The 144,179-nt window shown below is 36.7% G+C and overlaps 7 protein-coding genes across 12 annotated transcripts in view; 1 reads left to right on the top strand and 6 right to left on the bottom strand.

Moving 5' to 3' along the window:
• Positions 1 to 67, bottom strand: part of LOC135771734 (uncharacterized) — a 5,355-nt gene extending 5,288 nt beyond the window's left edge. Inside the window, exon 1 of the mRNA XM_065282120.2 lies at positions 1 to 67. This exon is cut by the window's left edge and continues 5,288 nt beyond it. The gene's annotated coding sequence lies outside the window, so the exon portion shown is untranslated.
• A 31,263-nt stretch (positions 68 to 31,330) lies between these two features.
• Positions 31,331 to 45,755, bottom strand: LOC141282446 (uncharacterized). Its single transcript, XM_073815416.1, has 3 exons — positions 45,488 to 45,755; positions 44,935 to 45,403; positions 31,331 to 35,493 (listed from the first exon to the last, which is right to left on the bottom strand). Exons 1-3 carry the CDS (start codon positions 45,524 to 45,526, stop codon positions 34,556 to 34,558), a joined length of 1,446 nt encoding a protein of 481 aa, XP_073671517.1. The 5' UTR covers positions 45,527 to 45,755; the 3' UTR covers positions 31,331 to 34,555.
• Positions 45,756 to 48,269: 2,514 nt separating this feature from the next.
• On the bottom strand, positions 48,270 to 69,819 carry LOC135771668 (uncharacterized). The gene is made up of 2 exons (XM_065282003.2): positions 69,357 to 69,819; positions 48,270 to 51,764 (listed from the first exon to the last, which is right to left on the bottom strand). Exons 1-2 carry the CDS (start codon positions 69,802 to 69,804, stop codon positions 49,777 to 49,779), a joined length of 2,436 nt encoding a protein of 811 aa, XP_065138075.2. The 5' UTR covers positions 69,805 to 69,819; the 3' UTR covers positions 48,270 to 49,776.
• Positions 69,820 to 71,302: 1,483 nt separating this feature from the next.
• LOC135771725 (uncharacterized) lies at positions 71,303 to 85,868 on the bottom strand. The gene is made up of 5 exons (XM_065282108.2): positions 85,658 to 85,868; positions 85,064 to 85,571; positions 79,522 to 80,342; positions 75,426 to 75,635; positions 71,303 to 73,021 (listed from the first exon to the last, which is right to left on the bottom strand). Exons 1-5 carry the CDS (start codon positions 85,667 to 85,669, stop codon positions 72,188 to 72,190), a joined length of 2,385 nt encoding a protein of 794 aa, XP_065138180.2. The 5' UTR covers positions 85,670 to 85,868; the 3' UTR covers positions 71,303 to 72,187.
• Positions 85,869 to 86,749: 881 nt separating this feature from the next.
• LOC135771743 (uncharacterized) lies at positions 86,750 to 89,182 on the bottom strand. The gene is made up of 2 exons (XM_073815481.1): positions 89,173 to 89,182; positions 86,750 to 87,879 (listed from the first exon to the last, which is right to left on the bottom strand). The coding sequence occupies exons 1-2, from the start codon at positions 89,180 to 89,182 to the stop codon at positions 87,128 to 87,130; spliced, it is 762 nt and encodes a 253-aa protein (XP_073671582.1). The 3' UTR covers positions 86,750 to 87,127.
• A 1,927-nt stretch (positions 89,183 to 91,109) lies between these two features.
• LOC135771740 (butyrophilin subfamily 1 member A1-like) lies at positions 91,110 to 101,320 on the bottom strand. Of its 2 annotated transcripts, none has more exons than XM_065282124.1 (9): positions 101,185 to 101,320; positions 100,569 to 100,671; positions 100,392 to 100,451; positions 99,269 to 99,619; positions 96,676 to 96,780; positions 96,025 to 96,090; positions 94,374 to 94,418; positions 94,212 to 94,238; positions 91,110 to 94,030 (listed from the first exon to the last, which is right to left on the bottom strand). In XM_065282124.1, exons 3-9 carry the CDS (start codon positions 100,447 to 100,449, stop codon positions 93,489 to 93,491), a joined length of 1,194 nt encoding a protein of 397 aa, XP_065138196.1. In that variant the 5' UTR covers positions 100,450 to 100,451; positions 100,569 to 100,671; positions 101,185 to 101,320; the 3' UTR covers positions 91,110 to 93,488. The 2 variants fall into 2 exon arrangements, with proteins under 2 accessions (XP_065138196.1, XP_065138198.1); XM_065282126.2 differs by lacking the exon at positions 101,185 to 101,320 and adding an exon at positions 100,954 to 101,177.
• A 968-nt stretch (positions 101,321 to 102,288) lies between these two features.
• On the top strand, positions 102,289 to 115,398 carry LOC135771724 (uncharacterized). 5 transcript variants are annotated; one of them, XM_065282104.2, is made up of 11 exons: positions 102,338 to 102,360; positions 103,594 to 103,698; positions 103,822 to 103,882; positions 107,461 to 107,634; positions 108,090 to 108,263; positions 108,711 to 108,887; positions 109,805 to 109,978; positions 110,411 to 110,584; positions 113,564 to 113,740; positions 114,009 to 114,182; positions 114,521 to 115,397. In XM_065282104.2, exons 3-11 carry the CDS (start codon positions 103,839 to 103,841, stop codon positions 114,612 to 114,614), a joined length of 1,362 nt encoding a protein of 453 aa, XP_065138176.1. In that variant the 5' UTR covers positions 102,338 to 102,360; positions 103,594 to 103,698; positions 103,822 to 103,838; the 3' UTR covers positions 114,615 to 115,397. The 5 variants fall into 5 exon arrangements, with proteins under 5 accessions (XP_065138178.1, XP_065138176.1, XP_073671520.1 ...); XM_073815419.1 differs by having other exon boundaries at positions 103,594 to 103,718; XM_065282106.2 differs by lacking the exon at positions 103,594 to 103,698 and having other exon boundaries at positions 102,289 to 102,360; positions 114,521 to 115,398.
• The last annotated feature ends 28,781 nt before the right edge of the window (positions 115,399 to 144,179 follow it).

Here is a 144,179-nt window from a genome sequence, read left to right as displayed (position 1 = left end):
CGGGCAGTCCTTAATGTTGAGCCCTGTATTAGCACAGAAACCCACTGATGTCCAACATGTGTACTGTAGGGCTGTGTTGAAAAAATCGATTCACCGATTCTGAATCGATTTTCATGTTAATTTCTAAAGATCGATCCTTAACTAGAGAATCGATTTATTAATTAATAACTTCAACTTGCCGCGTCATTGAATTCACGCATGCGCGCGAGGTGGAAGGACATTAAAACAACGAACATAGCGGTCAGTAACGTTAAGCAAGCGGTTGTTTTGAAAACTCTAGAAACGCTCAAAGCTGCGATCTATATGTAAAATAATCCACTCATAACAAATAAACGAGTTATTTGTGTTATTTTTATAATAAGCGCCAGTGAATCCACCGCAGGTCTCCAGCGAAACTCTCTCGCTCTCTCTCTCTCTCTCTCTCTCTCCCTCTCTGTGCTCATGCAGCCGGTCTCTCACGGGCAGAGGTTTCTTGAGGTGCGCGCAACGGGTCGCCAAATAAAGAGTTCTTCTTGCACATAATGCTAATAGTTGTAAAGTTTTCTGAACTTTAAGCAAGCTAAGACAAAACTCGCGTTTATATCAGTGACACGTGCGCTGCTGGAGCGGTGTAGTTTGACGCCTAATTCGCTTATAGTACAAACATCTTTGATCAGAAAGACGAGAAAGAGACGCAAATGTTAATGTGTAATAGAAAGTAATGAGCGTCAAGACCTTAAAACAGACTTCATCACATCATAGCACCCGTCTTAATATCTATATCTAGAGCTCCGTCTCTCAAATACAGATATTTATCCTGTCTGTAGGTTTGTGCATATATTTATATCTGTTCATTTTACATACTGCCTATTTTTTATGTAATGTTTGCATAAATACAAAATACAATGCATACTATAGCTTCAAAAGTCTATAAAATTAATAACTCAATTAAAAACAAGATTCTGTCTATCAAGACTTGTTGTTATCCTCTGGGCATTTTCACTTTAACATTATTAACTTTAAATTGTCCATATTTTAAAACTGTGGTGAGCAGTTAAAAGCTATAGTGAGTGGCAAATAACTCCACATTTTTATAATCCAAAAACAATATAATCTGAAAAACATGTATACCATGAAATATACAGTTACCATGAAATAAAATGACTCATTCTGTGGAATAGATTTTTGGTCATTCCGCCCACCCCTAGCTGGCACCATTTCGGGCTTTTTTCAAAAACACTTATCTTAATCTCGAAGATCGGATCAGATCGGATCGAATCGAATCGAACAATGATAATCGATTCAAGATCTTGAGAATCTGAATCGAATCGATTCTTGACATTTGAATCGAAACCCAGCCCTAGTGTACTGTTTGGCTCACGCATGCTCAGTATCCGTAGTTCTTTGATTCTTAGTTCTTCAGCCTCCATATACGGACGCGTCCGATAGAAACTGTTCTCAAATCAGTGTACTGATGCCTCAATAAATGCAGCAACCTGTTCCTGACTCGAGAATCGCTGTATTGTGCTGTTTAGTAAACGCATGCGCAGTATTAACAGCTTATCAAGTCGGAGGCGTCCGATAGAAACCGTTCTTGATTCGTGTATTCAGTGTATCGGTGACTCTGGAATACCAGTATGTTTGCTGCGCATGCTCAGTATCAACAAAGTTCACCAGGTCTCGGTTCAGTCAGTTGGAAATCCCTAATTCTGTATCTTTTTCCAGATTCATAAACAGAGGACAGGTGTTAGTCCTGTTATTATTAGGGTTGGGTATCGTAAGAAATTTTCCGATTCTGATTCCATATAAAAAAAATTATGCACAATAGTTATTATACACAATTCAATTTGTGTTTATTAATTTAAATGTAAAGTCAATAAATTTTTCAGTCACCATATCATTCTGTGGAAGTAGTCTTCGTAAGATGAAGTGGACATGATAGGAGCAGTAGTTCTCAAACAAACGATTTGAGATTTATGTATGCTGGAGCAAGTGTTTTGTCATATACACTGCAAAGGCTGCGGAACAAGTAAAAAAAATGTGTATATGCATGCGTCCATTGAAGCATATAGGCTTATATATAATGCATACATATATTTTGAAATATAATAATATAAATGAGGATCAGATATAAGTTTCATAACAAACATGCATGTTCATATGCGCAGATTTCTTTCCGCTGGAGACTGCTCGTCACAACGTCAAGCAATGCTTAGGTTACTTAGCATCGACAGATGCTTTGGAGCTTACAAGCGCTTTATAGAGGAGGAAAGCGGCGCGATCACGTTTTCTGCGTGTTTTAAATGTGAAGCAATTGAGCATAATGTGGCTAACGTTTCGATGCACAATTACATCTTCATCAGTGTCCTGTCCTCAAACAGTAATGTTTCCTCATTCTTATGTTAATCTCGTTCATCTAAAAGTCAAAAACAGGCCAATCTCAACATAACACTGACTGTGACATAACAGTCTACATGTACGCCCCCAACATTTCTATTACCCGCTCATGTTCTAGGCCAGCTGGACGTACACAGCATAATCATCAGACGTTTTTCAGGTATTGAGAAGAAACAAGCAAGGACAAAACTGGCAGAACATGGATTTAAATGTTAGGTTCCAGGCACAACCGGATACCGGAGCAATTTAATCTAAAATTGTTTGCTTTGGCCATTACAACCCCTATCACAAACCACAAGTAGTGATTTTATAACTGTTGATTTTGGTTTAAATTTAAAGTTGCTTAGTGAGCAAACAACATTTACACTAATTTACCGTGTTGTCGAGATCGAACGCAAGATGCGTCTGTAGTAAAGTTAACCTTAGCTATTGTTAACTACCAAACTAAATGGCATAGACATAGATTGTATGACACGTGGATGTTTATATTAATTCCTGCCTGTGTTGTCATATCCCACCCAGCACAAGACGTCATTTCGACGTTGTTTTTTGGGCTAAATCACGTCGGCCCGTCATGACCTTCATTTAGTCCAAAAAAAGACGTTGAAAACTGGTCTTTGTTTGGTCCGTCTAATTCAGTCCAAATTTAGCCTAAAATCAGACGTCTTTTTCGGACCACTTATCTACTATAATAGAACCACGTGATTTTCAAAAAAGTGTCTGTCCATTCAATAATAATCCTAACAAAATATGCATGAATTTATACGTAGAAACAATAAATATGAGCACACTGAACGATAAAGAAACAGTGCTTTATTTAAAGTCTATTAATATTTCTGTTTATTTTAATGAAATAAATATGTTAAATGGGCTCTAAACAGGTTATTTTGGTCCCGTACAGCACTGATAGAAGCACTTCATTTGAATCTTTTAACAAATATCTTTATTTTCTTTTATTATGATATTATTGGTCGATTCTGGGGTAAGTTTCCTTAAATTCGTAGTTACTGAAGGAAAATTAGAACATCCCCACATCCGCATATCCTTGAAATATGAATATTAACCTTGCTTTGAATAATCATGATTTTATTATTGCATTATTAATGATTGCATTGCCTTTAATCATAAAGATTTTAAGAATAGCTTTGAGTATTAACCTTTAGCATATAGTACTAAAGTTAGAATAGTCTAGCAGGCTTAGAGATATGATTCCATTGTATATGGGTTTTGATAGTTGACTTTTAAATGTCATGTGCAAATTTAGCAGGCTTGGAGTTTTTGCGGTATGTATGTATGTGTGTTTTTTAACTTTTGCTTTGCAGAAACACCTGGGGAGAAAAACAGGATGTCGGGGCGACAGGGTGAAATAACGGTCATAGTTATTTATAACAGAACAGAAGTACAACTTTCCATCGAACGGGTCTGGTGAACCTTTAAGAAAGAAGTAAAACTTTCCATCGAACAGGCCCCCACCCAACTGCACATATATATTTTTTTGGGTCAGAGGGAGAGGCAGATCAGATCAACCGCTCCTCGGGGGATTTGTTTCTGCATTGGTGTTGTGTAAAGACAGGGACAGTTTTGACCCAGAGCTCTGTAATATTTCATTTGAGATACTTATTAAAAATCATTTGATTTGAGTTACGTGTCTGATCTCCTCATTAAGAACATGCAGGACGATTAAAGTCCAACATTACTTTATTGAAATTAGTTCACATGGATGTTAATCCAGTTGTCAGTTTATGTCAATACGACTAATAAATTATAAACTTGAATGTTGATCGTTTGTAGTGTAATGTTAGCTGGAGCGATGACAGCTTGTGCTCGTCACGCGGTGTGATGGAAATGTTTTATTTGTCTTTATATCTTCTATATAATCGTGTTATGCTTGTTTTTAAATGTATTTTAAATTGTTTAGTTAATTATAATGCAAGTTTACTCCCAAGTATTGGTATGTATGTGGGCTTTTTTCAGCTTACGCCTAGCTTTGAGCTCGTGGCACAGCTGTGTTAACAGTTAACGTTAGTGGAAATCTTTTATTTATTTTATATCTTTTATAAAAACGTGTTGTGCTTTTTCTTAAATGCGTTATAATTTTTTTAAAATACAAGTTTACTCCAGTACAAATACTTCGTTACCTTACTTAAGTAGATATTTTGGGTATCTATACTTTACTTAAGTAATTATTTTTCAGACGACTTTTTACTTCTACTCCTTACATTTTCACGCAATTATCTGTACTTTCTACTCCTTACATTTTAAAAATCGCTCGTTACTTCTATTTTTTTTTTTTTTTTTTTTTTTTTTTTTTTTTTTTTTTTTTTTTTTTTTATTACCATTATGTTAGTAACAATTAACATTTGTATTATACATACAAATAGTATTATACAATAACATAGTATTATAAAATAAAAAGAACAAACATTCTTAAATGAGGGATTTACAGTTATAAAAAATAATATAGTAAAAATAATGAATTAAATAAACAAATAATAATAAAATAAAGAAAGAAAATAAATAAAGAAAAAACATACATAGACATAAAATAATTGTTATATTTTTACTCAAGTAGGGGGTAGTGGAGTTCATCTAAATATTATATCTCAAATTACAGATGAATTCAAAACCTTATTTAAAATCTGGTATGATTTAACTGCTTTTTTGTTATTCTTTAATTTACAAAGAGAATCAGTTAAACTTTTTAATTCTGAGCAAAAAGCAATAAAATTAGGTTTAGAGGCTGTAACTTTACACTTGTGAATATGACCTTTTCCAAGCAAGCACAGGATATTAATAGTATTGTTTAAAGGAACAGAACCAGTATTACATGACAAAAACAGGACCATTTCTTCAGTGAAGTCAATAAAGTTATTAAAGGATGTAAAAATCAATCTTGAAATTTCATTCCAAAATGGTGTTGTAAAGTGACATTTAAAAAACAAATGAATCACTGATTCATTTTCAGAACCACAAAAAGAGCACTCTGGGTGAATATCCATAAATTTAGATAAAAATAATTTGCAGGGGTAAAAATTATGAAGGATTTTAAGGTGGATTTCTTTTACTTTATTTGGTATCACAAACTTATTATGAATAGACCATATGTTAGATAAAGATACAGAAGGATATAACCGTTTCCATGAATACACTGCTTTAGGAGAAATACTACTTATAGAAAGTAATGTTCTTCTGATATGAATATTATTGCATTTTTTATCTAACAAGTCAATACCATCTATCATTATTCGAGGAATGTCTTCCCTTAAAGGAGAGTATTGTAAGGATGATCTGATAAGCTGTAGAAGTTTAGGGGAAATACCCTTAATTATTCTCAGAAAATCTCTTTGAGTAATATTAATACTGTTTTCTTGACTAAATTTTTCATAACTAATTAGAGTCCCGTCAGTGTTTAAAAATTTTGAAATACATAATATATTCTTTTCTACACATTCTTTATTAAATACCGTCCTGTTTTTATATAGGATATATTGATTATTCCATACAATGCATTTGTGAGGTGAAAAATTGTGTTTAAAAGCCAGTTTCCAAGAATCCAGTGCTTGCTTGTGAAAATCTGATAAATGGATAGGTAACTTATTACATTTAAAATTACAACTTAGCAAAAGCTTTAAACCACCACATCGATTAAATAATAAATTTGGAATGAAAAACCAGGGAGCATTTCCTCCAAGCATACATTGTTTGACCCAGTTGATTTTAAACACCTGATTGAGAGTTGTGAAATCAATAGCATTAAAGCCTCCCTCAGCATGGTCTCTAATCATTGTTTTCCTTTTGATATATTCCGTTTTGTTTTTCCAAATAAATTTAAATAAGAGCGAGTCAATTGATGTTGCTGTTCTTTTGTCCACAAATAACGATAAAGCCGGGTACACCAGTCTTGAGATTCCTTCTGCTTTTGAAAGCAGTGTTCTTCCTTGTATAGTTAAGTCCCTTTGAAGCCATCTGTTAAAAATGTTTTTTGCTTTTTGTAGCTTAGGGGTAAAGTTGTTGTCCAGTCTTTCCTTTACAGATTTTGTAATTGTTATGCCGAGATATTTCACTGACTGCTGGACCTTAATACCATTGATAACAGTTTTGTTAGAGCCATGAACCGCAAGTATTTCACTCTTGTCTGTGTTAATTAGGAGGCCTGAAGCTTTTGAAAAAAGATCCAAACCTTTCAAAACACTCAAAACCTGGTTTTCGTCTTTAAGAAAAATACAAGTATCATCTGCTAACTGAGATGTTAAAATAACATCATCACCAATTCTTATACCCTCAACATTGATACAATTTACAGTATAAAGATTCAATAATTCTGCTGCAATTAAAAACAAAAAGGGGGAAATCGGGCAACCTTGTCGAATACCTCTGCTGAGTTCAAAACGCTTAGAAGTACCTTCTGCTAGGGAAACACTACTGTTTATACCTTTATATACAGTTCTGACCATATTCTTAAATTTAAGACCAAATCCAAATTTATCTAAGGCTGTATATATAAATTCATGTTCAATAGAGTCAAAAGCCTTATAAAAGTCTAGGAACAGAATAATGGCTCCTTCTTCAATAAGATCAGAGTAATCCAACATATCCAATACAAGACGTATATTATTAGCAATGTGTCTACCCTTCATAAAGCCTGATTGTGTTATTGAAATAATATCTTCTAAACAAGGTTTTAATCTTTTTGCAAATAAAGAGGTTAACAGTTTATAATCAGAATTTAGGAGAGTGATAGGGCGCAGATTTTCAATATGACGATTATCTTTATTTGGTTTTGGCAGAAGTGTAATAAGACCTTGTTTCATAGTTTCTGCTAATTCACCAGAATCTAAACAATCTTTAAAAACAGTAAAAATCAATTCTCTTAATTCATTCCAAAAAGTTCTATAAAATTCAAATGGCAAGCCATCAGGACCAGGACTTTTATTTAATGGAGATTTGGATAAAATACAATCTAATTCATCTAAAGTTATAGGATTTTCACAGCTTTTAAAACTATTGGCAGATATTTTAGGTATAAACTGATCAACTCTATCAAAAAAAGAATCACTTTCATTAACATTGAATGATGAGGAGTAAAGGTTTTTGTAAAAATTATATATATATGAATGTATAATTTGGCTATCAGAAGTAAGATTGTCGTTTACAAAAAGGTTTTGAATTTTTTTGGAAATAGCACGACTTTTCTCTAAATTAAAAAAATAATTGGAATTTTTCTCACCATATTCAAGCCATTTGGCTCTTGATCTTATAAAGGCTCCTCTCGCTCTTTCTATGTAAAGTTTATCAAGCTTCTCTTGTAAATCATGAAGATTTAATAATTCCTCCTCGTTAGGTAGTGTTTTTTTAAGAAGGTAATTAATATTGCTTAATATGTTATCATGAATTTGTACTCTCTTTTTAGCCTGTTCTTTTCCATATTTAATTGAATAGCTTCTGCACTCATTTTTTAATAGTTCCCATTTTAAAGATGTAGAAATATCTGTCATATTTTTGTATTTTTTAATAATATCTTGTATTGCCTCAATATATGGGTTTTGATCTAAAAAAGAACAATTCAGTTTCCAATATCCCAAATTTCTATTATTTGTCTTTTTTGCATTTGAAAGAAGCAAAGAAATTCCAGCATGGTCTGTTAAAGGAGCCGGAGAGATTTCGCAAGTGTTGATGAATTGAGATAGAGATTCTGAAATCAACCAAAGATCTATTCTAGACTTTTTAGACATATCAGGTTTAAACCATGTGAATGAATCTACTGAAGAAGGGTGAAGATACCTAAAAGAATCTAACAGTGATAAATTGTTGCAAAAGTCAGTAATAACAGAGTTAATAATGTGACCAGTGGTCCTTGAGGGAAACCTGTCCATATTATTGTTAGGAGCCTCATTGAAATCACCACCCGTAATCAAAAAAGCAGATGGGAATTTACCTTTTAACTGTGAGATCTTATTAGATAGATCATGTAAGAGGGCCTTATTTGCAGCAGAATTATTGTAACCATACACATTACCTAGAATAAACAAAAATGCCTCATACTCTATTACAGTTACAATCCATTTACCATCAACAGAAAAATGAGATTCCAAGATATTCCCTTTAAAGTTTCTTTCAAAAAGAATAGCTACACCCCCAGAATGATTAGTACAATGACTAAAAAGAACTTTGCCCCCCCACTGATTTTGCCAAAAACTTTCATCTGTTTTACTTGAGTAAGTTTCTTGAAGAAAATAAATGTTCTTTTTTAAAGAATGACAAAATAAAAATAAAGCTTTTCTCTTAGTAATATCTCTAATCCCTCGAACATTAATTGAAAAAAGTGACAACGAAAACATTAATATATTGCTTATTGAAAGAATAAAATTGCCTGTTAAACAAGTGTAAACTTTTAACAAAATAGGTACTCATCGATGATTGTGCTGATTTTGGTGCGTAAATGTAGTTTACCAATACTAAAAGTCTATTTTACCTACCCCTTCTCATTCTATTTTTTTACTATTCGTGTTCAACCCACTAATTGCAACTACAGTGAACCAAAATTAATAACTCTGCTTCAACATTCACAAAACAGTGACTTTTAGAAAACTTCATAGAACAACAATTTTACAAAAAGAGGTTCGTTATCATTTTAGATCAGATCATCTATTGAAATTCTTTTACCCTCTATAATGGCATATGGCCCTTTGAATCCGGCGATCTTCTTTTTTCGTCTGGCATCCTCCACCAGAGGCCATAGCTTGGCTCTTGCATCTTTGACATATTGTGTAAGATCCTCAGTGATTTTAATGTTCTTCTGCTTGAGAACTTCGGAATTTTTGGCGTCGATCCAAATGCGATCTCGTGTCGTTCGCGCCAAGAATTGCACGATGATACGGCGAGGTTGTGAGGAACCGATACCTTTTTTTGGCCTGGGACCCAAGCGATGGGCAACATCCACCGAGTTTTGCAGAGTATCCGCAATAGTTGGAGAGATACGAGAAAGAAGCTCAATTACCGTCATCTTGACATTCTCTTCGTCTTGTTCCGGGATACCTGAAATTTTCAAGTTCCAACGTCTTTGGTAGGATTCTAGCTCATTCACTCTGTTTCGCAGCATCTTGTTCTCCGCAGTTATCGCTGATATTTTTTCCTCCGCCATGTCCAGTCTGCCGTTAATCCCACTCACTTGATCTTTGATTTCTTTCACATCGCTCTCCACAGACACAAGTTTCTCTAGAAACGAACTTTGTGTTTCTCCAATTTTGTTGATTGCTTCTAGAAGAGTGTTGTTAGAGACCGTTTCGGGTGTTTCTACTCTTAATGCTTTTTTTGCTGGACTGTTCGCCGGAGACTCTCCTGACTGTCTTCCAGGCTCAAAGGTGGGTTGTTTCAGATAGTCGTGGACCCGTTTAATTCGATCCCCCTCAGTTTCCATCTCCGTGGGTCCTTGTAGCTTCTCCCTCGATTTTCCGCCACTTGCCTTCATCTTTCCTTCCAAGAAGTTAGCGAACACCGCGTCAGTTCAACTGAACATCCAGATCTCACCAATAAAAATCACTTGGGGAGTAGAACCTTGTCTCTTTATTTATCCGATTTAGCAAAACATATATAAGAAAGTCTTTCAGCACCTACAAGTTCGTTTTTGAGTAACCAATTGTTAAAACTTTACACAAAATAAAACGACGTCACTCATGACACGACTTTCCTCGGCGCCATCTTGGCCGCTCCTCCGAGATGCGCGTTCTTCTCGTTACTTCTATTAATTTCGGCTTGTTTTCTCTTTTACATTCCGGTTTGTCAAAGTTAAAAAAACCTATCTTGATAAATTGCATCATCCGGATGAATGCGAATGTGGTTGGATGAGAAGTATAAACATACACAATTCCGACACCCTATTGGTTTGTACGCAATCCCCGCCCCCCAGCTGACTGCAGATGATCAAAAGTTTGTTCGATGCTGCTGCACAGAGAAACATAAAAGAACCGCGAGAGCGATTAGAAAGCATGCGGAGCAGTCTGCTCTCGCGATGCTTTGATATCATCCGCCATCCGTTTGTACAGTAACAGAACGCGGCATTCTGTCTTCAAATGGAAAAGTACGAAATAAAACTCGCGCATCACTTTCAGGTCAGTTCACATTCACAAGCCTGTGTAAATGTATAGCTGGCTACTGACACCAACTCATCTGTGTGATTTAAATAGTGTAACAATACCAATTTATATCATGTAACTTCAGTTGTTCAACTTAAATGGCATTGTGCTGCTTTGCGTTTTGAGCCATGGCAAATATATCTATGCTAAAGACATCTGTTGTTTTGTATATGCTAATAACTGTCCTAAAATGTATTTGCATTAACAAAACCTACTTAGCTGAATGCTTGAGTGTTATATCAATCAAAACACATAACCATACATACAAACTTTTGCTTTTGTTAATATACATCAACTGTTTCCTTAAACCTGACTTTTAATTTACTTACAAGAAATATGTAAGTATACTGACATGTAAGATCAGCTCACATTAGATTAAGCTAAAGTCCATTAGCTAACACAAGTACAGATGCAGAAATATAGGCTATAATATATAATTACATATTTGTAGTTTGTGTTGCTGTCAAAATACAATTATAAATGATAACAATAGCATATTTCTATTCTCACACATACTATAGTTGTGTGTGATTTTGTTGTTGTTTAACTAAAGAGGGCACCACTGTAAAAGTTTTGCCAGCAGCGGCCCTGCTCTGAAGTTTGACTTTTTGCACCATTACAATATTTATAGGCAACTAGTCATCATATCTTCATCTCTATGGAACACATGTTAATGCTCAGTAGTACACATATATGGTTCTTTAATGCAGTGATTATCAAACCTTTTTTTGCAGCCTCCCTTGTGTACAGTGGATTCTTCGCGGCCCCCAAAAGAAAATGTATGACATAAACATTCTAAAACTTAAAATTTGAATTAAACAAAATGCTTTTGTTTAGTAGCCTTATTTTTCTGAGGTTAATTACAAAGAATTTATAATAAAGTAATGTATTTCATAAAATATTATAAAACTGGGGCCCCTGGCACCATTTCGCGGTCCCCAGTTTGAGAACCACTGCTTTAATGTATTTGTTTGCATTGTACTTAAAATGCGTTCATTTTTAATGTGAATATACCGTATGTGGTTGAAACAGATAGCCTAGTGCAGGTGTAGGCAACATGGAGTGCCGATGTCCTGCAGTGTTTAGCTCCAGGTCTAATCAAGCAGACCTGAACAAACTAATCAAGGTCTAAAAAGTCACCTGAAACTACAGGTAGCCATAGTGTTATAAGGGTTGGAGCTAAAATCTTCAGGACATCGGCACTCCAGGACGGACGTTGCCTACCCCTGGCCCTAGTGCATCCTAAATTTTTTAACATTAACATTTTAATATAACATTATAGTTATTATGGCCTTTAGAAACATTTTTAGAGGAGATAGTGTAGTGCACAATAGGCCCCTGTGGCACGGCCTAGGCTTTTTTCCGTAATGACATTTTTTTTCCTTACATTACTTTTACTTTTATACTTGAAGTAGTTTTGAAACCAGTACTCTTTCACTTTTACTTGAGTAAAAAGCTTAAGTTGATACTTCAACTTCTACAAAAGTCTTTTTAAACCCTAGTATCTATACTTCTACTTGAGTAATGAATATGAATACTTTTGACACCACTGGTCTTGATGTTTTCTATTGGATAAAGAGTAAGTATTACTTTGTTCATAGTTTCACAGCCACCAGAATCAGACTCAAGTCAAGTGCTTAAAAGGGAAAAAGCATGTTGGTCTCTTCAATGCAATGATAAATAAAATAGTTATAACTAATAAAATAGTCAGATCTCACTTTGACTTGATGTACAGTTTGCTCGAGGTCAGAACAGCTCATTCATACAAATCAAACAGTGTCACTGGCTATATGTCTGCTTTCTGTTTTATAGCAATAAAAGCCTAGAGATATATATAAAGCAAAGACAACTATAAGATAATCATTTAGGAGCCAGTAAAACATCTACAGTTACAGCAGTAAACATACTTGTGATGCGGTAAAAAAAACTAGTGCTGTGTAGATATGCAACGGACATAAATTTCTGCATAAGTTTCTGCACTACACTTGACCCTCTGAACTGCAAACATGATGGGATTTTTATGTATTGGCATGGTGAACAACAACAGCTGGTTTCCAAAGGCCATGCTATTGTATGCGAATGAGCTGTCCAGTGTGTAGTTGTGACTGTGGACAAGCTGAGCGATAATAATACTTTTTCTGATGCTGCTGTTTACTCCATTGTAGCATGCCTCTGTGAAACGTACAATCTCGGGTAGGAGCTGCTGGTTTGTGTTTGGCAGTATGGATCACGGTCTGCGACTCATGATGACTGGGCTGGAGACACGAAGAGGTTGTCAACAGGTGTGTTCCTATACTCTACCAAAATGAGATAGGGATCAGTCATGAGGGCCAATGTGTGTGAAACTTAATGTTTTTGCAAAGTCTTCAAACTCTTTGCGTTGATATTGTGGACCTTTTAATTTATGCCATGTCCTGCGAAAGTGACTAAGCTTGCTTATGACAATGGCAGCCATAGTAGTGTTGAGTTTGTCTAATTGAAAGAAATGGTTACAGTAATCTACAGTAACCAAGTATTCTTCATTGTTCCAGGTGAAGAGGTCTGAAGCTAATACCTGCCATGGTCTGATTGGTATTTCATGAGGAATCATGGGTTCCTTGGTATTTGAATTATGTTGAACCAGGCAACTACTGCATCTTTCGATCATGTGTTCTATCTGCTTACACATTCCTGGCCAGAATAACATTTCGTGCTCTTAGCTTAGACCAGGGGTGTCAAACTCATTTTAGGCTGTGGGCCGGATGGTAAATAACGCCATGAAGTGCGGGCCGGATAATTTTTTTAAACCTTAGTGTGCTGATAATTGTGTTAAAATTAACTTATTAATTAACCAATTAATTAGTTTGTTTAGCAAAAAAACCAGAGAAACACACAGCTCTGTGAAAACTACATTTCATAAGGTCACACTCATACTGTATATTATACACACAAATTTACATCTGAACAAAACCCACTGGCCTTATAGGTTGAAAAGCTTTTATTAAACTTCTTGCCTTAATGCCAAAATTATTTATAAACCATTCACTTTTCTTTGGAATATATTTGTAATGAGAACAGTCATTTAGAAAATGCTAGATGGGGCAGTGGCCCAAACCAAAAATGGCACTATGGGGGGTGGTACTATTATTATGGTTTTAATAAAGTATTATAAATATTATGTATTATATTACTAGCATCAACTTAGACAAGTGATTATAATGGGAAATATAATAAGAATTAAAGTGTGACAATCTGCTAAATATTCAATATGATTTACCTGCTGGCTTGATGGAGCTTTGAATCCATGTTTGCAATGTTGAACTGCTGCTAAAAGCCTCTCTTTCCGTTCTCTGACGTTATTTTGTGAAGGCATTGGTGTTTTTTGTATTTTTTGTCTACAAAGAGTGCCAACAACAGCAAATTTAGTGTTTATATTAACTTAGATCTGATCGGGAACATTAAATCGATTAGACAAGCATTGTAACGTTAATAAGAATGTGGATATTTTGTTTTTGTCAGCTTGCTAAGTTGTTAGCACTTTTAGAACAGTGACAGCAAATCATTACCGGAAGAAATACATAAACATACTTACAAATTACTAATTCTGCGGTTTAACAACTGATATAATGTAATGAATCTACCTGTTAATGCAACGAACTTTGGAAACTGTCGTCTTCGCTCTCCAGGCAGAGAGTGGACACAGAGATGCTGCGGAGCGGGCGAGAAAACACGAAGTGGATCACCGGAATCGGTGGATCTTTAGCGGAGCGGTAACAATAAAACGGCAAGATTTTTGGGCACTGTGTTTAGTCTATGTTCCGCGTTTTGCTGCTTTCCGCAAGTCTCTCATATTAAAAACGAACTAGACACCCGCCTAAAAGGGTTTTTAAAATATGTATTTAATATTTAATAATACTGTATAAATCATCACGCGGGCTGCATGTTTGACACCCCTGGCTTAGACTTTTCAGCGTGTGCGCATATCTTTTCTGTGTGAGGTCAGATATGACTATTTTCTCATCTTCACTGGTCAATGAAAGTTTGTCTAAGAAGTCAATAATGTATGTGGGAAATTGTCTCCTCTTTGCAGACCATCCATCCAAGATCATCTGCCTCGGTAAGGATCTGTTGCAGCTTTGTGTAACTGACTGGTAAGTTTTTATAATTAAGTGAATCTACATGTCCATATCTTTGCTGAGATTGTCATGTTTTGTTGCTATGGTCTTTTTGGAGAGGGTGTCTGCCACAGAAATCTCCTTTCCTGTTCTGTGTTTGATGTCATATTTCTAGAGCTGTAGAATCATTCTTTAAAGCCGTGGACGAGCGGCATCTTGTCGGGCCCCATGAAATCCATTTAATTTTTATCCCAAATTCAGTTTTATTATTCTCAAAAATGTTCTGGATTCTGGTTTTAATAGATACATTTCAATAATCAAAAAGCATGTTATCAACTGAAAACATTAATCCAATAAAATGTAACATCAATTTATTGAAAGTTTTATTTAATATTACATATCGTATTATGTATTTTAGCTGTCACAGTAACCGCACAGCAAAAAAAACGCTAGGCGCTCGGCGCGCATAAACAGCGCGCAAACGCGCCCTGCCCATAAAATATCATTCAAAAAAGGCGCCTGCAACTGCCATAAACGCTTTTGGTGTGACTGGCCCCTAAGGGGCTAATCACACCAAACGCGCCTTAAACGCTTGGAAACGCAAGGCGCGACTCACTGCCTTTTTAAAAAAAGAGCAGTGTGACGCGGCCTTTTCATATTGCTAGGCAACCACAGAGTCAGCTGTCTTGTCAATCAAATATTGAAGCGTGAGCGCTCTTTTGCTGTTAACTGTCATATTAGCAGAAACTTTAAAAAGAGGACGCTTGCTCTGACCTTGTTTGAGGGTGAGAGGTGAACAAACACACAGGAGAGAGTGAGCGAGTGGAGTCCGGTTCTTCAAAGCAACTGTAAACTTCCCTCACCACACCGTAAGGCCCGCCTCTCCCCTCATTCGATTTGACAAAAGAAAGATGTGAATGACGTCGGCTTGCTTTTCAACTTCTGACTTTAAACCTCAATAAAGTGCATTCATCCTTCACAGAGGTAATCCATATTCAAATGTTTACCGCAAACTAGTTAGTATAGTTTATAAAGTTTAAAACATTATCTTTTCTTACTACCGTATATAGCATCGATTACCCACAGAAGAACTTTAATAACCCCTTGGAGCGGTGTGGATTACTTCTTTAAAGGCTGCACTTCTTTGGGAAAATGTACCCTGATCCATGTTTTTTCCCATATTAAGCTCGGAAAAGCAAGGACATTTACTAAAATAAGTCCAAATGTGTTCGTCTGAACATGTGTATGTCGAGTTACTTAGTGTTTAAAATCTGTCTGAAGCATCGCATTAAATATTTAAATGGAGTATAGCAATACATAATTGGGACTCAATTTAAAAATGTAAAATAAAATATAAATTCCTTTTAATATTAGTGTACCTAATTGGATTGATCATGCTTTACTTTTTGTTAAGACAACCCCTGTTTTTAATGTTAACATTTAATTTTTTTATGTTCTCACTTAGATGCTGTAACCATAAAGCAACCAGGACAACACACCTGGAGTGACCGAGAGCAGGATGAAGAAAGAATCGGACGAGAAAATATCAACTGGTGCCCATGAGGAGACACATTGTTCTTGGACCTGCTTTTTCTGTTTAGTAATAAGTGGTTTTATGTGGTTACATAAAAGTAATTTAATATTCAATCCACACGCTAAATTTCCTACATTTTCTTAAAAAGGTAGTTGACCCAAAAAGGAAAATTCTGTCATTTACACAAACAGTTTGGTTACAAACATTTCTCACAATATCTGCCTTCCTGTTTATCAGAACAAAGAAATGTATGCGGTTTTGTAACAACATGAGAGTGTGTAAATGATGACATAATTTTCATTTTTGGGTGAAGTACCCCTTTAACATTTTTATACCCAGGGGTAGGGGTGTGCAGCGGAGTCAGTATTTGTATCTGTATTTGTATCTGTAACAGTCTCAAAATTATTTGTATCTGTATTTGTATTCAAATGGAACCAGAAGTGGGCGGGTCTTAAACCGGAAGTTGGTCATTTTACATTAAAATGGCATTTTAAATGCATTTTTGCTGTTATTATAATAATAACTTAAATAACTGTATATATTTATTAAAAATAATAATACAAAATTTTAATCAAAAAGACAAATAACTTGATTCTCTTTAGTAATACTCATGGAAAGCAAACAACTCATTTTTAAAGCCTCATACAGCTTGTGCTATGCATCATTGTATTGTAGCATTAAAATAACGAACTTGAAAGCACGTTGACAAAACTGTAGGCTACATAACCTTTAAATGTTTATTGTGCCTGTCAGCACAGTTCCATGAGACCCATTATTTAAATGAGTGCGATGTTTTCAGAAAAAATAAGTAGCCTACATAAATCCCTCATCTAGCGATTCAAATATAGTAATTAAACATCTAAAATGATCGTTATTTGTAAGTTTTCTAAAAGAGTGAAATATAACCTAATACTACTCATATATCCATGTCTGACATCTTGGTTTCAGAATGCAGGACTTGCTTGATGTTTAAAGAGCTATTAAGGGAGATAAAGTTCGGGAGCTGATTTATGTTAAAAAAAAGTTATTAAGATCGACAAACTCGCGCTGACTGACAGATCAGAAATGCAACGCAGAGACACGCAAGTGGCGCAGTATATGCACAGAATAGTTCAAAAACATCTGTTTTGATAAAAATTTATGAAAGCATAATAAGGATTAGAACAAACTTGCTGATCTCATTTTTATCTATGTCCATATCGTTTGCGCGAATATAACGAATTGTTTAAAAAAACTCTTATTAATCTTCATCTAAATAAATAAATAATCAGATATTTGTTTAAATTTTTAAATAACAGTATGCTCTATTAAAAATCGGTTTTGACTTAGTTCAAAACCAGCAACATGATTTAAAACAATAATGTAATTAGAAAGATTTAATTCAAATGTTTCAGTTGTTATTTGCTTACTTTATTTTTATGTTAATTGCAATTCATGTCATAGTATTCTTCAGTTTAAATTTTGCTTTTAAAATGTTACATTTTCATATTTTTATCTATTTACTCATTTATTTTATATTCACCTATTGACAATAAAGCTTGCTTCGACTAGAAGTAATTAAAATATCATCTACTGAAGTTATTAACGAATATTTTATTATCAGAGTGCAGCATTTTATCAAGGTTTTCTGGTCTAATTAAATAAAACTGATTTTTTTTACAGTTGGGTTAAAAGAAGTTTGATATTAACAGCGTTTTTAAGATTTTAAACTAATTCCAAAACAGCTCGCGTTTCTAAATAAGGGTTGCGCCGAAAATGTCATTTTATAGATTGCACTCATTCTCTTCACACACATATTATTCGTGCTTTAAGGGGTTTATAATTTAGAGCTGTTTCAGTAAACACGTGATTATGTCTGGCCGAATATTTTCTCTGTTATTCGGATGAATTCGTTATTCGTTTTGAAGCAATTATCCGTGCCCTTCCGAATAACGTTTTCGGCTTCGGGCACATCCCTACCCAGGGGTAAAAGAAATGTATGTTAAACATTTTTAGTTTGTCTTTTTTTGTTACTGCTACTTTCAACAAGCTTATTTTGTACTTTAAGAAATGAACAGCTTTTATGGGTTTTAAGACAGATATGTGCTCACAGTTTGCCCATATAGAATGCCCAGTGGTCCCACAATTTTCCTGCAGTATGCCCACATTTTCCCCACGTATTTGTATTTAAATAAATTTTTCCACACAGTATTTTGTATTTGTGATATCTGAATTTGTGATAGTAATTTGAATTAAAAAAAAAATCCATGTATGTATGGCTATCTCAGATCATGCATGGGAAAGGCACTTTCTGGTATAAATAGCAGAACACAATGGCTTTCTGTGTCATTAGAAATGCAGTCAAAAAGTGGGACAACAAGGATAACTGATCATGAAGGTAAGAACCTTAACCATGCCAGGTGAGGGATATATTATGGCTGAAAAAACAATAACCAATTAATGAAATATTCATGTTATATGTGTGTTTGACATATAAATTCGTATTACCTTTTTGTTAGCTGTCCTATTTTGAGATCATTATTAGCCTAATAATAATAGTATAATTAATATTATATAATACATTCTTGAAACGAGGTTAAACCCTTGGAAAGACATAGGAAATAATATAGAAATTTAGCCCATTTATAGACGTCTTTTCAACGACCATGAAAAGACGTCTTTTCACCTTTCACTTTTCAACCAGAATTTCACGTCAATAAGACGTCTGGAGAAGTCGTCGTTTCGACGTCTTTTCAACCAGATTTTGCTGGGTGGGATAATTCTACTAAATACTAACTGAAGTGCGTGTCATCGCCACAATTAAGTTATGGTTCAGCTCTTTAAAACGAGGGATTTACATGCAGATCAACATTCACGAGGAGAAATTATATCAAACTGGACTAAAGCAGATATCAGGTAGCTCGTCACTATCAATGAAGCGCAGATCATTCAGCAGCATAAAGAATAGCACGTTACGTGCTCATATTTAACAAAAATGCCCGTGCGTCATTGCAAAAAGAAATATCATTCAGCTCTTAAAAACAGGTGTTTTAAATGCACATTAACCATCACGATGAGGAATGTCTGCAAACAAATCATTGGCAGTGTAATGGACAGTATACCTTGCATAGATTTTCAATGGAGGGTCAGAAAGCTCTCGGACTAAATTTAAAACATCTTAAACAAAGTTTCCGAAGATGAACGGAGGTCTTACAGGTTTGGAACAACATGAGGGTGAGTCATTAATGACATTATTTTTATTTAGGAGTGAACTGTCCCATTAATAAAGGCCATCCATTAGGCCATAAAAGTTTATTCGTTATAGCTTAAAAAAAACGTACAGGTTACGTTCTTTCTAGGTTATAAAATATAACAAAAAAATAACCTACATGGATCGTTCTGGGAACGTTATCGTTTTTGTATCCCGGGAACCACATGGGAACGTTCTGTTTTTGCTGTTGTTCCTAAGACAATCTGAGCACTTTGGGGTTTAAAACGACACATGGGTAAATGATTTATGATCAAATAAGCATTTTGGGGTGAACTAACCCTTTAAGCCTACGTGCCTGATAAGTTTTAAAAAATATCCTAAACTAAAATGTCCTAAGTACTTAAGTTTTTTGGTTGATTAGTGAGTTTGTGACAAAACAGTTGCTAACATGACCGTTAAAAATATTAAAAACACAACATTAATTAAGACATACCTGATGGAATAAAATCATCATCTTCATTAGTGCGATCTTCCTCTTTGGGTTCAGTTTTGATTTCTGTGGGTTCAGTTTTGATTTCTGTTGGTTCAGTTTTGATTTCTGTGGGTTCAGTTTTAATCTTCATCATGAGGTTCGTGCAGTCGATGAGTTTAACTGAACACATCTTCAGTTTGGTCTGCAGGATCTGCTGCTGTTCTCCAGCGTTACAGACAGAATCCAGATCCTCCTGTAAGCTCTGTTTACTGTCACACACTGTAGTGTCCTGCATCGTCTCAACACTTAAATACACAGAGACAAGACTCTGTTTACACTCAATGAAACACGCAAGAGAGAAAAACACTGAGGATACACACACACATCACACACGCGCTCTTTCTTTCTTTCTTTCTTTCTTTAGTGAGTTTATTTGCGGACTAAAGAGCTGCAGCGCCTCCTGCTGTACTGGAGACAGAAGACGCTCACTGCTCCCTGCTGAAAAAACCAGCTAAAACCAGCTTAAGATGGTCAAGCTGGTTTTAGCTGGTTTAAGATGGAAATAGCTGGTTTTAGCTGGTCTCCCAGCCTGGCCAGGCTGGTCAAGCTGGTCTCCCAGCCTGGCCAAGGTGGTCTCCCAGGCTGGTCAGGCTGGTCAAGCTGCTCTCCCAGGCTGACCAGGCTGGTCTCCCAGGCTGGCCAGGCTGTTCAAGCTGGTCTCCCAGGCTGGTCAAGCTGGTCTCCCAGCCTGGCCAGGCTGGTCAAGCTGGTCTCCCAGCCTGGCCAGGCTGGTCAAGCTGGTCTCCCAGCCTGGCCAGGCTGGTCAAGCTGGTCTCCAAGCCTGGCCAGGCTGGTATTAGGGCTGGTCAAGCTGGTCTACCAGCCTGGCTGGTCAAGCTGGTCTTCTATCCTGGCCAGCTTAAACCAGCTAAGACAAGCCAGCCTGACCACCAAGCAGGCATGACCAACCTTCAACCTTGACATTGATACAATGTTGAAACAACGGTGAATGGTAAACTGTTGCAAAAGGTAATACAATGCTTAAAAATCAACGTTGAAATTTGGTTGAAATAATGTCAGTACGGTGAATGGTAAATGGTTGTTTTATGACATTTTAATTTGTGAATCCTTTAGATAAAAATGTAAAAACTCATTTAATGAAAATACTTATATTTTTAAAATTTAACAAAAGTAATTGATCAAGTTAAAAATATATTAGACACATGCAAATAAATTTTTTTTGTATCTTTATTTTTCCCTTTCAAAACAAGTGCCTTTTTGGTAAATATTTTTCTAGGTTGCTCGTATTATATAAAGTTTAAGAAGATAAAAATATTTTATGTATACTATTTGATTGATTTTTACACTGGTGGGGCATGTGATTTCCATATGATGAATTCAGGAGATGGATTAGGCTATTTTTGTAATCATTATTATGGTTGTTTTTTTTTTAGTATATTTTCATCACAATGTCTAAAATATAACGTTTCAAATATAAATTTTAAGAATACCATTAATAATGTAATAACATCCAACCTTTTCTTTGCTTTCTTTATGGTGCCACAGACAGCTCCCTCAGCCTTTTGTAAGCAAAACATGCCCATGTTACTGTGGGACAGTGTGGGCAGGGCAAACTCACACCACATCCCAAATAGGCCCCACACAGGGCCCATATGGGCAAGGCGTGCAGGCTCCTTATGACTTTGCCATTTTGAGCCCCATCGGGGTTTTTAGTGGGCATGCCCACAGAAAACCCACACATGCCCCATATTTTTTTAGCTAGCCCCCATTAGTTTGCCATTAATCATAGTAGGGCCTAATAATTTTTTTAAATATTATAATTATTAAAATAAGTATTATTATTAAATTATTAAAATAATTATCATTGGTTGTTATTATCTTAGCAGATAATTTTTTTATGTTTATTGTTGTTGTTAAATCAAAAACCAGTTACTACACTTTTATTATAATAAAAACATTTCTTTTATTTTTTTATAAAGCTCTGTCCATTTAGAACAAAATGTGCATGCATGTTTATGAAATAATTGAACCCACCCCCGGATGAAGATCTAAAAAGCTATGTTTTAAAAGCACAATATTTCTGTTTATTTTAATAGAAGAAATATTTATTGTTAAACAAGTTCTAATTTTCAGTTCTTCTGGACGTGGGACATCTTTTTACCATCTTTATTGTTTTTTTAACATTTTGTCTTTTGTTATGTGTTATTAGCTATGGTTATTATTAGTCATGTTCGACTTCATGCTGCGCTGCGAGAACCGACATCATACGTTGATGACGTCAATGTATCGCGAGAGCGAGTCAAGAACACTGTCGCGGTACATTGACGTTATCAACCTGTCAGCGCCATAGATATGTATATAAAGGCTAGATGGCTCGTCCGCGCTGATGGCCAATTGAGTGGAACGTCCGCATTTTGGCGGCCATCTTAGGACAGGGCGCTCGCTCACTCGTAGCATTGAGTTTTAATGATGCAGGTACTTTTAAATGACCATAACTTGCTTAATTTTTTACCGATTTTCAAACGGATTGGTTTGTTATAAACGTCAAAGATGTACCTATGACACTGAATACGTATACTAAAAATAAATAAAAAATTCATGAAACATGTTAAAGCATCCAGAATTATAGCCACGTTAATAACGTTTGTAAAAAACCAAACCGTTTGTAAATCCGTCCATCTAGCCTTTATATACATATCTATGGTCAGCGCAGCAAGAACTCGAACACATAGATATGTATATAAAGGCTAGATGGCTCAAGGCGGAGTCAGCTGTGTCGTCACTTGGCGGCCATCTTAGGTCAGTGCTGCCATAGTGCTGCTCCCTGCTGCTGTGGACGGAAGGTGAGTGACATACGCCAACTAAAATGCTCGTAACTTGCTGAATTCTTGACGGATTTACAAACGGTTTGGTTTTTTACAAACGTTATTAACGTGGCTATAATTCTGGATGCTTTAACATGTTTCATGAATTTTTTTTTATTTTTAGTATACGTATTCAGTGTCATAGGTACATCTTTGACGTTTATAACAAACCAATCCGTTTGAAAATCGGTAAAAAATTAAGCAAGTTATGGTCATTTAAAAGTACCTGCATCATTAAAACTCAATGCTACGAGTGAGCGAGCGCCCTGTCCTAAGATGGCCGCCAAAATGCGGACGTTCCACTCAATTGGCCATCAGCGCGGACGAGCCATCTAGCCTTTATATACATATCTATGCTCGAACACACGTATTTGCGGGCGCGCGCCTCCGTCCTCGTGAGTTCAAAGTGGATTTTAACCGTTTACCTCAGACGACAGTTTTCATTTCTATGGCAAATTCTAAGGTAAGTTTTTATTAATTCCTGGTTAAGTCATTAAAATAAGTTCACAGTTATGTTTATTTTGTTTTTAGTAACAGTTAATTCGATATGACTAAAATATTCTGAACTTTAATGTTGACAGTTGATGCAGTGATTTGACTGAGCTCGTGACGCATCTGAGCTAATGTAGTGCATATCTTTTATTTGTCTTTACCTTCTATAAAAATGTGTTATCCTCGTTCTTCAAATTTATTTGACATTGTTTAGTTAATTATAACGCAACTTATTTAAATGTAGGGTTTGACGCGTAAATGTAAGGTTATTTAACTTACAGTACGGGCACACAGTTTACAGTAGCCTGTTAAAACTGTTAAGAATTTAAACAGAAGCCATCAATTCTGGATTAATAACTATTGTATATTTATGTTCACTTTTCTTTACAGGTCATTTTCTTGTTGTGTTTTGATGTTTTCCATTGGCTGAAGAGTAAGTATTATTACTTTGTGTTTATATTTGCATCCAAAACACAAGTGCTCAAAAAGTGCATATCTGGTTTCTCATTGTCATTAGGAAAATATAAGAAAATAATTTAGGATACAATGGTTATTGTTCAGCACAGCAATTCATTTCTTTTGTATGTCACTATTCCTTCTACAGTATGTAGGCTTACATATTTCAAACCCTTTGTTTTCAATAGACAGAGACAAAAGTTAATTCATAGTTCAGAGTGGATGTTGACATAAGTTTTAGAGAGGCTTCATATTGACATATACAATTGGTCTTTGGTGTACATAACAGCATTATTTTCTATCTTTATGTATTATGGTTTTAATCATAATTTTTTAAATGATGGCTATGTCCATGAGCTACCACCCACCATTGTAACGCACCACCAAGCTAGCATGTTGTAAAATAAATCAATAATTTACAATTTATTTTTGAAGCATCTCCCCTACAACATTACAATGCATTTAGTATTTGTTTTGTGTTCAGATCAAATTCTAATAATCATAATAACTAAGATACAGTGTTTTGTATTTCACAATTTATATTTATATTTTTTTTTGTTTTTTATTTTATTATGTGTTTTATATTGTAGGCAGATTACCATGCAATTTGAAGAATTGTGATAAAATACACAGAGGTGAAGTCATGTGTCTTTCCAGATGCCCAATCTGTACCACTCAAAAAGTAATGAAGTGACAGTGTACCATGACAAAAAATGTAAACATTCTTTATTTCTTTCAAAGTTGTACTTGGGCCACAGTTTTTTGTATTTCTAACCAAAACATTACATTTATGATTCTATACTATTGAAATATGTTTTTCTTTTTCTGAACTTTATCAAATGCAGTGATAGCTGAGCCTGAAGAGGAGATTTGGGAATATGCTGTTTATAAGTCTTTGCTTTGCCAGATCACCTGTGGTAAGTTTGTAAAACATATATTAAAAATAGGATTAGAACATCTCCTAATCAAATTTTTTGATCAGGTCGAGATGTCTGCCAACAAGATGCCTTGTTGGTCTGGGCGAGTTTGAAGTCTCTCACAGACAGTCCAGAAGGTCTGGAGTCCATCATAGCTTTTATTGGTAAGGGACTGCACAAAAAGCAACCAGTCAATGTTTGCTCTGTTCAGCATCTCTTTGGGGGGGGGGGGGGGGTTAAAGTTGATATGACCTAAGTATTCCGACCCTTTACTCAGTACTTAGTTGAAGCACCTTTTGAAGTAGCAGTTACAGCCTCAGGTCTTTTTGGGTATGACACAGCAATCTTTGCAACTCCTGGATTTATTTGTAACCAAAGCGATCAGAAGCACCATTCACTTCTATAGTATTCTTTTATCCTACTAAGGAAGTCAATGGTGCTTCCGGTCAGTTTGGTTACAGCCATTCTCAAAATATCTTCATGTGTTCATCAGAACCCATCAGCAACCATCAAGAGAAATTGGAGGCAGCTGAGCTAAATTGCAGATATTGATGCAAATGATCTGTATAATGTAAATATAATATTTCTTTTTTCATACATTTGCAGAAGTTTCTAAAATTTAGTTTTTACTTTGTCATGGGGTATGTATTGAAGATTTATGAGGATAATATCTAAACAATTACAGTATCATGCAACCACCTTAAAATTTAAATGTGAAAGGGGTCTACCCTGAATACTTTCTGAATGCACTGTAGGTGATCTTGATGGAAGCTTATTGTCACCTTTGTAAACACAACAGCTTTCTTCCTTCATCAGATGACTATGCTATGTTTCTAGACAGACCATTAAAGAACACACAAACACCCTGATGTGCAATAACAAGATTTTTTTATACATTAGCTAAAAATGCATAATTTTTTGAAAATTAAATAACTTTTGTTTCCTCTTTAGATGCTGTCATCAGGTTTTAAGTACAGTATGAGCCAGAATGGAAGGGTGTTGGTGGCCATAAGAAGACTGTGAGCTAAACCTACAACAAAATTCATATTTGCAGTTTTCCTAGAATATTTTTTTCTATTCAGATGAATAAAATGACTTTTAAATATTATTTTGTTTTCATATTTTATGTTTTTATTCTGTGTTTGGAATATTCCACTTCCGCACTACTAACTGGAAACCTAACTGTTTGAAAGAATTTGTTTTTATCTATAAAAGATCAATTTTAACAGCTGCTTTCATGTTTATTTAGAAAAGGTAGGCACATGCCATTGTTCACATTCAAACTTTACCTACTTTAGGTGTTTAGTTTTATGGATGGGGTTGTACTGTTGGTAATGAGCAGCAAGTTGCATTCTTGTAATAATTACCCTAAAACATGATATATACAGCAAATCATTTGGTGAGTATTGAAATTTAAAAATCTATATTTAGTGTTAAAAAGTGCATTAAAACTGCGTTGCAATATCAACCTTGATTCACCTATGTTGAAAGTGTGACGTTAAACAACATTGAAATGTTGTGAAATCAACATTGAAACCACGTTTTGAAGTCAACTTTGATTCACTTTGCAAAACCAAAAGGTAATTCTGACGTTGATTCAACGTTGAAATGCCGGCTGAGAAGCTAAGACCAACCTAAACCAGCTAAAACCAGCATGGCCAGCTAAGACCAGCCTGGCAAGTTTAAACCAGCTAAAACCAGCCTGGCCAGCTAAGACCAGCCATCCTGACTAGCTAAAACCAGCCTGGCCAGCTAAGAGCAGCTTAAACCAGCCTGGCCATCTTAAACCAGCCTGACCAGCTAAAACCAGCCTGACCAGCTAAGACGAGCCACCTGACCAGCTAAGACCAGCTTAAACCAGCCTGACCAGCTTAAACCAGCTAAAACCAGCCTAACCAGCTAAAACCAGCCTGACCAGCTAAGACCAGCCATCCTGACCAGCTAAGACCAGCCTGACCAGCTAAAACCAGCCTGACCAGCTAAAAATCGTCGCCAAAACCCCTCTTAAACCAGCATGATACACCAGCTATGAACCAGGCTGGGAGACCAGCTAAAACCAGCTTGACCAGCTTAAGCTGGTTTTAGCTGTTTTTTTCAGCAGGGCTTACAATGATTTTAACAAAACAAGTATTCGTTTCAAGTATGGCCAGAAAATAACAAAGTAATGACTAAATGAAAAGAAGGGGTGGGAAATTAAATGCTGAAGAATAAAGTCCAAACATCAAGCTTTTAAAGTTATAACAATCACAAACTTTTCACAACGTTGTATTTTCATTGTAATTAGGTAATGTTGCAATACAACATTTTAAAAACGTTTTAAAAACCACACCGTAAATAAAAACAAAAAGGACGTTTTATAAACGTTGGAAATAATTGCCACGTTTTCTAGTAAAAAACGTAAATCACATCTGTTCACTACGAAAAGAAAACCAACCCAAAATGCAACATTTGTGATATGTTTTGTTTAGCTGTTAAACCTTCAAATAAGACTTTTAAAGAACATCATGACCATACAACCAAGGTTTATGACATTACTTTGAATGTATGTGTCGGCCCACCAAGAAAATGCCCTGTATGCCCGATTACAAATCCAATGCCTACCATTATAAAACAAAACACTAATAAAGCTGAGATACATTTAAACCAATGTATACACGGGTTGTATTTTGGTATGTTCATGGCGTTCTTTAAAAATCTTATTACAACATTATGAAAACGTGTTGGAAACCTTTTTAGCGAAGACCAGAAGACTTGGATCTCGAGCTGTAGTCTTTATTGCAGAAAGCGATCTTTAAATCAGAGTATAGAGTCCAGGAGCTGCAGTCACCAAGTCTGACTTACAGCCCTAAATTGCATTTCTACACAATTTAGCAGGCAGTCCCCTAAATGGAAAACAAAGCACTCAACTTTAAAAGCATTGAACATCAAAACATTAAAAGGAAGTAACCCTGCCACTCCCAATCTTTCAGTTTCACCAACCCTTAATCCCATCAACATTATCATCTCACCCACTGTCTCACTCAGACCACTTCACAATCATAGAAATGTGTTCACAATTTTGGCTTACGTTCACCTCTGACGAGAGACAGCAAGCTCAAATCGCGCCAGTGGCAGCTAGTAGTGGCACTTCCGGCATCAGTAGTGGCACTTCCGGCATCTGGCTCATTTTGAGGCATCTAGTAGTGGCACTTGAGGCATCTGACTTATTTTGTTTGTGGCACCTCCGGCATCTTAAGGCAGCTAATCGTGGCACTTCCGTCATCGGACTCATTTTGAGGCAGCTAGCGGTGGCACCGTGACTTTTTGAGGCAGCTGACAGTTTTTGTGTCATTTAGGGGTGGCACTTCAGCGTCATATATTTGTACCAGCTGTTTTACGCGGTCTTTGTGCTGTCGTGCTGGCTGTCAGTCGGCCATTTCGAGATGCCTCGGGAACTATGGGGAACTAGGTGCTACAACTCTTGGCACTATGGCATTTCGCTGGCGTTCATTTAATTCACGCGAGGTGCGTGTGTGTGCGTGTGAGTGTGTTGTCATGAATGTGCGCGCACGCTGGCTGACAGTCGTTTTTAGGCAGTGGTGTAGTGGTGTCTGGAGAAGTGGGTATACTCTAAATTTATGCCCCCAGTAGAAGTGGGTATACTCTTAATGTATGCCCCCAGTAGAAGTGGGTATACCCCATGCCATCAAATAAAGAGGTGGGTATACTCCGTATACCTGCGTATACCCTGCACTACACCACTGTTTATAGGTGCGGGTATTTCGGGATGCCACGGTTACTCTTGAGATGCCACCACTCTGCGCACCCGAATAGAAATAATATAATTCTAGTTTTCTCACTTTGTTCATCTTATTATTTTAGCAGGCAGACTGAGAAGCACGTGGCTAAAATGTTTCTAATTTATTTAAACAGTATTTTAAAACTAGGAAACCCCCTCTTTTACCAATTATTACAGTATTGCAATTCTCTTGTCTACCGGTAGGTGCCCCCAAGCACAAACGGGAAACGCCGGGGCCAAGACTATATCAAGTTCTGATATAAGGTTTCTCAAATAAAAAAATACCATACTGTTATTACTTGTCTTTGACCACACAGGGTGGAGATTCACATGTACCCCAGGGCCAGCAGTGCAGCACTGTACATTAACACCTGTGATTTAGTGTGAATAAATGTTCAAAATAAATTTTGAATGACTCTTTTTAGTTATTGTGTTGTGAATGTAAAACTTTTTAAAAAAATAAGTAAAAGAAAAACATCACAGTTTGTTTATCAGACGAAACAACCAAAATATGTTTCATATCCACAATTGATTTGTTGCAAAAAGAGCATTGTGTACTAATGCTTGGTATTTGTCACTTTATGTACTGTAAGTGAAACATTCTCATTCTCCTCACCACCACGATGTGCAGGTTTGTGTCATATGAATTAACAGAATATATAAAATATTAAAATAATGTAACAAAACTATATGTAATTATACCGGCACAGAATCATATAACAATTAGTTATTACAGTGACATTCCTGTTATTTTCGAATTTCTTGTTACCTATAGGCTACTCATTGTGCACTGTTTTCCTCGTTCATACTGTTTATTGAGCAACTGTACAATTTATAAAATTTTCTATTTTGTGATTGTATGTATTTTACTGCATATAGAGTACATTATATATTTTATTGTCTTGATTTAATTTATTGTAAAGTAATCTATTGTAGGGGTGTGCAGCGGAGTCATTATTTGTATTTGTATCTGTAACAATCACCTTTAAGCGTTTATTGTGTCTTTCAGCACAGTGACCCATTCTGTCTAAATGAGTGGGATGTTTTCAGAAAAAATAAGTAGCCTACATTAATCCCTCGTTTAGCGATTCAAATACTTAAACATCTATTAATTAAACATACGTTTTCTGAGAGTGAAATGATTAATACTAAGATGCGTGTCATGTCTGACATCTTGGTTTCGGTTTAAAAACATGTCGGAATTTGAAAATAAAATGCAGGACTTGCTTGACGTTTAAAGAGTTATTAAGAGAGATACGTTTTAAGTTAAAAAGTTATTAAGATCGACAGATCCGAAACGCAACACACAGACACGCAAGTACGTGCACTGACAGAATAGTTCAAAAACAAATTCTTTTGACAAGAATTTACGAAAGCATAATAAGCATTACTACAAACTTGCTGAGCTCATTATTAACTATGTCCATAGCCTACACCGTTTGCGCGAACAGAACGAATTGTTTAAAAAAACTTCCTTATTAATTTTCATCTAAATTAATAAATAATCAGATATTCGCTCTATTATTTTAAAGTAAGTTTTGACTAGTTTCAAAACAAGCAAAATTATTTTAAACAATAAGGTAATTAGAAAGATTTAATTCAAATGTTTCAGTTGTTATTTACTTACTTTATTTTTTATGTTAATTGCAATTCATGTCATAATCTTCAGTTTAAATTTTGCTTTTAAAATGTTACATTTTCATATTTTTATCTATTTACTTATTTATTGTATATTCACCTAGATTGACAATGAAGCTTGCTTTAACTAAAAGATCATCTGTGACCGAAGTCACGGAGACACGGAGTTATTAACGAATATTTTATTATCAGAGTGCAGCATTTTATCAAGGTTTTCTGGTCTTGTGTAATTAAATAAAAAAATAAATAAATGGCTCATTTTTTACAGTTGGGTTAAAATAAGTTTGATATTAGCAGCGTTTTAAAACTAATTCCAAAACAGCTCGTTTCTAAGGGACACGCAGAAAATGTCATTCATGTCACTCATTCACTTCACACACATATTATACATGCTTTAAGGGGTGTATAATTTAGCGCTGTTCCAGTAAACACGTGATTATGTCTGGCCGAATATTTTTTCTGTTATTCGGATGAATTCGTTATTCGTTTTAAAGCCATTATCCGTGCCCTTCCGAATAACGTATTCGGCTTCGGGCACATCCCTAATCTATTGTTTCTCATGCCGTTTTTCTTGGGCACAAAATGAACAAAATAGAATTTCCATTGTAACAAAAATTATGAATTAAAATATTTAAATGATGTGTAAAAACTAAATTCAAATAGAAGGGTTAAACTAAAACTGAAAATGATTTCATAATTTTTCCGTATTATTTAGTTCTAATCTGCAGAACAAAAAAAGATATTTAAAAATAAAATTGACAACCAACAACTTGCAGGGGGCACAATAAGTAAAAGCATAGGCGGTGTTTCTCGTTTGTGCTTGGGGGCACCTACCGGTAGACAAGAGAATTGCAATACTGTAAGATTAGTAAACGATGGGGGCTTCCTGGTTTTAAAATACTGTTTAAATAAATTATAAATATTTTAGCCACGTGTTTCTCAGTCTGCCTGCTAAAATAATAAGATAAGATGAACAAAGTGAGAAAACTAGAATTCTATTATTTCTATTCCGGGGGGCAGAGTGGTGGCATCTCAAGAGTAACCGTGGCATCTCGAAATGCCCGCACCTATAAACGACTGTCAGCCAGCGTGCGCGCACAATCATGACAACACACTCACACATGGCCGTCTGACAGCCAGCACGCAAACATTATGACAGCACAAAAACCGCGTAAACAGCTGGTACAAATATACGAGGCGGTGCTACCCCTAAATGACACAAAAACTGTCAGCTGCCTCAAAGAGTCACGGTGCCACCACAAAATGCCTCAAGATGAGTCCGATGCCGGAAGTGCCACGATTAGCTGCCTTAAGATGCCGGAGGTGCCACAAACAAGATAAGTCAGATGCCTCAAGTGCCACTACTAGATGCCTCAAAATGAGCCAGATGCCGGAAGTGCCACCACTAGCTGCCACTGCCGCGCGGAAGTGCCACTACTAGATGCCTCAAAATGAGCCAGATGCCGGAAGTGCCACTACTAATGCCGGAAGTGCCACTACTAGCTGCCACTGCCGCGATTTGAGCTTGGCCCTACTGCCTCTGACTCAGACCCTTGGCCCAAACATTAACAAATGGTCATCACCCAATTGCATTTTCATTTACAAACCAGTTATACAAAACGTCACAGATGTGCTGCTTTATTGTTTTGTGTCTGTTTTACAGAAAAAAAAGACCAACGTGATACTTTCAGTTTGCTTTTTATATTGTATATGAAAGATGACACACCAAAAGATGGAAGGGCAGGAGATGAAAGGAAATCAGACGGGAGGAGATGTCTTAAAATACAACTGCGTGTGCACTGATATAACGTTCATATGTAAATAAAGTGTTATCCCGCTATTATGACTAGGGGTTGTGTACACCAAAACTTTAAAACGCGGCTGAAAACGCCTTGAGGACGCCAAATGCCAGCTGTTTTTCAGCTGAGTGCCAGCTTTCTTCAGCTGAGCGCTTTGATAGCTGTGATACTTCAGCTGCGAGCCGGTTGGTTGCTGTGGTAATGTCCCGCCCCTCCTCCACTGTGATTGGGCGGCTGTGTGAGAACTGACATTGACGAGCGGAGCTTTTCTCCCAAAGTTGAATCTCTTTCAACTCTCGACGCTCAGCGCCGAGCGCGGAAAAACCGCCGAGCGCCGGTTTTCAGCGCGGAAAAAACCCGCTAGCTGCTGGCTTATTTGAAAAACGCCGAGCTTCCATTGGAAACAATTGAAAACATGCGCCGGCCGCGGGCGTAAAAGTTTTGGTGTACACAACCCCCTTAGGGGCTGGACACACCAAAACTTTTAAACGCGGCTGAAAACGCCTTGAGGACGCCGAATGCCAGCTGTTTTTCAGCTAAGTGCCAGCTTTCTTCAGCTGAGCGTTTGGTAGCTGTGATACTTCAGCTGCGAGCCGGTTGGTTGCTGTGGTAATGTCCCGCCCCTCCTCCACTGTGATTGGGCGGCCGTGTGAGAACTGACATTGACGAGCGGAGCTTTTCTCCCAAAGTTGAATCTCTTTCAACTCTAGACTCTCAGCGCCGAGCGCGTGAAAACCGCCGAGCGCCGGTTTTCAGCGCGGAAAAAACCCGCTAGCTGCTGGCTTATTTGAAAAACGCCGAGCTTCCATTGGAAACAATTGAAAACATGCGCCGGCCGCGGGCGTAAAAGTTTTGGTGTACACAACCCCTTAGGGGTTGTGTACACCAAAACTTTTAAACGCGGCTGAAAACGCCTTGAGGACGCCGAATGCCAGCTGTTTTTCAGCTGAGTGCCAGCTTTCTTCAGCTGAGCGCTTCGGTAGCTGTGATACTTCAGCTGCGAGCCGGTTGGTTGCTGTGGTAATGTCCCGCCCCTGCTCCACTGTGATTGGGCGGCCGTGTGAGAACTGACATTGACGAGCGGAGCTTTTCTCCCAAAGTTGAATCTCTTTCAACTCTAGACTCTCAGCGCCGAGCGCGTGAAAACCGCCGAGCGCCGGTTTTCAGCGCGGAAAAAACCCGCTCGCTGCTGGCTTATTTGAAAAACGCCGAGCTTCCATTGGAAACAATTGAAAACATGCGCCGGCCGCGGGCGTAAAAGTTTTGGTGTACACAACCCCTTAGGCTACTTGTCAGTATATATACTATACAAAAAATAATTTGTCATTTCTGTATGTTTCATTAGAATGCAGATACATTAAAAAAGGTAAATATAATCATTATTAAATTAACCACTGCAACAGTTTTTTTAAAGACTCTTTTTATTCAAGATTCAGTAAATTCAAGCTACAATGCCAACTGAGACAGAAAATGTTTGCTGTTGATTGTGTTCTTTACATTATGCACGTATGCACATCATTCCTTGGTGAGTAAGATTAAGATGCTATTTGGTTGTGGCAAGTTATTTCAATGACTGACTTTTTGCCAACCAGTTTATTATTGTGTGGACATTTCGCTAGGCGAAACAAACTGTGATTAGTTGTTTGTATTAATGTCACTGGTGCTTAACAAAGTTTGACTGTTGATTAAAAGTGCATTGTGTCAATTTTAGAATGATCATTTGACAAAAATGCAATATAATATACATAACTATATTATCAGTGGTGTATAAAGGCCTAACATAATGAACTGTATTGTTTTTATTACCTTAGAATGAGCCGTTTTTATCTACATACACCGCGGGTCCCCTTACATGGAAGCCGCCATTTTGCGGCACCATGTTTCTACAATAGCCCTAAATGGATAAACTGCTCTACAAGGTGTTTGTCACTACGTCGTCTCAACGATGACATGTTTGTCCGGTGATTGGTACCATAGCTTCTCTATGCTATTCGAAAGGGAGGGGTGCAATACCCAACCTTACCACTAGATGCTGCTAAAATCTACACACTGCACCTTTAACCAGGGTTCCCACACATTAGTTAACTTCAAATTCAAGGACCTTTCAAGGACTTTCCAGGTCCAACACCCTCAAATTCAAGGACTAAATGTAGGGACACATTTCAAGTGAGAGCAAGGTTACATTGTGTTACCTTTTCAGATACATTGTTACAGATCCCTTTCGAGGAACCTATCGCTGCGTCACTGCGGTGACACTTTAGGGACGCCTCCAGGGGTAAGTGTGTCTGAATGTGTATATCAAATTCAACCAATGGTGAGGCTTCACGACAAAGACAGGGTGACGCGGGAGCCAAGTAGTACATCGTTATCTGAAATATTGCCAAAGACTGCGTTACAGAGACGCAGGAAGTATGGCAAGGGAGACGCAGCGTCTCGTTCCCTTCTCAGGGAACACCAGTTACATACGTGACCAGAGACATTTTCATGTGTCAAACACAAAAAAAGCATTTTGGTATGAATCAACATTCGCATACAGAAGATATAAACATTTAAAGCGAACAGTTTAGTAGTCTAGAATTTTTATGATATTATACTACACAGGGAATAACATGGATTTTTTTCTTGCATAAAATAAATTCAAGCACTTTCAATGACCTGTATCTATGCAAGTATATTTTCAAAAACTTCCCAGGGCCTTGAATTTAAATTTTTTTCCCCCAGATTCACAAACTTTCAAGGATTTCAAGGACCCGTGGGAACCCTGTTTAACTCTTCTCACAAACGTTACAGTGTTAAGGTTTCTCTCCAGTGTGAACTCTTTGATGGGATTTTAAGGAACCTGACTGAGCATACGTCTTGTCACACTGAGAGCATTTGAAAGGTTTATCATGGATTCTCTTGTGATTTAGTAACGTAGCCTGTTGACTAAAACTCTTCCCACAGAGACTACAGTGATGAGGTTTCTCTCCAGTATGAACTCTTTGATGATCTCTTAATTGAGATGAATAAGAGAAGCTCTTTCCACAGTGAGCACAGACATAAGGTTTCTCTCCAGTGTGAACTCTCTGATGGGCTTTGAAGTGATCTGACTGAGCAAACGTCTTTTCACACTGAGAGCATTTGTAAGGTTTTTCACCTGTATGAAGTCTCTTGTGATTTAGTAATGAAACCCGTTGACTAAAACTCCTCCCACAAACACTACAGTGATAAGGTTTCTCTCCAGTATGAACTCTCTGATGGACTTTCAAGTGACTTGACTGAGAAAAAGTCATGTCACACTGAGAGCATTTAAAAGGTTTTTCTCCAGTGTGAACTCTCTGATGAACATTAAGATTGTGTTTGGTTTTGAAGGAATTTCCACATTCATTGCAGTTGAAAGGCTTTTCACCACTGTGTGTCCTCATGTGAACATTTAGTTTAGAGGAAGAGACACAAATCCTCCCACACTGCTCACAGTGAAACTGCTTTTTCTTCTTCATCTTCTTCCTCTTCCTCTTCTTCTTCTCTCTGTGGTCTTCTGAATGAAGTTTCTTCTCTTGTAAGGTAGTAAAGCTGATCTCAGATCTGTTGAAGAGTTTCTGTTCTGTGTGTTTTCTCTCATGTCTCTCTAAATGTCTCTGTGAGCTGAATGTCTTTCCACAGGTGATGCAGGAAAGAGTTTGTGCTGTCAGTCGCTCTTTTGATGTTGAGGACGTTATTTCTATATCCAAACATGAATCACTCTTCACACCTGAAAGAAACAAGAAAAAATTAAATTGTCTTTTCACTCTTATTTACTCAAAGAAGGATAAAGAAGTGAGATTTTGTATCTTTTTCTAGTTTCATACATATAGACACGTAATAGACGTGTCACAGTGATGGGATATTTGAAGCGAGGGTTCAGAGCGCATGACAAGAGTAAATGGGGGTGCCAAATGAAGCCCTGATTCAGGGCTTGTGTTGCTAATGTAGAAATTAGAGATCGACCAATATTGGATTTTGCCGATAACGATAACCAAGGTGGGCACTAACTGCCAATAACAGATAAATTAACCGATAGTTTTACTAAATTCAAACACAACACTCATAACTCATTCACTGAGCTCAAACATAACAAAACAAGTTGTGTTGAACTTTTTTACCAAATTAGAATAAAGAATTGACAAAATAATTTGTACTTTTAAGTAATAGGTAAATATGAATATTTACTATCAACAAACCTTAGATTAAGCAAACTAAAATAATACTGAATCCAAGTAACACACCACAGAACAATAAAAACAGATTCAAACTATATAAACAGTATAGCATTAACTGTTTTAAAAAAATACAAATTAAATTATGGCAGTACGCAATTTTTTTATGTATTTATCATATCTAAGTTATGATAGTTATGATTAGGGTGACCATATGTGCCATTCTTCCCGGACGCGTCCTGGCCAGGATTTCGGGTTCGTCTTCCGGAAGTCGTATTTGTCGACTGTATACGTCATAGAGGATTATTATTATTATTACAGAAAAGCAACAGTTAAATTTAAAGGTAAGAATGAAACTAAGATTGTATGTCTTTTTTTTAACTGAATGGCGTATGCGGTCAACAAATACCACTTCCGGAAGACGCACCGAAATCCTGTCCAGGACGCGTCCGGGAAGAATGGCACGTATGGTCACCCTAGTTATGATAGAAGTTTATCATAAAACTACAGCAGGCTATGTCTGTTTCACTATACTGCGGTGTGTACAGCGATCATAAACCTTGCACTGTTCAGATAAGACTGGACTTTATAAATGTATAAAGAAACTGCGTATCTATGCTGCTCGCGGTGTATAAATAAAAATAATAATAATAATAATAATAATAATAATATCTTTATTTTGTATAGCGCCTTTAAAACTCATTTCTCAAAGCGCTTAACATAAGTAAAAAGTTAGATATATAAAATAAACATGGTGATAAAAAAAACACATAATAAAACAATGGAAGTAAAGAATTAAAAGGAAGAATAAATAAAAGTAAAATTCCACTGAAATTAAGCAAGGGGGCGTATTTGTTCCTCAGACGTTGCACAATAAACGTGACATCCGAATATATTCATTATAAATCGTGAATGAAAAGTGAGATTCGAAAGAATGTCCGTTAGTGAACTAATTGCATACAGTATTTATATCGTAATTCGGTCAGAAACGTCAAGATTGTGAGATGAAAAATCGTTTTGGATTAAAAGGCTTGGATATTCCATTTCCTTGGACTTTTGGGGATTTATGAACAATCTGTTTTGGCCAATTTCACTGAAGCGGATAAAGGGAAGATTTTGAAGGTAAATAAATATCCTAAATCGACGCCGCACAGTTCAGGTAACTAACAACTAGATTACAGTTTTATGACTGCTATAAATCATATTACGCTTTGTGTGAGTGCTTAATGGAATCCCATTGCATGAAGGCTAAATGTACAAACATTAAAAACATGATTGGTATTAACTACAGCAAAACGCAGCAAAAATCAACACATGTACACATTGTTTCATACAGTGTTTCCCATACATAGGCTCTACTTGGGCGCTGCGCCCAGGTAAATTGCGACCCGCCCAGGTAAAAAAAAAATCACTTTACGAATTTCCGTATTTTCTGAACTCGACTGGATGACCCGTGTTTTGGAGAGAGAGAGAGAGAGAGAGAGAGAGAGAGAGAGAGAGAGAGAGAGAGCGCGAAAGAGAGAGCGCGAAAGAGAGAGCGCGAGAAAGAGGTGGGGGTCGGGTGACCGTGAAGATGATGCACGCGTCATAAACTCATCATCCAGTGCGGCAAACTGGATCAACTGCAGCAGCACATACGGAGCAGCCAGGGAACACACACTGCGACCAAAATGGTCGCATATGCTTATGTGCATATGTGTTTATAGCATCTAAGTTGGCGTCATTTTGCGTGCAAGCACGTTGTGTCTCTCCGGTTGAGTGTCCGTCCACGTGCTCTCTGTTTCTCAATGAATTGGGCGCGACGCGAAGCAACCTCAGTGTCACATTGTATCCTTTCATGTTTCTGAACTTGAGCAGACCTCTAATGGATTTTTACCATTAGAGGTCTTTCTTCACTGAGGACGCGGGACCCGTACGGTTCCGGGTTTATATTTTAAATGGTCAGATGGGTCCGGGTCGGTCCTAGTTCATTACTTCGGGTCCCAAGTCTGATTAATATTGTGTGTAAAACCAGAGTCGATCGGAGAACGGCCGTGAGCGCTACCGCGCTAAAGCTCGGTTGCTGTTTCAGCGTGCCTCCGGTTTCTATGGCGATAGCAACTGGCTCTTGTCACGACCACGCGCCGCTTCATTTTCTTTATCCCATTTTTTTATAATCTTACTATTAATATACAATATCTTTACAAAAATCTAAACAGTTTGCACAGAGATTGTAGCAAAAAGCAGTGCTAATACTGAATGAGCAAAGCTCTAGCTGACTCAGGATATAAAAAACGCAAAGCTGTAATGTAAAGTCTGTCATCGGGACAGCAAGTAGACTTTTAAATCTGAAATAATTAGTGGATTAAGCTTTTTTTAATCGGCAAAAGAGAAATAGAAAGCAGAAGCAGTAAAAGTGCCTATCTTATAGAAGTTATTAACATTATAACATCAGTCACATTTATAATCTATAGACCTGCACTGTCTATATAGGCTATAGTATACATAGTATTGTATATAATTGGTCATCAAATTGCTTCATATATCAGTGCAAAAACATCAAGTGTTTTCGTGGTGCTTTGACAAACAGTGTCAGCTTTGTTTATGGCAAAAAAGTTTGGGGTGGTTAGATTAATGAACTATAATGTGAAATTAATATGAATTTTTTATAAGTCAAAGTATTGTGTTGTGTCACACATTATTAGTTCTTTGTTACATGTATAGTAGACCATTTTTTGTCGGTGGATAATAATGATTGCCCTTTTCACCAGCTACCACCACAAGTAAATTTCAGATCTGTGGGAAACACTGTCATATTTGTGTGGTGTTGTTTATTTCTACGTTTAAGGTAGCCTATTAATGTTAGCATCATCTCAGCTTGTTGGGAAACATATAAGTTACAACTAATGCAGCATCTATTTCTTACATATACAGGTATTTAATTTCTAATAGATAATATGACAACGTGAACTTTAGTGTACTGTACCTTTTTACTTGGTTTTACATTCATTTATAGGCGTAGGCCATCCGTAGCCTGTGCGTAGCTCTGCGTAGCCTGATGCGCACCTCACAAAATTTCTAACAGCGCGTCGGCTCTACGCAGACCGCAAGCGCTGTGATTGGTCCACCAGAACCCCTCCCGTCAGGTAAAAAAAACTGCGTCATAGGTATTTCCGTTTGAGACGGTAAAAACAAAGATGAGCCAAGTTGAGGAGTGATTTAACTCAAACTGCAACATAAGTCGCTGTTTATTTACTTCCATCATTGCTGGTCTTCTCAAATCATACACAACAAGTTGCTATTTCTTCTTCGTTTGTGGGTTAACCTGCCAAGCTTCTTCTTCTCTGACGGTCGCACTGCTACTGTGGTTACACGCGTGAATACTGCCTACCAGCGGTTTCCGCCTATGCACCTATGCACGACTATAAATCGCCCTTAAAGTCGCCATGAAACGGAAGTAGCGATTGCCTTATTTTCCCCGTGGTGACGTATATCCGAATGAAACGGCTTTTGAGATGAAATAAGGCAGGGCTGGATTTGAATTTGTCCATCGAGATCTGATTGGATCGTTTGAAGTTGGGTCGTGTTGCTAATTGCTAATCACTGCGATCTTCTCCCGGACCCCGCCCACCTGCCATACTTTTGACCGGAAGTGAAGAGAGATCGTTTTGAGGAGGGGAGGAGATTTGCATTTTTGATTAAAGATTATGAGCACACACGAATTTTTAAAAAATAATGAAGCTCACAGATAAGTCATTTGTTAATAATACCACACTATTAAAAATACATATATAGTTTTTCATTTCAATTTCATTGCGACTTTAAGTTCCCTGTTGAGTAGAGTATGCAACAAACCCAACAACAACAAAAAAACCTATCGGTCGGAACTTTTGCCGATGAACGATACTTATTGTTATCGCCGTGGATTAATCAGCAAATCTGATGAATCGGTCGACCTCTAGTAGAAATTAGGGATGTCCTGATCCCACTTTTTCATTTCCGATCCGATACCAGAATTCCGTATATCAGCCGATACCGATATCTGCCCGATACTATTGTAATTAAATGTGTATAGTGCTTTCTGCTACATCTAGTATCATTTTAAATGTTAAAATCAATAATTTAAATGATTTACAGGTTACAGGAAACATTATTAACAAATATTAATCATTATATGTTGTCCTAAACACTGTCATAAGTACGTTTGATCAATTAAGTATGCTAAATATTTTTTCTTAATTGCGTAAAACTGTCATAGTAAAAAAGCTTTAGTGTGCAGATGGTTATTTTGGGAATTATGCGCTTGATCGACTTTTTATGCACTTTCCGGGTGCAGAATTGATGCGCCTAAGTCATATACTGGGCTTTCTGGTCGTTTATGGGCTTTCTGTGTGAAGAATTGATGCCCTTGAATCATCCTCTCATGGGAATCTTCGCACCGCAATGGAAAGTTTATAACTGTTAAAACAGAAAGAGAATAGATGCATCGTGTGCTCAGCACAAAGTGAATTGCATCCATCCGACGGCTTACTGAGACTTTATAACATCAGGTCTTTAAAACAGTAAACAGTTATCTTGTGTTTGCATGTGTGAATGACGCGTTTTATCCGTCCGCTTCACCAGTGGATTATTAACTCAGTTTGCGAGTAAGTTACAGTGTTTCTGTAAACTTAAAGATCTATAAATGTGCGTTTGTTCCTTCACATGCAGCTATTAAGTGTATTAAAAGACTTTAAATATAGAGCATAAAACGTTTATGGTGCTTTTATAATACGTTGTCCTTTTAATAGCTTGTCAGTAACAACCACTGCTAACGCACATATCGGAATTGGATCTGTCATGTTGTCGGTCCTCGATCCGATGTCCGATCCAGCCAAAAAGCCCGGATCGGACCCGATACCGATCCAGCATATCAGTTTGGGACATCCCTAGTAGAAATCATGTAACAAATGACAAACGAGGCCTTGCTTCCGTCTGAGTATCGCGTCCGGATAAAGGAGTTTCGAAACTTGTGACACCTTGTGGGCGTTTTAGTGTTAGATAGATGTCAAGAGTAGGGCTGGCACGGTACATGAAAAAAAACATCCGAACCGTTCGGTTTGCTTGTCTCGGTTCGGAGCGTATGTGTTGCACCCTCGCGCTCGTGTGGACACGTCGAGTACAGGGCTTAAAGCTACACTGAAGTTGCCAGTGTGATTATGCAAGTTAATTCTTCAGTTTAATCTTTGTTTGCTTCAAGTTCAATATTTGTGTAGTAAAAAGGCACATAGGTTCCTGTAGAGATAGCAATACACATTCTCCTTTTTTGCCAAGTAAATGAAAAGCATGTCATCTAGTGCATTAGTCGACGTAGTCGATGTAAGCGACCATGAAAATTTGTAGACGGAAATTTTTTTAGTCGAGTCGCCGCATATTTATCTCCTGTCTCAAACGGCCCACTGTAATTCTGTCTCCTGTCTCAAACTGCCCACTGTAATTCTGTCTCCTGTCTCAAATGGCTCAATGTAATTCACCTCCACACCAGTCTATGCGCTGTGCGCGCCCCGGCTGGTTAGTCTGCTATGCTATCATCTTTCTTCCCTCTCCCCCTGCATTCACTGCTTTGATTTTGAAAAATGGCGGTGGGAGGTGAGTGTATGGAATTAGGAGTCCGAAAGTATGAAAGTATTTTAAGCCAAGTTGTTATAAAAGAGTGGTCTGTTACACTGTATCAAACGTCGCTGGCTAATGAAGGGAGCATAACGACAATGCACAAGCATCTTTAACGAAAACACTAGGGAGTTATTGACGATGCACCCATAGAGAAGAATAGGACAAAGTAAGTATATGATTATTAATGAAACGGCGAGCTAGTCTGTATTGTTTATTAACTTGTTGAGACGTACAATGACTGTCTTTGGATGTTAACTCTATCACCGCCAGCGTTTTTTTAAAAAGTTGCCACCCAGCGCCAGCATTTTTCATGATTTTCACAAAAGTTTAATGCCTTCCAGAAAATGTCCTTCTTCAAATATATAAACATACAATATATCAAATGAAAGAACAGACCCTCTGCTTTCAAAAAAAAAAAAAAAAAAACGTTTCATCCTACGTACCTTCAGTAGTTCCTTTGTAATCAGCTTTTGAATATGGGTAGGTTTCTGCAAAACACCACATTTTGAGCAAAAAATTCCAGACTTTTCATAGAGATCCCATTCACAGCGATCTTTAAAGGAGCGGTGAATCAAAAACTCAATTTTAACTTGATAATTTGTTATATAAGAGGTCATCATACTTAAATGAACATCCTACAAGTTTCAGAACTGAAAACGTCTGTGCTACTGAAATATAACCGTTTTTGGCACCAAGCCAGCTAAACACTCCAGTGTGGAATTCGGAAATCTATGACATCAAAGTAGAATTGAAACACCTTCCCATAACCAAAAGGACATGTCTACTTTTGTAGCCCCGCCCACAGCTCCGCGTGACACACGTGTGTCTCAACAAGTAAACATGTCTTTAAAGATTGACAAATGTAACCAAGATGAATTTTAAATAATTTTTTTCTGAGAGACTTTTATTTTGACGCGGTGATCTGTTATGATACCATGGAAACGCATTTTCGGTTGTGGAAGAACCGCGTGGGAACAACACAGAAGCTAAATACTTCAATTCGGAGGCTTGGAACATAACATTAGCAATGCGTGGATAAAGTTTGCTTTTGAAGAAGTTCCAGCTCATGTGGGGAGTGTTTGTTAACTTTATGTACACGGATTCATTTGTAAAGAAGTCGATGCTGGATTTGCAGAGAGACTGTGATTAAAAGCACCACTTATATTGGATCTGACAACAATGACACAGCAGTATACAGAGTAAGACATTTTACTTTATTTAAGTAACTGCGTTTCACTATTGCTTTGTTAGAAGAGATTGCTTGATATGTCCTGTTGTAACATCCGTGTCTAAACACGTTTGTTTGACTGTTTTAATTGACTAAAAACATTCAACGATTAATAAAGGTACAACACTTAACAATACGACTGTAATTTAAAGGTAGAAATATACAAAGTTAGTTATAAGGAAGGATTTATCAGCCGCAGTTTAGATTCTGATGCTCGCTTACTGTGTTGTATACGGTAATGTAGGTGAGTTGCGTTTGAAAGGTCAAACACTCAACAAAGCTTATTTTTATCATATAACTGTGGTATTTAACATTACGTGAATGTAAAAGCAACCTCACAAGCACAATAGAAATATACAGAGTTATTGATAAGGATTTATTAGCGCAGTTTAGATTCTGATGCGCGCTTACTGTGTTGTATACGGTAATTTAGTCACGTCGAGTTTTGTTTCTACTTTAATATACGTATTGTCATTTATGTGCATCATCTTTAGCACCCAGAATCTTTTGTGGCTCAAACATATTTGTGTTCGGCTGCTATTTTTATCACATTAATGTTTTTAAAACATTTCCCCACATGTAATGACGGGGAATGAAGCTGTCCAATCATAGCAGTGGGTGTTTACGTTCAGGTCTTCAATGCGGCCCGCCCCTTCAAACGAACTATTTCTTCAGAGAGCCACTAATCCATGTTACAAAATAGCCTATTACTTATTGCTTTGGATGTTTTTGAATGTAAAAACCACGCGAACATCATAAGTAGACATCAGACAACAGTATAAAACAATAAAATAAACAAATTCACCGCCCCTTTAAAACAGACACGGACATGCAGCAGCTTGCCATAGGGCAATACTTCGGGGTTTAAAAAGTTGCACCTAGTGGATAATAGCGGTACTGCGGAAAGACGGAAATACTCGTCATTGGCGGTGAAGCGTTTTCTCTTGATTGACGAAATATCTCGTCAATGGCGGGGAAAGAGTTAAAGTCGATCAGTGTTTCCAATACATTGATTTGTTCGTGGCGGCCCGCCACGGAATCAGCACTGGCTGGCACGAATAGATTTTTCAGGATTCCCATTTACATTTTTATTTTACTATTTTAAACGGCTCAATTCATTGTTGCAACTGCTCAGCGCCCCCCCCCCCCCCTCTCTCTCATCTCTCTCTCACGTGACAGTGAAAAGGCGGCAGTGTTTTCAATGTAGGTTCCTCCGTATACTTTCTTTTTTGCGTAAACGTCAACATTCACTGATGTTAATGACAAAGACGACTGATGGAGTTAACATGACTTGAAGAAAGATTAGCAGTAGTGCGAGTCTGTTTGCGAGCTTTCTCCCTCCCTATGATGCGGTGGGCCCGTGCACATGTTCTGTAGTCTGTGTTGTAACAACAACAACAACAACAACAGTGTATTCTCTTATATTTCTGAATAAACAAGGTCTCAAAACACAACAACAATTATGAGAAGAGCAACAGCAGTACAGCCTACAAGATTAGCATAGCAACGCTGCTATACACAGGAAAGGAGACAAGAAGCCGTTTTTAATAAACAGATTAAAATGTAAAACTTAAATTCTGGCAAGAAACTGTTAAATGTAAACTGTAACTGTCGTTACACCCTGAACACAAGCGGTGTATCAATGGCTCGGAAAGCGAGGTGAACAACTAGAAAAATAACAATTGATGATAATGAAACTTTTATCTTGTCATGGACGCACAGATTTTAATGTGACTGTGCAGAGTGCCCATATGACGCGGAGTTATACTGTGTCTATTAGTCATTATATTTCATTATGAGATTATATTGATGATTTTTATAAAAACACCAACTACATTTGACTCATTTTACAATCCCACTAGCATGTTATTTACACAAAATAAAATCTTTTAATTCATGTTAATTTTGTAAAATGTAAATTTTCTCATAAATCACTTACTTGTATTAATTCATCTAAGTTGAGGTAAAATACAGTAAAATATTGAAAAACTGTGGTGTTTTCCTCAAAAAATAATTAGTTTAGGACTAGTCTAATCCCTGTCCAGGAAACCGCCCCTTGATTAGTGAGTTTGTGGCTGAAAACCCAAAACAGGTTCTCATGACAGTTAAAAATACAACAATAATTGAGGAGACATACCTGATGGGATAAAATCATCATCTTCCTCAGTGCGATCTTCCTCTTCTGTGGGTTTAGTTTTGATTTCTGTGGGCTCAGTTTTGATTTCTGTGGGTTCAGTTTTAATCTTCATCATGAGGTTCGTGCAGTCGATGAGTTTAACTGAACACATCTTCAGTTTGGTCTGCAGGATCTGCTGCTGTTCTCCAGCATTACAGACAGAATCCAGAGACTCTGTGGAGGTTTGATCCTCCTGTAAGCTCTGTTTACTGTCACACACTGTAGTGTCCTGAGTGTCTGTGGGCTTTGACTCAGTATAACAGAGTAAAGTCAGACTGAGATCGGAGTCCTGTGTGTGTCTGGATTTCTCTTCAGAGAGTTTAGAGTCCAGCAGTGGCTGTGGTGTGCGGCTCTGATCTCTGCTCATCCACACTGAATCCAGACTCACATCATCAGTCTCATACACTGAAGATTCACAACAATCCACATCCTGACAACACAACACACACAGACAGTAAGATTAGAAATGATTTGATGTGTCTGATTCAGGTAAATTATGTTTAAGCTGTACAACCTCTCGTTTAATTGCTAAATCTCCTCTTGACCTCAGCATTGTCTCCAGTAACGCCACATCAGCTGAGCGATTTCTGTGATGAAATCAACAATATATCCAGCATGGACCGATCAGTTCACACTCATTTACAGCACAACACACCTCATCATCAACGTCTCAACACATAAATACACAGAGACAAGACTTCGTTAACACTCAATGAAACACACAAGAGAGAAAAACACTGAGGACACACAAACACATCACACGCGCGCTCTTTCTTTCTTTCTTTAGTGAGTTTATTTGCGGACTAATGAGCTGCAGCGCCTCCTGCTGTACTGGAGAGAGAAGACGCTCACTGCTTTACAATGGATTTAGCGTCTCTAGAAGTATGCGTCTCAATTATGGCCAGAAATCATCACAAACTATTGCATATAGTAATGACTAAATTAAAAGAATTGGTGGGAAAATAACTGCTGAAGAATAAAGACAAAACATCAAGCTTTTAATTTTAAAGTCATAAAGATAGGACATCATAGGACAAAGAAATTATGATGAGATTAAAAACAATCACAAACTTTTCACATTATTTTCATTGTAATTAGGTAATGTTGCAGAACAACATTTTAAAAACCACACCCTAAATAACAACAAAAAGGACGTTTTATAAACGTTGGAAAATAATTGGCACGTTTTCTTTAGGTAGTAAAAAACGTAAATCACGTCTGTTCACTACAAAAACAAAACCAGCCCAAAAGGCAACATTTGTGATATGTTTTGTTTAGCTGTTAAACCTTCAAATAAGACTTAAAAAACATCATGACCATACAAGGTTTAAGACGTATGAATGTATGTCGGCCCACCAAGAAAATGCCCTGTATGCCCGATTACCAATCCGACCCTGCCTACCATTATAAAACAAAAATATATAAAGCTGAGATACATTTAAACCAATGTATACACTGGTTGTATTTTGGTATGTTCATGGCGTTCTTTAAACATCTTATTACAACATTATGAAAACATGTTGGAAACCTTTTTAGCGAAGACCAGAAGACTTTGATCTCGAGCTGTAGTCTTTATTGCAGAAAGCGATCTTTTAATCAGAGCATAGAGTCCAGACGCTGCAGTCACCAAGTCTGACTTACAGCCCTACATTGCATTCATACACATTTTAGCAGGCAGTCCCCTAAATGGAAAACAAAGCACTCAACTTTAAAAGCATTGAACATCAAAATATTGAAAGGAAGTAACTCTGCCACTCCCAATCTTTCAGTTTCACCAACCCTTAATACCATCAACATTACCATCTCACTCAGACCATTTCATTATTATAGAAATGTGTTCACACCTTAGGCTTACCATTCACCTTTGACCCAGACCCTTGGCCCAAACATAAACAAATGGTCATCACCCAATTGCATTATCATTTACAAACCCATTACACAAAACGTCACAGATGTGCTGCTTTATTGTTTTGTGTCTGTTTTACAGAAAAAAGACCAACGTGATACTTTCAGTTTGGTTTTTATATTGTATATGAAAGATGACACACCAAAAGATGGAAGGGCAGGAGATGAAAGGAAATCAGACGGGAGGAGACGTCTTAAAATACAACTGCTTGTGCACTGATATAACCTTCATATGTAAATAAAGTATTCTCCCACTATTATGACTAAGGCTACTTGTCAGTTTACTACATTAAAAATAATTGTTTAAGGATCACATTCTAATGAAAACTACAGAAATGCTAAGATACAACAACATGGTAATTATAATCATCATGAAATTAACCACTGCAACTGTTTTTTAAAGACTTATTCTTTTTATCAGACATGATTCTTAATAAGCCAATTTTCTAATGATTTCTAATATATTTTGATTTTTGAGATGCAAATAAAATGATCTTCAGTCCTATTCAGCTTTCGGGCAGTTCTTCTTTATAGAATAGTATTTATTGCCTGCCACATTATTGAACTAGCTATATGACAGTTACCTTTTGTTTCATCTGATGCTCAGCTATTTACATTTTCATGGATAAAGATATCACACCTCATATAATGTGTATGTTTACATCGCCATAGAACTATAACATTGTAAACATGTAACGTTATGTTTGTAGCAACGCATGCATATCTGTATTTCAAAATAGATTATTTTCCATAAATCTAAAACTAGGACTCGTTTTGATAAAAAAAAAATTAACCTAAAATAAAACTCTAGAAAGCTTTGAAATATGGGACCTTTAAGTAATTGTTCGTCCTCCATAATACAGTACTGTTAGATCAATCTGAAAACATGAGCAGCAATGTTTTACTTCATTTGTATGTTTGTTCTGTTGTATTTATCGGTGATATTGCTCATAGTTGATTATTTGCTCTTATTTTACTATTAAAGCTTACATAACACACAACATTTTTGCCAATCTAATCTAATCTTGCTTACCTATAGAGAAGTATTTCATCCTTCATATGTCCAAAGTGTCTTTTGTGTTGTCAGATTATTAAAAGACAGAACGGCCATTCCAGTTTTTGCCGGAAAAATACGAACACTTGAAGGCGTATGATGGGCGGAGAGTTTCGATTACGTGCAGCTTTGGATACTAATCTAACAGCTGTGACATCGATGGAAATCAAACTTAAATAAAAAACTTTTTTTAAATAACCAGCATTACATTATACATAAATGATCCAGAATCGGATACTGATCAGTAATGGACCAACAGCAGCAACGATTACAGCAGGACATCTCTATCTGGTAATTAATCCTTGTTTGTTTATCCGCTATTTTTTCATTAAAAAAGCAAAGTAATTCTTGATGATGTATTTTTTCTGGATTAGCCCGTTTAAAATGTGTAAAAGTTGTTTGCTGTTGACGGTGTTGTTTACATTACATGCACGTATGCGCGATTGCAAACAAAACGTGAGATTTTGATTTACTTATGCCCGTGGTTGTGACTCCTAAACAGGGTCTTTTAAAGTTGTGACAGCTCCAGTCGAAAATCTGGCGTCAAACTGAGCCTTGTTGTCTTAAGACATGGAAAGCTAAATAAGATATTTTTCTCCTTACATCCAAAAACACAATTCTTTTGTCGAACTATCTTGATAAAGTTGTGTCGTGAAAGCCTACCGGTAGTCTCAGCCTCAGACGTCACGCCCACAGAATGTTGGCTAAACGTCTGATGTGTATTGTACACTTAATTGGAAACATTGTTTCTCAATGTCAAGGAAGGATCCTCAAAAGCCAGAATTTCAAGGATGCTACCTCATCGACATCTGTCGAGTCCTTCGTTCGCGAAATATCCCATATACAGGAAAGGATGCATATGTGTAGCCTTCGCGCTCTCAAATCACCCATGATCCTATGTGCGCAGCCCTGAAAGCACACCATTCACTGACGTAATGACGTGCACTTGCTAGCCTGTTCCATTTACGTGTTCTCTGAATGCTAAAGAGGAGCCTCCCCTAGCCTCTGAAGGAAGTGACTTGGAAAAACCAGGAAACAAAACTCTGACGTTCGTACAAGGAAGAGAATCAGTTGAGTTTACGTGGCTAATAATGGGCAGTTATCATGATCAGCTAAAATTTGCATTCTTAAAAATATTCCTCCAGTCCTGGTATAGACTCTCTAAAAGACATACAAGAGCTATGCTTGAGGCAGTTAGTGGAGTCAAAAAAAATCGCAGTTGGCTTTTGGTTATACAGAATTGCTTGTAAGTGTTAAAAATTGGAGAGGTATGCTTCAAACAGATGTTTACCGGGAGCGTCTCATTGGAGTGGCTGTTGATAAAGTGCACACCGTTGTTCTGTGGTGAGTAATGAAGTTTATTTATGCCGCTTTTCCATTGCATAGTACCCCACAGTTTAGTTTAGTTTCTGTCAGATCACTTGCAACCCCAACCGAGGCGGTATGAAAAAAAGTATCAGGTACCACGTACTGCACCCAATGGAAAAGCTCCCAAAAGTAAGCTGACCCGACCCAAACTAAACCAAACCAAACCGTGGGGTACTATACAATGGAAAAGTGCCATTAGATGCTATTTGGTTGCCGCTGGTTATTTCAATTACTGAGTTGTTGCCAACCGGTTTGTTGTTGTGGGGACTTTCCAAACGTGACGCTAGACGAAACAAACTGTGATTGGTTGTTTGTTAGATCAACTCCTTTTTTGACACTTAATAAGTGGTAATAAGTCTGAATGCATGAAAAAGCATTACCCCCCCCCCCTTAACTTTTAACAATATTTTAAACAAACTTAAACAAGCTTTACAAAGTTTGACTGTTGATTAACTCTTCTCACAAACATTACAGTGTTAAGGTTTCTCTCCAGTATGAACTCTCTGATGAGCTTGTAAGTAACCTGACTGAGCAAACGTCTTGTCACACTGAGAGCATTTGAAAGGTTTATCATGAATTCTCTTGTGATTTAGTAACGTAGCCTGTTGACTAAAACTCTTCCCACAGACACTACAGTGATAAGGTTTCTCTCCAGTATGAACTCTCTGATGGGCTTGTAAGTAACCTGACTGAGCAAACGTCTTGTCACACTGAGAGCATTTGAAAGGTTTATCATGAATTCTCTTGTGATTTAGTAACGTAGCCTGTTGACTAAAACTCTTCCCACAGACACTACAGTGATGAGGTTTCTCTCCAGTATGAACTCTTTGATGAACTATTAAGTTACTTGAAAAAGCAAATGTCATGTCACACTGAGAGCATTTGAAAGGTTTCTCTCCAGTGTGAACTCTTTGATGAACTCTTAATTGAGATGAATCAGAGAAGCTCTTTCCACAGTGAGCGCAGACGTAAGGTTTCTCTCCAGTGTGAACTCTCTGATGGTATTTGAAGTGACCTGACTGAGAAAACGTCTTGTAACACTGAGAGCATTTGTAAGGTTTTTCACCTGTATGAAGTCTCTTGTGATTTAATAAGGTAGTCTGTTGACTAAAACTCTTCCGACAAACATTACATTGATAAGGTTTCTCTCCAGTATGAACCCTCTGATGACTTTTGAATTCAGATGAATTAGAGAAGCTCTTTCCACAGTGAGCACAGACGTAAGGTTTCTCTCCAGTATGAACTCTCTGATGGTATTTTAAGGAACCTGACTGAGCAAATGTCATGTCACACTGAGAGCATTGGAAAGGTTTATCATGAATTCTCTTGTGATTTAGTAACGTAGCCTGTTGACTAAAACTCTTCCCACAGACACTACAGTGATGAGGTTTCTCTCCAGTATGAACTCTCTGATGAACTATTAAGTTACTTGAAAAAGCAAATGTCATGTCACACTGAGAGCATTTGAAAGGTTTCTCTCCAGTGTGAACTCTTTGATGAACTCTTAATCGAGATGAATCAGAGAAGCTCTTTCCACAGTGAGCGCAGACGTAAGGTTTCTCTCCAGTGTGAACTCTCTGATGGTATTTGAAGTGACCTGACTGAGAAAACGTCTTGTAACACTGAGAGCATTTGTAAGGTTTTTCACCTGTATGAAGTCTCTTGTGATTTAATAAGGTAGTCTGTTGACTAAAACTCTTCCGACAAACATTACATTGATAAGGTTTCTCTCCAGTATGAACCCTCTGATGACTTTTGAATTCAGATGAATTAGAGAAGCTCTTCCCACAGTGAGCGCAGACGTAAGGTTTCTCTCCAGTATGAACTCTCTGATGGTATTTTAAGGAACCTGACTGAGCAAACGTCATGTCACACTGAGAGCATTGGAAAGGTTTATCATGAATTCTCTTGTGATTTAGTAACGTAGCCTGTTGACTAAAACTCTTCCCACAGACACTACAGTGATAAGGTTTCTCTCCAGTGTGAATTCTCTGATGGGATTTGAAGTGATCTGACGGAGAAAACGTCTTGTAACACTGAGAGCATTTGTAAGGTTTTTCACCTGTATGATTTTTCTGATGAACTTTAAGATGCTCTTTGGTTCTGAAGTAATTTCCACATTCAGTGCAGTTGAAAGGCTTTTCATCACTGTGTGTCCTCATGTGAACATTTAGTTTAGAGGAAGAGACACAAATCTTCCCACACTGCTCACAGTGAAACTGCTTCTTCTTCTTCTTCTCTCTGTGGTCTTCTGAATGAAGTTTCTTCTCTTGTAAGGTAGTTAAGCTGATCTCAGATCTGGTGAAGAGTTTCTGTTCTGTGTGTTTTCTCTCATGTCTCTCTAAATGTCTCAGTGAGCTGAATGTCTTTCCACAGGTGATGCAGGAAAGAGTTTGTGCTGTCAGTCGCTCTTTTGATGTTGAGGGCGTTATTTCTATATCCAAACATGAATCACTCTTCACATCTGAAAGAAACACGAAACAATTAAATTTTCTTTTCACTCTTATTTACACAAAGGATAAAAAATTGAGATTCTGTATCTTTTTTTTACATTTTTGCCTCGCGCACCCTCGCGCTTGTATGGATGCAGAGAGTATAAGGCTTAAAACTACACTGACGTTGGCAGTTTGATTGTCCAAGTTAATTCTTCGGTTTAATCTTTGTGTGCTTCAAATTCAATATTTGTGTGGTAAAAAGGCACATAGGTTCCTGTAGAGATAGCAATACACATTATCCATTTTTTGCCAAGTAAATGAAAAGCTTGTCATCAATGTCTTCTCTCTTGCTGTATCAAAATCTCACCTAGCTTTCCTCAGAGATGGTCCCAAAAATGTCCTTAAAATCGTCAAATTCAGTTTGTGCATGATTACATGATATAACAATTTTGTTAATACTTTATCCTAAATTGTGGATAATTAAGCTATATATCATATGATGAAGTAAATTTCTGGAGTGTTAACGATTAAAAGGAAAAAACAACAACAAGAACCTAGTGTTGTCACGATACCAACATTATTGTTTCGATGCCCATAACATTTTTCGATACTTTCCTGGAAAGGGAGAAACACTCTCAAATCTCATTGCTGTGCTTTATTTTAAAAACGTGACAACATACTAATCATATATCTCACTAATAAATGAACATATGAACAGTAGATATATTAAATATTTACGAAAAATATGAAATATATCAAAATATAAAAAATAAATTAAAGCAATAGCATTCAAGGTAAAAAAAGAATAATTTTAGAAGCATTATCTCAGTTTTTCTCTAGTGATCATTAGCATAGTAAAAAAAGATAAACAAGTACTTAAACAAATGTATTGCTTTTGTTTGTTAATGTTAGTTAATACATAAACATTTATATGATAAACAGATTATAGTGCAAATGTGAAAATATACCTCACTGACCAACATGAGGGTTAATAAATGACATGTTTTTGTGAACTTAAAGTAAGTACAACAGTATCCGGGTTCATTTACTTTTTAGCACAGTAAAAGTATTTTCTTGTCAGCTAAATGCTTAGTCTGATAACTGTGAGGCGATTGTAACTTGGATCATTACAGGCAAAAAAAAAAAAACAACGTGACAACACGCATATCAACAACAATTTGGTAAGTCTAGAATTAATACTTTGGGATGATTATCAATCTTTCCTCGGCGTGTCGATCCTTCAGTGCTTTGCTAGCGGCGTTAGCACATGGCTCTGTAGCAACGCATATTTGGCTTACTTCACTTGTGTCCTCCGGCTTCCCATGTTTATTTGACTCGCATCTGAAAACACCTTCATGCAGCACTAGAGGTCGACAGATTTAACGGCCGGGCCGATTAATTGGCCGATTTTTGGCATATTTTAAAAAAATCGACTTTGGCCGATTTTACTGCAAAATTAGGCCGATTAATAGGCAGGTGCATCTGCGGGCACCTAAGCGTTGTTGCAGAACTCGTGACGCTGCCTCTTACTGCAAGCAGATCGCTCCCGTGTGTGTGCACTGCAGCCGTGCCTTGTTCACAAACAGCTTAAGTAAACGATGGCGGGATCGCGCAAATGAAGCAGCCAGTACAACAGCGCGACGGGCTTATGTCTCGCGGTGCACTGTCCATGCAAAGATTAGGCTCATTCATGTGATTAATGAGTGGTGATGATCTTTGTTTGCATGACAGAGAGAGCAGAGCTGCGCGCACACGCTTTCTGTCTTTAAACTGTCTCCCTGCTTTTATTACTCAAAACAAAACTGACTCGATGGCGAAAGGTCGAAAGACCAAATCATATCCACCGAGGAAATGTTTTTCGTGTTGTTACAGTAACACTTTGTTTACAGTTTTGCGCTGCTCAGCCTGGATTAGAACACCACACGTCCGATTCGCGAACTGACTCCTTTGAACGGATTCGTTTGAATGAACGGTTGAAACAACAGATCTGTCCCAACACTAAACTCACAAGACGTCACTGTCAGCACAATCAGTCACTTTTAGCGCCTCAGAAATGAGAATGTAAATGTTTTTAAAAGATTTGCCCTAAATAACAGTCTCAACTAAAAAACATAGACATTTACTATGTTAAGTTTATGATGAATAAACAATTTATCAGGTCTACCAAATAAGGATTTTATCCTACAAAGCAATAAAAGCCATGGTAAAAAACTGATCAAAGATGATGACAGCAGAGGTCTGATAAATGCATGGTGCAGAGGAGGTTGTAAAACTCTTCAGAAAGACCAGTCATAATTTTTTTAAATACTTTGACTTAAATAGTGACATTTTTACATTGAAAATATCTGCTAATGATGAGAACATTTTGATTATTATGTACATATAGAAAATCGGCTAAACATATCGGCCATCGGCTGCCCTGATTTCTAAATATCGGCCAGAGAAAAAGCCATATCGGTCGACCTCTATGCAGCACTACTGCTTGGCTTTCTTGTACTGTTAAACCAGAGCGAACGAGACGAGGAGAGGAGGCGGAGCACTGCATTCACGTGCACTGTGTGTGTGGGCGCCGTTAAAAAGAAAAAGAGAGAGAGCGAGAACGCGCTGCTGGTGTTTGCAGAGTTACAAAAAAACAACGCACAGCTCGTCTCGGAGTATCAATTCCGCGGGACAAGAGTATTGGAATCATTTTACATTTTCAGTATCGATATGTATCAAAATATCAATATTTTTGACAACACTACAGGAACCGCACAGAGGCGAAAACCGTAGTACTTTGTGAACCATGCCACCCCTAGTCAAGAGTAGTAGAAGCAGAGTGTTGGAGAGTTTATTATTAGTAGGGATGTAATGGTATTATACATTTCGTAGTATTGCGGTATCAAAATTTTCCGAGAGACAGCAAGCTCAAATCGCGGCAGTGGCAGCTAGTAGTGGCACTTCCGGCATCAGTAGTGGCACTTCCGGCATCTGGCTCATTTTAAAGGCATCTAGTAGTGGCACTTGAGGCATCTGACTTATTTTGTTCGTGGCACCTCCGGCATCTTAAGGCAGCTAATCGTGGCACTTCCGTCATCGGACTCATTTTGAGGCAGCTAGTGGTGGCACCGTGACTTTTTGAGGCAGCTGACAGTTTTTGTGTCATTTAGGGGTGGCACTTCAGCGTCATATATTTGTACCAGCTGTTTTACGCGGTCTTTGTTCTGTCGTGCTGGCTGTCAGTCGGCCATTTCGAGATGCCTCGGGAACTATGGGGAACTAGGTGCTACAACTCTTGGCACTATGGCATTTCGCTGGTGTTCATTTAATTCACGCGAGGTGCGTGAGTGTGTGTGTGTGTTGTCATGAATGTGCGCGCACGCAGGCTGACAGTCGTTTATAGGCAGTGGTGTAGTGGTGTCTGGAGAAGTGGGTATACTCTAAATTTATGCCCCCAGTAGAAGTGGGTATACTCTTAATGTATGCCCCCAGTAGAAGTGGGTATACCCCATGCCATCAAATAAAGAGGTGGGTATACTCCGTATACCTGCGTATACCCTGCAGTACACCACTGTTTACAGGTGCGGGTATTTCGAGATGCCACGGTTACTCTTGAGATGCCACCACTCTGCCCACCGGAATAGAAATAATATAATTCTAGTTTTCTCACTTTGTTCATCTTATTATTTTAGCGGGCAGACTGAGAAGCACGTGGCTAAAATGTTTCTAATTTATTTAAACAGTATTTTAAAACTAGGAAACCCCCTCTTTTACCAATTATTACAGTATTGCAATTCTCTTGTCTACCGGTAGGTGCCCCCAAGCACAAACGGGAAACGCCGGGGCCAAGACTATATCAAGTTCTGATATAAGGTTTCTCAAATAAAAAATACCATACTGTTATTACTTGTCTTTGACCACACAGGGTGGAGATTCACATGTACCCCAGGGCCAGCAGTGCATCACTGTACATTAACACCTGTGATTTTAGTGTGAATAAATGTTCAAAATAAATTTTGAATGACTCTTTTTAGTTATTGTGTTGTGAATGTAAAACTTTTTAAAAAATAAGTAAAAGAAAAACATCACAGTTTGTTTATCAGACCAAACAACCAAGATATGTTTCATATCCACAATTGATTTGTTGCAAAAAGAGCATTGTGTACTAATGCTTGGTATTTGTCACTTTATGTACTGTAAGTGAAACATTCTCATTCTCCTCACCACCACGATGTGCAGGTTTGTGTCATATGAATTAACAGAATATATAAAATATTAAAATAATGTAACAAAACTATATGTAATTATACCGGCACAGAATCATATAACAATTAGTTATTACAGTGACATTCCTGTTATTTTCGAATTTCTTGTTACCTATAGGCTACTCATTGTGCACTGTTTTCCTCGTTCATACTGTTTATTGAGCAACTGTACACTTTATAAAATTTTCTATTTTGTGATTGTATGTATTTTACTGCATATAGAGTATACATTATATATTTTATTGTCTTGATTTAATTTATTGTAAAGTAATCTATTGTAGGGGTGTGCAGCGGAGTCAGTATTTGTATCTGTATTTGTATCTGTAACAATCACTTTTAAGCGTTTATTGTGTCTTTCAGCACAGTTACATATGTGACCCATTCTGTATAAATGAGTGGGATGTTTTCAGAAAAAATTAGTAGCCTACATTAATCCCTCTTTTAGCGATTCAAATACTTAAACATCTATTAATTAAACATACGTTTTCTGAGAGTGAAATGATTAATACTAAGATGCGTGTCATGTCTGACATCTTGGTTTCGGTTTAAAAACATGCAGGAATTTGAAAATAAAATGCAGGACTTGCTTGACGTTTAAAGAGTTATTAAGAGAGATAAAGTTTTAAGTTAAAAAGTTATAAAGATCGACAAGACTCGCGCTGACTGACAGATCCGAAACACAACACACAGACACGCAAGTACGTGCACTGACAGAATAGTTCAAAAACAAATTCTTTTGACAAGAATTTACGAAAGCATAATAAGCATTACTACAAACTTGCTGAGCTCATTATTAACTATGTCCATAGCCTACAGCATGGCCGCGGGAAGTGGGGGTGCTGCGGGTGCTGCAGCACCCCCTGTTGGCGAGAGGGAGAATTTTTTTAAGTAAAAATATTTTGCACAATTTATATATTACTTATTAATATTTTAGGAAATTATTTTTGACACGCGTAGGTTATTACGTGTATTTTGGATTTTAGTTTCATTACTGTCTGTGCCTACCCATATCCGTGGCCTCATCTGAGCGCACTTTCTCCGCCTTGCGTTTTTTGAGGACATGGGTCAACCCTATATCACGCATTACGTGACTATGGGTACGCAGCACCATGACCCAGAAAAGACTCACACACCTTTCACTGATGCATTCCCACACATAAATTCTGAACTCCCTGGGCATTCGTCCCATAGCGTACGAGAGACTTTGGACTCTATTATACAACCGGCGCAATGCGCGACGAGTGACTTTTGCTAGAGTAAAGAGCGCGTTCATAAAATGCGCATACAGTATTAACGGGATGACAACCTGGGTTTGCTTATTATCACATACATTGAAGGGCAGCAGCACAAAAACGATTATTATTGAGTCATTGGACATAAATGATGACCAATTAGAAGGAGTAAAGAGCTGCTTCATCTGTAGCTAAGTAAATAAATGTTTTGCTTTAAACAAATGCATCTATTTTTAAATGTTTTTTTAAATGCTACCCCACGGATTTATTGTATATAATGACTCTGTACCTGTGGATATGGTATTTTATCTATAGCATGTTATGTTAAAAACAGTAAAATTATAAGTAAGCCTGAAAACTATTTAAAAACTATTATAAAGCAGTTGAATGTTGCGTTACAGTAAGGTTCTAATGAGAAAAATATTCCCGAGCAGCTTTCAGCGATGATCACTTTGAGAACTTTTCTTGCAAGCAAGTGGAAAACGTATTTTGAATAACAACACGTTATAAATATGTGCTGCGCGCTTTCCTCTCAATAACATAAACACACAACAAATATGATAGCGGGGTAAAAAATAGAAAGAAAGCATCTCTGATCACAGTGATGTGGTTTGATATAGCAGTCTACCAGCTCTGTAACTCAGCACTATAAGTCACGCCACGTTTATTGATACACTTTATACTATATAACCTATTGCTTTTAAGCAATAAATAGCCTATCATAACTTTCTATAAGCCTACTGTGTAATTGAGACATTAATTTAAGAAATGCATTAAAAGCAGAAAGACGTAGGCTGCGGAAATAGTTGGTTCACTTCAATCCACACCACACCCGAAGTTCTTGGTTTGCTTCTTATTTATTAAATCGAGGCAATTGTTTGATTAAACATTGATTAATATTAAGATACAATTTATACAAAACGAAATTCACTTTAAAGAAAGTCTTTCTAAAAAAAAAAACCTATGCAGGGCTCGCAAAATCGCTAGCCCGACGTCCCGGGGCTTTGGCAAATTCCTGTCGGGCTACAAAAATGTATCTGCGCACTGTCCGTCGGACGGAGGAAAAAATATTGTAATGTGTTTGCATTCTCTCAGATTTAGTTAGGTAATAATATTGTATGTAATTCGGCGTCATCTTGTCATTACTATCCTCACTAACAAGTGAAACTGCCAGGAAATGAAGTGAAAGCATAATTTAACCCACTATTCATTTCGTGTTCACGTCTGATATGCGCGCTCCTCGGCTCCGCTCTTCACGAGTAGGCTACCCGCATGCTCTTGTGCTCATCAAAAAGTGAATTAAAAGTTTATTTATTTGTCATTTCGTTTTTTCTTTCTTTCTTTATTTAGTCAGGGGCGGGGCCAGGGGGGCACGGGCCACCCCCACAATTTGACTGGCCACCCCAAGTGCCCCCCCTCCCACACCATCTGTCTCGTCAGTATTAATTATGTACTAGTGGTTTTGCTTTTCTTAAAATAAAACTTCATATTTTACAGGGCTTTGATTTATTTATATTACTTTTTTTTATTAGCTTAAAATATTAAAATATAAATGTTTGTGGAGGCTCCGCCTATGAAAAATTGTCTAGACCCGAGGAACCACTCTACCGTGACATGTTGTTATCGGAGTCAATTAGTAGGCGCACACTTATAGTAACGAACGGTGGTGGCACCAATAAAAAGCAAGGAAAAACAAGGAAAAACACAGAGGACGGAGAAAGGAGTTTTATGCAGATAGTGAAAAAGGACAACAAAGTCATAGGTGAGTGAGCTGAGTTTTGATATGTTTCCTTAAATGTGGAAACCTGCGATTAGTAAGAGCTAGCTCCTCTCTGTTACTGTCGAGAATGCTCATTACTAAAGTTGAAGACAACCTAACGGTACATTAAAAGAATATATAAAGTCACGTTTGCCTTTGCGTTTGTAATAAATAGTGGTGTGTTAGATCGCAGTTTATCCATACGGATCAGAACCCACGTTTCAACCCGCATGCGATTCGATCGCGGATTAAACAGGGATAGTTTATAATTTACACGTGTTTTAAAATGTTAACATTCAAGTGCTTTTAAGCAATTTAACACTAAAAAGGCACTAAGTGAGTAGCTGTATGCAAAGACAGGTTGAATGTGTCCGGTCCCGTTCCAATCAGACGTAATCCTCCCTATATCCTTCAAATATTGATGTGTAAACTTTAGGGAGAGTTGCGCTATTGTATCTCATAGTGTATGGAATAGATCAATGAAAAACAACGTAACGTTTTTATGTGGAGTGACTGTTTAAGCTGCGCCGTCTGTGTGTGCATGGGTTTATTTAAGACGACAAGTGCCCTCAATAGTCGACACACGGAGAGAGCTTTGCGTTGATTCGGCGCATGCAAAAACATTAACATGTCATACGACTATGAATAAACGTCTAGAATTTCCTCAGCCTCTAAACTTTCATTGCTATTAACTATTTTCCTTTTGGTAAGTACATTTTCTGTTGCATGAAGCAGGTTTCACTTTCAGGTGCACAGGCTTTGCAAACTCTAGATAAAACACAAAGTTTAAACCAAGCATTGTCCAACATCTGATCCTGATCTAAACCAGTTTGGATTTATCTGGATTTGTCGACTCCAAACTTACTCTGAATTTTGAAAATTAAGAGTTTGTTGTTCAAATAGCTTCATGCAACAGACCACAGCCTCAGAAGCATATTTAAAGAAAACAACAAACATTATTTTTTTCTATACATTAACTCACTGGGGCTCTGTGCAATATGCCATTTAATACAACCAAATGTTAGGGATGGCGAAAACGAAAAAATTTCTTGACCGGCCACCGAGCCTCATTGGCCGGTTGAAACCGGTTAACTGATAGGCCTATAGTTTAAAATATGCTATGCTATTTAAAATAAACAGCCATTTCGAGCCGCACCTGCAATTTCGCAACTCGCATCTCTCTGTGCTCTGCCTCCGGCTCACACACACACAGACCTCACAACAGGGCCGGCGTCAAGGGGGGGCATTCGCGGGCAGTGCCCCCCCGAACAGGTTGTTGTGCCCCCCCTACAAAGTTTTTTATTACTTTAATATATATCAAGAATAATTAAAATAAATTAAACATTGAATGTTTCATGACTTGTAATGTAATCAAATGAGGAAAATATAGTTGATATATGTTTTCTTCAATTAAAATAGACCAGTTTCTCTGATTGGATGTATTGCTGCGTCTCACCCGTCTTACGTCTTTAGCATATTTGTGACTTGTTTTTTCGCGGCATTTTATGGATCGTGTAAAATATGGATATTAGAACATTTAGAACGAACCAGCACCGCCTGCTTCATCTGACTTCATGCAAACACAGACTGGCTCAAACTCAGAGATTAGAGGTCGAGGTGGAATTTACAAATCTACAGGACACTCTTTTAAGGAAGTTTAATGTTCTTACACGCAGTCTTCAGCTATTTCAAAGGTAAGTTAGCATTGTTTTAAATTACGTAAGCTTAAATGTGAAGTGTGGCTATATAGACGGTTAACAGCATTACGACATGATTATGGTAAAGCGGCTTTATTAGATAGGACGCGTTGTGGGCTGCGCTATGAAACCCATTAATTTCAATGGCTTGCGCCGCGCGAGGGCGGTTTGTTGTTGCGTCGAGCTCAGCTTGCGCTCACGCCGCGGTCGAAGTTCAGTAGTTTTGCGCATAGTTTGTGGTCTTTTGCACTTTATACAGGAAATGAGCCAACAGTCTGTACCAGTTGTATGAGTGTGTGCTTGCTGTATTTGTTGTTTTAATGTTTTTTTTTTTGCAAGTTATTGTTGCTATTGCGTGCCCCCCGTTGGAAGCCGAGTGCCCCCCTGTTAGTTATGGTCTGGCGCCGGCTCTGCCTCACAATACTTTTTAAATCCCCTACAGCGCGAAACATGAGTCCCGCAAACGGCGCCGTGCTTAGTTTCGAAATAGTTTAGGTACTAGGTGATCGCATTGAACTTGAAAATAAAGGCGTTTGTGAAGCTCATTTGAAAATTGCCGCGGCTCATTTAATAAAATGACAGATCAGCAAGAGACTGCGCTTTAGTTTGGGGTAGTAATATTAAAGACATAGGATGATCATCATCACCTTTTCTGTTACCACTGAAATATAGATGTAATGTATTTCCAAATCTAAACCCATCTTATGCGGAATGTTGCCTAATAGACTGCAACACGATAAAACCAATGGATTAAACGGGCACCTTCAGAATGTGTAAACGCACCGGCCAAAGCAGGTCTCGCACTGTTTTTGTTCTAGAATAAATGCAGCAAAGATATTTAATGCTTGTATGAGGCATATAGGCCTACGCTGAGTTTTATTTATTTATGATGAGGTGCGTTCTAATTAACAATGCAATGCAAGTGAACGCGCAGTGCCGGCGCCTTCATGCACGGACCGGTAATTATATACTCTGCTATATTTGCTTTTTATTTAATAAATACATGCATTTGGTTGATTAAACATTTATTAAAATTAAGATACAATTTATACAAAACGAAATTCACTTCAAAGAAATGCTTTCTACAAAGCAAAACTTAATAAAGTGGTAAAAATCATGGCTGAGGATTTACAGAAACAAAACTTACTCTGCACTTTACTGTTAGCCTAAAAGACATAAATGTTAATAATTTGGAACACAACCAGGAGAGACTTTAATTTTAATTATTGTATTACTGTATTTTATTTACTATTCGAATAAAGGAATTTATCAAAAAATAGCCTGTAGCATTTACTTTTCGCAAACCTTGTGAACATGCGAAACCAAAAGCAGTGACCTCGCGCCAAATGTTTTTTTATTGGTTTATAAAGTACAAACAGACCAGTTATGAAAAACTGAGTGTGAGGGATTTGTTCACTTCACACAAAAAGATCTTGGAAAGAAAGAGATGACTAACTGTAGTAGGGTTTAGTCCACTGTCTATAATAGCCTAATTTACAGATCCCTTTTTTTAACCGACAACCGAAAACTTTGACAGGTTAACGTTGATACGGTCAACCATCGGTCAAACGGTCATCGGTTAACATCCCTACCAAATGTAATATCTTTATTAAGATGATATGTGGACAACATTCAACTTTAGGAAATAAATTAGTTTATGACTTGACAAAGTAACTGAGAAAAATGCATTATTATTTCTTTAGGGACAGACAGACAATCAGATACAGGCAATAGGACCAATGAAAAGGTCTCAAAAAATTCAGAATTTCTTCATTTTGAAGAAAAAAAGAGAGATAGAAGCAGAAAGGCATGACGAGAGGGAGAATAGAGGAAGACGCAGCAGTAGTCCACTGACTTTTCTGCAAACCAAGGTATGTGTATTACATGCAGAGACCAGAGGGAGGTTAAAACAAAAACACATCAGGAGGTTTAAATGTACTGAATGTATCAGGAGGATACAGTATACAGTATTATTACCTTCAATGTAGGGCAAGTTACACTAATTCACTGTTTATATGTATTTAAATGTGCCACCCCTCTCTAAGTCTGTGCCCCAGTCCGGCCCCCCCATGAAAAATTCTCTAGACCCGCCCCTGTATTTAGTAAGTTCACTTAAATATGTGAGAACGAAAATATATTTTTAGTTATTTGCATGAAGAGAATATGATGTTAGAAGCTTAATTTTAAGCATTTAGTAGCCTAATTTATTTGTAATAAACACTTTAAGTATGACATCCTAACCCAAACCCCAACTCTAACCCCAACTCTAACCCCAACTCCAAGCGACCATGGCTTAAATATGGACAAAAACATGGAGAAACCGGTATATTAAATAACCTCATTAAGCAAATCTAAAATCTAACCCTAAACCCAAGCGAAAATGGTTTAAAAAAACAGAAAAAATTGAGAAACCAATAAATAAAACGACAAAAAAAGATGCATCGTTTAAGTGAATGGGAAGGACTTGCGTATCATATGCACCCCAAAGTGGAATTTGGCGTATGTATTGCACGAGGTTTACACTTCGTGCTATTTATACGCATTTTCAGTATGTTAATATATGTATGAATATCTGAAGTTGTAACGAAAATAATTCCCCCTGGGATTATTAAAAGTATTTATGCTTCTGATTAATAGCGCATATATTCATCTGAGAACTGATGATGTCTGTGTGTTTCAGACCCTGGCTGTGTGCACTGAAGTGTATATGACAATAAAGTTGTGAAACTCAATGTATTTATTTTTAATATGTATTTTAAATAGGCCTATAGGCTCATAGGTTTTTTGTAAAAAAAAAAACAAAAAATTCACAGCACCCCCTGTTCAAAATGACTTCCAGCGGCCCTGGCCTACAGCGTTTGCGCGAACAGAACGAATTGTTTAAAAAAACTTCCTTATTAATCTTCATCTAAATTAATAAATAATCAGATATTCGTTTAAAATTTCAAATAACATTATGCTCTATTATTTTAAAGTCAGTTTTGACTTAGTTCAAAACAAGCAAAATTATTTTAAACAGTAAGGTAATTAGAAAGATTTAATTCAAATGTTTCAGTTGTTATTTACTTACTTTATTTTTTATGTTAATTGCAATTCATGTCATAATCTTCAGTTTAAATTTTGCTTTTAAAATGTTACATTTTCATATTTTTATCTATTTACTTATTTATTGTATATTCACCTAGATTGACAATGAAGCTTGCTTTAACTAAAAGATCATCTGTGACCGAAGTCACGGAGACACGGAGTTATTAACGAATATTTTATTATCAGAGTGCAGCATTTTATCAAGGTTTTTTGGTCTTGTGTAATTAAATAAAATAAAAAACCTAAAAGGCTCATTTTTTACAGTTGGGTTAAAAGAAGTTTGATATATTAGCAGCGTTTTAAAACTAATTCTAAAACAGCTCGCGTTTCTAAGGGACACGCAGAAAATGTCATTCATGTCATTTTATAGATTGCACTCATTCACTTCACACACATATTATACATGCTTTAAGGGGTGTATAATTTAGCGCTGTTCCAGTAAACACGTGATTATGTCTGGCCGAATATTTTTTCTGTTATTCGGATGAATTCGTTATTCGTTTTAAAGCCATTATCCCTGCCCTTCCGAATAACGTATTCGGCTTCGGGCACATCAATCTATTGTTTCTCATGCCGTTTTTCTTGGGCACAAAATGAACAAAATAGAATTTCCATTGTAACAAAAATTATGAATTAAAATATTTAAATGATGTGTAAAAACTAAATTCAAATAGAAGGGTTAAACTAAAACTGAAAATGATTTCATAATTTTTCCGTATTACTTAGTTTAATCTGCAGAACAAAAAAAGATATTTAAAAATAAAATTGACAACCAACAACTCGCAGGGGGCACAATAAGTAAAAGCATAGGCGGTGTTTCTCGTTTGTGCTTGGGGGCACCTACCGGTAGACAAGAGAATTGCAATACTGTAAGATTAGTAAAAGATGGGGGCTTCCTGGTTTTAAAATACTGTTTAAATAATAGGGCTGTGTTGAAAAAATCGATTCACCGATTCTGAATCGATTTTCATGTTAATTACTAAAGATCGATCCTTAACTCAGAGAATCGATTTAATAATTAATAACTTAAACTTGCCGCGTCATTGAATTCACGCATGCGCGCGAGGTGGAAGGACATTAAAACAACGAACATAGCGGTCAGTAACGTTAAGCAAGCGGTTGTTTTGAAATCTCTAGAAACGCTCAAAGCTGCGATCTATATGTAAAATAATCCACTCATAACAAATGAACGAGTTATTCGTGTTATTTTTATAATAAGCGCCAGTGAATCCACCGCAGGTCTCCAGCAAAACTCTCTCTTTCTCTTTCTCTCTCTCTCTCTCTCTCCCTCCCTCTGTGCTCATGCAGCCGGTCTCTGACGGGCAGAGGTTTCTTGAGGCGCGCGCAACGGGTCGCCAAATGAAGAGTTCTTCTTGCACATAATGCTAATAGTTGTAACGTTTTCTGAACTTTAAGCAAGCTAAGACAAAACTCATCATATAGCACCCGTCATAATATCTATATCTAGAGCTCCGTCTCTCATATACAGGTATTTATCCTGTCAGTAGGTTTGTGCATATATTTATACCTGTTCATTTTACCTTTATTTTTAATGTAATGTATGCATAAATACAAAATACAATGCATACTATAGCTTCAATAGTCTATAAAATTAATAACTCAATTAAAAACAAGATTCTGTCTATCAAGACTTGCTGTTATCCTCTGGGCATTTTCACTTTAACATTATTTACTTTAAATTGTCCATATTTTAAAACTGTGGTGAGCAGTTAAAAGCTATAGTGAGTGGCAAATAACTGCACATTTTTATAATCCAAAAACAATATAAACTGAAAAACATGTATACATGAAATATACAGTTACTGTGAAATAAAATGACTCATTCTGTGGAATAGATTTTTGGTCATTCCGCCCACCCCTATCTGGCACCATTTTGGGCTTTTTTCAAAAACACTTATCTAAATCTCGAAGATCGGATCAGATCGGATCGAATCGAATCGAACAATGATAATCGATTCAAGACCTTGAGAATCGGAATCGAATCGATTCTTGAAATTTGAATCGAAACCCAGCCCTATTAAATAAATTATAAATATTTTAGCCACGTGTTTCTCAGTCTGCCCGCTAAAATAATAAGATAAGATGAACAAAGTGAGAAAACTAGAATTCTATTATTTCTATTCCGGGGGGCAGAGTGGTGGCATCTCAAGAGTAACCGTGGCATCTCGAAATGCCCGCACCTATAAACGACTGTCAGCCAGCGTGCGCGCACAATCATGACAACACACTCACACATGGCCGACTGACAGCCAGCACGCAAACATTATGACAGGACAAAAACCGCGTAAACAGCTGGTACAAATATACGAGGCGGTGCTACCCCTAAATGACACAAAAACTGTCAGCTGCCTCAAAAAGTCACGGTGCCACCACTAGCTGCCTCAAGTTGAGTCCGATGCCGGAAGTGCCACGATTAGCTGCCTTAAGATGCCGGAGGTGCCACAAACAAGATAAGTCAGATGCCTCAAGTGCCACTACTAGATGCCTCAAAATGAGCCAGATGCCGGAAGTGCCACCACTAGCTGCCACTGCCGCGCGGAAGTGCCACTACTAGATGCCTCAAAATGAGCCAGATGCCGGAAGTGCCACTACTAATGCCGGAAGTGCCACTACTAGCTGCCACTGCCGCGATTTGAGCTTGGCCCTACACAATTTTCCTCCCTCACATAATTCGCAAGAATACTTAGATTACTTACATAACACTCTGAAATACAATCAATGGTTGATAAAGCACAATTACCTGTTGAGAAGAGATGTGGCAAGCTCTGCATCCAGCTTGAACCCTTTAAAATCTCGTAGATTCCTCCACCTTACAAATGCTGGTCCGATATTGATCCTAGTTTTATTACGGTCAAGGTCGCTTTTTGTTGTTTTCCTAGCTCTAGTTGTTAACCGAGGAATCGCAAGTTTGTTAGTGAATGTTCTCTCCGCCATCACGCTGCGTTCAAACCAAAACGCCTATGAACTTCAGGCGGATGCACGTGATATTGTAACGCGCGCGAGGGGGAGGGGGATCTGTGGTGTGTGCAGTAACTGTGATTGACAGGCAGATTTTACACAGCCCTGCACTGATTAGACCAAATGAACCGGCCTGCGCTGATTGGACCAAATTAACCGGGTGCGGTGGATTTTTGCAAAACAAATAACAGGCTCTAGGTGGAGCTAGAAGCGCGGGGTTTTTTCGTTCTATCGGAGCATAGTGTTGGTTTCAGTGAATATGATAAAAAAATATGATCAAATAAGTTGCCGACCGCAGCTTTAAATAATAATAATAGTCAACTTGAAAAATGTTAATATTGTGAAATAAGAAATAAGTCTTCATGACGTATGAAGCCTACAAATGCGACTTATGGAGGCTGCAGAGTTCAGATTGGGAAACAAACCCCTGTTTTGAGTGAGCTAACCTCAGCTCTAGGTCCAGCTACGAATAAATAAGCTGCTATTTTCATTTTTACTGGGTTGTTTGTTTTCAGGAATTGACCAATCTTAAAACCCATCATCTTTTCTTGATTTTACAATCACAACTGTTGCTTTCATAGGAGTACCAAGCATTAGCATTAGCATTAATAAAAATATTTAAAAAAAACTAGGTCAATTGAGGGAGTGACTCAATTCTTAAAACCTGACTGATTGGGAGTTGTTTAAAGTTGACAAGCTAAACTGATAGGTTATTTTTTTTATTACATGGTCTAATTATTTTTGTCCTTTTTATGAAAATTGTAAACACTACACTACATTACACTTTTTACATTGTAATGTTCAGTCTTGTTTGATAAACACTTATGGCAGTTATTCCAAGTCTTCATTTGTTTTTTCCTTCCTGTAAACGGTTAAATAATTACCGTACCGTGCACTGTAAAAAAATCCGTAGAAATTGCAGCTGGGTTGCCGGTAATTTACCGTAGATTTAAATTCATGTTGTTTACTGGCAACATTTTGTTCAAAGTTGAATGAACATTTAATATTTACAAGTCTTTGTCTTTACAGAGTAAAACTAAAAAAAACAGTGTCAAGCAAAACATTCTGGGAAACAAAATCTGAAGCAAAAAAAAAAGGTTGATGATGATTTCTGGTTCCCAGAATGCTTTGCATGAGGCTGTTATTGTATAGTTTTATTCTGTAAAGATAAAGACTTGTTAATATTTAAAATGTATTCAAATTTGAACAAACTCTTGCCAGTAAATAACATAAATTTAAATCTACGGTAAATTACCGGCAACCCAGCTGCAATAACATTGTAATTTCTACGGATTTTTTTTACAGTGTGGGCACCATGCCAAAATATTACCGTACCGTGATTTTTATACTGTTAAAATCCCTGATTATTAGTAGTATATATTTACATTATTAGTAATAGTATATAATCACCACCCCAGTTATAGTACATACTGCAGTGCTGGGCGATAATTTGAAAATACTTTTCTAATTTTCTATAAATTTACCCGATAAAATGATAATGACAGTTCAATAAGTGATCGATAAAGACAAAGAAACATATGATGTAATGCATGATTATTTGGGAGTAATCCACTATTTTGTAGGAGTCAAATAGCAATATTTTTTACTTGTACAGACACAATTCTTGTTGAATTATATGCTGACCCCAAAATGATAATTTTATCATAACTCACACCTGTGTTGTCTAAACACCCAAGTGCTCCGATTGTCTTCACAACACATTGTTACATATTTTGATAAAAACCATCAAACCTTCTGTCTGTCCCATTGACTTTAGTTAAGTTTCACAGTTCTTTTCCACAGAAAACAATGAAAGACGTCGCCAAAAAGGTCCAAAATTCGTTCAATAAAAATATTATGAAGTGATGAGAACACTTATGTACGCAAAGTAAACAAAAACAGAGTTGCCAGCGTACAGACACAGAATACACTAACAAGTAATACTGGCATTTATACAGGTTGTTTAAGTATTGTTTACAATGTTTGCATAACGGCTTAAATAAAAACATTGGCAACTACGTCAGCAGGTGACGTGTCGTAGTCTGCTAATGAACAACCAAGGAGGGGAACAAACAAATTATTGAATAAAATCATTTGTTTTGGTTTCTCCGTGTACAAAAGTGTTCTTTTCACTTCATATTTTATTATGATGGACCTTTTTGGCTTTTATTATTTTCTGGGGAAAAGAACTGTGAAACTTACTGAAGTCAATGGGACAGAGAAACAGGGATGAGTTTAGAAGCCACCAAACACTTACATGTTTTCCCTATTTATGTTACATAAGTAGTTACAAGAGTAGGTGGCACAAAATAAACCTTTTGTTTGGAACCATAGGAATGAATGGGGCTAGGCCAAATGCTAACACATTCAAGAAGCACTGTACAAAAATTAAAAGTGCACGCACCGAAACCAGATAGGACTGTATTAATTAATCTAAGCTGAGGTAAAAACATAGTAAAATATTGAAAAACTCTGTTGTTTTCCTTTAAAAAAAAAAAGTAGTTTAGGACTAGTATAATCCCTGTCCAGGAAACCGCCCCTTGATTAGTGAGTTTGTGACTGAAAACCCAAAACAGGTGCTCACATGACAGTTAAAAATACAACAATAATTGAGGAGACATACCTGATGGAATAAAATCATCATCTTCATCAGTGCGATCTTCCTCTTCTGTCGGTTCAGTTTTGATTTCTGTGGGTTCAGTTTTTATTTCTGTGGGTTCAGTTTTGATTTCTGTGGGTTCAGTTTTGATTTCTGTGGGTTCAGTTTTGATCTTCATCATGAGGTTCGTGCAGTCGATGAGTTTAACTGAACACATCTTCAGTTTGGTCTGCAGGATCTGCTGCGGTTCTCCAGCGTTACAGACAGAATCCAGAGACTCTGTGGAGGTTTGATCCTCCTGTAAGCTCGGTTTACTGTCACACACTGTAGTGTCCTGAGTGTCTGTGGGCTTTGACTCAGTATAACAGAGTAAAGTCAGACTGAGATCGGAGTCCTGTGTGTGTGTGGATTTCTCTTCAGAGAGTTTAGAGTCCAGCAGTGGCTGTGGTGTGCGGCTCTGATCTCTGCTCATCCACACTGAATCCAGACTCCCATCATCAGTCACATACACTGAAGATTCACAACAATCCACATCCTGACAACACAACACACACAACACACAGGTTAGAAATGATTTGATGTTGTCCGATTCAGGTAAATGATGTTTAAGCTGTACAAACCTCTCGATTCATTGCTAAATCTCCTCTTGACCTCAGCTTTGTCTCCAGTAACGCCACCTCTTTCTTCAGCTGAGAGATTTCTGTGATGAAATCGTCAATATATCCAGCGTGGACAGATCAGTTCCTACTCATTCACAGCACAGCACATCTCATCATCAACGTCTCAACACTTAAATACACAGAGACAAGACTCTGTTTACACTCAATAAAACACACAAGAGAGAAAAACACTGAGGACACACAAACACATTACACTTGCGCTCTTTCTTTCTTTAGTGAGTTTATCTGCGGACTAAAGAGCTGCAGCGCCTCCTGCTGTACTGGAGAGGGAAGACGCTCACTGCGTCTCAATTATGTTCAGAAATCATCACAAACTATTGTATAAAGTAATGACTAAATGAAAAGAATTGGTGGGAAAATAATTGCTGTAGAATAAAGACAGAACATCAACCTTTTTTTAAATTTTAAAGATAGGACATCGTAGGACAAAGAGATTATGATCAGATTAAAAACAATCACAAACTTTTCACAACATTGTATTTTCATTGTAATTAGGTAATGTTGCAGTACAACATTTTAAAAACCTTTTAAAAACCACATCTTAAATAAAAACAAAAGGACGTTTATTAAACGTTGAAAAATAATTGGCACGTTTTCTTTAGGTAGTAAAAACATTAGGGGTGTAACGATTAACCGTGTAAATGCGCGTTTTCTCAATGAATGAATTACGGTGAAATATAGGCACATCCGAACGCCAGGGGGCGCTCCCGTGCAGAAACTCCCTTTGTGCCACAGAAGAAGTAGCATTACGAATGCTATTCCAGGAAATGTTTACAGGAATATTTATATCACTGTTCTTCAAATTGTTTCAGGTATTTTCATGATAATAAAGAATATTAAATTATTTTGTTTAACGAGTGTTGCTTTTTTAAATGCATTTCGTTATGATTTTAGATTGATAAGAACTTCCTACTGACCAAATGCCTAGTACACGCACAAGCTGTGCATGAAACAAAGAATCGCAGCCTTGCGATTCAGAATCGATTTCAGACAGGCATTTTTAATGGGACACATGGTTGAATCGTTACATCCCTAAAAAACATAAATCACGTCTGTTCACTACGGAAAAAAACAGCCCAAAATGCAACATTTGTGATATGTTTTGTTTAGCTGTTAAACCTTGAAATAAGACTTTAAAAAACATAATTTACACAAAGCGAGAGTGAGACGAATCCATGTGCAGTAGGCTTATTAAAATGTAAATCCACACATAAGCAAACAAATCCATTATAGGGCAATCCAAAAGAGTAATCCAAAATATACAGGCAAAAGGTCAAGGCAGGCAGCAAACAATCAAAATCCCAATCCCAATTGGCCACACCCAATCCTTCAGTTTCACCAACCCTTAATCCCATCAACATTACCATCTCACCCACTATCTCACTCAGACCATTTCATTATTATAGAAATGTGTTCACACCTTTGGCTTAGCTTTCACCTTTGACTCAGACCCTTGGCCCAAACATTAACAAATGGCCATCACCCAATTGCATTATCATTTACAAACCCATTACACAAAACGTCACAGATGTGCTGCTTTATTGTTTTGTGTCTATTTTACAGAAAAAAGACCAACGTGATACTTTCAGTTTGTCATCCAGGGGTTTTTGTATTGTATATGAAAGATGACACAGCAAAAGATGGAAGAGCAGGAGATGAAAGGAAAACAGACGGGAGTCTTAAAATACAACTGCTTGCGCACCGATATAACCTTTATATGTAAATAAAGTATTATCCCACTATTATGACTAAGGCTACTTGTCAGTTTACTACATTAAAAATAATTGTTTAAGGATCACATTCTAATGAAACATACAGAAACGCTAAGATACAACAAAATGGTAAATATAATCATTATTAAATTAACCACTGCAACAGTTTTTTAAAGACTTATTCTTTTTATTCAGTAAATTCAGTATGCTACAATGCCAACTGAGACAGAAAATGTTTGCTGTTGATTGTGTTGTTTACATTACATGCACGTATGCGCATTGTTCTGAGTGGTGAGTAATGATGTTTGTTAAGGTGCTATTTGGTTGCGGCAAGTTATTTCAATGACTTATTGTGTGGACACTTCGCTAGGCGAAACAAACTGTGATTGGTTGTTTGTATTAATGTCACTGGTGCTTAACAATGTTTGACTGTTGATTAACTCTTCTCACAAACGTTACAGTGTTAAGGTTTCTCTCCAGTGTGAATTCTCTGATGGGATTTTAAGTAACGTGACAGAGCAAACGTCTTGTCACACTGAGAGCATTTGAAAGGTTTATCATGAATTCTCTTGTGATTAACCAAGTTATTCCGTTGACTAAAACTCTTCCCACAGACACTACAGTGATAAGGTTTCTCTCCGGTATGAACTCTCTGATGAACTATTAGGTTACTTGAAAAAGTAAACGTCATGTCACACTGACAGCATTTGAAAGGTTTCTCTCCAGTATGAACTCTTTGATGAACTCTTAATTGACATGATGCAGAGAAGCTCTTTCCACAGTTAGCACAGACATAAGGTTTCTCTCCAGTATGAACTCTTTCGTGGGTTTTTAAGCTACTTGAACAAGCAAACGTCTTGTCACACTGAGAGCATTTGTAAGGTTTTTCACCTGTATGAAGTCTCTGATGAACTTTAAAATTGGATTTGGTTCTGAAGTATTTTCCACATTCAGTGCAGTTGAAAGGCTTTTCATCACTGTGTATACTCATGTGAACATTTAGATCAGAGGAAGAGACACAAATCCTCCCACACTGTTCACAGTGAAACTGCTTCTTTTTCTTCTTCTTCTTCTCTCTGTGGTCTTCTGAATGAAGTTTCTTCTCTTGTAAGGTAGTAAAGCTGATCTCAGATCTGGTGAAGAGTTTCTGTTCTGTGTGTTTTCTCTCATGTCTCTCTAAATGTCTCTGTGAGCTGAATGTCTTTCCACAGGTGATGCAGGAAAGAGTTTGTGCTGTCAGTCGCTCTTTTGATGTTGAAGACGTTATTTCTATATCCAAACATGAATCACTCTTCACATCTGAAAGAAACATAAAACAATTAAATTGTCTTTTCACTTTTATTTACACAAAGAAGGATGAAGAAGTGAGATTCTCTATCTTTTTCTAGATTCACACATATAGACATGTAATAGACGTGTCATTGTTAGTGATGGGATATTTGAAGCGAGGGCTGATTCAGGGCTTGTGTTGCTAATGTAGAAATCATGTAACCAATGACAAATGTGGCCTCTTTTCATTCTGAGTATTGCGTCCGTATAAAGGCGTTTCGAAACTTGTGACACCTTGTGAGTGTTGTGGCGTTATGAAGTGATGAGAACACTTCTGTATGCAAAGTAAACAAAAAAAACAAACAAAAAAAATGTATCCTCCTTGGTTGTTCAGTGTGCGTTTACAACCAGATTATGGCGCATGCTGCTGACATCACCTGCTGACATAGTTGCCAGCGTACAGACACAGAATACACTGACAAGTAATATTTCCATTTATAGAGGCTGTTTAAGTATCATTTACAATGTTTGCATAACGGCTTAAATAAAAACATTGTCAACTACGTCAGCAGTAGGGCTGGGATAAACGATTATTTTTTAAACGATTAATCTAGCGATTCTTTTTTCGATGCATCGATTAATCTAACGATTCATTTTATCAGTCCGATTCGATTCTCGATTATCTCCCCATTCATTAACTAATAGCAATTTATACATGTTGATTTACATATCTAAATGTAAACATTTCAATATATGGTGATTGCTCTTGAAATTTCAAAATAAAAGTGCAAAATAATGCATTCTTAGTCAGAAGAAGCATTCATTAAAGCGTTTGCAGCTCATACTGTGCAGTTTAGTAACAGTATAAAAATCTCAAGTTCAAATTTTCTTATTTTACATGCATTTATAAGCAAAACCTCTTCAATGTGCCTTTTGATGGTCACACACTGTAATTTTTATAACTTAATTTGTTTAATCCACTTTGTTTTCGTGCTGTCCTAGTCCATGTAATGACTGATATAAACACAATTAGACTTAAGAAGCACATATATTATTAAATCTCTTTCTCTTAAGTTTATTAAGATAGATGAGGACCCATTTACTGCTGGACAGAGAGTGAATGAAAAGCGCAGTCTTCTGGCAACAGTGTGTTTTTACATATTGCATTGCTTTTTGTTAAATTGCTCAAAGTCATGACTGTTTAAAACACACTTGGCATCACATTCATGATTTTATGGTAAAATGACACTCTTTCGCGTCAATCCACGAGCATTTAAACCATAAACAAAGCACTTTCACTTTAATTGAGCTTGAGCAGCGCAGCAGAAACGACGCAGAAACGATTCAAGCACTGTTGCTACAGAGCCGCGAGCTCGCGCTGCTCATGCGGCGGGGTGCACGCTTGTTAACATTTAGTTTGGAGCCATAGGAATGAATGGGGCTAGGCTAAATGCTAACACATCCAAGAAGCGCTGTACAAAGATTAAAAGTGCACGGACCGAAAGAATATAGGACTGTATTACTTAATCTAAGTTGAAGTAAAACATAGTAAAATATTGAAAAATTGTGGTGTTTTCCTTTAAAAAAAATGTAGTTTAGGACTAGTCTAATCTCTATCCAGGAAACAGCCCCTTGATTAGCGAGTTTGTGACTGAAAACTAGGGCTGGGTATCGTTTCAGATGTTCCAGATCGATTCGATTTCGATTCACAAGCTATCAAGTCGATTCGATTCCGATTCTCGATTAAATTTCCGATTCCGGTTCTCAGGTAGGTTTTTATACTCGATTCTCGATTCAACTCAATGAATATAGATTTAATACACATACTATATTAATAAAAAAGAACAGCGAACAGCAGTTTACAAATGGGTAATTAATTAAAAGAAATTAAAAGCCACAACACGTCTTGCTTGCGAAATCTAAAATGCTTCCATTCCTCCGTTCAATGTTTGCAGAAATAAATATGAAAAAAATCGATTCTGCTCTTTGAGAAACGATTTTTAATCGACCACGTTTTAAAAAACGATTAATCGAAAAATCTATTTTTTTTGCCCAGCCCTACTGAAAACCCAAAACAGGTCCTCACATGACAGTTAAAAATGTTAAAAATACAACAATAATTGAGGAGACTTACCTGATGGAATAAAATCATCTTCTTCCTCAGTGCGATCTTCCTCTGTGGGTTCAGTTTTGATTTCTGTGGGTTCAGTTTTCATTTCTGTGGGTTCAGTTTTGATTTCTGTGGATTCAGTTTTGATTTCTGTGGGTTCAGTTTTAATCTTCATCATGAGGTTCGTGCAGTCGATGAATTTAACTGAACACATCTTCAGTTTGGTCTGCAGGATCTGCTGCGGTTCTCCAGCGTTACAGACAGAATCCAGAGACTCTGTGGAGGTTTGATGCTCCTGTAAGCTCGGTTTACTGTCACACACTGTAGTGTCCTGAGTGTCTGTGGGCTTTGACTCAGTATAACAGAGTAAAGTCAGACTGAGCTCGGAGTCCTGTGTGTGTCTGGATTTCTCTTCAGAGAGTTTAGAGTCCTGTAGTGGCTGTGGTGTGCGGCTCTGATCTCTGCTTATCCACACTGAATCCAGACTCCCATCATCAGTCACATACACTGAAGATTCACAACAATCCACATCCTGACAACACGCACACACACAGACAGACAGTAAGATTAGAAATGATTTGATGTTGTCTGATTCAGGTAAATGATGTTTAAGCTGTACAAACCTCTCGATCCATAAATCTCCTCTTCACCTCAGCTTTGTCTCCAGTAACGCCACCTCTTTCTTCAGCTAAGAGATTTCTGTGATGAAATCATCAATATATCCAGCATGGTAGTGATGGGCGATTTCGAAGGACGCTTCATGAGGCTTCGAAAATTTTTACGAATCTTTTGTTTCGAATCATTGGTTCGGAGCTTGTTTCAAACTGGCCAAAGTCACGTGATTTTAGCAAACGAGGCTTCATTACGTCATAACTGTTTCGAAACGTTTCGAAAATCCGACGATTCACCACTAGGGGGAGTTTATCAAACATGACCAGTGTAGGTGAACTCGGGTCAGTTTTAATATAAAAGTTCATAAAACATTCATCCTTCTGACTAATAATAACACTACCAATTTGTCTACTTTTTGTATATAGACAGATTTAATGACAAAAATATGCAGAATTAAAAAGAGAGTTAGTTTTAATGATGTTTTTGCCATATAAATAAAACTAAAAACACAGAATACACGTCTTAATTAAATTAAATACTTTATTTTTCCTAAAAACATATTTTTAGAACAATCTTGCTATTATTTTGTAAAAAGTGTAAAATGTTTGGACAGATCTTGCTGCTTTTACACTATTTTGACCAGCATATGTCGCCAGCGTGTATGGTGTTTCGAACGCTTCGAAAAACTGAATAAATTTGTGAAGCAATTGGTTCAATTGATTCGAAGCTTCGAAAAGCTTTGTTTCTCCCATCACTACAGCATGGACAGATCAGTTCCTACTGATTTACAGCACAACATCAACGTCTCAACACTTAAATATGAAATGAAACACGCAAGAGAGAAAAACACTTGAGGATACACAATCACATCACACGCTCTTTCTTTCTTTCTTTAGTGAGTTTATCTGCGGACTAAAGAGCTGCAGCGCCTCTTGCTGTACTGGAGACAGAAGACGCTCACTGCTTACAATGGACTTACAATGGAGTATTCGTCTCAATTATGGCTAGAAATAATCACAAACTATTGTATGAAGTAATTACTAAATGAAAAGAAGATATTGGAAATTAAATGCTGAAGAATAAAATCCAAACATCAAGCAAAGCCATAAAGATAGGACATTGTAGGACAAAGAGATTATGATCAGAAAAAAACCCCTTACGAAAATTAACATTTACATTTACATTTAGTCATTTAGCAGACGCTTTTGTCCAAAGCGACTTACAAGTGAGGTAAACAATAGAAGCAATTATGGCAACATAAGAACAGCAAAACATAAGTGCACTGGAAATAGTCTCATCAAGTCCAACACAATATACATAGCCAAGGGTATGTTAGTATTTTTTTTTTTAGATAAAGAGGAAGGTAAATAGAGAGAGATAAAGAGAAGGGTAACTAAATAAAGATAGTAAATCTGTAGTTAGGAAGTTAGGTAATGATGGAAGAGATGGGTTTTTAGCTGAGTCTTACAGACAGCTACAGTGTCAGCTGATCGTGTCACGACCGGCAGATCATTCCACAGTTGTGGGACAGTTCCTGAGAAGGTACGCGTTAGTGTTTTCTTCCCTTTTTGAGATGGTACCACAAGTCTTCGCTCGGTGGCAGAGCGCAGTGATCGAGAGGGTACATAAGGCTCTATAAGCAAGCGAAGGTAAGGGGGTGCTGACCCAGTGATGGTTTTAAAGGCCAGGAGCAGAGCCTTAAATTTGATGCGGGCTGCTATAGGAAGCCAGTGTAACTTGACAAAGAGAGGAGTGACGTGCGCCCTCTTTGGCTCATTGAAGACCACTCTTGCCGCTGCGTTCTGAATCATCTGTAGGGGTTTGGTCGTGCAGGCTGGAAGTCCTGCCGGTAGCGCATTGCAGTAGTCCAGCCTGGACAGGACAAGAGCTTGGACCAGGACCTGCGTAGCATGCTCATCTAGGAAAGGTCTAATTTTCCTAATATTGTAGAGGATGAATCTACAAGAGCGAGCGGTGCTGGCAACATGCTCCGTGAAGCTAAGCCGATCATCAATGACCACTCCCAGGTTTTTGGCCGTCTTGGAAGGCGTGATGGTCGAGGAACCTAGCTGAATGGAAAAGTTGTGCTGAATCTTTGGTTCAGATGATATGACAAGCAGTTCTGTCTTCGCAAGGTTAAGCTGGAGATGGTGATCCTTCATCCAGAGTGAGATGTCCCTCAGGCATGCCGAGATGCGGGCAGAAACCGTAGGATCATCAGGGTGGAACGACAAGTGGAGTTGAGTGTCGTCTGCATAGCAGTGGTAGGAAAAGCCATGTTTCCGAATGACAGAGCCCAGAGATGTCATGTATATCGAAAAGAGCAGCGGTCCAAGCACAGAGCCTTGAGGGACCCCGGTATCAAGACGTTGGGGTTCGGAGACGTCACCTCTCCAGGATACCCGAAATGACCTATCAGAGAGGTACGACTTGAACCATAGAAGCGCTGTGTCAGTGACACCCATAGACATGAGAGTCGACAGGAGGATGCGGTGATTGACCGTGTCAAAAGCTGCAGATAGATCCAGTAAGATCAGCACAGATGATTTGGAGGCTGCCCTTGCCTGCCTTAGGGCCTCAATGACTGAGAGCAGCGCAGTCTCAGTGGAGTGACCACTTTTGAATCCAGACTGATTGCTATCCAGGAGGTTATTTTGTGTGAAGAAAGTGGAGAGCTGGTTGAACACAATGCGTTCAAGAGTCTTGGAAATGAAGGGAAGAAGAGAAACGGGTCTGTAGTTCTCTAGCATAGCAGGATTGAGAGTGGGTTTCTTCAGCAACAGGGTTATCCGGGCCTCTTTAAATGCTACAGGGAAACCATGGTTTTACTACAGTTAGGACCAAAAAACCATGTTTACTGTAGTAAAACCATAGTTTCAAAAGCCATAGTTAAACCATGGTTAGTGTGGTAAAGCCATAGTTTTGCTGATAGTAATCAATACACCAAAAAAATAAACATGGTTACAACACTTTAATCACAATAAAACCATGGTTTATTTTCATAAGGTTTGTATTTTCAGTTCAGCCAGACGTCTGATCAACCAATGAACGGCTATTTGCACGTTTAATCCGCCATACACGGATAACCCGCCATAGATTAATAATAAGGCGCCATCACCTGCTTTTAGAACTGGCTGGTTATGTGATGCTAATGTGTTGTTTTGTAATGCTAAAGTCTTTTGGTAACAAGTTTTGATAGCCACAAGTTTTGATAAAATATCTGTTGAAAATCAGACATTGTTTATTTTCTTAAGTTACAGACACCGGCCCATTTAGTGTACATAAACTAAAATTTAGTGTACTTCCATGGGTAACGTTATTTCAAATGTGTATTTCACTCATAAAACAACAGTCAAAAAAACAGCACTTTCATAGTAGGAAAAAATAATACCATGGAAGCGAATGGGGATCACAAATGGCTTGATTTCAAACTTCCCTCAAAATATCTTCCCTCGTGTTCACCAGAACAAAGAAATTTATTTGTAACCACAAGGTTTGTAACAACATGAGATTGAGTAAATGATGACAGAATTTTCATTTTTGCGTCAACTATCCTTTAAAGGACATTCAAATATGGGACCATTAAGTCATTTTCCATCCTCCATAATACGGTACTGTAGAACAATCTAAAAACATGAGCAGCACCGATTTCATTCTTTGATTATTTGCTCTTATTTCACTAGTAAATTGTTTTTTAACAAAATGTAAATCTTTATATAAGTTTTTGGTGTCATAACTTTAATTAATGGTGCTTTACAAAGTTTGACTGTTGATTAACTCTTCCCAAAAACATTACAGTGTTAAGCTTTCTCTCCTGTATGAACTCTCTGATGGACTTTCAATTGATCTGACCGAGAAAAAGTCTTGTCACACTGAGAGCATTTGTAAGGTTTTTCACCTGTATGAATTCTCTTGTGCTTTAGTAATGAAGACTTTACACTAAAACTGTTCCCACAGACACTACAGTGATAAGGTTTCTCTCCAGTATGAACTCTCTGATGGGCTTGTAAGGAACCTAACTGAGCAAACGTCTTGTCACACTGAGAGCATTTGAAAGTTTTTTCACCTGTGTGAAGTCTCTTGTGATATAGTAAGTTTTGCTTTAGACTAAAACTCTTCCCACAGACACTACAGTGATGAGGTTTCTCTCCAGTATGAACTCTCAGATGAACTCTTAAATGAGATGACCTAGAGAAGCTCTTTCCACAGTGAGCACAGACGTAAGGTTTCTCTCCAGTATGAACTCTCTGATGAACCTTAAGATGGTCTTTGGTTCTGAAGTTATTTCCGCATTCAGTGCAGTTGAAAGGCTTTTCACCACTGTGTGTCCTCATGTGAATATTTAGATTAGAGGAAGAGACACAAATCCTCCCACACTGCTCACAGTGAAACTTCTTCTTCTCTCTGTGGTCTTCTGAATGAAGTTTCTTCTCTTGTAAGGTAGTAAAGCTGATCTCAGATCTGGTGAAGAGTTTCTGTTCTGTGTGTTTTCTCTCATGTCTCTCTAAATGTCTCTGTGAGCTGAATGTCTTTCCACAGGTGATGCAGGAAAGAGTTTGTGCTGTCAGTCGCTCTTTTGATGTTGAAGACGATATTTCTATATCCAAACATGAATCACTTTTCACATCTGAAAGAAACATGAAACAATTAAATGGTCTTTTCACTCTTATTTACACAAAGAAGGATGAAGAAGTGAGATTCTCTATCTTTTTCTAGATTCACACATATAGACATGTAATAGACGTGTCATTGTTAGTGATGGGATATTTGAAGCGAGGGCTGATTCAGGGCTTGTGTTGCTAATGTTGAAATCATTAACCAATGATAAATGTGGCCTCTTTTCATTCTGAGTATTGCGTCCGTATAAAGGAGTTTCGAAACTTGTGACACCTTGTGAGTGTTGTGGCGTTATGAAGTGATGAGAACACTTCTGTATGCAAAGTAAACAAAAAAAAAAACAAAAAAAAATTCTCCTCCTTGGTTGTTCAGTGTGTGTTCACAACCAGATTATGGCGCATGCTGCTGACATCACCTGCTGACATATTTGCCAGCGTACAGACACAGAATACACTGACAAGTAATATTTCCATTTATAGAGGCTGTTTAAGTATGATTTACAATGTTTGCATAACGGCTTAAATAAAAACATTGTCAACTACGTCAGCAGTAGGGCTGGGATAAACGATTATTTTTTAAACGATTAATCTAGCGATTCTTTTTTCGATGCATCGATTAATCTAACGATTCATTTTATCAGTCCGATTCGATTCTCGATTATCTCCCCATTCATTAACTAATAGCAATTTATACATGTTGATTTACATATCTGAATGTAAACATTTCAATATATGGTGATTGCTCTTGAAATTTCAAAATAAAAGTGCAAAATAATGCATTATTAGTCAGAAGAAGCATTCAATAAAGTGTTTGCAGCTCATACTGTGCAGTTTAGTAACAGTCAGTGTTTCCGCTATATACATTCAACCGTGGCGGGCCGCCACGCCTACAACATCCCCGCCACGCCTGCGGTTGTGGATAGAAGGGATACAGCAAACGAAATCTCGCCGGATGAGCACTGTTTTATCCTAATCCTTCACCCAAACCCAACTCTAAACACAAAATTTCACAGGATTGTAGGATGTATTTGTATCTCATTTAGCCAGAGCCGCTGTTTTCATTCTAAAAATCCTACCTCCAAATCTAATTCTAAACTTTTCGGCATTTTCTGTATCCCTTCTAGACAAAAACCACGGCGGCAGCTCGCAAAATAAATAAAGGCATAAAGCTACCGAAATGTCCGCCCTGCCAGACTGGCTGTTTTAAAGAAATAAATTCCTTTCTGAATTCGCGTTGTTCACTCATTTATAATAAATAAATCTCCTAAAATATCATCATTTCCCCCATGGGTTTAGTTTCATGCACAAATAGATTTAAATCAACAGATAGGCTACGTCTCTGTTTTGAGAAATAATAATAAAATAAATAAGCCTACACGAAATATGTTATAATTATCAGATTGACAATTAAAAAAGTATTTGAGTTGCTGTTCTTTTTTTGTGACGCGCTGTTAAACCAAAGCAGCAGAAAGCATGTCATGTTTTTAATGATTTTAAATAAGCACAAGGTTTTCTCCTTATTGTGAGTTTACACAAATAAAAAAAAATTTTTTAGTTTCCAATGTTATTTTACTTTTATCTGTATGGCAATAAATTAAGGGTAATTTAAGTTGCAAGGTCATCACGCGTATGCTTTTCACATGCGCATATACACAGACGCAGCGCTGGGCTGCGAGAAAATACATAATTAAACTTTAGATTTAACATATTACAAGTTTTTTGGACATTCATTTGGAATCACTGTACTCATTTTATCAACGTATCAGGCCATTAGTTATTCAGAATATAGGCTATAAACGCAGCGCGCTGCTGACCGCTCAGCTGTCAGTCAATCTTCTGTGCTTTAGATCAACCGTCACAAAGTTTCACATTAAATGATAAGATGTTTGTCCAAAAACAAAAGGCTAAACACTGAATACTACTTAAATGCGACTGCAAGACATTAGTCGAATCTGTTTGGAAGGAAACTTATTCCCGTGGAAGAGACGGACGTTGGTAATAAAAACTTGAGGCAGACGGTGAGACTGTTTTATCTGTTTTCAGACAGCGGGATCAGGGTACCCGCGGGTGAATCGCATAATATTTGATGTAACGGGTGTAATAATATTAACATGTCATTTGCGTTGTAGATGCAGGTCGGGACTCAATAAGCAAGAGTAGGCTAAACTGCAGGTCTAACATCCAAGACCAAAATTCGACTCGATTCCGATAGGTAGCAGTTTTTAAATAGCCCTGTGCTTATTTGTGTTTAAGATCTGTCTGAAGAACGTTAAAGGTTTATAGCTGCGCGATTTGCGTTGGGACCGGGTCGGGCTCTTTATGTCAAACAGGCCGGGTGTGAAATGCTGGAATAAATTGCTGCTGATGTCGGGTCAGGTGTTCCGTCAATCACAGCGGTGCGGATTATCAAACAGGACTACGCGTGACTTTGCAACAGCTCTGTAACGCTAAACATGAGCACGAACTTGCACACTTACATTAAAACTACAATTAAAGATCCGTTTGAAGCTATAAAACGTGTATTTTTTAAGAAAATACAGTTTAGATCAAACATAGAAAAGCAATATGCAATATATAAATATAAGGAAAAGTAAATGACAGCATGAAAATGATAAAAAAAATACATGTTAGTTTACTGTAGCCTATATTCTACATTAAAAAAAGAATGTACATTTATAATCATCATGGGCGCCCCCTGCCGCCACAGCTGGAAAAAATCCTAGAGGAAACACTGGTAACAGTATAAAAATCTCAAGTTCAAATTACTTTATTTTACATGCATTTATGAGCAAAACCTCTTCAATGTGCCTTTTGATGGTCACACACTGTAATTTTTATAACTTGATTTGTTTAATCCACATTGTTTTCGTGCTGTTCTAGTCCATGTAATGACAGATATAAACACAATTAGACTTAAAGGAATAGTCTACTCATTTTCAATATTAAAATATGTTATTACCTTAACTAAGAACTGTTGAATCATCCCTCTCTCATCTGTGTGTGTGCACGTAAGCGCTGGAGCGCGCTGCGACGCTACGATAGCATTTAGCTTAGCCCCATTCATTCAATGGTACCATTTAGAGATAAAGTTAGAAGTGACCAAACACATCAACGTTTTTCCTATTTAAGACGAGTAGTTATACGAGCAAGTTTGGTGGTACAAAATAAAACATAACGCTTTTCTAAGCGGATTTAAAAGAGTAACTATATTTTATGGCGTAATAGCACTTTTGGGAGTACTTTGACTCGGCGCAGTAACACCCTCCCTCTCCCATTATGAGAGTGAGAAGGGGAGCGGACTTTTCAGGCGAGTCGAAGTACTCCCAAAAGTGCTATAACGCCATACAATATAGTTCCTCTTTTAAATCCGCTTAGAAAAGCGCTATGTTTTATTTTGTACCACCAAACTTGCTCGTATAACTACTCGTCTTAAATAGGAAAAACGTTGATGTGTTTGGTCACTTCTAACTTTATCTCTAAATGGTACCATTGAATGAATGGGGCTAAGCTAAATGCTATCGTAGCGTCGCAGCGCGCTCCAGCGCTTACGTGCACACACACAGATGACAGAGGGATGATTCAACAGTTCTTAGTTAAGGTAATAACATATTTTAATATTGAAAATGAGTAGACTATTCCTTTAAGAAGCACATATTATTAAATCTCTTTCTCTTAAGTTTATTAAGATAGATGAGGACTCATTTACTGCTGGACAGAGAGTGAATGAAAAGCGCAGTCTTCTGGCAACAGTGTGTTTTTACATATTTCATTGCTTTTTGTTAAATTGCTCAAAGTCATGACTGTTTAAAACACACTTGGCATCACATTCATGATTTTATGGTAAAATGACACTCTTTCGCGTCAATCCACGAGCATTTAAACCATAAACAAAGCACTTTCACTTTAATTGAGCTTGAGCAGCGCAGCAGAACCGACGCAGAAACGATTCAAGCACTGTTGCTACAGAGCCGCGAGCTCGCGCTGCTCATGCGGCGGGGTGCACGCTTGTTAACATTTAGTTTGGAGCCATAGGAATGAATGGGGCTAGGCTAAATGCTAACACATCCAAGAAGCGCTGTACAAAGATTAAAAGTGCACGGACCGAAAGAATATAGGACTGTATTACTTAATCTAAGTTGAAGTAAAACATAGTAAAATATTGAAAAATTGTGGTGTTTTCCTTTAAAAAAAATGTAGTTTAGGACTAGTCTAATCTCTATCCAGGAAACAGCCCCTTGATTAGCGAGTTTGTGACTGAAAACTAGGGCTGGGTATCGTTTCAGATGTTCCAGATCGATTCGATTTCGATTCACAAGCTATCAAGTCGATTCGATTCCGATTCTCGATTAAATTTCCGATTCCGGTTCTCAGGTAGGTTTTTATACTCGATTCTCGATTCAACTCAATGAATATAGATTTAATACACATACTATATTAATAAAAAAGAACAGTGAACAGCAGTTTACAAATGGGTAATTAAAAGAAATTAAAAGCCACAACACGTCTTGCTTGCGAAATCTAAAATGCTTCCATTCCTCCGTTCAATGTTTGCAGAAATAAATATGAAAAAAATCGATTCTGCTCTTTGAGAAACGATTTTTAATCGACCACGTTTTAAAAAACGATTAATCGAAAAATCTATTTTTTTGCCCAGCCCTAATGAAAACCCAAAACAGGTCCTCACATGACAGTTAAAATTTTTAAAAATACAACAATAATTGAGGAGACTTACCTGATGGAATAAAATCATCTTCTTCCTCAGTGCGATCTTCCTCTGTGGGTTCAGTTTTGATTTCTGTGGGTGCAGTTTTGATTTCTGTGGGTTCAGTTTTCATTTCTGTGGGTTCAGTTTTCATTTCTGTGGGTTCAGTTTTAATCTTCATCATGAGGTTCGTGCAGTCGATGAGTTTAACTGAACACATCTTCAGTTTGGTCTGCAGGATCTGCTGCTGTTCTCCAGCGTTACAGACAGAATCCAGAGACTCTGTGGAGGTTTGATCCTCCTGTAAGCTCTGTTTACTGTCACACACTGTAGTGTCCTGAGTGTCTGTGGGCTTTGACTCAGTATAACAGAGTAAAGTCAGACTGAGCTCGGAGTCCTGTGTGTGTCTGGATTTCTCTTCAGAGAGTTTAGAGTCCAGCAGTGGCTGTGGTGTGCGGCTCTGATCTCTGCTCATCCACACTGAATCCAGACTCCCATCATCACTCACATACACTGAAGATTCACAACAATCCACATCCTGACAACACAACACACACAGACAGTAAGATTAAAAATGATTTGATGTTATCTGATTCAGGTAAATGATGTTTAAGCTGTACAAACCTCTCGATTCATTGCTAAATCTCTCTTGACCTCAGCTTTGTCTCCTTCTTCAGCTGAGAGATTTCTGCGATGAAATCATCAATATATCCAGCATGGACAAATCAGTTCCTACTGATTTACAGCACAACATCAACGTCTCAACACTTAAATATGAAATGAAACACGCAAGAGAGAAAAACACTGAGGATAAACAGACACATCACACGCGCGCTCTTTCTTTAGTGAGTTTATCTGCGGATTAAAGAGCTGCAGCGCCTCCTGCTGTACTGGAGACAGAAGACGCTCACTGCTTACAATGGACTTACAATGGAGTATTCGTCTCAATTATGGCCAGAAATAATCACAAACTATTGTATAAAGTTATGACTAAATGAAAAGAAGATATTGGAAATTCAATGCTGAAGAATTAAATCCAAACATCAAGCAAAGCCATAAAGATAAGACATTCTAGGACAAAGAGATTATGATCAGAAAAAAAACCCTTACGAAAATTAACCATGGTTTTACTACAGTTAGGACCAAAAAACCATGTTTACTGTAGTAAAACCATGGTTACCACAAAATAACTATGGTTTCAAAAGCCATAGTTAAACCATGGTTAGTGTGGTAAAGCCATAGTTTTGCTGATAGTAATCAATACACCAAAAAAATAAACATGGTTACAACACTTTAATCACAATAAAACCATGGTTTATTTTCGTAAGGTTTGTATTTTCAGTTCAGTCAGACGTCTGATCGACCAATGAACGGCTATTTGCACGTTTAATCCGCCATACACGGATAACCCGCCATAGATTAATAAAAAGGTGCCATCACCTGCTTTTAGAACTGGCTGGTTATGTGATGCTAATGTGTTGTTTTGTGACGCTTAAATCTTTGGTAGCCACAAGTTTTGATAAAATATCTGTTGGAAATCAGACATTGTTAGACACTGGTCCATTCAGTGTACGGAAACTAACATTTAGTGAACTTTCATGAGTAACGTTATTTCAACTGTGTATTTCACTCATAAAACAACAGTCAAAAAACAACAGTGTCATAGTAGGAAAACAGAATAGTATGGAAGCAAATGGGGATCACAAATGGCTTGATTTCAAACTTTATTTGTAACAACAAGGCTTGTAACAACATGAAAGTGAGTAAATGATGACAGAATTTTGATTTTTGCGTAAACTATCCTTTTAAGGACATCATAACATAAAATAAAACTCTAGAAAGCTTTGAAATATGGCACAATTTTCCGTCCTCCATAATATGATACTGTAAGATCAATCTAAAAACATGAGCAGCAAGGTTTTATTTCATGTGTGTTACGCATACTTTGATTATTTGCTCGTATTTTACAATTAACTTGTTTTTTAACAATATTTAAAACTTTATACAAGTTTTTGGTGTCATAACCTTATTAAGGTCACTGGTGCTTTACAAAAGTTTGACTGTTGATTAACTCTTCCCACAAACATTACAGTGTTAAGGTTTCTCTCCAATGTGAACTCTCTGATGGACTTTCAATTGATCTGACCGAGAAAAAGTCTTGTCACACTGAGAGCATTTGTAAGGTTTTTCACCTGTATGAATTCTCTTGTGCTTAAGTAATGCAGACCCATGACTAAAACTCTTCCCACAGACACTACAGTGATAAGGTTTCTCTCCAGTGTGAACTCTCTGATGGGCTTGTAAGGAACCTGACTGAGCAAACGTCTTGTCACACTGAGAGCATTTGAAAGGTTTATCACCTGTATGAAGTCTCTTGTGATTTAGTAAGTTATGCTTTAGACTAAAACTCTTCCCACAGACACTACAGTGATGAGGTTTCTCTCCAGTATGAAGTCTCTGATGAACTATAAGATATTGTTTGGTTCTGAAGTATTTTCCACATTCAGTGCAGTTGAAAGGCTTTTCACCAGTGTGTGTCCTCATGTGATCATTAAGATTATATGAAAAGTTAAAAATCTTCCCACACTGCTCACAGTGAAACTGCTTCTTCTTCTTCTTCTCTCTGTGGTCTTCTGAATGAAGTTTCTTCTCTTGTAAGGTAGTAAAGCTGATCTCAGATCTGGTGAAGAGTTTCTCTTCTGTGTGTTTTCTCTCATGTCTCTCTAAATGTCTCTGTGAGCTGAATGTCTTTCCACAGGTGATGCAGGAAAGAGTTTGTGCTGTCAGTCGCTCTTTTGATGTTGAAGACGATATTTCTATATCCAAACATAAATCACTCTTCACATCTGAAAGAAACGTGAAACAATTAAATTGTCTTTTCACTCTTATTTACACAAAGAAGGATGAAGAATTGAGATTCTGTATCTTTTTCTAGATTCACACATATAGACATGTCATTGTTAGTGATGGGATATTTGAAGCAAGGGCTGATTCAGGGCTTGTGTTGCTAATGTAGAAATCATGTAACCAATGACAAATGTGGCCTCTTTTCATTCTAAGTATTGCGTCCGTATAAAGGAGTTTCGAAACTTGTGACACCTTGTGAGTGTTGTGGCGTTTTAGTGTCAGATAGATGTCAAGAGTAGGAGTGGCACGGTACATGAAAAAACATCCGAACCATTCGGTTCGCTTGTCTCGGTTTGGAGCGTGTATTGCACAATTCGACACATGCACAATGTAGCCTAGTGCTTGTATGTTACCTGAAGCCTTATATACTTTTGCCTGGCTCCACAGCGCGAGCCTCCGTTTGGAGAGTTGTTTATACTCGACTCACAGACTGGGTGCCAGCGTGATGAGACGACATGCTCGGATAGATTCACCTGGAACTTGTGATAATTAAGCTATATATCATATGCTGAAGTAAATTTCTGGAGTGTTAACGATTAAAAGAAAAAACAACAAGAAGAACTGTATAGAACTGAAAACCTAGACCCTAAAACCATGATACGACACGAACTGTGGGCTTTGTGAACCGTGCCACCCCTAGTCAAGAGTAGTAGAAGCAGAGTGTTGGAGAGTTTATTAGGACTATATACTTATATTATTAGTCATAGTATATAATTAGAAATTAGTTATAGTACATATTTCAGTATTTTCAATTTCGAAAAATTTTTTTTTCAATTCTAATTTCAATTCTAATAATGACAGTTCAATAAGTGATCGATAAAGACAAAGAAACATATAATGTAATGCATGATTATTTGGGAGTAATCCACTATTTTGTAGGAGTCAAATGGAGCAATATTTTTTATTTGTACAGAGACTTTCACAATTCTTGTTGCATTATATGGTGACCCCAAAATGATCATTTTATCATAAATCACTTACACCTGTGTCGTTCTAAACACCCAAGTGCTCCGATTGTCTTCACAACACAATGTTACATATTTTTGATAAAAACCATCAAACCATGTGGCTTCAAACCAAAAAGGTCCAACATTTGTTCATTAAATATATTGTGAAGTGATGAGAACACTTCTGTACGCAAAGTAAACAAAAAAATAAATAAAAAATTTCCTCCTCCTTGGTTGTTCAGTGTGTGTTTACAACAAGATTATGGCGCATGCTGCTGACATCACCTGCTGACATAGTTGCCAGCGTACAGACACAGAATACACTGACAAGTAATATTTTCATTTATAGAGGCTGTTTAAGTATCATTTACAATGTTTGCACAACGGCTTAAATAAAAACATTGGCAACTACGTCTGCAGGTGATGTGTCGTAGTCGGCTCATGAACAACCAAGGAGAACAAATTATTAAATTAAATCATTTGTTTTGGTTTCTTCGCATACGAAAGTGTTTTTGTCACTTCGTAATTTTATTATTGAATGACTGATGGACCTTTTTGGCTATGTCTTTCAATATTTTCTGGGGAAAAGAACTGTGAAACTGACTGAAGTCAATGGGACAGACAAACAGGGATGAATTTAGAAGCCACCACTTACATGTTTTCCCTATTTAAAGACTGTTACATGAGTATGTATTGTGGCACAAAATAAAAATTTAGTTTGGAGCCATAGGAAAGAATGGGGCTAGGCTAACTGCTAACACATCCAAGAAGCGCTGTACAAAGATTAAAAGTGCACGCACCGAAAGAATATAGGACTGTATTACTTAATCCAAGTTGAGGTAAAAACATAGTAAAATATTGAAAAACTGTGGTGTTTTCCTTTAAAAAAAAAATTAGTTTAGGACTAGTCTAATCCCTGTCCAGGAAACCGCCCATTGATTAGTGAGTTTGTGACTGAAAACCCAAAACAGGTGCTCACATGACAGTTAAAAATGTTAAAAGTACAACATTAATTGAGGAGACATACCTGATGGAATAAAACCAACATCTTCCTCAGTGCGATCTTCCTCTTTGGATTCAATTTTGATTTCTGTGGGTTCAGTTTTGATTTCTGTGGGTTCAATTTTGATTTCTGTGGGTTCAATTTTGATTTCTGTGGGTTCAGTTTTAATCTTCATCATGAGGTTCGTGCAGTCGATGATTTTAACTGAACACATCTTCAGTTTGGTCTGCAGGATCTGCTGCTGTTCTCCAGCGTTACAGACAGAATCCAGAGACTCTGTGGAGGTTTGATCCTCCTGTAAGCTCTGTTTACTGTCACACACTGTAGTGTCCTGCATCGTCTCAACACTTAAATACACAGAGACAAGACTCTGTTAACACTCAATAAAACACGCAAGAGAGAAAAACACCGAGGATACACAAACACATCACACTCGCGCTCATTCTTTCTTTCTTTAGTGAGTTTATCTGCGGACTAAAGAGCTGCAGCGCCTCCTGCTGTACTGGAGACAGAAGACGCTCACTGCTTTACAATGGATTTAGCAAAACAAGTATGCGTCTCAATTATGGCCAGAAATCATCACAAACTATTGTATAAAGTAATGACTAAATAAAAAGAAGGGGTGGGAAAATAATTGCTGAAGAATAAATACAAAACATCAAGCTTTTAAAGTCATAAAGATAGGACATATATTTATTCAAATTAAATCAAAGAGATATGAGGACCACATTGAGTTTCAGTAAACCACTGTCTAAGCCAAACTCTCAAAATTAAAGATCACAGTCGATAACCAAAGACTGTGATCTGAAATTTATCAGAAAAAAACAGCATTTCTTCCACTTAACACAGCCAAAGCAACTCAAGCAGTCATCACACCCATTTTTATGTTCATGCCTTGGGCAGAATTAATGATAGATATTGTGAAATTTCACTGTATGGATAAAGTGAGTTGTAGTTTCAACATGTAAGTTGTTGTAGTTTCAACATGTAAGTTGTTGTAGTTTTCTTATCTTCAGTTGGAGTAAAGTTTAAGCTTTTTAATTATGGTGCTTGCATTAATGCAAATCATTGCTATTATAATCCTGCATAGGCTGACAGGCTCAGGTCTGTGTAAGTTCACCTATAGCAACCGATCCCATAGACTGCCATTGTAAAAGATACAGATGGATATTTTTGTGTCATAGAGACAAGGGGGTGGGCCCATTTTACTAAATCAACCAATCAGCTTCTCGGGATCATAAAGCTATCAACCCATGTCCTAGTAACCAGTTTCATAGACTTCACTTCCTGTTCACACCCTATAGCAACACCAGCCCAAAGTATTCATACTACCAAGCAGCCTTTGGAGTTTCATCATTGGCAGCTTCCAAGTCACTCCCTAGCAACCAAAGACAGTACCCTAGCAACCATGGGGGTTGGCTCTTTTAAACAGGACTTTCAGCATGCCACACATATTAGCAGTGAATAGCTACATACTAATAATGATGAGCTATTAATGGATGCAAAGTTGGGTTGCTCTGCAGTTTTTAAAGGTATACAATTTTACTTCTCAAAATAAATACATGAAACATTGTAACATTTTTTGTCTTGAGTTTTATCACAGCATAAGCACCACTCACATTTCTTCAAATAATGTACAAATGTAGTTTTGCATATTTTTTAATAAATGCTCAAACAGCAACAATACACACTAACTAAAGCTGTGAAAACCCATAATAGCAGCGCTTTAAAGCATTTTCTAGATTCATCAATGCTCTGCCATCTGTAAGTTACTTGTTAGTTTTGGTTTTCATACTTGTAATAGCAACATGTTTGTTCACAGCCTGAAAAATCCCTTCAGTGAGCCACGTACAGTACATCTAAGCCAAGCACTGCCCAAGAGTCTGACAGACATGTTAAGCAACCAATAACAGTTTCATTTGTATAGTTTCATGTTAGGGGTTTTTCCAGGTAGACGAACACGACAAACACGTCTTCAGAAAATCAACCAATCAGATGATGACTTCAAAACTCTTGACTTTCCAGTTTTGTGTGTCTTTACATCAGATGTTAAGCAACTAACTGCAAAGCGTTTTGAGTTCATTCAGTTTAGTGTTTAAAGTTGTGCCAAATTATATATAAAAATTTATTAAACTATTAGCTTAAGTTACATCTGCTTTCTTTATTAAGGGTGTTGAATGAGGAATAATGGGTTGAGTTACCAGTATAATGGTCCCAAAATATATATAGGCCGTTTCAGCAGTAACAACATAAACAAGCGGCTGTCGCGGTCCGCACGTAACTTCCGGTAAACTCCGCTAAGAATAAATAACAACAAAGTTCTTTAAACGTAGTTTATTAATATAACAAGCAAAAAACAACAACACATAGATTACATAGGAAACCAAAACATTTGTTATTTTCGACGAGGCATTTGTTCCAGAGATCAGTTTAGCAACTAGTCAGACCATTAAAAAACGGAACCGGAAGTAAGGTTCGGATCCAGACGTGTATCACGTGCGTCCGATGAAACCGTATATATATATATATATATATATATATATATATATATATATATATATATATATATATATATATATATATTTAAATTCACTTAACTTAGTGCTTACGTGGAGTGAACTTGTTAAAACACTTTAAGTTGGTGTTCATATAGTGTAATAAATTAAATTATAATAGAAAGTAAAGTAAAAATAAGAAAATAAGAAATAATTCACGACTCCGTGTCAGTCATTGAATAAACTTGATTCTGTCTCCACAGAAGTTCACATGAAACTGCATTTGTGTCAATCATCTTCATTACTGTGGAGAAATAAGAAGTCCATGTTTACTTCTTACATGTTAATCCTTACAACATTTTAAACTTTAATAAACCTTAAAGTTTACGTGTATGGATTTTGTAGGTAATAGTAAGTCACATGAAGTATAAAAATATAAAGTATGCTGAGGATTTAATGAAGTATTAAACATGAGACTGAAGAAAAATAAAGCTATTAATGATATAAAGGTTAGATTATTTCTAAAGTAAAAGTCAACTTAAGTGTTACTGAAAATAAAAGATGGCTCACATCGAGTGTTACACATTTACAACACTAAAACGAACACAGACATTTACATCAGTAGGACACGATGCTTGCAACACCGACATGATGGGTTCAATTCTCAAGGAGGTGCACATACTGATAAAATATACAGTATAGTTTGAATACACAATCATCACAATATACAAGAGAAGTAAAAACATGTCTCGTGTGAAGTGTCACAAGATTCAGCACTTCATCTCTTCATCCATCAGGAAAGGATTGTCTCTGTTATTTAAAGCTGAAATGTCTTGACAACTTCAGTTTATATTCAACAAAATGATTCACAAAGTGTCATCTGGACTTTCCTCATGTCCTCAGTTCATCTAGTCGACATCTCTGCATCCTCAGCTGTAGATTAAACCTCAACAATAAATCTTTTGTTGCTTTGTCCACAAAACTGACATGAATATGTTTTTCATGTTACCGAGCTTCACATCTACTGTATGCCCAAAACACACACAGTCAAGTTGTAAAAAGTCCCAGTTTGGGATCCTCACCCTGCAGGATTTTTATTTTTATCACGAGAGATCCCAAATGGTGAGCGGTGCAGGGTCTTCAGACAACTGTTGACCCAAATAAAACATAGGATACAGTTTCTCATCAAATGTCTGCTCAGTAAAGGAGTTGATATGACGCTTAGAGTCCACATCATAAAACGAGACCCGACCCGCCTCAAAATCCACAAACACCCCGACCGTCTGAGGCTCTTCACTTAGAGGAGGAGGATTCAATGGATTTGTACATTTCTCAAATGCTTTGTCTCTTATACGCACAGCCCAGTATCCATACTGAGGACTGAAATTGATGGAGCCTTTTCTGTAAGCAGACTCTTTGGCCACACCTACATGCCATGCAGGTAAACCCTTCCCCTTTACCTCAAAGTAAAAAAACCCGAAGGTAAATCCTTCGTTTCCAAGAACACAATGACGTGTATCAAACGTGTAATTTCGCTTTGCGTCTCCCTCCTCCACTGTTGTTTGTTCTTTAAATCTCACTTGTTTCTCATTAGGAGACACAGCGAGACGTGGATGAGCCGAATCAGGATCCAGAGTCACATTCACTGTTAAAATATTTCATAATGATGAAAAAAATCATTTAGTATCCAAAGTCACTTTATAAGCAAAGCATTGATTTATTTGATATATAACAAAACAAGATAAACACAGCATGATAACAAACAAATTTCTGTGTGATTTCAATCACTTCTATCAGTAATGAAGTTATAAAAACCTTTGACTTACCTGCGTATTTTCTTAACAATGCGATCTCTAAAAGCACACAGACAGTATTGGGTTATACAGAGATCAAGAATAAAATAAAAGATTGACAGTAAAATCTAATAATCTATTTAACTTGATTGATCATGCAAATGAAATCATGTTTAATAATGAAAAGAAATTCACCTCTTTCTACAGTCATGTTTTCTTTCTGTAAGAGTTTCTCACGTTCTAGAGAAAGTTCAAAGTAAAAACAACATGAAAACATTTAAATGAGATAGTGATTTAATATTTGCTAATATGATTTTATGTTTGTGTTAATATCACTTGGATGTATTTATAGGTTTATCAATATGGGATCAATATGTGATCTGATCTTCACACAACAATAAACACAAACAAATGGAGTAACACACAATCAGTGATGGAGTTTCATCTCTTATGTCTTTGTAAACATTGACAGTCACAGTACAGGTGAATAAACTATCTGAAATTCACATTATGATGTAATATTCATGATATATCTGCTGTGAATCTCTCTTCAGATCATGGTTAAGCGTGTTAAAGATAAAACGACCCTGTTGTTGATTTATTGCTGTGCTTTAGATCATTGGGTCTCATTCACTAAACATGCGTATGCACAAATTTGATAGTGAGATGTGCGTACGGACGTTTAACAAATCCTGATTCAACAAAAACTTTTATACTAATTTTTTTTAAATATATGCAAAAATGTAAGAACAACAAAAAAATTTTCTAAATGTTTGCAAAAATTTAAGAAAAACTTAGACCACACATACACAATAATCATGAATAAATATAACAAATATATAAAATATATAACACAGATATATATTATAGGGTTCGTTTTCCTTGTTCATGATTATTGCGTATGTATGGTCTAATACTAAATTTTAGTATTAACGTTTTTGTTTATTCGTTAGTTAAAACGTCCAAATGCACATTTCACAAACAAATTAGTGTGTACGCATGCTTAATGAATCCTAACAACATGTTAGAAATACTAAACTTTCTTTAGTTCAGTAATTCTTCAACTGAGATTGAGCTTCACATTACAAATTGATTCTTTTGAATAACAAATCATTTTTGTTTGTTTTTGTGTTTGTTGTATTTAAGCCGTTCAAATCAACAGCTTCAATCTGGTTTCATTAAATAAACTGAAGGTTTGCTGTAATTCATCTGCGATTTCTGCTTCATACTGTAAATGTGTTACATTAATACACTGTAAAAAAATTCTGTAGAAATTGCAGCTGGGTTGCCGGTAATTTACCGTAGATTTAAATTTATGTTATTTACTGACAACATTTTGTTCAAAGTTAAATGAACATTTAACATTTACAAGTCTTTGTCTTTACAGTGTAAAACAAAAAAATCAGCATCAAGCAAAACATTCTGGGAAACAAAATCTGAAGCAAAAAACAGAAAAAGGTTGATGATGATTTCTGGTTCCCAGAATGCTTTGCATGAGGCTGTTATTGTATAGTTTTATTCTGTAAAGATAAAGACTTGTTAATATTTAAAATTGATTTAACTTTGAACAAACTCTTGCCAGTAAATAACATAAATTTAAATCTACAGTAATTTACCGGCAACCCAGTTGCAATAACATTGTCATTTCTACAGAATTTTTTTACAGTGTAGATTTAAGTATAGACATAAAACATGAAAACACAGAGATGCTGAAACAAAACATTTATATATCAAAATGACTATAAAATCAAATATAACACATTTCACTTACATTTGATTTTACAGCATCAATATTTATTTCATTGTATTAATGATCTAACTTAATAAAGTCAACAGATGAAATTACCGTTATTTATTTTCCTGTTTTCATACTGTATTTTCTGCTCTGCACTTTCTTTCTTACGCTGTAGCTCTGAAGATAAAAACATTGAAATGAGAGAATTACGACAGGAATAACAACTGCATACATACACTGTAAAAAAATCTGTAGAAATTACAGTATTACTGGGTATTACTGGCAACTAGCTGCCAGTAACTTCCTGTAGATTTTACATTTATGTTATTTACTGGCAACAGTTTGTTTCAAGTTAAATGAACATAAAACATTTTCAATCTTTATCTTCTACAGTAAGTTACTGGCAACCAGCTGCATAATTACAGCAATTTTTTACAGTGTTACCATTATTATTACATTACATTGATTTTTTTTAATTCGATCTGATTAAAGATTTTCCTATGATATTGTGATGATGGTGTGTCTAGTCTTATCACGCAAATCATAATACTGCTGTGATTTCAATTTGATTTATATTTCTTTAATTATAAGAAAAAAATGGCTTCTTTAATAATTGAAGCAAACACTGACACTCCACAGCTGATGTGATGAATAAAGCTGACAAAACAATGTCAATCTTTATAAGTAACTATAGGCATCACTATATAATGTATAGTATTCACATTTACATTGCATTTAGGATAAAACAAACATGAACGTTACCTTTCTTTTTACGGATAAAGAAAGCAATCAGTATTCCACCGATCAGACAGAGCAAAACAAAAACTGAGACGAGGATCACTGTTGTCTTCCAAGAGTGACTTTGATCTGTAAAACCAAACAGAGCTCAATGTTTACAGTCAAAAATCACTTTACTGTTTAAATAGAAATATAATAATATGAAAAAGTTGATAAAGTTGGGGCTATCAAACATTCTTGATGTCAAAGACCAGGAGATATAATCATCATAACTATTATTATCCTCATTATCATCATCACCATCATCAACACCTTCATCATCATCGCTATCATCATCATCCTCATCATACATCATCACCATCATCCTCAACATCACCCTCATCATCCTCATTATCATCATCCTCATCATTATCATCATCACCATCATAATCATCCTCATCATAAACAACATCATCATCCTCGCTATCATCATCACCATCATCCTCATCATTCACCATCATCCTCATCATTCACCATCATCCTCATCATCCTTAACACCATCCTCATTATTATCATCATCACCACCATCATCATCAACATCATCATCATCATCATTAACATCATCCTCATCATCATTATCATCATCAACATCACCATAAACAACATCATCATTATCATCATTATCACTATCATCATCCTCACCATCATCATTATCATCATTATCAACATCATAAACAACATCATCATTATCATCATTATCACTATCATCATCCTCACCATCATCCTCATCATCATTATCATCATCAACATCATCATAAACAACATCATCATTATCATCATTATCACTATCATCATCCTCACCATCATCATTATCATCATTATCAACATCATAAACAACATCATCATTATCATCATTATCACTATCATCATCCTCACCATCATCCTCATCATCATTATCATCATCAACATCATCATAAACAACATCATCATTATCATCATTATCACTATCATCATCCTCACCATCATCATTCTCATAATTATCAACATCATCAAACAACATCATCATTATCATCATTATCACTATCATCATCCTCACCATCATCCTCATCATCATTATCATCATCAACATCATCATAAACAACATCATCATTATCATCATTATCACTATCATCATCCTCACCATCATCATTATCATCATTATCAACATCATAAACAACATCATCATTATCATCATTATCACTATCATCATCCTCACCATCATCCTCATCATCATTATCATCATCAACATCATCATAAACAACATCATCATTATCATCATTATCACTATCATCATCCTCACCATCATCATTATCATCATTATCAACATCATAAACAACATCATCATTATCATCATTATCACTATCATCATCCTCACCATCATCCTCATCATCATTATCATCATCAACATCATCATAAACAACATCATCATTATCATCATTATCACTATCATCATCCTCACCATCATCATTCTCATAATTATCAACATCATCAAACAACATCATCATTATCATCATTATCACTATCATCATCCTCACCATCATCATTATCATCATTATCAACATCATAAACAACATCATCATTATCATCATTATCACTATCATCATCCTCACCATCATCCTCATCATCATTATCATCATTATCATCATCAACATCATCATAAACAACATCATCATTATTGCTATCATCATCCTCACCATCATCATTATCATCATTATCAACATCATCAAACAACATCATCATTATCATCATCACCACCATCATCCTCATTATCATCATCACCATTACCATCATTTACATCAACCTCATCATCACTATCATCATCACCACCATCATCCTCACAACCATCATCCTCATCATCCTCACCATCATCCTCATCATCAACAACATCATCAACATCATCGTCATCAACATCATCACCACCATCATCATCCTTATTCTCATCATTCATCACCATAATCATCACCATTAACATCATCATTCTCATCATCATCCTCATCATCCTCACCATCATCCTCATCATCAACAACATCATCAACATCATCGTCATCAACATCATCACCACCATCATCATCCTTATTCTCATCATTCACCACCATAATCATCACCATTACCATCATCATTCTCATCATCATCATCATCACCACCATCATCATCATGATCACCATCATCCTTATCCTCATCATCACCATATTTATCACCAACACCATCACCATAATCATTCTCATCATCATCACCATCATGATTATCCTCATCATCACCATCATCCTCATCACCAACATCATCATCACCATTATCATGATCATCACCATCCCTATCCTCAACAGATCCTTGTCTTTTAACTCAGCCATACATTTTATACATCTATAAACATTTAAACTGTGTGTAAACATAATCTTTCCCAGAAAAAATCTTTGGATTTTAAACTGTTAAAAAAGCAAAAAGCTGGTATTTTTTTATCTGAAACTCTTTCCTCAATGTGATTTATTATATCGACTTAACAACAGACAAACCCTATAAACAAGATGATTGAAGAGCATCACAAGGAACAAATCAATCCTAACTAAACTCATTCAATGTTAGTTTTCAGTGGTTTACTCACCTTCAACTTTGAGATCAAGAGTGATGTCATCATACCAGGATTCCGACTGAATGAAACATTTATAAACTCCTTCATCCGACATGTCAACTTTTGAGAGTTTGAGTGATGTGTTTCCTTTCTGTAGTTCATCTTTAAACAGTTGAGTTCTTCCTCTATAGGAGCGAAGCTGATCTGTGTTTTTATCTTCATGATCTTTATAGAGATGAACCACTGATCCTTTGAGATCAAGTCTAAACCACTCGACTCTCATGTCCACAGCACTGATGTTGTGTTTCAGAGAACAGGGCAGAATCACATCTTCACCAGATACACCCATCACAGGACCTACAGGTCCAACTACACCATACTCATCTGTTCATAGAGAAAAGAAAACATTAAGCTTTAGTGTCTTTACTCATTACAGAGTTTTAGTTTCCTCTGAATGATCTTCATCTATTACAATTACCAGCAAACAAAAAGAAATAAAATCAGATTTTGTGTTGCCTTTCTGTGATACTTATGTAATATTTTCTACAAAGCTTTGTGCAGAAAATAAGTGATTAATGCATGTCTAAACTTTAGGACTGATCAAGTTTACTGTAAAAAAAATCCGTAGAAATTGCAGCTGGGTTGCCGGTAACTTACCTTAGATTTAAATGTATGTTTTTTACTGGCAACATTTTGTTCAAAGTAAGATGAACATTAAACATTTCCAAGTATTTGTCTTTACAGAGTAAAACTAAAAAAAACAGCATCAAGCAAAACTTTCTGGGAAATAAAATCTGATGCAAAAAACAGAAGAAGGTCGATGATGATTTCTGGTTCCCAGAATGCCTTGCATGAGGCTGTTATTGTATAGTTTTATTCTGTAAAGATAAAGACTTGTTAATATTTAAAATGTATTTAACTTTGAACAAACTCTTGCCAGTAAATAACAAAAATGTAAATCTACGGTAAATTACCGGCAACCCAGCTGCAATAACATTGTAATTTCTACGGAATTTTTTACAGTGTAGAAACATTTTATAACTGCACAATTCATTACTTTCATTATAACACTCATTCACATGGTATTTATTCCTGACTACAAGTTTCGACAAGTGTCTTTCTTTCTCGCTCTCTCGCTCTCTCTCTCCATGATTACCTGCTTTTAAATGCGTAATTCCAGTAACACTCAGTAAAATCACATAAATGAACTTCATCTCTGAAGGACAAAAAGGAAATAAATAACAATTATTACAAATTGGCAACTCACACAGATACAATGACATATATATAGGTAATGTACTAAACCATTTCATACAAATTGAACAAAAGTCACCTATCAATGTCTGATCTCAGTTCTGTACTGACAAGTCCTCCGGTGTTTCTGCTCCAGCACAACATACATTGGTATTCGGGTTACGGTTAGAGATTATAAGAACCTGTAAATTCAAAGATAAATTACAGTATATCACACCTGCTCAATACCAGCTTTTTTAATACCTTTACCTGTACATTTATAAAACAAAAAGTAAATAAATGATCAGTATAAATGCAAATACATTGGTAAAGCAGTAAACTCGGCAAGATGGCAAAATGTCAATGATTAAAGGTGTCCCGTCTATGCCATATTAACAATAAAGATCACTGTTAGGATGCATCATACAGTATGTAAAAAGAGCCATAAACATGTTAAGAAATATTTGTTTTTTTTTAGTACTTACCTTTAACTGAACACTAAATGTGAATCAGTCATGTTGGGATCCTTAGAACTGGTTTAGTTTTTTTTGTGTCAGAGTACGCTTGAACAGATGTCACACCCTTTACATTATAAAGCTACTGTATTACGCTATAACCAAACGGTCTCCATGTGTCAAAGTTTAGTTTGCTATATCTAGCCTATAAGGTTATAACTTTGTTGTAATTTAAATGTAATAAACATTTTTGCTACTTACATTTTCAAAACTTTAAACTCACTGCGTCGGTAACTCCATCTGTCCTTTATTCAAACCTGTTATTTTACATTCCTTAAACTTTAAGGGGCGGTTTCCAAGACAGAGATTAGATTAGTTTTAGACTCAAAACAACTTATCTTAAAATACATCAGTGTATTTTGCCTTAAAATGCACACAAGTATTGTTTTTAGTAAGGCATTTTTGTTAAACCTAACATTTCCTACACTGTAAAAAAAATCCGTAGAAATTGCAGCTGGGTTGCCGGTAATTTACCGTAGAATTAAATTTATGTTATTTACTGGCAACATTTTGTTCAAAGTTAAATGAACATTTAACATTTACAAGTCTTTGTCTTTAAAGAGTAAAACTAAAAAAACAGCATCAAGCAAAACATTCTGGGAAACAAAATCTGAAGCAAAACCCAGAAAAAGGTTGATGATGATTTCTGGTTCCCAGAATTCTTTGCATCAGGCTGTTATTGTTTAGTTTTATTCTGTAAAGATAAAGACTTGTTAATATTTAAAATTTATTTAACTTTGAACAAACTCTTGCCAGTAAATAACATACATTTAAATCTACGGTAAATTACCGGCAACCCAGCTGCAATTACATTGTAATTTCTACGGATTTTTTTTACAGTGTAATTAAACTAAGGCGCTTAAGCTAATCTGTGTCTGGGAAACCACCCCCAAATGTTTAATAAGTTCTGGCATGTGATGATAACTTGCTGTGATTTAATGAGCAGAAACACCACAGAATGATCTTTTTAAATCTTTTAATACATGACATACATTTGAATGATTTGATATCTCAAAAGCTTTTTATTTTGATTTATCCACATGGGAAAGAGTCAAAGAAATCAGAAGAATAAATCTGATCTAATATATAATGTAGTTTAAATAATGCTGGGTTGTTTTTAACCCATGTCTGGATAAATATTGAACAAACAGTTTGGTTAAAAATAAACCAATGCTACAATGCAAAACATTTTCATCAACCAAAATAATCTTTTATCTAATGTGTTTTGATAAACCAGTTTGAGTTATTGTCCTGAGTTCACTGGAAATTTTCATGAAAAACACTCCTGCATTCTTTATGTATAAATGAAGAGTAAAGGGAATTTTAGTGGCAGTGCATAACAAGACTGAAGATCTAGAAACAACATCATTTTTTAAGGTTAGTAAATTATATCTGGAATACCAACTTAAAAGTAAAAAGATTTATTATATTGCAACAAACAACCTTATGCAACATCAAAACATTTATTTTTATTCAGAGCTGTATTCATTTAAAAAAAAAAAAAATTATATATATATATATATATATATATATATATATATATATATATATATATATATTTCTGTTGTAAAAAATATATTTTAAACATATGCTAAATACATTTGAAAGTAAAGCTTAATTAAATATATTTTTGAATTTTAAAATATTTTTAGTTTTAAGTTTCATATTTTAACACATTCATATTTTATCATTTTCAATTTTCATTTTCAATATATTTCAAAATATATTTCAGGGGCAACAAATAATTTTTTAATTTCACAACCTATACAGCAAAAAAATATATATTTTTTATAAAAGTTTGTATAAGGGTTGTTTATATTCTCGTAATGAGTGACAGATGTTTAGAATTATTTTTTTTGTAAGATTTTTTGTATAATTTACCTTGTTAAATACTTATGAATTCCTGTGAGATCAGGACTTTGAATGACACAAATTTTATAAATGAGACTCAGCTGGACAGGCCCTGTATTTGCACACAATTTTATATTAAAAATGTGATCAGGTTACGTGCAAACTTACTCAATTTCTTAAGCTGATTTTAAATACGAAGAATATTATTTTTAAATGAGTAAAAATTACAGTTTTTAAAAAACTGTTGCTTTCTCAAATATATTTATTTAAATGTACCAAAAATACTGTATGAAGCATGTCTTAGAAAATTAATTTAATGCTTTTTTTACATTTATAAATAATATATGTACATTTTACACATCTTAGACCATGATGTATTTCCTGTATTTGGCCAAAGTGTTTAAGTGTATGTGACGATCTCAAATGTGCATTTCTTACATGATACAGTGGGAAACATTTAACAATTCTGTATGAAGTTTATTTAACTAAGTTTGGGAGGAGCATGGTCATGTGATCCAACCAATCAGCAAGAAGAGGTGCCTATAAATAGCAATACCTCACCTCTGTTCGAAAACAGATTTTTTTGCAGCATCCCTCCTCCACCCCATCACCTCACTCTCATATCTAAAAATGAAGTGTGCTATAAAGCTAATATTGCCCTGCGTTTATATAAATAATTAATACACAAATGAGACAAGGCCAAAGTATAAAGTCAGTTAACAAACATCTATAATTTCTTGTTATACATCAGTCCATCAGAAGAGATCAGACTCACCTGAGATCAGCTGTGTGTCCATGAGGAGTGAAGCCATCTATGGATAAATAAATGTAATTTAAAGGCGGAGACAAATCAACTGATCAGAGGTAGAAAAGATAAATAAAATGTACGCAAAAACTGTAACTTAGTCCATTAATATCAGAATGTCTGATTGTATCTGATTGTCTTCTGTTTAATGTCATTAATTTTGTCTGCGTCTAACTCAACAGATCAGATCAGAGTGACTATGAGTGATCAGACTATAAATGTTGAACAGGCTCATAGTTTCAGGTAAAATCAAAGTGTTTCTCATTTTCAGTATAAAAATATATTAACATTTATGCATTTTATTCTAAAATAGTATATTTAAGCTATTAATTGTATCACAGTGTGTGTGTGTGTGTGTTTCCAGGACATTTTTGTTATTGTAAGCAGATATCAATCATATCATTTAATTTAAAATATGAACCTAAACTGTCACTGTTGGGGCCCACCTGTATTAGAAAGCTGTAGGAATGTCATTTTTATACTTAATTTTTTTGCAGTAGTAATGATGCAGTGACAGTGAATTACTCAATTGCGAATAAACTATGCAGTTTACTAAGAATGACACCTAGTGGCATTTGTTGGTAAAACCACTAAAAATATCACCAAACCTATTTTTTTGTGATATAAACTTGAAATTTGGGACAAAACCTGTTAAAACTTGTCCATAAATTTGTAGTTCTTTATTAAAAATTTTGAACTCCAGCCACATGGACAAAAACTATCTTCTTTAAAAAAGAGAAAAAGAGTTTCAGTTTCTAGAACAAAAAATTACAGACTTACATTAATCTGGAAATCAGATTTACAGGTCTCCACTTCAACATTACTTCATTAGATAAACTTATTAAATCAGTTTACATAAAAACATTGTGATATGACTTTTCTGAAGTTAACTCTCATCTAGTAGATCATGATCAGATAGTAGTTACCACCTCAGGTGTAGTGCCATTGTTTTGTCTCAAGGTGCACACAAGTATTGTTTTTTGTAAGTTATGTTTGTAAAAACTACATAAATAATATAACTAAGACTTAAGGCCCTATTTTAACAATCTAAGCGCATTGTCTAAAGCGCACGGTCTCAATGGGCATGTCCGATTGCTAATGTAACAACTGGAAAAATGGTTTGTGCACGGAGCGCACGGTCGAAAAGGGTTGATCATATTCTCCTAATGGGTAATGGGTGTGTTTTGGGCGTAACGTGTAATAAACCAATGAGAGTCTTATCTCTCATCCCCTTTAAAAGCCAGTTGCACTGGCGCTATGTCTAATCCCTATTTAGATGACAGACTTTGTAAACTGAAAAACTAAACAGAGGAAGAAGATCCCCAGTTTAAGAATAATGTAAGAAAATTTGTTGTTTTCATTTTTATTGAAATTTTTATTTTTTGGATTAAAACCTTTAAAAGACATTTTCTTTCATTCATAGAAGTACAAATAACAGGCTTTTAATTGCTGTAAATGTATTGATATCCTACATAATCATTGTAATCTCATAAAATAATTTGCAAATATGCAAGAACAGATTTGTACTCTAAAAATACAAAAAAGAGATTTACAAACGTGCGGAGAGCCGAAGCGTTTCAGCACCAGAACAGCGCCATGGGATTTTTACAAAGCATTACTTAAAATGTTTCTCATTTAGTTGCCTCAAAATAGCCACGCGGCAACAATGCGCCTGAACACACCTCGATTTCAGACCAGAACGCCCAAGGGCGCAAAAGTGGGCGAAAATGCATTTGCTATTTAAACAATGTCACGCTAAACGTGAAAATTATAGTTGCGCAGGGTTGAAACTAGCAAAAAACACTTGCGTCGCGCATTGCTCTGCATTGCGCCGAGTGTATGATAGAGCCCTTAGACAAAGAAATAAAATCATTCATCCAATAATAATAATAATAATAATAATAATAATAATAATAATAATTAAAATTAATAAAATAATATTTTATTGCATTTGGAGATCGATTCACATAAAATTAAATGACAACAGTACAATGGTGGGTTATGCCATGCAGCGTCCATTATGCCTGCAAAAACGTTAAATAAATTAAAGACATTTTTTGTTAGTTTTTCCTCTGTGTCAGAAAATTTACGAACCCTCTCTGTGAGGAAAAACAGCTTCTGTTAGTTGTCAGAAATGGTGCCTCCTGCAGCCATTTCACAGCAGCAATGTCCTTGATTATTACGCCAGAATAAGAGTATATAGTTCCTCGTAATATCAGCCTAGAAAATAACAACTTTTAATTTTATAATAATAATAATAATAATAATAATTCCTTACATTTATATAGCGCTTTTCTCAGTACTCAAAGCGCTTTACATATGAATGGGGGAATCTCCTCAACCACCACCAATGTGCAGCATCCACCTGGATGATGCGACGGCAGCCATATTGCGCCAGAACGCCCACCACACACCAGCTTATTAGAGGAGAGGAGACAGAGTGATATAGCCAATTAGTATGAGGGATGATTAGTAGGCCAACGGGCAAGTTTGGCCAGGATGCTGGGACACACCCCTACTCTTTTTCGAAGGACATCCTGGGATTTTTAATGACCACAGAGAGTCAGGACCTCGGTTTAACGTCTCATATGTAGAGCCAAGGCTATGGAGAGCTTTGTAAGTCAGAATTAGTACCTTCAAGTTTATACGGAGGGAGACGGGAAGCCAATGAAGATGATGTAGGATTGGAGTGATATGTTCATACTTTCTAGTATGTGAAATCAGACGAGCAGCAGAGTTTTGAACGTATTGTAATCTCTTGATATTTTTCGCAGAAAGGCCATAAAGTAGTGTTACAATAATCTAGTTGGGATGTGACAAAGGCATGTATTATTGTTACAGAACTGCTGACTAAGTGAGGGTTGAATGTGAGATATATTACGTAGGTGAAAAAAGCTGTCTTTACCACTTTACTAATGTGGTCATTAAATGAAAGAGTAGAATCAATCAGAACACCAAGATTTGCGAACAGTCGTAGAAGGTATTATTAAGTCACCATCCAAATCTATATGCTGACTGGAGAACCTAAAGACAATTGATTTAGAGCCAATCAGTATAATTTCACTTTTTTCAGAGTTAAATTTAAGGAAATTTCCTGCAAGCCAATGCTTGAGATCCTTGATGCAGGTTGTTAATGCAGGTGGTGGAAACACTGATGTGGGAGGTATGCTGAAATAAATTTGAATGTCATCAGCATAGCAGTGAAAGTTAAACCCATGTTGTTTGATAATTTGTCCAATTGGTAACATGTAAATGGTGAAGAGAAGAGGGCCCAAAACAGAGCCTTGAGGTACACCGGAACAGATAGATCTGGTGGAGGACTTGTGCTTCTGGTATACAACAAATTGTTGCCTCCCTGATAGGTAAGAGGAAAATCAGTCAAAGGCTGTGCCAGTAATCCCAATTGCTGTAAGCCGTGACAGGAGTACCTTGTGATTTACAGTGTCAAAAGCTGAGCTGAGGTCTAATAGAAGGAGAGTGCTGAGACAACCAGTGTCGGAAGCTATGAGGAGATCATTAAGAACCTTAACCAGGGCCGTTTCAGTACTGTGCAGTGGCTGAAAGCCAGACTGAAAGGGCTCATAAAGGTTATGTGCCGTCAGATGGCCTGCAACTGAGAAGCAACAACTTTTTCCAGAATTTTAGATAGAAAAGAAACGTAGTTTGTTTCTTGGGGGCTTAAATAGTTGTTTCTTGGCCGCTTAACCTCTGATAAAATTTTTTTACACTGAGATGTTTATATGAGTAAAGAGTCAATTGGTTTGCTTAATTACAGTTAATTTCATGTTTTATGACCGTGTTTATCATTTACATTATTACAGGTTGTGTGATTGTGATATCACAGACAAAGGTTGTGTTGATCTGACTGCAGCTCTGAGATCAAACCCATCACACCTGACATATCTGAATATGTATAATAATAGTCTAAGAGATTCAGAAGTGAAGCTGATCTCTGATGTACTGGAGAATCCTGACTGTAAACTGAAGATACTGGAGTAAGATTGTGATCTGATGCTCAGACAGAAACCACATATAGATTATAGTGAGACTACATAGAGATCATAACATCTTTTTATAGTAGATTTATAGTATTTTAATCTCAGTAATGGATTTGATAACTGAAGTTTCTTTTATTCATCACAGCACTTTAACTTTTACTGAAGGTCACATATTTTGATAAATACAACGTTGAAATTATGTTTGGGAGATTCAAGCAAAATAATTCAGAAAGAGAAATAAAAGAGAAAATGTTATAATGTGTGATTATAGGAATCAACATTTAATTTAATTTAAAATCTCACTGATGTGTTTCAGTAAACACAAACACACATAGATGAAACTAAAATGAAAATGTCCATAAAAACTAAATGAAGACAAGAAAAGAAACTAATTCAACTAACTGTAGATTTGAGCTGTGTGTGAACAAACTGTGTGTTTGTGTTCTCTACAGGTTGTGTAGGTGTAATATCACAGATGAAGGTTGTGTTGCTCTGACTTTAGCTCTGCAATCAATCCCATCACATCTGAAACATCTGAATCTGTCTGATAATAATCTAAGAGATTTAGGATTGAAGCTGATCTCTGATGTACTGAAGAATCCTGACTGTAAACTGAAGATACTGGAGTAAGATTGTGATCTGATGCTCAGACAGAAATCACATATAGATTATAGTGAGACTATATAGAGATCATATCATCTGTAATGGATTTATAGTATTTTAATCTCAGTAATGGATTTGATAACTGAAGTTTATTTCATTCATCACAGCACTTTAAATTTGACTGAAGGTCACATCTTTTGATAAATACAACATTTAAATTGTGTTTGGGGATAAAAGTAAAATAATTCAGAAAGAGAAATGAGAACATGTTATAATGTGTGACTAAAGGAATCAACAGTTCATTTAATTAAAAATCTCAATGATTTGTTTCAGTAAAACACAAGCACACATAAATGAAACTAAAATGAAAATGTAAATAATCACTAAATAGTGACAGGAAGAGAAACAAATTCAACTCATTGTAGATTTGATCTGTGTGTGAAGAATCTGTGTGTCTGTGTTCTCTACAGGTTGTGTAGGTGTAATATCACAGATGAAGGTTGTGTTGCTCTGACTTCAGCTCTGGAATCAAACCCATCACACGTGACACATCTGCATCTGTCCAATAATTATAAACTAAGAGATTTAGGAGTGAAGCTGATCTCTGATGTACTAAAGAATCCTGACTGTAAACTAAAGATACTGAAGTAAGATTATGATCTGATGTTCAGACAGAAATCACATATAGATTATAGTGAGACCAGTGGCAAGGCTACATAAAGGCCAGGGTTGCACTAACCCAATCAGATTGACAGCTGCCCCACCTAGTCAGTAGAAACACAAAATAAAAGCAAAAGAAATCACACATAAATTATAATAATAGGTTCTTGACTGTGGAGGATGACACCACAGTGCAGCCATCTATGGGCAACTTGTAATCTGACCTATTTTGTTTGGAGCAACTTGGTTCAATATTAAGTATTTCTGTCTTATTGGAGTTAAGCATAACAAAGTTATTTGCCATCCTGTCACTAATACCACTAATTCAGTCTGTTAGCTTAGAAAACTGGTGGGTTTCATTAGGATGTGATGAGATGTAGAGCTGGGTATCATCTGCATAGCAGTGAAAACTTATGTTATGTTTCCAGATAATATCTCCTAGAGATAACATATATAACAAGAACAGGATAGGGCCTAGAACTGTTCCCTGTGGCACGCCATATTTATCCAAAGAGTAATATAACTATTCCTCATTTACATAAACAAAGTGATTGATAACAGTTGGTTAGATACGATTTCAAACAGGCTAATACCTGGCCACTGATGCGAACATAGTTTTCTAGTCAATTGAGTAAGATTGTGTGATCTATTGTGTCAAAGGCTGCACTAAGGTCTGGTAATATAAAAATTCAGATTTCACCATGATCAGATGTTAAAAGGAGGTAGTTTGTAACTCTAAGCAGCGCTGTCTCTGTGCTGTGGTGGGGCCTGAATTAGAATTCGAACTTTTCATACGTACTATTATTAACTAAGAATGTGCATAGCTAGCTGACCACTCCTTTTTTAAATATTTTAGAATGAAAAGGGAGATTTGAGATTGAGATTGAGTCTTTGTTCTCCACAGGTTGTGTAGGTGTAATATCACAGATGAAGGTTGTGTTGCTCTTACGTCAGCTCTAGAATCAAACTCATCACACCTGGGAGATTTGGATTTGTCTTTTAATAAACTAAGAGATTCAGGAGTGAAGCTGATCTCTGATGTACTGAAGAATCCTGACTGTAAACTGAAGATACTGGAGTAAGATTGTGATCTGATGCTCAGACAGAAATCACATATTTATAGAGATCATAACATCTGTAATGGATTATAGTATTTTTATCTCAGTAATGGATTTGATAACTGAAGATTATTTCATCCATCACAGCACTTTAACTTTTACTAAAGGTCACATCTTTGATAAATACAACATTTAAATTGTTTGGGTGATAAATGCAAAATCATCCAGAAAGAGAAATATAAGTGAAAATGGTATAATATGTGATTAAAGGAATCAACAGTTAATTTAATTTAAAATTTCACTAATGTGTTTCAGTAAAACACAAACACACATAAATGAAACTAAAATGAAAATGTCCATAAACACTAAATGATGACAGGAAGAGAAACAAATTCAACTCACTGTAGATTTGATCTGTGTGTGAAGAAACTGTGTGTCTCTATTCTCTACAGGTTGTGTAGGTGTAATATCACAGATGAAGGTTGTGTTGCTCTGACTTCAGCTCTGCAATCAAACCCATCACACCTGACGCATCTGAATCTGTCTGATAATAATCTAAGAGATTCAGGAGTGAAGCTGATCTCTGATGTACTGAAGAATCCTCAATGTAAACTGAAGATACTGGAGTAAGATTGTGATCTGATCTTCAATTAGAAATCACATATAGATTATAGTAAGACCAGTGGCGAGGCTACATAAAGGCCAGGGTGGCACTGGCCCACTCAGATTGACGGCTGGCAGAGTTCTCCAAAATAAAAGCAAAAGAAATCAGGCATAAATTATAATAATATACAGAAATAAATAACTATTTCTATAGAAAGTTTATAATTTGTATGTGTTTCTAAACTTTACAAATGTTAACATTCAAGCCATTTTAAACAATTTGAGCGCATGATGTTAAAGTGAGCTGTTTTCTTTGCGAGCAGACGAACACAAATACTTGAATGGACACACACTCAGGCGTGCGCATGAAGATGCGCATTTCAAAAAGCACGCAAACACAAAAATCTCTCTGTGCTTGACAGGACACATACGTACAAAATTATTTTTAAATACCACAGGTTAGGCAAGCATTCTCATAAAAACAGTCCGTTATGTCTTAAAGTGAGCACAAACATTATATAGATCAGTGCTTAGCCCATCTTAAAGTGGCAAAATACCTTAAGAAGTCTGCTTATGTTTGTGCCATTATGTTAATCAAACAACAGAAGGCAGAAGGCAAATTACTTCTGTAGGTTTAAAAAGACTAATATTTAATACTTAATACTATACGTATCACTTCTTTATATGGGCACTTCCCCCAGAAAACCTTGCCCACCTGTCAATCAGCGGGAGACCAGTGGCGGAACTAGAATTTTTTTAATGGGGTGGCCAGGGGGTGTCCAAAGCTACTTTAGGGGGTCCATAGTCCATAAAAGAAAATGACGTGTAACCATGTATCAAGAAAGCATAAATGAATCTTTTGATCGCATTAGATGTAAACATAATAAGGGTGAATTTTAAATCTTTCTACTGTATTTCTTACATCTGATTTACTGTCTGTTAAAGGGATTCACCCAAAAATTAAAATTCTTTCATCATTTACTCACCCTTATGTTGTTCTAAACCTGTATTTTTTTTTAATAAACACAAAAGAAGATATTTTGATAAATGATGGTAAGCCCACAATTAATGGTATTTCCATTGAATTCCATCATGTTGTTTTTAATCCTACTATGGAAGTCAATGGTTACAGCTATGTGCATACCATCATTTATCAAAATATCTTCTTTTGTGTTAATCAGAAATTCCTACAGGTTTAGAACAACATAAGGATGTAAAAATTATTTTCATTTTGTGAATATCCCTTTAATGAAGCAAAAGATCAGGAAATCTAAACTCCATGATAAACCTTAAACTTACTTCAAATAGCAGAGCTCAACACAATGTTTATTTACGAAGATACAGAAGATGCAAAAGTTTTCTTTTTTCTTTTGATATTTAATTAACTTTAATGACAGAGAGACTTCAACAGGTTAGGCTAAGACCGAATGCAATAAAATGTTTATTCGTTTAAGACGTACAGTAACCAAATGTTTAGTATGAAAATCACCAAGACAGCTATTTTGACGTATGAGCATTTGTCCGTTTAAACCAAAAAGACGTGAAGTTGCGATCATTAAGGCGTTTAAGCTCTTGCTGTGCACGCGCACTATCGGATATGCGCAACGCGCTTTCAAGTTCAATGTGGCAATCCAGTCGAATTTACAATAATACAGTAGCCTATAAAGATCACGTCAAGAAAGAAAACATGGTGCTGGGTTTTGATGTAAAAAGAATTGGTAATCTTAGACTTTATTCAGTCCACAAGAAAATTACCACACATCCAGCATATAGGGTGAAATCATGTAGTATTAGCAATGTACGACTTAAATTACATCATTTTAAGAGATTCCAAGCATTATGTAGACATGACATTTACCTTCTGATGTTATGAAAAGTATTCGTTAAGTTACAGTATTTTTTCTGACGCGTTTTTGAAAAGACATCACTGGTGGAGAGATAACAGAACGCGCGGTATGTATATTTTCTTAATTATGTGAAAAGCACAATATTCAGTTTTTATAGACACACAAAAAATGACACTTTAACGTTTTAAATGATGTATAAATCATACCTGTATGTCCAAAATCAGCAGAGTAATCCAAGTCTCTTTGCGCAGTGATTGAAAATTAAAGAGTTTTCGCCGCGACCGCAGGGAGGGTTAATATTCATAATGTTTTTAACAATGTGCTGCGCTGCCGCAGGTCGAAAATAAACATAGCGATTAAGTGAAAGTAGCGCATTAAATTTGGGGTGGCACACGGGGTGGCCAGTGACATGTCAAGGGTGTCCAGTGCCACCCTGGACACCCCTCTGGCTCCGCCACTGCGGGAGACGCTAGCACTTGCAAACATCATATCATGCAACACAGCTTTGTTTAATTTCAAAACTCAACAATGACACGAAAAAAGTGTGTTTTTGGATGTAAGGAGAAGAAATCCAGCCTTATGAAAACAATGGATATAGTTTATTATCCGGGGTAGCAGCAGAGTTTTGCATGTGTGTTTGATGCGCTGGATTTTCCCAACCGGGTCATGAGTTGCATGCGGTAAGTAAGACTTCTGTCTTATGTTGGAAATAGGCGCGTGCATATTATATAAATGACACAAACATGTAGTGAATCATAAATTAAACAGTGTTGTATAGTTTTGCATCACTCATACTCGCTCCTCCCGTGGTATAACTGCTCCTTTTTCGTACTTTATTGGAAAAATTCTGTAAAGCTAATCTTTCTTTTATAAATCTGATTAAACTAAAGACTGTTCGGAGATATAAAGGATGTAATACTACTCTATAGGTACTCCAGATTTATATAAGAAATGCAGAAACAGCGTGTGTTACGTAAGCTTTAAGATATGTCAGAGCAAGTTGTTTTTGATCAAGACAACATTAACATTTAAGTTAGTCTGCTAAAGCCCTGTCTGGGAAACTGCCCCAAAATGATGAAAGGAAGAGAAAAAAAATTAAACTCACTGTAGATTTGATCTGTGTGTGAACAAACTGTGTGTCTCTGTTCTCTACAGGTTGTGTAATTGTGATATCACAAATAAAGGTTGTGCTGATCTGACTTCAGCTCTGAGATCAAACCCATCACACCTGACACATCTGCATCTGTCTAATAATTATAAACTAAGAGATTCAGGAGTGAAGCTGATCTCTGATGTACTGAAGAATCCTGACTGTAAACTGAAGATACTGAAGTAAGATTGTGATCTGATGCTCAGACAGAAATCACATATAGATTATAGTGAGACTACATAGAGATCATAACATCTTTAATGGATTTAATAACTGAAGTTCGACAGTTTATTTGCTTTAAATCTTATGTGTTTCAATAAATCACACAAATGAAACTAAAATGAAAATGTTCATAAACACTAAATGATGACAGGAAAGGAAACAAATTCAACTCACTGTAGATTTGATCTGTGTGTGAACAAGCAAACGGTGTGTCTCCATTCTCTATAGGTTGTGTTGGTGTAATATCACAGATGAAGGCTGTGATGCGCTGACTTCAGCTTTAAGATCAAACCCATCACACCTGACACATCTGAATCTGTCTAATAATTATAATCTAAGAGATTCAGGAGTGAAGCTCTCTGATGTACTAAAGAATCCTGACTGTAAACTGAAGTTACTGGAGTAAGATTGTCTCAGTGTTTCAGTACATTTGTGTCAGTACTGTATTTATTTAAGACCTTTTATTTAGCATCTAATAACAGGATAACATACAGTACAGTCATATGATTGTGAATTATAAAGCACACTTGTGATTCTGGATGCTGATTGGTCAATATTAATGATTTGTACACCAAACTGCTTATTACACAACTGCTTACTAAGAAATAAAGAGACATGAAATGATTCAATTATTTGTTTAAATGAGAAAAATATGAGAGATGAATGAAACAATCAATGAATTTTTCCAGTGAATCTGATCTGTGTGTCTAAACTGAAGTGTGTGTTGTTTTTCTCCACAGCTTAAGAGATTGTGGTATCACAGCTAACGGTTGTGCTGTTCTGAAATCAGCTCTGAGATCAAACCCATCAAACCAGGCACAACTTAAAATTTGAGGGAATAATGTAAAATAAACCTAAGACTTATTATCATTAAGACATTTGTATACAATATAAAAATAATAATTATTATTTCCATTATTTTCAAGTCAGTACAATCCATTTTCAAATCTTATATGACTATTTATTTTATAATTTCTATTGATTGTATATATTCTATAGTTAATTGTATCTATGTTTGTATTAAAAACGGTTTCATCGGATGCACTTTTGTTGTCGTTTTTACATGTCTGGGCTAAACTTAACTTCCAGTCTCTGTTTGTTTAATAGTCTGACTTGCCCTAAACAATTACCTAATCGAAAATAACAAATGTTTTGGTTTCCTAAAGTTAAGGGGAGACGGTGTAGCGATTCTAGAGGGGTTGGAACAGTGTTGTTCAAAACAATGCATCATCATTTTGATAATGATGATTTATTGATTAATAATTACAATTATTAATTTAAGATTTTTCTCCAACAGTTGTTTACCCCCATTCCAGTCAGGGAATTGTTGATTTAGCTCAAAGGCAAATACATACAATTAATCGTCATTAACTATATATATATTTTATATAGTTTCATCTGATTTAGTAGAATTAATAATAACAATTTATTGATTCATTTGTCCAGCGAATATACCCATCATTGTACATTAATTCTAAGAAACACTGAGCATGAGGCAGCACGATCAAAGCTTAAGTGACTTTTACGTATAAACTCAGAGTAATTCATGGATAAATAAATAAATAAATATAGAACCAAGGATATGTACTCTACGTTGTTTATTTGCTTGTTATCAGAAATAAAATACTATAAAAGGACTCTGTTGTTATTGATTATTTTTAGAACTTTACCTGAAGTTACGTTTGTTCCACGAAAGCCGTTTGTTTATGTTGTTATTGCTGAAACCGTTTAAACACTGGAATTTTACACCATGACAGCTCTGAATATTTCAGCAAGACAAGAGAAAAGATTTTACTCAAAATTGTTTAGATATAATTTTTAATATGACGACACACTTTATTCTTATTGGCCAGACTCTCTAACAACAACAATCATGTGCGTTTTACGTTTACACCTTTCGTTCCACTAATGCTTATAAATTCATGTCTCTACAACAGTAAAGCTCTTATAATACCTTAATATGTTATACAGTGCCATTTATATGATTTTTTTGATAGAGATCAGATTCAGAGCAACCCTCAAAACATACACGGACATACAGCTGCTCTAGGGCGATACTTCCGGATTTCATAAGTTGAGGAAGAGCGCCACCTGGTGGAAAATATAGCAGTATTGAAGTGGGGATGCATTTTCTTTTAAATGACGAGGAAAGAGTTAATAACTATGAGCCATCACTGTTGATAAGGACTTCCTACTGATCAAAGAACCATAGTACATGAAAGAGCTGTGCATAATATTGCTTTTGCAATTCAGAATTGTATGTCTGTCTGTCTGTCTGTCTCTCAGTCTATCTATCTGTATGTCTCTCTGTCTCTCTGTACCTCAGTAAGTCTGCCTCTGTCTGTCTGTCTGTCTGTCTGTCTGTCTGTCTGTCTGTCTGTCTGTCTGTCTGTCTGTCTATCTGTCTGTCTGTCTGTCTGTCTGTCTGTCTGTGTGTCTGTATGTCTGTATGTCTGCCTGTGTGTCTGTATGTCTGTCTGTCTGTCTCTCTTTCCATCTGTCTGTCTGTCTGTCTGTCTGTCTCTCTGTCCGTCTGTCTATCTATCTGTCTGTCTGTCTGTATGTATGTATGTCAGTCTGTTTGTCTGTCTGTCGGTCTCTCTGTCTGTCTATCTATCTGTATGTCTCTCTGTCTGTCTGTCTGTCTGTATGTATGTCAGTCTGTCTGTCTCTCTGTCTATCTATCTGTCTGTCTGTTTCTCTGTCTATCTATCTGTATGTCTGTCTGTACCTCAGGAAGTCTGTCTCTCTGTCCGTCTGTCTATCTATCTATCTGTCTGTCTGTCTGTATCTATGTCGGTCTCTCTGTCTATCTATCTATCTGTCTGTCTGTCTGTCTGTCTGTCTGTCTGTCTGTCTGTCAGTTTGTTTGACTGTCTGTATGCATGTATGTCAATCAATCTGTCTATCTCTATATCTGTGTTAGTCTTGTCTGTCTCTCTATCTATCTGCTGTTTGTCAGTCTGTCTATCTGTCCATGTATCTGTTTGTCTGTATAATTAATATTTAATGTGTTCACAAATCAGGAGAGAAAGGCCTCACGCTTTCTACATTTGGGCGTACTTCTGTTCTCAAATTGCAAATTTAAGTGTATAATTTGACAGTCCTTTTTGAATCAGATAATTAATATCTGTTGATTATTCACTGTGTTCAGAGTTTGTCATTTACAGGAGATATGTGGTGTAACAGCGCCTCCTGCTGCTGATGAAGATCACACACAGTTTATGAATGAGTCTCCTCTGTAGTCTGTCTTTATATCTCATGATGAAGGGTTTTACAGTTCTCATGAGCGAATCATCTTCTGACTGATGGTTATTACACAGTAATTACTGCAGTCATTATTGAACACTTGTGATGCAAAGGTCAGCAGGGTGATTATTTAGAAAAAAACACATTTAATCTGCGGAGGAGGAGGCAGGACTGTAATTCTGCTGTGTCGGAGTGCTGGAAAGATTAATGATCGTCTACTACACCCCTTCATTTTAATTAAAATAGAGGGATAAAGAAGGTGGAGTTTTTATCTGCCATAACATCACAGGTTAATTCACAGTATACTGCACTACACATTAATATTTACAGTATTTTCAGAATACAGTGTGGAGGACCATAGTGTTGAGTAAGATTAAAATAATGTGCAAAACTGTAAGGGAAGAGGCTTAAGGAGAAAATGGTTTTTAAAGTTTGTCTTAGCCGCTTTGGAGCATTTCTTGTCAGGGCTGGCAAGACAAGAACCCAAGCGCAGACGGATGTTACAAAAAAACAATGATGACTTTAATAAAGAGACAAAAACAGAAAAACAAAACCCACGAGCGGGAAAAACATCATAAATACAAGATAACAAAAACAGGATACTTTAGCTCACGATATTCACAACAAGAAAGACAAATGCACAAGCAAAGAACATCAAGCACAAGGACTTGAAATAGGGACAAAATAAATTACATACACCTGGAAATCATTACAATTAAGGGATCGGGGAAAAAGTGACGAGACCCGTGAAATGCGTGGTCAGAATAAACCAATACTAAAAAACCACGCATCTCCCATATAAAACATGGTACTGCCAGGACCCCGTCACAAAGACTAGATAAAATTCAAAACATGATTCTGACAGGATCCTGACGATTTCTTAGATCAGAAATACATTTTTCAAAACACTTTGTTAAACATCCACATCATCAAGTCAGTTGTGCACAACATAATAGCAAAATCTAATTGTTTTGGACAAATTTCAAATGCTTACAGCTTAAAATGGTATTTGTACTGTAAAATATGTTTTTTTTCAAAATCACAATGTGTGTAAAAGGTGAAAATGTGAATTTGTCCACACCTGGTATATTGAAAACATGGCTAAACACTTTGACTGTCTTGTTCATCAATGACACATGGACTTGCCATATTGTTGGGGCTGACATGTTCACTGTTGTAAAAAATATTTTTTGTTGTAGAACGTCCATGATGTTGTAAAGTTTTTCTCAAAGCAACTGAGAAAAACTGTAAAATAGCTACATTAAACATTGCACAACATACTTACAAAATCTTGAATAATATTATATTAGGATAAAAGAATAACACTGCTATTTTCATTTCAAACTGGGAAAAGTCACCCTAGGCAGTTATACTGGAGTGTGATCTGCCTGTCTGATTGATGTTACTGTCACGGTGGGTAAAAACACTGCTTTCTCTGTGTCTTGTGTATGGTGTTTACTCACCTGTGATGTCATGTGCTCGTTATCCCGATTCCCTTCACCTGTGTTGATTGTCTCACTCCAGCTGCTCATCATTACAAACTATCCATATAAACTCACTCTGATCTCTGTCAGATCCTCGCTCTTTGTTTGGCCTCCGTGTCTTTCTGGATTGTTTGTACAGCGTGTGTGGATTGTATCGTGTCGTCTTCGTGTTGGATGTTCCGGTCTCTGTCCCTGGATTATATTCCACTTCAGACCTACACCACCAACGACCATCACAACCACCATCACCCGCTTTACCACCGTAGTCCTTCGAGCACCATAACCATCATCTGGACATTGTGTTTTCTTCGTGTTCCAGTGTTTGTCTGCCTCTTATAATAAACCTGTGTTATTTTTCCCGCATCTGTTTCCAGCGTGTTTCTATCGTTACAGAAGGATCTGACCAGTAATGGAAGCAGCGGGAAATCACTCCCCATCTCCTCTCGAGGAGTTTCTCCAGCGGGCGGTTCAGAGGATGGACCGTCAGGACAAAGTTATAGAGGAGATGGGTCGAGCAGTCCAAGTAATGGTGACGAAGGTGTCCGAGCTGACCCTACAACAACAACAACAACAACTACCACCCACTGCGCCTCCCACACCCCCAGCTACATCTTCTTCACCAGAGGGCGCCTCTCAGTCGGAGCCCAGACTTCCCATCCCGGACAAATATGCGGGTGAGCCGAGTTTTTGCCGCACATTCTTATCTCACTGTTCTCTCCATTTTGCCTTACAACCCAGAACCTTTTCCAACGAACAAACCAAGGTGGCATTCGTGCTTTTGCTCCTGACTGGGAAGGCTGCCCTCTGGGGGACGGCGGTGTGGGAGAACCGTGATGACTGCTGTTCTTTGTTCTCCGCCCTATCCGACGAAATGAAGAGGGTGTTTGATCGCTCCGTCGCCGGGAAGGAAGCCGCAAGACGCCTCTCAGAGCTCCGTCATGAGGACAAGACCGTCTCTGACTACGCGATCGAGTTTCGCAACCTGGCGGCGGAGTGTAGGTGGAACGAAGAAGCGCAGTGGGATCATTTCCTGCATGGGCTGGCTGACCGCATCCAACAGGAAATCCATGTGGTGGATCTACCCACGTCCCTGAATGCTCTCATCGACCTGGCCATAAGGGTCGACGCCCGACTCAGTCAAGCAGCACGCCGGAGAGCTACCACACCGTTACCCGTAAGACTGGATCCTCTCCAGACCAGCCACAGCGGTGCGGTCAGCCTCCCCAACGATCTCGAGCCCATGCAGGTGGGTCGAGCTCGGCTTTCCCGGGAGGAGAAGCTCCGGCGGAGGTCCCTTGGATTGTGCTTATATTGCGGTAAAGCCGGGCACCAAATCCATCAGTGCCCGGTAAAAGACCAAGCCCGATAGTAAATCTGAGGCTACTATCGGGCGGGATCTCCTCCATGAAGACCTCATCGACATCTACGCTCCTCCCGGTGAAACTACGGTGGTCCACTCATTCTCACGACTGTCACGCACTGTTGGATTCAGGAGCTGAGGGGAGTTTCATCGATCACACCACTGCACGTAAGCTTCAGATACCACTCACGCAGCTTACTCACCAGATTGCCCCGTTCGCACTCAATGGACACAAGCTTTCTACTATCACCCACATCACGGAACCTGTCTCCCTCATCACATCGGGCAATCATAACGAGAACATTTCTTTCTACGTCACGGACTCCCCTCTCTCACCCATTGTTCTTGGACACACCTGGCTGCACCAACATAACCCGAAGATCAACTGGCGTCTTGGGACTGTTATCAGCTGGAGTGAGGGGTGTCACAAGTCTTGTCTTTTGTCTGCGTGTCTAACTGTTTCTGAGTCTGTGTTTCAGGGGGAAGCAGTGGATTTATCTAACGTGCCTGCAGAGTATCACGACCTGAAGGAGGTGTTCAGTAAGTCGCGGGCTGATTCTCTACCTCCTCACCGTCCCTATGACTGTGCTATAGAGTTACTTCTCGGTACTTTTCCATCTAAAGGCAAGTTATACTCTTTATCTGTTCCAGAGATGAAGGCCATGGAGAAATACATTTCTGATTCTCTAGCAACGGGGTTCATTCGTCCTTCCTCTTCTCCAGTGGGGGCGGGGTTCTTTTTTGTGGGGAAGAATCCTTGCGACCTTGTATTGATTACCGAGGGTTGAACAACATAACGGTAAAGAATACTTATCATTTGCTGTTAATGTCTTCAGCTTTCGAGAGGTTGCAAGGAGCGTCCGTCTTCACTAAATTGGACTTACGTAATGCTTATCATTTGGTCCGCATCAGGGAGGGGGATGAATGGAAGACCGCTTTTAACACCCCTCGTGGCCATTTTGAGAACTGCGTCATGCCTTTCGGATTGACGAACTCGCCAGCGGTCTTCCAAGCACTCGTTAATGACGTGTTGCGAGACATGATAGATCAGTTTATATATGTCTACCTGGATGACATATTGATTTTTTCGTCGTCTCTCCAGGAACATGTGCAACACGTACGACGAGTGCTTCTGCGGTTGCTAGAGAATGGGCTTTTTGTCAAGGCGGAAAAATGCGTTTTTCATGCACAGTCTGTTTCTTTTTTAGGGCACATCGTTTCGACTGAGGGTGTCCTCATGGATCCTGATAAGGTTAAGGCTGTGGTGAATTGGCCATCCCCAGATTCTCGCAAGGCCCTGCAGAGATTTCTGGGGTTCGCCAATTTCTATAGGCGTTTCATTCGCAATTTCAGCCAACTAGCCGCTCCTCTGACTGCCTTGACCTCCCCTAGTACTGCATTCAGGTGATCAGACGCAGCCGAGGCTGCGTTTGCCAAAATTAAAAGCTGCTTCGTTTCAGCTTCCATTCTCGTGTCCCCTGATCGCACACGCCAGTGTCATCTACGGGCCTGTCTCCGTTTGAATGTAGTCTAGGTTACCAGCCACCTAATTTTCCCAGTCTGGAATCCGAGATTGCGGTTCCCTCCGCTCACGCCTATGTCCTCGTGAAGCTCTACTCCGGGTGGGGGCGCGCACCAAGGCTAAAGCCGATCGACACCGGTCTAAGCCTCCCGTATACGTCGTCGGTCAAAAAGTGTGGCTTTCTACTCAGAACATTCCGATGCGTTCCGTCTCGAACAAGCTTGCTCCCAAATTTATTGGCCCGTTTGCTGTTGCCAAAATTATTAACCCGGTGACAGTTCGCCTTAACCTCCCTCCTGCGTACAGGAAAATTCATCCTGCGTTTCACATCTCTAAAATCAAACCAGTTTTTCGTTCACGACTTAACCCGCCAGTCCCGGTTCCCCCCTCGCCTCGTCTCGTAGCAGGGGAACCCACCTATTCGGTGAATCGTTTTCTGGACTCTAGGCGGAGGGGACGCGGATTTCAGTACTTGGTGGACTGGGAAGGTTACGGTCCGGAGGAGAGAAGTTGGGTACCTGCTCGGGACATACTGGATCACTCCCTTATTGATGATTACCATCAACAGGTACAGCAGGCTAGGAACGTCAGGTGACGTCCTAGGGGAGGGGGTACTGTCACGGTGGGTAAAAACACTGCTTTCTCTGTGTCTTGTGTATGGTGTTTACTCACCTGTGATGTCATGTGCTCGTTATCCCGATTCCCTTCACCTGTGTTGATTGTCTCACTCCAGCTGCTCATCATTACAAACTCTCCATATAAACTCACTCTGCTCTCTGTTCCTCGTCAGATCCTCGCTCTTTGTTTGGCCTCCGTGTCTTTCTGGATTGTTTGTACAGCGTGTGTGGATTGTATCGTGTCGTCTTCGTGTTGGATGTTCCGGTCTCTGTCCCTGGATTATATTCCACTTCAGACCTACACCACCAACGACTATCACAACCACCATCACCCGCTTTACCACCGTAGTCCTTCGAGCACCATTACCATCATCTGGACATTGTGTTTTCTTCGTGTTCCAGTGTTTGTCTGCCTCTTATAATAAACCTGTGTTATTTTTTCCCGCATCTGTTTCCAGCGTGTTTCTATCGTTACAGTTACACTACTGTAGAAATATCTGCAAAATATAAAACTTGATTTTCTCATCCCTTATAGAAATGTAAGGCATTATTGCCTGTGGTAAAATTGCTGGCACAATGATAAGATGTTGTGTAAAATTACCAGGATGTTGCTACGTAGGTGTTTGCTAAGGTATTCTAGGTGGACTCTAGGTGATTTTGGGAAACCTACACCAAAGTAAAAATCGTAACAAAATAAAATACTGTCTGTTTGTCTGACTAATGGAAGAAAACCTTAAATGACCTTAAGGGGGTGTGCACAACAAAGCTTTTGACAACGGCTGAAAACATGCCTGGAGGATGCCGAATGCCAGCTGTTTTTTTAGCTGAACACCAGCTTTCTTCAGAGCGCTTTGGTAGCTGTGATACTTCATACCCAGTCTCACAAAATTATGTACCTACAGTCATGTAATTTTTTGATTCTTTTTCGTGATACTGCAATCGTTTCACCTATTTCTGTTTACTTGTCATTGCCACGTTTTTTTTTTACTTATCTGCTTTTTCCTATTTTCAAACCATTGTCGCTTTGTTTTAGGGTTAGATTTGGTGTTTGCATTAGGATGTCACTTTAAGTTTTAGTTTAAAGTAGTGTTTCTAAATTATTTTTTATATTTTTTGATTTATTTTTGAAAATGGTTTAGAGTCGGGTTTGGGTAAGGATGTCATTTTATGTAAATCTAACCATAAACCGAAGCGAAATTGGTAAGAAATTAGACAAAACAGTTGAGTAACCAATATGTGACAATGACACATAAACAGAAATTCGTGATACGGTCACGAAAAACACGGAAATTTGTGACAGTATCACGAAAAAGAATAAAAAAAATGACGTGACTATATGAATGTATTTTGTGTGTGTCCTCCACTGTGATTGGAGATTAAATCTTTTTCAACTCTTGGCGCTTCAGCGTGGAGCTAGCTGCTGACTCTTTTGAAAAACGCTGAGCTTCCATTGGAAAAAAATGAAAATATAAAAGCTTTGGTGTGCACGCCCACTTAGGTTATCAGTACTGAAATTACTTTGTTTAACAAAAAACATGAAATAAAGTCAGACTTTGTTTTTATTTCAGATTAAAGATTCCCACCACTCGAATTTGAGTTTTACATTTTTGGATGTTTGTACTTTTTCAACACTTTTTAAGCTGAAGCATAACTCATTTACGCTGCCTGCATTTTTCTAATAATTCATCCTGAAAATGTTTTGCAATCCTTTAGATTTCATTTTAATGTGTTTGGCTGTCTCACACAGGTTTTCTTTTTTTTAACGCTGAAGGTTCTGCTGAGCTGAAAGGATTGCACACTTTCTCAAAAACATCCTACATTCAAAAGTTGTTTTCAGCATTTGGAAGGTGTTTTTCTAGCCATTATGCATTCATTCAATCTGAAAGCCATTGACTGGATGTCTCCAAAGAGCAATTCACCTGATAAGCGCTCTGTTCAATCCCCTCTGTGTCCTCAAACACAGGTTGTTTTCTGCAAAAGAACATGAGATGTTCCCCATAACTCACAGCGCTTTTATGCAAATGACCTGCGAAGAATCGCCTGCTACGATCGTTCACTTCAAAACCGTTGTTCTCCAGATGTCTTAATCTGAAATTGAAAATCTAGGAGATCAGTTTCAACACTTTTTAATAAGTTTTGAAGATGACTTCCACAAGAGAGGTCGCATCGCTCCGGGAACAGAGTTTGACATTTGAGAGTAAGATCCTAATCATTTAAGATAGAGCAATTTTCAAAGGTGACTGATGGCGGTTACCCAGCGTGATAAAGCTGTCTCTTACTGCGGTAATTGGCACACAGAATTTAAATGAAATGATAATCCACATTAACTGATGCACTCGGTTATAGCTGATCTGCTTTTCATTCAAAATAACATCTAGAATTTCTACTGATGTTTTAAACACTTTCTCTTTTAACTTCATGTAGTTATACAGGTTTACTAATCAATCATAATATAAATAACATATGTTTCTATGTTTCATTCATTTAATGATAACGCATAATTTATACAATTGTTTTCAACAGTACATTTCAGTACAGAAATCTGTTTAATAAAGATAAAAGATCTTCTGATAAAAGACTACTGTTGGTGTGTAATGTAAAATAACAGTATGTATTGTGAAATGCAAATAAATGGGATTTTAAATGATTAAAACAGAGTAAAGATGTGTCCCCACAAAAATGACTGGAATAGCCCGACACATTCATTAAATCTTTCAATGTCATTTCTAAAGCACATTCAGTTGGTTTTATCACTTAACAGGAAACATTTTATTAGAGGAGACTGTTAAAACTCATCATTTAGAAGCATAAATATATGCAATGTAATTTAGACTGTAAACACCAAAAAAATAATGTGTCAGATCTCATATAGCAACCTTTTATAACTTCTTTTCATCTTAAATATATCCATACTCCAAGTAAAAAAGTAAAAAACTAAATTTACAATAGTTGTTATACTCACACACCGAAGAGTGGTTATAAATGTCGTTAGTTTTGTGTTGTTGTAGCTGTTGTGTGTTTTTGTTGGTCTGTGTTGGTGTTTATTATTAGTAGAGTCTGTTGTTGTTGTGATGGCTCTGGGGATAAACATCACAGGATTTCTTTGCTTCACACATCATTACTTCCATCCAGAACTGTAGACGTGACCGTCTGCTCCAGATGTCCAAGAGTTTTACAACCATACACCAAATACTGAATCTCAAACAACAACAACAGGAGAAAGAGAAAGAGGAGACAAACCAGAACTTACCGCAGTATGACACAATGAAGAGATAACCATTAGATAAAACATTAAATCGATATTTACAGTCTTTGACAGGGATTTAAACAACTGAAAGTAGAAATAACACTGACTAAACGTCTCAGTATCCCAGCAGACATATGACAGACCTTCAGCATTAATATAATGTCAGTTTTTGTTTCAACGTTGATTTACAGTTACTGCTAAACGGTTGAAATTTTTTATTAAAAAACATAAAAATCAACGTTGAAATTTGGTTGAAATAACGTTGTTTGTTCAACGTTGATTCAGTTTGCAAAATCAAAAGCTGATTTAAAGTTGATTCAACCTTGTCCTTGACTTTAATTCAATGGTGAATCAACGTTGAAATGCCTGTTGGGTAGCGTGTCAGCAGATCAGCTTTTAATCTTGCAGTTGTTCATTTATTTAAATCCTCATTATTTAATACAACCAATTCTTCAAAACATTTTTTACTTCACGTTGTGTCCAGTAACATTTCATACTCTAATTGCTTTACAGCCTGAACAGATTTAATAAATCTGACAGTTTCATAGCATGTCATTTGAGATAAAGCATTCATGACTGTTTGCTTTAGTTTGTTTTGCTGCTTTTACCTGCTTAATACATTTGAGAAACCCATCGGTCTCTTGGAAGTTGCCAGAATGAATTGAGGCTGATAGATAAATCCTTTTACTCTTATTTGGTCAACAGTCACCGAGTCATCCTGATAAATTAAATCATTCCATCTGGAGGTAAAGCAGCACAAACCTCACACAAAGCAACATATAACTGAGATTAAAGGGACAATTCATCCAAAAATGAAATGTTGCTGTTATTTACTTACCCTTGGGACATCTGACGTGATGGTGAAAATTTTCATTAGTAGAACAATAAATAAGATATTTTGCAGAAAACACAGAGCTCAAGTCAATTGTTTTCATAATTTTAAGAGTTCAAAAAGCAGATATATTCAAAACAAAAGTTCTCCTGGTGACATATTGGCAATTTGTGAAGCATTGCAATTGATCATAAGAAGAAATAAAAAATTATTCACAACATTATTAGCATTAATGCAAGCCTAAGCGCGATCTTCCTCTTGTGATCTTCTTCTTTCTCTGCCCCTGTTCACATGATTACTTGTCAATGCCGTTATGTCCTCAGTTTCTCCTTTTACTACCAACCAAACTATACTTCATAAATGTAAAGACACTTATGACTGAAATTCAATCAGGCCACATTTTTTCATTTGTTATCTTGCTAACTGCCAGTATGAATTATGTATTACAGCTGTACTCCAGAATGAGATGAAAAATGACCAGATTATATTCACAGTCATGCTTTTGGCAGATATTTTATTCAAATCGACTTACAGTGCATTACAAACTACAGATTTGATCAGTACTGTATGTGTGTTCAATAGAAATCAAACACGTAAATGCAATGTGCTACATGAAAACATGTTATATTGTATTATATTATATTATACCACAGGTCTGTTGAATGCCGTATTCTGATTGGCTGAGAAATGTTCAGTGGGTATGCATTAATTTCTGATAACCGCACACCTAACTTGTCAAATGTCTTAAAAATAGGCACCAGAGCAATGTTTGTGGTAACCGTGGTATAAGAGGAATGATTGACGACGGGCCATTAATTTATAAGAACCTAATGCACACCCAAGGTGCAATGCGGCACGACGCGAAGCGTCAATTATTCCTACTTATATTATATTATTCCTACTTATATTATATTATATCACCTACCACATTTCTGTCATGAGAACAAATAACACTTTGGCTTTTAATAGTTTTACATCATCAGGTCTTAAAGTCAAATGTCAAAATTAGTGGATACTTTACATTACAATATATTTAATAAACCAGCAGATTTGTATAAGCAGTTATCAACCGTTTAAACACATCCTGACACGGACAGATAATAAAACAGCAAATTATATTGGAGCCCTTGAACATTTATGCATGTGTGCTTCAGTACAAAGCCATGACAATTCCAACTTTAATGAAATTGTTATCTTACCAGGAGAAATGAAAGGCAGAGAGAGAGAGAGAGGAGAGAAACGGACAGACAGATGTGTGTGTTATCTATAATTGTACAGAGGACAGACAATGAGGTCCAGATATAAGCGGAGGTGGTGAATGAGAATCTATTGAATTATAATATAATAACAGCACAATGTTACATTAAGGTTAATCTGGATGATAATTGAAATCCCAGTGAAAGGACATTTATTCACACAATCCCTCACTTTATTTATTAAGCGTGTCAGATTACTTTAGTTGTAGTAGAGAATAAATCTGTTAGACTGTCATTTCTGTCCTGTCCTTTTGAGTTCTGCAACATTTAAAATGTGTTGTTTTTTATAAAAGGATGTGTTTCAATAAAAGGCTATAGAAGAGTTTGATTAAAGCCATACCTTTATAATCCACGTGCTGTTTTACCCTTTTAAAAATGCTTTGTTTAACTTTTGTTAGTGTAAGGGATTTTATTAGAAGACAGTGCTAGAATTAAAGGGGGTCTTTGGTGGTTCTGGACCTCCTACAAACATTGAGGGACCCCCTATAAAGCACAAAATATATATATAAAATTTAAAATACTACACTACTATATTAAATTAAAATTCTCATGCTGACCTGACACAAAGCGATGCGATCCATTATTGTCCCAATTTCGCAATAAACAAATCCAAAAGATTTCTATCTGAAATAAATGCAAACTGTCAAGTGCACCTCATTCTGGAGGAATTGACACATTGTTAGATTTAAGATTGTGTTAGGGACTTTTAAAGGGGACATATCTTGAAAATCAGACTTTTTCCATGTTTAAGTGCTATAATTGTGTCTCCAGTGATTCTATCAACCTAGAAAATGTGTGAAAAACTTAGTTTTGGTAAACCATTCAATGCAAGCATGGGAAAAATAGGTCATTGAAATATGGCTCCCCTTGTGATGTCATAAGGGGATCTTATTAAAATAATACCACCCCTTAATCTGCACTATCCAACTACAGCACTGCCATTTAGTGCAGAGATCAACTCATTTGCAGTTAAAGTACACACCCAAAACTGAACAATTTTTACAAATTGTCAATTTTAACATATTATAATAAATTATCTGTATGGTATTTTGAGCTAAAACTCTGGGGACCCCAAAGATTGATTTGACATCTTAAAAAAGTCTGGTGAAATGTTCCCTTTAAAAATTATTCTGAAACCATAATTTCACACCAATCTGGGGGGAAAAAATAGTTAGGGTTTGAGTTAAAGGTAATTTGGGGTTTCTATGATTAAAACGTTGAACCAGGACCCACAAAAAATGTTGGGCGGGAGAGAGAGAGTGAGAGATATATCTTTGATCTGAAGCCCATCAAGAAAGTTTTAGACATAATTACAGAGTTTCCTATCGACTGCAGAAATCAGAGGAGCTTTAGAGCAGATTGGTCAGTGAGGGTTTGTGTGAGGGTTTTTATAAGTGTTTGTGGGTCACTGTCTGTATTTGGACAGTTTAAAGGAACAGTATGTAAGAAATTTATATCAATTTATCATTAAATGGCGCTGATATGTCACTAGACATTAAGAATTCATTTTCATTTCAAATACTTATATCACTGACAACAGCAGTCCGGCCAGGATATTGTCATTTAAAAAGTGGAGTTGCAGCCCTCAACTGATGTTTATGTTGTCGTTTGGTATATTGGCCACCAGTTGTGTGATTGCAGTACCAGTTTTGGCCACAATCCTACATACTGTTCCTTTAAGTCTAAATACAGTATCTAAACATCCTTAAACAAAATACAAATGTAATTATTGAGTTTAAATAGTTTAATTGTATTATATCTTGAATTTAGTGTATTTCTTCCACCCCAACTGAGTTTCTTTTATTTTAATAATTTATATAATATATTTTTATATATATATTTAGGGAATATAAAACAATAAACTACTTAACATTTTTGCCATTTTTGCAATAAGGCCTTTCACTGTAAATATTTATTTAAAATGTACTTGAAATTTTTTGTTGAATCAACTCAGATTTACAAGTTAAATAACTTACTATTATTTATCTTGACTAGAGATGAGTTGTTATAATCTATTCTCAAAATAAACAATAATGAGTTGACATGACTTGTTAATCTTCTTGTAAAAGAATTTAAGGCAGCAAATAATTTTTTACAGTGTATAGTTTATCTCAGTCGTTTTGAAGCATTTCTCGAATCATTCTTAAAATTTGCTAAATAATATGTGCATTTCTCAGAACAATTCGTACAAACTGCCCAACATCATGTATGTCATGCAAAAGCCTGTAACTTGTTCAAAAGCCTTAGTTCATCTCTCAAAAGTAAATTTTTACATCAGTGAACATGTCAGTCCCATCAAAATGGCAAGAAGGTCAATAATAAGACACTGATGAACAAGACAGTCAAAATGTTTAGCCATGTTGTCAGTATACCAAGAGTACACAATTGTATGTGTCTGTATTTTCTTATGTGAAATTTTGGTTATATTTTGATGATGATTTTAAATGAACATAGCTGCACTTTTTTGGACAGTATTCACATTTATACCTTACTGTAAGAAAGTTACATTCCGGTATTGAATAATAAATTATATTTTACAGTACAAATATAAAATCATGTATAATGTATAATGTAAAAACCTCAACTCATATTTTTCTCCTGTTGGACATCCAGACTGTCACGCAGATTCACATGCACATCACAACAGGTTTCCTCGCAATGTTTTATTTGCAAGGCTGAGCAAATTTCATGACTTGTGCAATTAACTAATTTCTAAATGTTTTGAGGTGTACTATTTTACAGAAAGCAGTATAATGTATTTTGATATAAATTACATAAGCAATTGAAAATATACAGTAGCAAACAGCAGACAATTGTCCATAATCATTGTATCAAGCATTTGCAATTTGTCCAAAACAATGAGAATTTGCTTTTATGTTGTGCACAACTGACTTGATGATGTGAAGTTTGAACAAAGTCTTTTGAAAAATGCATTTCTGATATGAGAAATGCTCCAAAGAGACTGAGAAACAAAAGAACAAAGATAAAGATTAGTTGTAATGACTGACATGAGAGAGAAATTTACTGAGAGTAAAACTCGCTTACCCTTTCTTCAATGTAAAAAAGTTGGTTCAACAAAAAGTAGGGGAGAAAAAGTGCGGTGAAAGTACAATTTTTCAGAAAAACTTAATATAAAAGATAATATTTTAGACAGAGATATATTTTTGCTGTGATCAGTAACTCACAAGTGTGGTTTATCATGCAGGTAAACTTTTGACCAAATAAAACGACTAATTTCACTTTAAACATAAGTAGCGCAGTACATACCTGTCATCTGGGACGAAAGTAACACAACAGAACAAGATAGATTTTTATGTTACACGTGATTTTTAGTAAATAAACATGACTATGACCTTGTTAATATGCAACTGCAACCATATTTTGTCTGTGCGTCAGCAGTCTGAAGTCAATGTTCCTGTAAAACATTCGACAGCAGCTACACAACAGCTAGCATCGTCCCGAGATATGCTGCCTGAATTTATCACCTGTAACAGACCAAACAATGTTCTCATCTCATATTTCACACATTCGTCTCATTTACATTTATCAAATAATACGAAAATAACAGAGAAGTGTGAAATAAAGCTGAAAGTCATTAATTTAATGCTACATTACAAATCCTGCCAAATGAGACGGCACAAATCATTTCTTCATTAGTACACTTAGTGTCTTGTCATCCAGTAAAATCTCTTAACATCATGAAAACAAGATATGTTTGGGATACCTAAGAAATTGACTATTTTACAGAATAAGAGAAGATTATAGAAATTTATTTATTACTAAAACAAATGTTATTACTTTTATGGCAAAATTTTTCAAATTAAATCATGATAAATTACATTGAAACATTCGAATAGATTTATGCCTGAATGTCTCTGTGTGTGTATGCATCTGTCTAGATCTATAGGTGACAGTTATATTAAATAAATTAAGTTTGAAATGTATATAGAAACATCTGGCACGGGACGCCTCCATCCTGCAGTGTATTTGTATTCATTATTGTCTCATATCCCACAATCCTGTGTGTATTCAAACTGCTGCTTAATTGAAAGAAAAAATGGCATCCAACAAAATAAAAAAACTTTAAATGTACTTTCTGTTTATGTGCAAAACAAACATAACAGCTATAACTGATATCTCTGAGTGCTGGCCAAGCATCTGCGTCTGAGTTTATGTATGTTTATAAAGTTTGTTTCTGACAGGAACCTGCAAACTTTCCCTCAATGCTTGGAAATCTAGATATATTATTTGTTTACTGTCATATCTCATGAAGCACACGATGATGCATCTCTGCTACAAATACTTTTGTCTCTCTGTATCTGTTTGTGTCTTTTAGAAAGGCCATCTCATGGACATATCTCATGTGGCCTAATGTGACATCCGCCGCTAAAGTCACAGTTTTCAGATCGCAGAGATCTCGATTGTATTTACTCAGAGCTTAAATGAAATCACTGCATTGATTCTTCACACACATCTCACTGCTGTCGGGTAATAAACACAGTTTATTCAGCTGAGACAGTAAAACAATCATTTTATCATCAAGACCTTTGTGAACGCTGTAAAAAATCACCTGTTTATAATGTCAGATTTAAACCATATTCAAAATTCCTTTGTTGCTCTTGTACACTTTTATAAGACACACATTTTGGTAGCACTTTATTTTATAGATCAGTAATAACTGGGTAATGTTATGGTAATATATACATAATTTCATGGTAATTGTATTTGTATTTTACATTTTACCATCTAACTACTAACATGATTAGGTTAGTCTCTTTGATCACTGAGTTATTATGCCATAACGTTTAAAAGTAACCATGTACTTACCAACATTTTACTCCATACATCATAACACCATCAGACTCGTGTTAAATATCAGATATTTCAGTAAGTACATATTTACTTCAGTTATTACCATTTTATTACACATTTAAATCAACACACTGTAAAAAAAATATGCAGCATTTTTGTCAAATGAACACATATTTTCATGCTACTTTAACTCATTCCCTGCCAGCCTTTTTTTAAGTTGCCTGCCAGCATTTTTTGTGATTTTCACAAAAGTTTCACAAAATGCCTTCCAGGAAAATGTTCTTATTTAAATATATAAACATACAAATATATCAAATGAAAGAACAAACCATCCGCTTTCAAACAAACAAAAAGGAAAAAACAGTTTCATCCTTTTTTCATTTTGTTCACTTACTTCTAAAATAGGTTTTTCAAAAATACCACATTTTGAGTAAAAAGCTGAAATAATTGCAAAGGATTTTTGTTAGAGATCAGGTTCAAAATGAACATCAAAACATACACGAAGTTTTAAATGTTGAAAAATTTGTTTTTGCTTCAGCTTTTTATAAATTGAATAAGAGGCCATCTAGTGGATAATAGAAGAATGACAGATTACCGTAAAAACTCACCAGGAAAGCGTCATTGGCAGGAAAATGTTTTCTCTTAATTTTTCTTAAAAAATCCTCCTTTTGGACTTCTATTTACATCCTACTGCTAAAATAATAGAAATAATAACTTGTCAGTGGCGGGGAAAGAGTTAACTTGAAAATTAAGGTAAACAATTTCAACTTAAATGTATAAGTTATGTCAACTTTTTTAGCTGTTTTAACGTAACTTTTTTTTACAGTGCACAATTTACATTTTTATTGTCTGGATATTGCACAGTAATTTCTTGTAATATGTGTTATTATTATGTATTACCATAATATTACCCAGTTATTACCAATCTTTAAAGTAAAGTGCTACCGACATTTCTTACAGTGTAATTCAGTGTAAATCAGGTATCATGTGTGTTATGTTTTTGCATGCATAGTTAGTTCAGTCTTAAAGGGACAATATGTAGTTTTTTAAGTATTTTATTAGTCAAAATCAATGTCTTTATTCATAAATATGTCCTCATTGGTGTCAAATGAGAACACGTGAACGGACAAGGAGATCAGTACATACCATACTGATCTACCATAGTTGCAACACGCATTTGGAAAAGCGAGGCGCTAGAGAGCAGTAATCGTTTGAATGCAAAATACAATTTCACCACTAGATCGGGGAAAATCCTAATTATTGTCACTTAAAGGCAAATAACTACAGTAATATAGTTTTGTGGCTATACTTTTAAGATAGCGTGTATTTTAACATTTATTCTGTTTCCCTATTCATAACAATCGTACGGTCTTTACTATAACCACCGTTTTTGTTCAAGAACAATTGAACTATCAAACATCTATGGGGTAATTTTACAATTTCATCATTGATCTCGTAAAATTATGCCACAAATATTGAAATACAGCTTAATGTTGAAATATATTCGGGATATTATTCAAGCTTCCACTGACAAACCTAATGAAATGATAAAACAGCATGTTAAGACATTATTTTACTGTTGTACATTAATTCTCTCTGTCTTTCATCAGGAGATGAAACTGCTTCAAGGTTTTCAAATCGTATTCGGTGAATGCAATAAGTAAAATTACAGCAAACTGTGAGCTGTTTGTGGTACAGCAATAGTCAAAGCAGAAACAATGCTCTCTATATCGTCACGATTTAAACATCAAAGCTTTTCACATAGAAAACAAATCCCTGATGCCGTGGAAAAGCTATAAATAGATAAAATTCCAGCATCCATTTTCTTGTGTCACGACGCGGGAGTGGAGGGAGGACACAAACGCAGAGTTCGGACAAAATAAATAACATTTAATTATAAAACACGAGGGCAAACATGGTGAAAGCAGGAACACAGGAACATAAACACAGGAAACAGACAGGGTATCAATGACAATCATCCGGCACAGGCTGACGGAACAAAGGCATATAAATACAAACACAATCAAACATACAACAGGTGTGGTGTGTTGGCGTAATTAGTCCATGAGTGTCCAGGTGAAACGGATGAGTGCAAAACACAAAACATGTCACGGACTAGCCGTGACATCTTGGACATTTGAAAAAGTAAGGACAATTTTAATGAGAAGTGTTTGAGTTCAAATAAGATTTCTGACTTTGCCTTAAACGGTTTTCAGATCTGACATCTGTCCTGCAAACAAATTCGGACATCTGAATAGGACATCACACATGAGATTACCGTGATCAAACTTTTACATAAAATCTGCTTAATCCCAGTCTCGGGTCATTCAGAAATACAGTTTTTTTTTTTTGGGGGGGGGGGGGGGGGGCTAAAATCCACAAATCCTTTTTTACAAGAAAACATCAGATGCACTTAGAGGGTTTTGCATCGGAGCTCTTCATGTTCAGATGAGATGCACCAGCCATTAGATCTTCATATGAATGTCCTGCTCTCCTGAGCTGAGATTAAATGGCAGCTACTTTAAAAGAATAAAGATCAGCACAGGGGGATTTTAACAGCATCCAGGCGCACTGCTGGGAAACAACACATTTCTGCAACATCAATTAGAAAATCCTTCAGGAAAGCTAGAAACAAATAAACATGATTACAGACGCTTCAGATAAACACGCAATAAAGCCATGCACTGCTTACTGCAGACAGATTGACTCATTTGTCATCGTGATTCGAGCTGTCTTCTCAAATCAGACCGCAGAGATGTTAAAGCTGCCGTTATTGTTTAGTTTTAAGAGAACACACCAGTACTGTTATGTATTACCACCCACATTTCCATGGTAACCCACTGACTATTTAGTGTGATTTAGAGATGGCGTGTTTTCTCATTTCCTTCAGGAGAGAGAAGATTGTCCACAGGATAATGAAGCTGTTAAACCTGAGTTGCAGAACCACAAAGTTGTTGTCTTAAATCTCTACGGCAATGTATAGAGAAAAAAACCTGTATTAGATCATCAACAACCCAGACCACATTACAGACAGACATACAGAACGTCTATAAGGTCTAAAAACACAGAGATATAATTAAGCAGTAAGGTGGGACTTTATGTCAGAATGATGTATCTTTCAGCATTGTTTTTTGGTGTTCAGTTAAATTCCCTGACATGTAAAGTTCAACAGAACTTTACGAGGCAACACGAACATTGGCCTGCTATGAAAGCTCTTTACAGTATATGTAAACATGTGATTTAAAGAGTTTATTTTGCGTAGTTATCATTTATGCATTCAGCAGATGGTATAATCCAAATTGACTTATAAACAGATATACTGAATGGACTACTGAGTTCCATTCGAACCCACAACCTTTGCACTGCTAATGCAAGAATCGTCATTGTAAAAAAATGTATTGGTTCCACCTAAAAAAAGGAAGCAACCTGATTGTTTTTAAAATTTGAGTTAATTCAACTTAAAAAAGTTGAACTTTTTATGAGCTACAGGAATAATTTATATTCAGCAGGTTGTTATCGCAGAAATATTAAATATATTTTATTTGCTCATCTTTAACGAATACAGACCTTCAGTGAGGAAAACACGTTTATTTTCGGTTTTAAGATTAAAAGATTTTTAAAATTATTTGCAGCATCTGGGTTACTATGTTATGTAAGGGATAATGTAGAGGCAGCCGGTAGTTATCGGGAAATAAGCCCCGACAGTGTGATCAGGACCCGACGCGAAGCGGAGGGTCTTGTATCACACTGAAGGGGCTTATTTCCCGATAACTACCGGTTGCCTCTACATTATCCCGCTTATTACACGGCTACTTGCCACATAAGAAAAAAAACTGGACATGAATATGAATTTGAAACATTTTATTGGCATATTTGTTTTAAATTAACATTTTTATCCTTCTGCAAAACTTTGCACAGATGCATAAAATGATCGTAATACCTTATTAAGATCCTCTGCTTCATACTTGTCTGTCTCCATTTTTTTCTCTTTTAACCAGTCTTTGAGAAGTTTTAATGCCCATTCTGCATTTTTTTGTGTGTTGGCTTCGTAGCTGTCATGCTCTATTTTGTCAAGTTCAGTCTCAGTAAGCTCTCTGTGTCTTGTCGTTGTTCGTTCTTCTATCCACTGTTTAAATGTTTTGTTTTTTCCGTACATGTTAAAATTAATGTCAAAATCCATTCTTAATTGTGGTTGTCGAGTGTTTGTCACAAGATGGCGCCAAACAGTAATCTTTATTGGCGCGGAGCGATTTTAATCGTACAAGTAGTACCGGCTATGCGTTATTACTTTGGAGCGGTTATTATTTGAAAAGAACGAACCTGCAAATGTCTCACCTGACCAATCAGAGTCAAGCATTCCAGAGAGCCGTGTAATAAAAGCATCTAACATCTAGCATTTTTGCATTTAACGTCTAGCATTTTTAGCATTTTTAACATTTTTAGCATTTTTGCATTTAACATCTAACATGTTTGCATTTTTGTATTTAGCATCTAGCATTTTTGCATTCAACATTTTTGCATTTATCATTTTTGCATTTAACATCTTGTCAGGATCCTGCCAGATTCCTGTTTTGTATTTAGATCTATTCAGCATGGCAGGGTTCGGACAGTACCATGTTCTATGTGGGAGATGCGTGGTTTTAGTATTGGTTTATTCTAACCACGCATTTCCCGGGTCTCGTCACTTTTTCCCCGATCCCTTACATGCAATGATTTCCAGGTGTTTGTAATTTATTTTGTCCCTATTTAAGAGTCCTTGTGTTTGTTGCCCTTTACGGGTTCGTCATTGTTACCATGTGATCTGTAGTTTACCAGTGAGGTTTGCTCTGTATTCTCCTGTTCCTGTTTAGTGTTTTGTTTATGATAATGTTAAGTGTGTAGTCTCGTGCCATTTAGTGTTCTCCCTGTTCTGTTTAACCCCTCGTGGGTTTTGTTTTCAGTTTTGTTAAATAAATTATTATTTTGTCACGTCCGCATCTGGGTTCTCTCTTTGTTCTGATTCCTGACACATCTAGCATTTTTGCATTTAACATCTAACATGTTTGCATTAGCATCTAGCATTTTTGCATTTAGCATTTTTTTGCATTTACCATCTAGCATTTTTGCATTTAGCATCTAGAATTTTAGCATTTAGCATCTGCCTTTTTTTGCATTTAAAGGTGATAGAGAATGGAAAAAAAGTTTTACATTGTCATAGTTGAATAACGATAGTCTACCCCCATTCACGAAGATACAAAAAGTGCAAGACATTCTGAACATCTCCGTTTCGATCTGAACAACGGATACATATTACGTAAAATGCATCTCACTCCCCTTCCACTCTCATTCAATTCCCTCCCCTTCAAAATAATTTGCATACATCCTACCTCTCGCCTCCAACGGGAAGTAAATTGCAGCAGTGTTTGCGAGGTTAAAGGCAAAATAGCGACGTGTGCTCTTCTATCTGTACAATTTTGGTCTGTCCGTGTTCTGAAGCGGCAAAGTTTACATTCTTTTGAGTGGCAGCAAAGGCAGCCAATCAGCGACAAGTGCTTGCATTTCCTAATGAGGTTGCCAGATAAGCCCGAAGGGACCCCAAATACCATATTTTTCGGACTATAAGCCATGTTTTTTTTTCATATAGTCAGGTGCACCTTGTAAATCAATATGAATAAATTTGGACATTTATGAGGCAAGAGACATCATTACCGTCTAAAGCTGCAAGAGTCCGCTATATGCTGCTCCTGTATTTATGTAATTCAGTGGATTCAGTGATGCAGAATGACGAGTCTGCCAACTTCACGCTAGTTTGTTTGTTCAGTTAATTTAGACTATTCAACCTTCCAGGTTCTGTATGCTATGGTTTATCATTTAAATAACTGATAATATTACTTTAACGTACAGACATCTATTCAGCCTGCTGTTCTGTCTGCTATTGTTTAGTTGAATAACTCGCCTTTCCAGATTAAATGTCTGTTCTTCGGCTTGGACTTTGTGAAATAATTTTCTAAATAAACGCGATGTATAGTCCACTGTGACTTATATATGTTATTTCGACTTAATGACGCATTTTTGAGTGATGCGGCTTATACTCCCTTGCGGCTTATAGTGCAGAAAATACAGTAGGTGCAAAAACAAGCGTTTAAAATCCCCCACCCTAATATAGTTTTCTGAGAGAGGTTTTTTTGGAAGCTTCTAAGACATTAACCAAAATTTTGTTGATTACATGTCACATCACAGAACAAGGAAAAATTCTAAATCTAAATTTGTGGATTTAACATCTGACATTTTTGCATTTAGCATCTAACATTTTTGCATTTTAGAGAGCCGTTTAATAATAGTTACTATTTGATGAACAGGCAAACCGAAAGACACTTAAGAGAGACAAACACTTCATTTTATCATGATTCAAGAGTTACATAATTACAAGAAACACTGACCCATCACTTGAAACAATGACAATAATTATTAATTGACATGATTAACCCTGCGTGTAGATTTACAACAGTGAGGTCAAACATCATAATGTCTTCAACACTTCTAACTGATCCCAGCACAGACTAAAGAGAAAATGTGTAATACACACGCACACACACATGCACACACTCACAGAGCTTTAGGGGACACTGGCTGTCCCTGTGCTCTGATAAGACACGTCCACATCAGTCTGTGTGTCTCTGTTTCTGAACATCTTAAAAGCATCTGTCACTCTGAAGTGTTTGCTTTGAGACAGACCAGCGGCAAGACACACACACACACACACACACACACACACACACACACACACACGCACACGCACACGCACACGCACACGCACACGCACACGCACACGCACACGCACACACACACACACACCCAGAGAGAAATAATTGGCTTTTTGCTATTGGGACCTGAAATGTCAGTCTCTCAGTCCTGCAAGCAAAGTGGTCAAATGATTTAGGCCTAGTCCACACGTATACGGTTATTTTTTAAAAACAGAGCTTTTCCCTCCTTTGTTAAAAAAATCTCTGCATCCACACGGACACACAAAAATCTGATATGAAGCGCTGTCAATAGCATGGCAAACCAACAGATGGCGATGTATCCCTAACCGTAAAGCTGTGTTACACAATCAGAAGCCATCATGCCATGAACAACGACGTCACAAGCCAAAATCTTATTTTCACCAAACATATTTTAAGTTTCCTAAATGTACAAATGGGTGTGATAAAACAAACTTAAATATAGTTCAATCTAAATAATTCTTTATTTTTTTATTTCAATATCTGATGATATGAACATGAGCGTGAAAACATACCAACCAGATTTTTATTTTTGCATGAACTAACTTTTCAAACTGAACTCTAAAATCTTCTGAATTAAAAGGGTTCAAAGTAAAGGATGTGGTTGTTGTTTAGGTGACATGAGGACAAATGTTGTCTCCTGCTCTCAGTTGTTATCAGATGCTCTGAAATTGCACCTCGATTGGTTTGTGTAGCACCTGCTTACTGTCTGCAAGCTTGAAGTTTTTCACCAACAGTCCTAAATCACACAAATTCATCTCTATAATAAACAAAGATGAGAAAACTTCACAGGAGAAAATAGGAGAGTACACCAGAAATAAATCACATTACTGTGCTGTTGATACTAATATGAATCTGTTCACAATCACCACTAGCATAAAACATTCTTTTTCTTGTGAATAGCAACGTGCACATTTATATTTTTTATCATTGCCAATGTGTTCAAATATTCAACTTAAAACTGAGACGAGGTAGAGAAATATAAAAAAAATTGTATTTTCCAAAAGAAATACGTGTGCTTGCATGGAAGAAAAAGTGTTTGGTAAAATTATTGTAAACGTAGAAAGAGAAATATACAAATATCGCCGCAACACGTTGCTATTATAACCACCTATAGTGACTGTGATTTTTCTGTCCACACTAATAACAGTTTGAAGATATAACAGCATCAGTATCAGAATGATAACGGCTATAATATCTGATGTACTGTAACTTACTGGGACTTCCATGCATCCCATCTCACTGGATTCATTTAGCGTCTGAAATAAACAAACAAATAAAAACACATTTAAAATTATATTATGTAATGATTTTTGTAGCCTCTAGATTTTATATAAATCACATTCATTCTGAGTAAATCAATAAATGAGCCCTTTATAAATAATAATAAAGTTTATGAATATCACACTGCACAAATAAGTTTCAATAAAGTTTGAATGTTACTTAAAGCTTCCTGTCCCATACATTAGATATGAAAATAATGGGAAATTTCCCGAACCCCCAAATCTGCTCCAACAGGATGCTGTTCTTCTTTTTGTATTATTGATGGGGGTTGTTTGAATGAGATGTTACAGATATACTGCCTGCTTTATCAGAGGCGAACGTACCAAACATATCAAACACGCCCAGTGGGATTTTTTATAGAAAGATTAAGAATACGCGAGAAATACGGGAAATTATTTAAATGGCATGATAGCAGGATGGAATGGTAAAATACTGGAGAATCCCTGGAAAAACAGAAGGGTTGACAGGTATAAATATTTACCTTCAGCGCAAAAAAGGAGGCGTGTTCCGGCGCAAACCATCCCTGATGCTAAAACAATTGCGCCACTGACCAAAAAAAAACTAGTCTAAAGTCAGTGGCGCGTTGCGCGTTGTTCATTATGCTATTTTAAGGGTGCATGCTTGACCATAATGTATAGCGTGCACAACGCGCACACACTTTGCTTATCTAATCAACACAGATGCAACAGTTATTTTTGCAAATCATAAATTGTTACAATAAAAAATATTAACACATGAGATAAGGGAAATCATTGTGGTGAGCATTGTGGTGATAGTTTTTATTTATTGTGTGGCTGCGTTAAAAAATTCTCATGCAAATAACGATTAAAATATTTTCATAAGAGTAAGTGTACTTTGGGGTTGGACCTTGCTTGCGTTTCTTGGGTCCAATTTCAAAGCCCCCAAACCCTCTCAGCGGTGAGGGTGGACGCAGCGATGTCCTCTGCTGGCGTCAGGTCCTGAGGCAGATCCACCTTCCGTTACACGGCGTGCCCGATTTATGCTGGCAAGCTTGGGATTCCCCCGTCTCCTGACATCATTGTAGCGCTTGGCGCAACGATGGGGATGCCAGCTGATGAGACAATTGTGGCTATTTCCTCTCACGCCTGTTTAACCGACGCTGATTTGGGCGGATTTCTCCCATCCCCATACAAAACAACTTCTCTGTCTTTCACTGCTCTTACAAAAACGTGGGTCTCCTCGGCTGTGAACCGCTCCTGGCGTACGCCTGGTAAATCCGTCATAATAATAGCAACCTGCCATGGAACTTGCACCCTTGCGTTTAAAGGGAATGTTGGATAGCGTTCTGATTGGTTTAGTTGACGTTACGCCCAAACCACACCTATGAATAATGAACCTACTTCAGACCAACCCCTTATTGATTTGCGCCTGGCGCAAGAGTTATTTCTCCCGCTGGGAAAATAGCAACAGCGCTCAAGATCCGCCCACAAACTCACTTGCGCTTTGCGCTTCGCACTTGCGTTTCAGATTGTTAAAATAGGGCCCATAGTATTTTTGTTTTGTTTTCAGTAAAAATATCTAAAAATTCTTAAATTACGATGCTTTTACTTGATGAGCAAAACGACCCGAGAAAATAAGTCTAGTTTTTAGACGAAAACTACAAATTTAAAGGGACACCATGAAACTTTTGGCCACTAGGGGGTGCTAGACACGTATTTTTCACTTCTAGCGCCCCTAGAGCCCACAAGCGCCGCAGCACTGTCGCAAAGGAAAGGAACTGGCCAACCTTAAAACTAAACTAAAAACTAAACATTTAAAATGCTAAACGATCAACATTTTGAGACAACAGGGAGAAACGCAGTCATGTTACAACTTTCTGATGAGGAACTCGTCGTGGCAGAAGCCATTTCTCAATCTGAAGGTTGCAGCCTCCGGATGTCGTATTTCTAATACGTCATCAAGACTGTCTTATTTCACAATATTAACAATTACAAAGTTGACTATTATACTTAGTTAATCGTAAATTGTTGCAGTATGCTTATGACTTGCGAATGTAATGCTCAGTTTACCTTAATAACCCAGGCTTGATGACGTGTGCAGCCTGCATATTTGACCTCCGGAGGCTGCAGCCTTCCAATTCAGAAACGACCAGACGTATTTCCTTGCCTTTTTCCAAACAAATATTGTTGCATCCGCTCTCTCTCCCTCGCCACCAGGATTTTCCGCAATGGCGCTCGTTATTCCTCTTTTTTGTGTGAAAATCGCTCCAAATCCAAGTAAACCGATGCGTTTAGGTCTGCCGCTTTGTAATACGTCACGCGAGTGACAGCGGAACGCAGCAAATGAGGAAGAGAGAAGAGAGAAACGCTCGGATCTGATTGGTGAATGAATAGGGTTTGGTTTTACACTGTGAGCAAGTTTGAGTGCTATAGCATCCTGGATTGTAATGTAAATATCATAGACACAGTAAAAAGAAAGGTAAATACGTGAACACAGCATCTGAATACAGGGAACTATATGCAATATAATCGCCGTAATTTATAAAGAACATCGCATTTATGTATGAATCAACAGTTTATATAAAAAATTGCCTTAAAGGGGAATCGAACCCGGGTCGCCCGTGTCATAGGTCCGTGACACTAAAGACTGTGCCACAGAGTCACATGTTAGAAACTGCTCTCTACACTCATTAAGTAGCCTCCAGCAAAATTCACGTTAAAAACAAATTGTGTGGAGGAAGTGACGTATGCCGTAAAGCAGTCGAATTTTGTAGTTTTTTTTTGTGCTCTGGTTACTACCACAAACCCTAAGTTTTAAAATACGAGTAAAAGTGATACAGACCCCGTCAGGCTATGGTAGACATGTCATTCAACCTATTTAAAGTCGATGTACTATCACAAGGGTCTTGAAAATGTATTATGAAGGTTGAAAAATTACATGGTGTCACTTTAAGTGATTTTGTGAATAAAACACGCAAAAAAAATTCTTGAATTTAGTTTTAAAGAAAAAAATGTCACAAAATCACTTAAATTTGATATTTTTTGTCTTAAAACTAGAGTAATTTTCTTGGGTCATTTCGCTCATCAAGAAAAAGCATCTTAATTTAAGAATTTTTAGATATTTTTACTGAAAACAAGACAAAAATACTAAGATTTTTTTCTTGAAAATATTTTTTTGCAGTGTAAAAACACAGATGTGAAAAAAATTAGTGCAGATCATAAAGTTTGTTTCTGAAGAACTGCAGTAGCATCTCATGAACCCAACACAGACAGAAGTGCTGTGAATGTAGATTTATTTTTCACAATTCTCTAATAGGTGTTTGCACGTTAGGCTTTAATTAACAGATTTGAGTGGCAAAAGAAACTTTTGAAATCTCAGGGTCGTATGACAGCACTGATATTCATCGTCCTTCATCACCAAATTACATCTGAAGTCCTTGATAAGAATGTGACCCTGAGAAAACACTATCGCAGATAAATGAACATAAAACAAGGCCAACAAATGGCCAAGGATGAAAAGATGTGTTTATATGTGGGCTTCCCATGAAGAACTTTCTAAAGTAAAAGTAAGTATTACGACGGGTTTGCTCAGCTGATGGTGAGAGGCAGGATTTCATTTGTGCTGAAACAAACCAGATCTGAATCTGGCATCTAGGTGCTAAGTCGCTGCTAATCAGCCAAACCTCAATCTCGTTCTGTCTATCTTGGTTCTTTAATTGACAACCTGAAAGCCTTAGAAAGTTTAAAGTTTCCTAGTGGTAGTTAAAAGATTGTGGTGCCGTTATTGTGCACTCACTTTAGCCCTTTTCACACAGACATTATGGAAAATGCATCCGGGATTTGTCCAAGATCTTTTAATTTTTTTGTTTATTAAACTCTCATGATTTTTTGGAATCTGTCCATGCATTCACACACACACATACTGTAAAAAGTGTTTAAAGTCCTGCGCTTGGTAGGTTTTTTCACCGCAGCATCTGAAGTTTGCTTATAATTATATATATATATATATATATAT

The sequence above is a fragment of the Paramisgurnus dabryanus genome, chromosome 8 (genome assembly GCF_030506205.2).
Source record: "Paramisgurnus dabryanus chromosome 8, PD_genome_1.1, whole genome shotgun sequence".
Lineage (NCBI taxonomy): Eukaryota > Metazoa > Chordata > Actinopteri > Cypriniformes > Cobitidae > Paramisgurnus > Paramisgurnus dabryanus.
This window is presented reverse-complemented; position numbering and strand designations above follow the sequence as displayed.

What these genes read in the sequence shown, in the direction of transcription:
- LOC141282446 (XM_073815416.1), bottom strand. Translation starts at nt 45,526, where the DNA reads ATGCTGAGGTCAAGAGGAGATTTAGCAATTAAACGAGAG. An exon ending in ATTTAGCAATTAAACGAGAG is followed by an intron (nt 45,404 to 45,487) that starts GTTGTACAGCTT and finishes TTGTGTTGTCAG; the next exon opens with GATGTGGATTGTTGTGAATC. An exon ending in TGATGATTTTATCCCATCAG is followed by an intron (nt 35,494 to 44,934) that starts GTATGTCTCCTC and finishes TGTTTCTTTCAG; the next exon opens with GTGTGAAGAGTGATTCATGT.
- LOC135771668 (XM_065282003.2), bottom strand. Translation starts at nt 69,804, where the DNA reads ATGAGCAGAGATCAGAGCCGCACACCACAGCCACTGCTGGACTCTAAA. An exon ending in TGATGATTTTATTCCATCAG is followed by an intron (nt 51,765 to 69,356) that starts GTATGTCTCCTC and finishes TGTTTCTTTCAG; the next exon opens with ATGTGAAGAGTGATTCATGT.
- LOC135771725 (XM_065282108.2), bottom strand. An exon ending in AGATGATTTTATTCCATCAG is followed by an intron (nt 80,343 to 85,063) that starts GTAAGTCTCCTC and finishes TGTTTCTTTCAG; the next exon opens with ATGTGAAAAGTGATTCATGT. An exon ending in GAGTTCATACAGGAGAGAAA is followed by an intron (nt 75,636 to 79,521) that starts GCTTAACACTGT and finishes GCGTGTTGTCAG; the next exon opens with GATGTGGATTGTTGTGAATC.
- LOC135771740 (XM_065282124.1), bottom strand. Translation starts at nt 100,449, where the DNA reads ATGAAGTTCATTTATGTGATTTTACTGAGTGTTACTGGAATTACGCAT. An exon ending in AAACAGGAAAATAAATAACG is followed by an intron (nt 94,419 to 96,024) that starts GTAATTTCATCT and finishes AACTTTCTCTAG; the next exon opens with AACGTGAGAAACTCTTACAG. An exon ending in AAACATGACTGTAGAAAGAG is followed by an intron (nt 94,239 to 94,373) that starts GTGAATTTCTTT and finishes GTGTGCTTTTAG; the next exon opens with AGATCGCATTGTTAAGAAAA.
- LOC135771724 (XM_065282106.2), top strand. Translation starts at nt 103,839, where the DNA reads ATGAGTGATCAGACTATAAATGTTGAACAGGCTCATAGTTTCAG. An exon ending in TGTAAACTAAAGATACTGAA is followed by an intron (nt 108,888 to 109,804) that starts GTAAGATTATGA and finishes TGTTCTCCACAG; the next exon opens with GTTGTGTAGGTGTAATATCA. An exon ending in TGTAAACTGAAGATACTGGA is followed by an intron (nt 109,979 to 110,410) that starts GTAAGATTGTGA and finishes TATTCTCTACAG; the next exon opens with GTTGTGTAGGTGTAATATCA.